This window comes from Schistocerca piceifrons, chromosome 5 (genome assembly GCF_021461385.2).
Source record: "Schistocerca piceifrons isolate TAMUIC-IGC-003096 chromosome 5, iqSchPice1.1, whole genome shotgun sequence".
NCBI lineage: Eukaryota > Metazoa > Arthropoda > Insecta > Orthoptera > Acrididae > Schistocerca > Schistocerca piceifrons.
In genome coordinates this window covers 352,247,375-352,391,553 of record NC_060142.1, presented here as the reverse complement: position 1 = coordinate 352,391,553, position 144,179 = coordinate 352,247,375, and the positions used below count along the sequence as shown (strand labels likewise).

The following is a 144,179-nucleotide window of genomic DNA, read 5'->3' as shown; positions in this document are numbered from 1 at the left end:
TCCTGTTGGAAAACACCCCCAGGAATGCTGTTCATTAATGGCAGCACAACAGGGCGAATGAGTCTGACGCACAAATTTACAGCCAGGATGCGTGGGATAACCATACGAGTGCTCCAGCTGTCATGCGAAATCGCACCCCAGACCATTACTCCAGGTATAGGTCCAGTGTGCCTAGCACGCAGGCAGGCTGGTTGCAGGACCTCATCTGGCCTCCTAATCAGCACACAGCCATCACTGACACCGAGGCAGGACCAGCTTTCGTCAGAAAACGTAACTGACCTCCAGTCTGCTCTTCATTGAACTCTCGCTTGACATCTTTGAAGTCGCAAATGACGTTGGTTTGAGGTTGATGGAATGCAGGCTGCAGGACGTTTGGCTCGGAGATGTCCTTGAAGTAACCGATTTGTACCAGGTCGTTGTGTCACTGTGGTGCAAACTGCTACCAAATCTGCTGCAGATGCAGTACCATGCGCCAGAGCCATACGCTGAACACGATGGTCGTCCATCTGAGTACTGCTATGTTGTATTCCATAGTCCTCTCTTGTTGCGACCGTACATTTTTGTGACCACTTTCCTGCCAAGTCTTTCTGCGATATCTCAGAAAGAACACCGAGCTTCTCGGAGCCCTATTACACGACCATGTTCAAACTTAGCGAGGTTGTGAGAATGGCATCTTAACCCACTAACTTAAAGATTTTTTTTCAAATTATGTTTTCTTTTTAAAAAAAGATACATTTTCACGAACGAAAAACATCCTATAATGAATGGCATTACGTACAGACATATGTTACACAGCTTTTAAAGCTCAAAATAATGGATTAGAAAATTGTGAGTAATGGAATCCCGAGTATACTCGTGCGCTGGACAGCGACGAAAATATTCTGAAACTTGAAGTCATTTTTTTAGTGTCTGTGTAGCCATGAAGTCTAACTATGTATTTCACAATGGTTTCGTGTGAGCATAAACCTTGGAGGAGCTGGCTGGAACACAGTGGATGTATTTAGGTCGCACCACTAGCTAGCACTTGTCCTTAACTGAAGAAATGTCGTCACTTTCAGTCTCTAATGAAGTAACATGACATTCTTCTTCACTTTGAGCCGCTAAATTCTGTGTGAAACTCTGTATCAATGCGCTGCATCCTGTTTCGAAAGCATTCCGTAAACAGTAAACAGCGCGCGTTTTCTTCTCGAGTATCTAAAGCTGCACACAGTAAAGACGATAGTAGTGGCAACCAGCTCAACCAAATCGCGACAGCCAGGCTAGAAATGTAAAAACGGATGCAGTCTAATGGGCACAATTCATTATCAGCGATTAACGGATACAAGTGGGGCTTTAGTTTTTTGGAAGATGTTTCTTTAAGTTGCCCGAGTATACTCCGGATTTTAAGTTTGTGTCAAAATAATAAAAACGAGGTAACTTGAAGCTTTAAGTTAAGAGGCTTAAAGGCATTATTGTCTAACATCAACTCAGCATGTCCATTCTCAAAGATAACAAAAGCTTACGACCGTTACAGCGTGTATTTAGAGCAAAACTGATTTGTAACCTCATAGTGGCGTTACTAGCGCCACTCTTATGCGACTGGCGCGAAATCTGAATAGACTTCACCTTTTACATGTGGAAACACGCCTGCCAACTTTCGTTTATGTCGCGCAGCTACTCCTTGATGTAGCGATTTTTTTCCGACAGTTAGTTGCTGAAAAACCAGATCATTTCAGTTAATTTTACAACGGGTCAATGTGCAATGAAGTTAAGTTGAATATAAAGAAAACAAATGCAATAATTTTCAGTTTGAAGAGAGGACACAATATTGGTGATTTAAGTGTAGAGAGTACCTCTACAGAATATGTAAAACACTCTAGGAGTGAATGTCGATAGCCAAGCTACTACAAACAGCATAGTGAACGCATTATTGTGGCCTAGATAGACACGAAGCCCACGCCTACTACAGTAATACAAGTTTATATGCCAATTAGCTCTGCAGATGACGAAGAAATTGATGAAATAAAAGAAATTATTCAGATAGTGAAGGGAGACGAAAATTTAATAGTCATGTGTGACTGGAATTCGGTAGTAGGAAATGGGAGAGAAGGAAACGTAGTAGGTAAATATGGATTGGGGGTAAGAAATGAAAGAGGAAGCCGCCTGGTAGAATTTTGCACAGAGCACAACTTAAACATAGCTAACACTTGGTTCAAGAATCATAAAAGAAGGTTGTATACATGGAAGAAGCCTGGAGATACTGACAGACTTCAGATAGATTATATAATGGTAAGACAGAGATTTAGGATCCAGGTTTTAAATTGTAAGACATTTCCAGAGGCAGATGTGGACTCTGACCACAATCTATTGGTTATGAACTGTAGATTAAAACTGAAGAAACTGCAAAAAGGTGGGAATTTAAGCAGATGGGACCTGGATAAACTGAAAGAACCTGAGGTTGTACAGAGTTTCAGGGAGAGCGTAAGGGAACAAATGGCAGGAATGGGGGAAAGATATACAGTAGAAGAAGAATGGGTAGCTTTGAGGGATGAAGTAATGAAGGCAGCAGAGGATCAAGTAGGTAAAAAGACGAGGGCTAGTAGAAATCCTTGGGTAACAGAAGAAGTATTGAATTTAATTGATGAAAGGAGAAAATATAAAAATGCGGTACATGAAGCAGGCAAAAAAGAATACAAACGTCTCAAAAATGAATTCGACAGGAAGTGCAAAATGCTAAGCGGGCATGGCTAGAGGATAAATGAACGGATGTAGAGGCTTATCTCACTAGGGGTTCGAATGGTTCAAATGGCTCTGAGCACTATGGGACTTAACATCTGTGATCATCAGTCCCCTAGAACTTAGAACTACTTAAACCTAACTAACCTAAGGACATCACACACATCCATGCCCGAGGCAGGATTCGAACCTGCGACCGTAGCAGTCGCGCGGTTCCGGACTGAGCGCTAGAACCGCTAGACCACCGCGGCCGGCTCACTAGGGGTAAGATAGGAAAATTTAAGAGACCTTTGGAGAAAAGAGAACCACTTGTATGAATATCAAGAGCTCAGATGGAAACCCAGTTCTAAGCAAAGAAGGGAAAGCAGAAATGTGGGAGGAGTATATAGAGGGTCTATACAAGGGCGATGTACTTGAGGACAATATTATGGAAATGGAAGAGGATGTAGATGAAGATGAAGTGGGAGATATGATAGGGCGTGAAGAGTTTGACAGAGCGCTGAAAGACCTGAGGCGAAACAAGGCCCTGGGAGTAGACAACATTCCATTAGAACTACTGACAGCCTTGGGAGAGCCAGTCCTGACAAAACTCTACCATCTGGTGAGCAAGATGTAAGAGACAGGCGAAATACCCTCAAACCTCAAGAAGAATATAATAATTCCAATCCCAAAGAAAGCAGGTGCTGACAGATGTGAAAATTACCGAACAATCAGTTTAATAAGTCATGGCTGCAAAATACTAACGCGAATCAGTTTGGATTCCGTAGAAATATTGGAACACGTGAGGCAATACTGACCCTACGGCTTATCTTAGAAGCTAGATTAAGGAAAGGCAAACCTACGTTTCTAACATTTGTAGACTTAGAGAAAGCTTTTGACAGTGTTGACTGGAATACTCTCTTTCAAATTCTAAAGGTGGCAGGGGTAAAATACAGGGAGCGAAAGGCTATTTACAATTTGTACAGAAACCAGATGGCAGTTATAAGAGTCGAGGGACATGAAAGGGAAGCAGTGGTTGGGAAGGGAGTGAGACAGGGTTGTAGCCTCTCCCCGATGTTATTCAATCTGTTTATTGAGCAAGAAGTGAAGGAAACAAAAGAAAAATTCGGAGTAGGTATTAAAATCCATGGAGAAGAAATAAAAACTTTGAGGTTCGCCGATGACATTGTAATTCTGTCAGATACAGCAAAGGACTCGGAAGAGCAGTTGAACGGAATGGACAGTGTCTTGAAGGGAGGATATAAGATGAACATCAACGAAAGCAAAACGAGGATAATGGAATGTAGTCGAATTAAGTCGGGTGATATTGAGGGTATTAGATTAGGAAATGAGACACTTAAAGTAGTAAAGGAGTTTTGCTATTTGGGGAGCAAAATAATTGATGATGGTCGAAGTAGAGAGGATATAAAATGTAGACTGGCAATGGGAAGGAAAGCGTTTCTGTAGAAGAGAAATTTGTTAACATCGAGTATTGATTTAAGTGTTAGGAAGTCGTTTCTGAAAATATTTGTATGGGGTGTAGCCATGTATGGAAGTGAAACATGGACGATAAATAGTTTAGACAAGAAGAGAATAGAAGCTTTCGAAATGTGGTGCTACAGAAGAATGCTGAAGATTAGATGGGTAGATCACATAACTAATGAGGAGGTGTTGAATAGGATTGGGGAGAAGTTTGTGGCACAACTTGACTAGAAGAAGGGATCGGTTGGTAAGACATGTTCTGAGGCATCAAGGGATCACCAATGTAGTATTGGAGGGCAGCGTGGAGGGTAAAAATCGTAGAGGGAGACCAAGAGATGAATACACCAAGCAGATTCAGAAGGATGTAGGTTGCAGTAGGTACTGGGAGATGAAGAAGCTTGCACAGGGTAGAGTAGCATGGAGATCTGCATCAAACCAGTCTCAGGACTGAAGACCACAACAACAACAACAACAACAATGCCAATTACCGTGGTGTGAACATACACTAACAAACAGAACATCATCAACGAATGATGTCCTTAGATTCCTGTCATCAGTGTGTCACTTAAGAATTGTACATAGGTTGACGAGATTCTTTCTTGTGGTCAGATGCATAAAATATGGACACAGTTACGAAGCAGTTAAACAGTTAAAAAACCATGATAATTACTGCACGCACAACTCTATCCATGAGTATGGGAAAAGACCCAGACTGAATTTACCAAGAAAGAATAAATAAGAAAAGAGTATTTTCTACAAGGGAATATAATTGTACAATAAATTATGTACAAACGTTAAAGAAATTACTAAAGCACACTTATTTTAAAACGTAGTTAAATAGTACCTATTAAGAAATACGTTCCATACAATAAGGAGTACTCGTAAAACAAACAGTAGGGATTTGATAACAATATAACGCAAGTACATAATAATAAAACATTTAACTCATTTCACATCACTGTTTCGCATTCTAATGTTTTTTTCTGGAAAACATGTACACCAAATGTCACCAATGTAAATATTAACACGTTATTTATTTTCTAAGCTCATTATCTGATTTATTATAGATTCAGTGTTTCAGGCAAGAAACTGAAAAGATGTGGCACACAAAATGAAAGCCAGATATAATAGTTGTGGTCTTGATGTCAGCTTTAATGGTGTATAATGTCTGTAGTGAGTGTAATGACTGGTTCTGAGAAATGAAAGAATGGTGTAACACTAGCTGTTTATGCAGGGTGTATTACAATTAATGGCGTAAATGCATACAGTTGAAAGTACACGATACTAGAAGCAAAAAAGTCTGAGTAAACGTAGGGTCGAAAAAATATACCTTAAGAGCTACGAGCAATTTTTCATCTTCGATACTGTGAAGCAAATCTCTTCTACTGCAAGCTCTTTGCTTTCTACATTTTGAGAAGTAGTAGTATGGACGAAACCAAGAAAAAAGAGTCTAGTAAAATTTGTTCTAAAACGAATACCTTAAAAGTTATGAGCAATTGTTCATTAGAACAGTTGTGTTTCCAAGTAGCGAAGATGAGCACGTGCTCATAGCTCTTAAGGTATGAATTTTAGAGCTCATGTTTACCGGACATTTTTTTCTTGTTTTGGTCCATACTACTACTTCCCAAAATGTGGAAAGCAAAGAGCTTGCAGTAGAAGAGATTTGTTTCACAGTATCGAAGATGAAAAATTGCTCGTAGCTCTTAAGGTATGCATTTTCGACACTATGTTTACTGAGACTTTTTTGCTTCTAGTAGCGTGTACTTTCAAACGTATGCGTTTACGCCATTAATTATGATACGCCCCTTATACCTCTTTACAGGAATGTACAAACGAAAACGAAACGACACTTTTTACAAGCAATGAACCTAATGAGGTTGTACTGTTGTTAACGAACTGACTGGTAGTCGAGAGGAGTGACCATTCTGATCTAGTGTTTTCGTGGTTTCACTAAATTACTTCAAGGATATGATGGAGATACTCCACACTATAAGGCCACAGCCGATCACCAATCTCATCCTTGCAAACTAGACCCATAAATATGTAAATTCTTGCACACACATACATGTAATATCTCTGTTCTTTATAATATGACTACAGTAGAGGAATAAAGCTGAAGGCAGGGCAGTCTGCATTGCTGACCAGTTTATTCAAGACATCAGCTCTTCCTGGGTATTCCCCTAGCTCTACTCCGTGGGGTTAGATGTGGCAATGTCTCATTGTTGACATCCTCATTTCCCCTCCTCTCATCCACTTGTGAAACGGCAGGAGAAAGACTCAGGCTTTGTGGAGCTGCTGGAGAGGAAGGACATTAGGCACTGTCTTTCGAATTGTGTTCATTTGTTTATATGTGCATTATCCTGCTGGAAGAATTAACTAAATTTGGCTGGGGAACCGAACTGACATTTACCCCACAGACTTGTTGCTTGAAATTTAAGTAAATACAACTGCTTAAAACTGTCGGGATGATAGTAAAAAGCTCTCATGAAAAATGGAACTCATGACAGAAAATGGACGGCAAATTCGAGCAAGATATTGTTTATTTATTTAAACGTTAATTTAATTAATTAATTAAATTGATGGAAAGAATGTTCAATTGACGAAATGTTGGTGTTGAATAGAGAGGAGTTTAATAAGTTTATTACCTGTAAGTATATAGCTGAGACTGCATCCAATCCTTTTCAGCAAAAGTGCTGTTGCAGAAGAATGGAATGGGGATGCATTTCACATCTCATAGAGACTACTGCCTGTTCTGGACCTGTTCATGTTTTTTGAAATGGCCAGTCAATCCGCAGTGCAGGAGACAAGTTCGTTCTATTGCACGACCCCAGACTCAGTGAACCAGAGGTGTTCATTTTGGTCTATGGGGCTCCACTGAGGACGCTTGAAATAGGTCCCCCCCCCCCCCCCCCTTTCCGTTCGAATGTGTATTAGTTCACCTTGCTGTGTGCCCTAGTCCACGATACGACTCGAAATTGGTGGGGAACTGTTCAACAGCCATTTCTGGAAGAATTGTCTCCTACAGATCCATAACTGTATAGCTGCTGAGGAACTTCTACACGGATACATGGTAAGAAGGAACAGGACAGGAAACTATCACTGAAGTGCAGGTAGAGTAGCCTCCTAGCGTTCTACAAGTGAAATAGCTGCTAAGGAAGTTGTACTCATACATACAAACATAGTAAGAAGGGGTGGGACAGCACTACTACCTATAACTGAAGTGTAGGAAGAGTTGTCTTCTATTGATCTACAAGTACGTAGCTGCTGAGGAACACACACACACACACACACACACACACAGAGGGACTTCAGAAAAAGCGTTGTAATAACACGACTACCACACAAACTGACCCAAAAGATATCAGCAGGAAGAATAAGCAGCATAGAACCAGTCATACGTCCCCCTCGTCCCCAATCCCCCCCCCCCCCCCCTCTCCCTCAATAGATAGGGATACCGGTTTTCGATGCCTGTCGCTGATGGTACATAAAGAGGTCGATTTGCTGGTAATGACACACTGTTTCTGGTATGCAGAAATCAGCCACAGATGACCAAGACACTCAAGAACAGGATGCTTCCTGCAGGCTGTTAAACGTATGTCTCAGAAAGAATAGAACCCTGGAACAATAGCGAAATACCTGACGACTTGTCGTGGATGAAGAAGTGAATGATAAACAGCGGTGTGCTTTGAAAAGTTCTTGATGTGCTGCCAGTGCCTGACAGTCGTCCTCGGCTAAGTAAAATCAGTTTCATGTAGGGAAACATTGAAATAATACGTCCTGCGTAAATGAGATACACATGGACCTTTATACTAGTCATGTCAGTGTGCGAGTCTGCCCGCTCTGTCCCTGACAGGTGAAGAGCAGTGTCCATACTAGCTAGCCTCCGCTGTTGCATGTGGTCATACTCTGTCATCGCTCACATTTATTCTTCTTCTTCAGGTAAACTGTCTGAAGGCTACCTGGTAGAGGTTTCAGACGCTTCACTGTCCATGGAGATATGTTCCGTCTAGGCAACTAATTGAAGGCAATTTGTTTATTGTCATATGCGTTTCGCTTCTTTTATTTGTAAAGTATTTTCAGTGGCCTGTAATACATGTTTCTGTTTATACATATAATAAATGTATTACTTGGTGGTAACAGTATGTTACTATGTTACATTTTGTCGTGTTTTTATCTTTTTTTGGGTTAGAATCAACTTTTGTAGCACAAACTTCGTGATGTTAAATTATCGTTCGGTATTACTTACGATTACCAGCCCATGTGTGTGGTCCTGGAGATGTGTTCAATTAGTCTCCATGCTCCAATTGGCCGATTTCCGGTGTTCTTTCATACACATTTGTTTTAACACGTCGCTTATTCCACTTGCACTTCCCATTTTGTGTTCAACATGGGTATATTTATGGTGTGTAGTGTTGCTAACTTTCACTATGTGTTTATCTTTTGTCTTTTGTTTGTGTTTTGTGATATTTTTCATTTGTTTTGGGTGTGTGTGTTTTGTTGTGCGTAAATGTGTTGTGAGAGCATGAATTTTTTCTAAATCGGTATTTGTGTGTGTGTGTGTGTGTGTGTGTGTGTGAGAGAGAGAGAGAGAGAGAGAGAGAGAGAAGAGGATGGAAGAGGAAGATATATTAATTATTTATTCTGGTTATGTTTCAGATCGCTGTTTGTTATTTCTTAGTGTCTAACATGATCAGAGTCTTCTTGCTTATATGGATTTGGTCATTAGGTACCTTATTTTTCATTGCAAGGGCTCTTTGTATTAGAAAGTTTTCGTGCAATGCCAGGAGCGTTTTGCTGTGATTATTCACTCTAATAACTGTCATCTCTTATTCCATGCTGGATGGTTCATGTTGTCGTTTTATCGGGTGTTCGCTGAAGCTAGAATGGTTATTTTCATATTTCCAACTTCTTAGATGTTATTTGTATCTACTTTGAAGATCTTATCTGTCACCTGCAGATATATCAATTCACATTCGTGGCACTCTAAGTGGTATATACCTGCTCCCTGGTATTTATCTGGTATGTCTGTTGTTTGTAAATGTGACTGGAGTGTGTTTCTTGTTCTGTAATCACTATTTCTTCAATGTAGTTGGTATCTTGTGTGTTGCTTTGAGTTGGATGTTATAGTGTACTATTTTTTTCTGTTATTCATGTCATGAGTGTTACCATTTTGTTTTTCTGTGTGCAATGTACTGTCTGTGTGGTTCTTTGGTGTTTGTGTTCTCTGCTTCTTTTCATTTTTCTTTAGTTGTGTTTTAATTTTTTGGCTGAGATTTTGTGCTGTATGGGTGTTCTAACCATTGTTTGTGTCCATGAATTGTATTGTTTGTAACTCTTTTTCATAGATTTCTTTGCTGAGTGGGATATTATTTATTCTGTGTAACATATGTGATAGCACCGCAAATTTTTAATTTCGTAGGTGGTTGGATAAAGCATGTATAATTGTGTTTGTGGATGTTGGCTTTCTGAAGATATCACTTACGTATTTATTATTGCGTCTCTTTATTGTTATATCCAAGAAATTTATTTGCTTTTGTGTTTCATTCTCCATGGTAAATTGAATATCTTCACGTGTATTGTTTATGTCTGTATGAAGTTTATCAATTTTCTCTATTGGTTCATCTACAGATTATCATCCACATATCTGTAGCAGTAAAAATTTTTGTATCCTTTCTTTGTGATGACTGAACCACAGACTGTGTTTTCTATGTGGTTGATGTATATGTTTGCCAATGTTCCTGATACTGATGACTGCATTAAAAGCCCATCTTCTTGTAAGTAAAAGTCCTTTTCAAATTGGAAGTGATTTTGTGATGAGATTGCTTTGAGGTTTTTAGTTATTTAATTAATATTGTCTGCAGGTAGTTTGTTGTATGTCAGTAAGTTTTCTTCAACTAGTTTTAGTGTGTATTAAGTTGTACATGTTCACAATTTCGAAAGAGATGAGTGATGCTGGTTGTGGGATGTGTAAGTCTTTTCTGGTGTTGTGACCTTGTTTGTATTTTTCTCTGTCCTGCAGTTCTTAATTTCATAATGTTGCATTATGATTTTGTTCATGTGTTTTGTCACATTGTATGATGGTGCATTCATGAAATTAATAACAGGCCTCAATGGAATAAGGGGTTTGTGAACCTTGCGTTGACTTCTGAGTGCTGGTGCTTCTGGGGTTCTTCTGTGTGAACTGTTGTTCTTGTTTTTCTGTGAGTGTGTGTCTCATTTCTTTGAGATTGTTTTTTATGTATGCCTGGAAACGTTTTGGTGGACCAGATTTCAATTTTGTGATATTGTTAGAGGAGGTAAACTTCAGTTTTTTCTATGTATTATTCTTTAGTGATCAGCATTGTGCTGTTCCCTTTATCAGTTATTGTGGCTATGTAGTTGTTAGCTTGTAGTTTTTCTTTTAATTTCCTAGTGGTGTTGTTTTCGATTTGAAGCTCAGTGTTTTGCTCTTTCTTTGACATGGCGATTATGCTATTTATTTCTTTCCTCACTAGTTCTTGTGTTAGCCCAATATTTATAGTGTTATTTTCTTGTTTCTCTTCTTCTGTCAGGATGCTCTCTGTTTCTACAATCAGATTTTATAAGTAGAGGTTACCTATTTTTGTACTTATTTTGTGTTTGAACCTTTTCTATAACAGCTGTGTTTCTTTCTCTGTTAATTCTGTATCTGTGAAGTCTATTAGTTTTGGATGAAATTTGTGGTGGTGGGTGTCTTATACTTCGTTGTGCTTTTATTTCTGTTTTGTTTTTGTTAGTGCGTGTTTTAATTTTTCGTTTGTGTTTGTTTTGTGTATTTTGCAGTGTTCTTGCTGTGATGTGTTCAATTTTTTGTGGCACGTTGATCGTCACTGTTCGGTTGTTAATAAATGCTGATAACTCAAGATGTACATGATATAACATTTTATTAAGCATGAATTTCTTGGTATAACGCGATTTGATTTCATTTCTTAAGCAAGTATTTCCTGCAAACGATTTCGTTCTCTGTGCTACCAAAGAGATGTTTCTGACTTTTACATTAATTTAACTCGGAATTACATTATTTATCTTGAAACTTTGATTGAATCTAATGTGTTGGATAGTCTTTTGGAGTCTGAGATGCATTTTCTAGAAACTGTTGTATAACTTGATGAGAAATGCCTGATGTGGCTGTGTTATTGTGATTTACACACAACGAAATAGGTGCCCGCACACACACACACACACACACACACACGCACACACACGCGCGCGCACAGAACAAATGAAAAATATCAAACCACGAACGCAAACAAAAGACGGAAGATAAACATATAGCGAAAGTTGGAAACACTACACACCGTAAACACACACATGTTGAACACAAAACGTTAAGTGCAAGTGGTGTAACTGATGTGTTAAAAAAAAAATGTGGATGAAAGAACGCAGGAAATCGACCAATTAGAGCATGTGGACTAATGAAAACATCTCCAGGACCACATACATGGACTAACAACGCTGGAAATCGAAACACCGAACGATAATTTCACATCACGACATTTGTGCTACAAAAGTTGATTCGATGTGGAGTACTCCCTTTTCCTGTAATATCTTGGACATAAATGGAGTCTTCAGGTTCATAAATGAGCGACATGTATTTGTGAGGTACTGCAATTCCTGTGTATACATTTACTTGACAATTGTTGTTATTTGGAAAGGACTCTGTTCTATTCACAGAGCCAGTGCAGCGTGGTGCGTAATTTGACATGTCAGACACCGCTGCTATGCTTTTGTCTATTTCCTCATAAGATGTCCTTGTTCCACGCATTCTCCGTTGTTGACGATCATTTTTTAGGACTGCTGCGAGCCTAGCATGATTTCCAAACCAAAACTGGTCGTGAATAGTGGGCACTATATACCTCTGATAATCTATATACTGAATGGATCATAAAGAGTCGATATTTTTTCTTTGGTGTAGAAGATAGTAGTTTTATCATGTTACAATTTGTCGCCATATTAAGTAGGATAGACAACTTGCAGGGTGAATTTATATCAGATGTTGGACATAAGTGTCCTGCATTGCAGTATTACGAGGGTTTCACTCTGCACAACTAATATTTGGGAAGCTACATTGCTTTAATATTGTAGCGTGTCTGAGTGCAGTGTTGTGTAGCCTTAGGAGTGCGTGTGTTTATGTTCTGTGATCATTTCTCTCTTGCCAATACCTTCTTAGTACTGACCCCTGACACTAGAACAATATTTCAGAATTGCTAGCATAGTTGATTCACAAAAAATGCTTCCAATTCCAACTTTCTGGCGTTCCGTCATGCATAAACCATACATTTATTCTTCTTCTTGACCGTCTGTTATATCACGATAATACTCTCAAATGTATCAGGCTCGTATCTACAATCTCTTCAGAATGGCAGTTATAGTACTGGGAATGCTAGTATACATCACTAACGTTGGACAGTTGTACGGGTTTGTAACACGTATTCTGCTCTATCCAAAAGAAAAATATTGAAGTGTATTGATTATTTGGAACTTAGCTCGTTCTGTTCTACCATTAGACATCAAATGTAGTGGGTATAGTGCCCTCCAATTTCTGGTCAGTTCCAAACTAACTTGGAGACAATGTTACAGGGAGGCTTGGTTAAAGACAGAGGAAGAGTCAGAAGAAGAATAGATAGAGACCGTTTAGAATTTTGCTCAGGATCCTTAGCCAACAGGTTCAATGAAGGGGCAGCTCGTTTCGAAATACAGGGCAGAGCGTTGCTATGGATATGATTCGTTTTTGAGGTATCGGTTAGATCTTTCATTCCGCGATTTGATCTTATGAATGCGAGAAGTCTTCGTGACTCCAACCCGCATAGAGAGAGACGGCTGATGGTAATAAAATATCACCAAATTTATAAAGTGTTTGGCTAATGAAATAGCTGCTGGCTATTCCCCATACTACAATACAATATTGATATCATGTGGTGCAGACAGTGTAACAGGGTTCGCAATATGTGCATATCTATATAGCACTCGCAAAATAATGAAGGGGGTGGTTTAGCAATGATACGGAAATAGAAAACCATGCTGCATTGTCGTTGGCTGACAGCATCACGAGATCGATGCATTGAGATGTTTTGTTGACGTAACAAGTCGTCGAGTAATTGGGTAATACGCGTTGAAATTACGGAACAAATGTGGTAAAACTGATGGAGAATACGTAAAATTGAGGAAAATATGACAAAAATGATTGTTATAGAGTTCTGACATTGGCAGTTTGCTCACCGGTTATTGATGATAGTATCGTAGACCGAGTTCGTAGTTTTACTCAGTTCGACGTTACGAAATAACGAGGAGGATGAGTATATGAATTGTTTGCTGTCTGGTGTAGAAATGGCTGTGTTTTTTTCCGACATGGGAATAGATAGCGTGAAAACTGCTGTTCTGTGTTGATATTTGTGCATCTGAAATGTATGTAATACCTATATGCATGAAAGTTCCTTTACAAGACTTCCACAAACAGTAATTTTGAATTCTCAGAGGCGCCGCCGTATTGAAAAGACACCGCCGGCAGCGTCTCAATGTCGCCCCTCTGGCGAGTGTAACCACTGCAGCTGCCGCTTGCCACCGCGAGATGCAGCCGAGGGCCTAGCCTGCTGCCGACCATTCTTCTCCAGGCGAATTTTTTTTTGTCCCGTCCATGACGAATAGACAGGTATTTCGCTATTGTTCAAGGGGTGAGCATTTCCTAGAAATACGTTTGGTTTCTGCAGACCTGAAAGAGTATACCATTGTCATACTGGCACCAACCAAAGCAGAGCACCATCAGCGGGTGGATCTCTTTGTGTACCATCAGTGAGAGGATCAAAAACGCATATCATTGTCAGTCCAACACTGATCAAAGCGGAGCACCTGCAGTGGATGGAGCTCTTTGTGTACCTTCAGCGTCAGAATAGAACATATGTGGAAAATCAGTATCCCCACCTACAGGGGAGGAGAGGGAGGCAGGAGGGGAACTAGGAGGTGAGGTAAGACTGGTTCTAAGCTGCTTAAACTGGATCCACACATCGAGGTGAAGACATGTGTACTGTTCTTGAACGTGGTAGGGAAGCGAGAAAATCTGAGAAGGGAAATGCAGTTCCTCAATCTATATTAGAGGTCAGTGAAGCGAAATGGAAAGATGGCAAGGATTTCTGGTCAGGTGAGCAGCACAAAATGGTGTAATAGGAGCAGGATTCCTTATGAGTAGGAAGGAAGGACAGGGAGTGTGTTACTGTGAACAGTAACAGTGATAGGATTGTTCTTATCAGAATCGACAGTGAACCAACACCGACAAGATAGTTCAGGTATATATACCGACATCGCAGGATGAAGATGAAGAGACAGAGAAAGTATATGGGAATACTGAAAGGGTAATACAGTACGTAAAGGGAGATGGAAATCTAATAGTCATGGGTGACTGGAATGTAGCTGTAGGGGAAGGAGTAGAAGAAATGTATACAGGTGAATATGGGCTTGGCGCAAGGAATGAGAGAGGCGAAAGACTAATTGAGTTCTGTAATAAATTTCAGCTAGTAATAGTGAATACTTCGTCCAAGAATCACAAGAGGAGAAAGTATACTTGGTTAAGGCCAGATGATACGGGAAGATTTCAGTTAGATTACATCATGGTCAGACAGAGATTACGAAATCAGGTACTGGACTGTGAGATGCACGCAGGAGCAGATATAAACTCAGATCATAATCTGGTAGTGATGAAGAGTAGGTTGAAGTTCAATAGATTATTCAGAAAGAATCAGTACACAAAGAAGTGGGATACAGAAGTACTAAGGAATGACGAGATAGGCTTGAAGATCTCTATGGTTGCAGATACAGCAATAAGGAATAGCTCAGTAGGCACTTGAAGAGAAGAGATATCTCTAAAAAAGGCAATCACAGAAATTGGAAAGATAAACATAGGCACAAAGAAGGTCACTGCAAAGAAACCGTGAGTAACAGAAGAAATACTTCAGCTGGTCGACAAAAAAAGGAAGTACAAAGACGTTCAGGGAAATTCAGGAATACAGAAATGCAAGTTGCTGAGGAATGAAATAAATAGGAAGTGCAGGGAAGCTAAGACGAAATGGGTGCATGCAAAATTTGAAGAAATCGAAAAAGAAATGATAGTTGGAAGGACTGACTTAGCAGGAAAGTCAAATCACATATACATGAGCCAAGGAGGAGTAATAAGAGTGGACGACCAAGAACGAATTTCACGGATTAAAGAGGGTGTAAGATAGGGATGTAGTCTTTCGCCCCTGTTATTCAATCTGTACATCAAAGAAGCAATGATGGAAATTGAAAGAAAGAGTGGTAACATTTGGAGTGGAACGGGAATACCACTGTTAAATACAGAGGAGAGAGCGGATAGGTGGAAAGAGCACATTGAAGGCCTCTATGAGGGGGAAGATTTGTCTGATGTGTTAGAGGAAGAAACAGGAGTCGATTTAGAAGAGATAGGGGATCCAGTATTAGAATTAGAATTTACAAGAGCTTTGGAGGACTTAAGATCAAATAAGGCAGAAGGGACGGATAACATTGCATCAGAATTTCTAAAACCATTGGGGAAGTGGTGTGTAGACTTCTGGAAAAATGTCATCCATACAGAGACTACAAGAGCTGACAAATGCGAGAATTATCGCACAATCAGATTAACAGCTCACGCATCCAAGTTGCCGACAAGAGTAATATACAGAAGAATATGAAAGAAAATTGAGGAGGTATTAGATGACATCAATTTGGATTTAGCAAAGTTAAAACCCTCACAGATGCAATTGTGACGTTGCTGTTGATAATGGAAGAAGACTAAAGAAAAATCAAGACAAATACATAGGATTTATCGACCTGGAAAAAGCGTTTGACAATGTAAAATGGAGCCAGATGTTCAAAATTCTGAGAAAAATAGGAGTAAGCTATAGGGAGAGACGGGTAATATACAATATATACATGAGCCAAGAAGGAGTAATAAGAGTGGACGACCAAGAACGAATTTCACGGATTAAAAAGGGTGTAAGATAGGGATGTAGTCTTTCGCCCCTATTGTTCAATCTGTACATCAAAGAAGCAATGATGGAAACAAAAGAAAGGTTCAGGAGTGGGACTAAAATTCATGGTGAAACGATATCAATGATAAGATCTGATGATGACATTGTAACCTGAGTGAAAGTGAAGGAGAATTACAGGATCTGCTGCATGGAATGAACAATCTAGTGAATGCAGAATATGGGGAGAGAGTAAATCGAAGAAAAAACGAAAGCAAGGAGAAGTAGCAGAGATGAGAACAGTGGTAATCGTAACATCAGAATTGATGCTCACGAAGTAGAGGTGGTTAAGGAATTCTGGTACCTCGGCAGGAAAATAACAAATGACGGACGGAGAAAGGAGGACGTCAAAATTAGACTAGTACTGGCAAAAAGGGCATTTCTGACCAAGGGAATCCTACTATTGGGTTAGATAGAGCAGCAATCAGTCGTAGAATTCAGTTGCTTTAACATGACATTTATAATCACAAAGCAGATACGATTTCGACCTGTGTCAGGTCATTATCAATGCAGTGTGGTTTTGTAGCAGTTGTTCGTGCTCAAGTGAATGCTTACACAGTTCAACCACGGAGGGCAACCTGATGAGGAATCCTACTAGTTTCAAACGTCGGCCTTAGTTTGAGGAAGAGTTTTATGAGAACGTACGTTTGGAGCACAGCATTGTATGGTAGTGAAACATGGACTCTCAGTAAACCGGAACAGAAGATAATCGAAGCACTTGAGATCTGGTGCTATAGACGAATGTTGAAAATTAGGTGGACTGGTAATGTAAGGAATGAAGAGATTCCGCACAGAATCGGAGAGGAAAGAAATATGTGGAAAACACTGATAAGGAGAAGGGACAGGATGATAGGCCATCCGTTAAGACATCAGGGAATCACTTCTATGGCACTAGAGGAAGCTGTTGAGGGCAAAAGCTGTAGAGGAAGACAGAGACTGGAATACATCCGGCAGGTAATTGAGGACGTAGGTTGCAAGTGCTACTCTTAGACGAAGAGGTTGGCACAGGAGAAGAATTCGTGGCGGGCCGCGTCAGACCAGTCAGAAGACTGATGACCCAAAAGAAAAAAAGTTAAGCCCCATACATCATTGCGAGCAGCTATGGTTTATTCAGTCTGGGGTAGCGGAACAGGACAGGGTTGTCTCCTGCAACGTGGATTGACCGACCATTTCAAAAAAATGGTCCGCTCCAACACAGTCTATATGAGTTGCGAAATGCATCCTCAGTCCATCCTACTGCTTTAAAGTATACCATCTATGCTCATCCATTATCATCTACTACTGTTGCTTGTGTAGGAAGGTGTGGACACAGTCCTCAGCTGTATGCTCGAAGGTGATACACTTATTAAACTCCCCTCTGTCCAGCAACAACATCTCATCAGTTGAACACATTTCACAGCAATTTAATTGACTGAATTGATGTTTAAACAAAATAAACCATATATATTGCTCGAATTTACCACCCATTTCGAGTCATGAGATCAATTTTTTCACGAGAACGTTTTTGTATCGTCCGGCAAATTTTAAAGAGTTATGTATGTTTGAATTCCAAGCAACAAGGCTGGGGGGTAATTTTCTGTTCAGTTTCCCCATCAAAATTTAGGAAATCCTTCCAGCAGGAGAAACAATTTGTCTAATAGTTCAAATGCTCTGCTCTGACTGCAAGAATGAAAATGAAACCGCACCTTTTCACAGCACAGCATAGTGTAGAAATTTCTTTCTAAGAATCTGGTTTTACAGAAAACATATACATCGTTGTTTAAAAACATTATATAGCCTATGTCCAGGTGAACGTTTATTAGACTATTGTGTAAAAGTCTGATGTAAATCTGTCAAGAACTCTTCCAGATTCTTGGTAATAACTTTTCTCTGTTACGCAGGGCGTTCCAGATAACCTTACCGATGTCGTTTTATGCTACCTGCAATGTTATAGCTGGCCTCCAAAAACCACTCGCGAGATTTTCATATTGTCTCGCTCGCTACTTGCAGCCTATTAGTCATACAGAAAAAATTAACGGCACCTTTTTGCAAGAGATTTAATGCAGATAAATTTTGTACTGGGATACCTTTTAGCTAGGGACCGAAGTTTTCGAGTTATTCAAGAAAACGTACAAAGATGACCTTCAGATTCACCTCCACTCACACACTCAGCCCCTATGGTCAGGATTTGTAATATGTTGTTCATAGAACTCTTAATTTGTGACTGCACTAATTATTTCCCACATACAACATTTTTTGGTCTGCCGTGAATAGCCTTATTACGCCACCGGCTTGGACAAGGACTTACAAATTGTAAATTTTATCTAAAAATGTTGTGAATTTAAACAGCATAAAATAAACAGTTACGTCTTTCTATTTGTCAGGCCTACTGACTACAGAATTACTGTACTTGTAAGAGTTCAGTTTGGATCGAATTGTCAGTATAATTAATTCTAGCGTAACGTGTACAAAAGTCATTTTTGTTTCATTACCATGACGGGCACGTTTAAATTAATTATGTAACGAAATAGCCGACTATGCTGGTGGCGTAATAGTTCAGTCACTAGGATCAAAATAGGTCGAATATCGGGAATAATTCGTGTAGTCAGAAATTTTTATACAGTGGTAGGAGGAGTGCCACGAACAACATACTAGAAATCCTGACTAATGAGAGAAGAATATGGGGGTGGAGGTGCGTTAGAAGGTCACTTTTCTGACGATTACGTCCATACAAATGTTGATTAGAGCATCGTGTAAAATTTGGAAGTAAATTTGTCAAGAACTTTTCATACACACACACACACACACACACACACACACACATGTTCAGTAAAGCAGAACACTTTGAGCGACTAGAGATAGGACGTTCATATTCACAGGACACGTACATTAACATGTTCTGCAGAAATGATTAACTTTTCAACCACGTCAAGTTTAACATCGATTACGTGGCGCAACGCCACCTACCGGTAAAATGTGCCTGCGGCTATTGTTGTCGCTGTAAACAGGAGATAATGGATCAATGTGACGTGAGCAGACGCGCATGATGCCTCGCAGACGTATGAGCAAACCGTACTGTCATGTCAGCGAGTCTGAAAGAGGGCACAATATTGGCATGAGAGAATATTGAAACTGCTGATCATGTGGGACGAAGTGTTTCGGCAGTGCAACGGATGTGAGCAGAATTGTTCCGCAAGGCCGTAGAACACGATGACACGGATTAAGTCCCACCATCCAGACCACTCCCCGATAAGATCGACGCGTCATGCGAACGGCATTTCAGAACAGATCTGCGGCCTTCTTGGCTCTGGCGCAACAGTGGAATACTTAAACTCATCGTGCACTATCAAGGGTGACAGCTCATCGCCGTTTTTTGCGGCGTGGATTAGGTGCGCGTCGTCCACTTCTCCGCCCACCTTTGACGAATGTGCAGAAACATGATAGAAGGCAACGGCGCATGGAACGACGTCACTGGGGACAGGAATGATGTCAGGTAGTGTTTTCGGACGAATACCACATTTTGGTTCGCCCCAGACAGGGGGAGCGGCATCAGTCACTGCATTCGCACAAGACAGAGTCAACTCGAGGCGTTGCGGTGTGACGTGCTATTGGGTGCAACAAAAAATCACAGTTGGTGCGGTTCGTGGGCACTGTGGCCAGTGTGACCTACATGAATGACATCCTGCGTCCTGTAGCCATACCCTTTTTGCACAACACACCAGACGCCATTTTTCAGCAAGACAATGCACGACCACATGTTGCTGCACGAACACGTGCCTTCTTGGTGTTACAGGATGTCAGTCTTTTGCCCTGTACCCCGCCTGCTCATCACACTTGTCGCCAGTCGACAATGTGAGCCAGTGCCAACCATCACAGATTAACTTTGGAACCAGTTGAATGCAGCGTGGATTGCTAAACCACGTGACGCCATTCGCAGCCTATACGCGTCGATGCCATCACGCATGGAACAAGTTATCAGGACCCATGTCGGGCTCTGTGCCTACTAGCCATCAGGACACGTGTTGAGGTGAGTTGACTGAAACGCTAATGCAGAACATACTAATGTAAATAACCTGTGAATATGAGCATTCTATCTCTAGTCGTTCAATGTGTTCTGCTTTCTTATGAACATAAGAACTTCCAAGAATTTTGCAAACAACATTAAACAACAACCTTTCTTTTCTACATATAGTAGTGGAGACTATATTGACTGGGTAATCTGAGTTCTTATTACATTCCGTCAAAGCTTACTCAATGTTATGTAGAAAAACAAACCTTCGGATAAGACTGCAACATTTACAGTGACAATAATGGCACCAACGCTTTCTAAAGCGTTTACAGAATGTGTTTCTGTAATCAAGTAGTAAATACTAAAATCTAATCATAATGCTCTTTGAACCAGTTACCTGTGCCTACTTATTTTACTTGGGAAATTCGACTTGTTTGTATCAGTACGATCTTTGGTATGAAAGTACAACGATAATAATCGGTGTACTAGAAATAATACCGCCCGCTTGATACAACAAGGGAAACTAGGTTTCAAGTGCTTTACTGCTTATCGAAGTTACCCTTTCGTATAAAATTTGCTGCCGTCTGAATAAATATACACAAGGTAGAGATACAGAGCCGTCTCCGGCGACGCAGTATTTGCTCAGAGTTTAATCTGAAGTTATAGGCGGCGGCGGCGGGCGTGATTGGAATACCGCGACTTATCTGGAGGCGGCAGCTCCTCTGCCAATACGAGGCCTCCCGCCTTCAGGAGGGAATTAATGCGCCGGGGGCCCGGCAACTCTGGAAGTTGTATCTCTCGACTGCAGGCGGGCCAGCGCGCTTTACATTCCGGCGATAGCTCGAGAAGACATCTGCCCGGCTTTTAATTCCGATAGCGGGGCTTAGCGGCGCGGGAGAGGCCGGGATCAGCGGCGGCAACTCGCAGCCTGCAGCCGGGCCGCTGCCAGGCGGAGGGCGCACCTGAGGACGGCGGCGCTTGCCTCTGTCTCGCAAGTAACCACTCTGGGGACAAACTTCTACAACGGTGATATTTCTCATTGTTCACTAGTATTCCCATTCTCCTGTCAGACATTGTACACGGTGTTCACCGGGGAACTAACGGTAAGCGGTTGCATCGATGTGGGAAATGCTACCCGTATCCGCAAGTCCCGTATTCGCATCCACAGATCTTTTATCCTCATCAGCGGATATTAAAATGTTGTAAAATACGTTAAACCACTCGTTAAGCAGGAACTCTGACAGAAGGCTAGTACTGGTCTGAATTTTCGTCTGCCAAAGTCGGAACTCGTAATTCACTTTCCAATGACTAACAACGTTTAGGTTTATCATGACTACATGTCAATACAAAGCAGTCTGTCATACTCTTGATACGTTCCATAAGTTACAGTTTTCTGTCGTACTTACTGAAATCGATTATGAATTTCTTTTTTGCGGAATACGTCTGCAATGCTGGGAAATTAAATGAAGTCGTTTCGAGATGTCATCTCATATTGCACACCGAAAAATGTTTGTTTAATAATAGTACTTTAACCTGTAGAAGTAAAAATGTAAATGTTCGTTTGTTCAAAATCCTGCAATTCTGAGAGTTCTTGAACGATTGCTTTGAAATTTTGACCTAACGTTGCATTCTAATACGTGCGTGTGTTTAGGTAGATTTTTTGTAATAACGTTTCCCTCCTACTAAATTTATAAAAAAATTTGCATTACAGATATTTCACACACGTATTCCACTGCAACACTATGTAAAAACTTCGAGGCATTCAGTCGGACATTTCAGAGATTTGCTATTAGGAACATTTACAGTTACTATAGAAATACAAATATAAGTGTTCGTTTCTTCAAAATTCAAATCTCCGAAAGTTGTTCATGGATTGCTTTGAAATTTTGACACAACGTAGCATTCGAATACTTGTGTTTTTGTGTATTTACTGGAACGCCATCTGCTATATATGAATATATATGCAATAAAAGGGGAAACGTTGGTAAAATATGAACGTTGGTTGTTCAAAATCGGCAGTTTCCGAAAGTTCTTGACCAATTACTTTGAAATGTTGACCCAACGTTGAATTCTGATACGTGCGTATTTATAGGTACGAAATTCTTTAATGTATTTATGTTTTTAATGCATATAAAATATACGTATATACAGGGTAATTTTTTTCCATCGTGTACGAGCTCTAGGAATTGGTCGATGAGAGGATGTAACAAGAAACGTCTAATGAACTTATGTCCGGAAATGCATGGTGTCCAAGCCAGCGACCATTTATTCAATCACACTTTGTTACAGAGACTGCGGTCTAATACGCGCTGCACGATGCAGCCACAGTTACAGTATGCATGGTTTCCTCCTAGAGGACGGTACCGTTCCCATTACGTCATGTCCTAGCGCCCTCTCCTCTCATCGTAATTGGTAAGGTTCTATCCGAATGTTCAAATGTGTGTGAAGTTCTAAGGGGGCAAACACTCGTGAGGTCATCGGTTCCTGGACTTACAAACTATTTATACTGACTTAAGCTAACTTACGCTAATATGTTTGCGGAACTTTAATACAATTATTCAGTTCGGCTGTCTCCTCTGCCCTCTGTGGGCATGATTTTATGCGTCTTTGAGAGACAAATGTCGGCTTGTGTGGCGAGAAGAAACTGTCTGCAAACAATATTGTAAACATACGTCAGGGGGAGAAACATATAGTCAAGAAAATACCAGGAATCGATATAAAAGAAACTTTTGACTGATTTGCGTACTATAAGATTTGACCCATGTCTGGGAATGTCTGCAGATGGGTGGAGAATTAAGGCTTCAAACGCACTTTTCTGTTCCTCACGTGTCCTGAAGCGTACTTCAGTGTGAGAGTATCGCGGTCATCATAGTTTTGTGACTCCTCGTGCACGATCCAGAGCAAACTTCAATGTCTGTTGAAAGCACTGCAGAGTGCATGACTTCAGTGATCTATTGATATCTTTCAACATCTTACTGAGGCACTTGTAGTTAGGGTAAAGGGTGTTGTGGTTCAAATGGCTCTGAGCACTATGGGACTCAACTGCTGTGGTCATAAGTCCCCTAGAACTTAGAACTACTTAAACCTAACTAACCTAAGGACATCACACACATCCATGCCCGAGGAAGGATTCGAACCTGCGACTGTAGCGGTCGTGCGGTTCCAGACTGTAGCGTCTTTAACCGCTCGGCCACTCCGGCCTTTAAGGGTGTTGTAAGACAGTCAGAAGAGTGTAATTGTTACCAAGTTACATTTGAATACTGCGCAATGGGAATCTTGGAAACAGTTTGTGATAACTGTTCTTACATATGAAAATGGCTAATTGCTGATAATACTTCAACATTTTATTTCAATAATGACATAGTCGTAAATGACTGAATCTACAAGAACTATTACGGTATAATAAATGAGGCAATGCTATGCGCTGTGCAAGTTATTTCGTGGAACACAAAGACACACCGCAGAAAGTCAACCACAACAGTGCCGAACTCTGCAGCCTACGACCAAACTTATCTCCACAACTGAAAATTTGCTGTCAGAGAACGGGGTATTTTCACTGTTAATGGGGGAAACTGTGTGAAATCCGAATTACTTCTCCACTATTTGCAATCATTACTAGAAAAAATGGATTCCCTTGCAACGTGTGTGCAGAAGATGGCATCACATAAAAGCTACATCAGAAATAGATGCAAATATTTAATAAATGGGGTAAGAAGGCAGAAATGAGTAATAGAAAAAGCAATTGAATGACCTATATTGAGATCAAGCCAACGGCCTTGCTGCAGTGGTAACACCGGTTTCCGTCAGATCACCGAAGTTAAGCACTGTCGGGCTGGGCTAGCGCTTGGATGAGTGACCATCCGGTCTGCCGAGCGCTGTTGGCAAGCGGGGTGCACTCAGTCCTTGTGAGGCGAACTGAGGAGCTAGTTGATTGAGAAGTAGCGGCCCCGGTGTCGTAAACTGATATACGGCCGAGAGAGCGGTATGCTGACCACATGCCCCTCCATATCAGCATCCAGTGACACCTGTGGGCTGAGGATGATGCGGCGGCCGGTCGGTACCGCTTGGCCTTCCAAGGCGTGTTCGGATGGAGTTTAGTTTAGTTTTTACATTGAGATCAAGTTAATTAAGGACATGACCTTTTGGTTTCCACGATACACGGGGAAGGTAGATCGAGAATTTCATTTAGCACACTCATTCAGAATTATGTAAAGAATTTCCAGCAAAGTATAGAATGACCTAAATTGATCAGAGCAGGATCTTGTAACCAGCATCAAGCTTCCGAGAGAAACAAAGACATGGAACTTTTGTAACACATTGCGCCTAACTAGCAGCTTGTCTTCGCGAGCCGGCCGCAGATGCCGAGCGGTTCTAGGCGCTACAGTCTGGAACAGCGCCACCGCTACGGGCGCAGGTTCGAATCCTGCCTCGGGCATGGATGTGTTTGATGTCCTTAGGTTAGTTAGGTTTAAGTAGTTCTAAGTTCTAGGGGACTGATGACCTCAGAAGTTAAGTCCCATAGTGCTCAGAGCCATTTGAACCATTTGTCTTCGCGAACGATACATGTTTATCATTCAAAATTAAGGAAAAATAAACCGTGCGATACGAGTACCATATGAATGGGTTCACTGCAACGCCTTGCCTATTAGCAGAAACTTCGAATAAATGGAACTTTTTCACCAAATCTGTCGACTGCTGCTGCCACCTTAGACCTGCGACTACTCGTCACACGACTCCTGGAAGGAGTGCGTCGTAAAGTTCTAAGCGAGCGTGGCCCAACTAATTGCTGTCTATCTGATTTGATTAGAGCGCACGGAAACCACCGGAGACAATGCGGTTCCACCTCAGCGTCAGAGAGACATAAGTCAAAGAACGTACACTGCACATTACGACTTGTTACAGGACGTCTTTGCAAAATGCTATCGAAGACCAGTTCTTGAGTTATTGAAAGGAAAACTTATTGATGAACTGAAAATACTGTTAAAGACAAAATACCCTTCCACGGGAAGTGAAATCGTTCGTGGATGAGTTCCATTACATAGCGAAGCGTGAAGTGAAGATTCTGACTTGTCAGAATTTTGCCTCTTGGAAATGAATGAGATGCCATATGGGTTTTACATCGCAAGCACAACTTAGGAGCTGCCATATTGTATGGAGATAAACTCCGTATTTTGGGTTTTTTGTTACTATAGAGTAAGTGGTACGAATATAAATTGTTTCAAAGCATCAGCACATTGAGCATCTCTCGAAAACGCGCCATTTTAGGTACGATTTGTTATAATAAAATGACAGGAAACTAGATATCGGAAATTAAAGACTTACTGTATTTGACGCTTTTAGTGGGTGTTATGAAAGCATAATGTTTTAGTGCTACGGCACAAATATAATCTATCAAAAGCACTTAGTTTTGGGGACTATTTGTAAGAGATATGTATCAAAAATGACATTTGTAGGTGTAACAATTATACTATGTCTACTGTATAACTGACATACTGCTGCCATGTTGAAGCCGTAGCGTAGTTAATAACATGAATTTTGATGCGAAACGTAGCAGGCTCGTGTCTAGCTATTTCAATTTTTTTTCGTCTTTTCTTTTCTAAAAGATATGCGTCTTTCTTACCAATTTAACGGAAATATTATCTGTAGTAGTCGGTGTTATTTATTACAAATGACATATTCGCTACAATTTGCATAAGCCAACAATTGGAATGATTCCAGAAATCTTAATGTGGTTGCCAGTCATATCAGAAAGTAAACGCAAGTAATATACTGAAAGTTATTGCTATTATGAACACTTATATAAGATACGTATACCCATCACCTGGTCTCATGTTTCCATCTTGCTGGTAAATATCTTTTTCAGTGATGGTGAACAGCTTCGAAAAAATCTCGTCTTCCACTTGAATGAAATTGCGAAACACATCGCAATCTTGAAACCATATTTAAGAGTAGTGGTAGTCTATACAACATCAAAAATATAGGTATTATGCATAAGGAAACTGGAATTAGACACTATACTTTAACTATATTCAATTTAAAACCTAAAATGAGATGGAGATGCAATGTAGTTGAAGAATAATTTCTGCTAGATGTATCTCAGATCGTTGTATGTCACTAAGTAGTGTTCTAGCCGTTCCAGCGGTTCGCTGTTCAAGTCCGCGACGACTTCACAATCTTCTTTGCGAATTTCTCCGGTCTTCTTCGATAATCGCTAACAGAGTTAACGCAGCTGTTTTACGTGCGTCCATTTCCTTAAAGAAACTGTGTGATATGCGCGTCGGAAGCAGCCAAGAACTGCCGCTGGAGAGCGCTGCGGTCGAAAATCACAAGGAGGAAACACATCCCAGAGGTGTAGGAGACCATTTCAGAGCGTGCAGCAACCTCGACGGACAGCATGTATGGTGCTTAGTGATTAGAAACACGTTCGTGTGAGGAAGGTTTCACTGGAGGGAAAACGTGTGCGCTATGTGTCAGTGAATCATGTATATTTCCTTCCGTGCATTATCATGTTTTGAATATTTGGTGTATCGTATTTTCTAAGGCGGATATTTGGAACCAAGGCATCATTTCGTTGAATCAATGTGGAAACCACCGAGCGAGGTGGCGCAGTGGTTAGCACATTGGACTCGCATTCGGGAGGACGGCGGTTCAAACCCAAGTCCGGCCGTCCTAAATCGCTTCAGACAAATGCCGGGATGGTTCCTTTGAAAGGGCACGGCTGACTTCCTTTCCCTTCCTTCTTAATCCGATGGGAGAGCGATGACATCGCTATTTGGTCTCTTCCCCCCCAAAGTAACCAATAACAATGTGAAAACCGCCTAAAAACACACTCCGTCTAGATGATGCAAGCTCACCGAACAAAAAATTTGTTGCCGCTAGAGAACTTGATAAGTGCCTGGACTCAGGAAGTGTGTCCACAAGGTTGTGCAAGTTCGTAGCATCCAGGTTAAGCCACGTGCCGAGGATTTGAGCGCGCATGTCCACCAAATTTTGGGGATGCTGACGTTGGCGTTTTACCGTCTCTTCCAACAAGTCCCACAGATTTTCTGTGGGGTTGAAGTCATACGATTTTGCAGCCCAGTCGAGATGTAAAAGGGCAGAGGAGTGTCCAGTAAACAGTCACATAATCTTCCAGCTCTGTGAACTTTACTGTTGTCTTTATGTGCCTGTGTGAGCAATGGCCTCTGTGAGATGAGCGACTCCAAATGTTCATTGCGTGCAGTTCCCGTCGCTATGTTCTCTGAGTAACTGGTTGGAATGGACCTTCATTCAATGCCTGCAGCAATTCCTGTCCGGTTTGGGAGCGATTTTGATTCACCAGCTGTGAAACACGTCTCCAGTCTTTCTGTCAAGATTCTTACCCGACCACCATTCTGACGTCGTGTTTTGTGGTCGAGTGTGCTACACCAGTGCTTGTAGACACGCTGAAGATTCTGCCGCGAAATATCAACAAATCCAGCACCTTCACTTCACATATGTTGTGGTCATGGTTACGGCCAAAACCAATTGCCCCTTTTTTGCCAATCTGTCATGTACTTAAATTTACCCATGTCTACTTACAATGTCCATTTGAAACATAGATGACCCACTAATCGCTGCTGCCTTATGTTCACTCGCGTTGGAGCACGTGGCTCGAGCGCTGCGCATCTGTAAAGGCTTGACGATTCTTGTGTGCGTGCACGCTGGGATGACTAATTTTTTGTCCGATGAACTTACCTTACGAACAGTCGATAATCCGCTGCAAGCATTCGTTCCGAGTCTGGCTTGCCTCCCAGTGCCGTAAACTAGCTCACTGTTCGTTAAGCTGTACGAGCAGATCACCTTCATCTCGTTGAATGACCTCCGAAAATTGCTCACCTTCCTTCGCTTTGCGCATTACAAATGAGATGTAACTGGCGTTAGGCGCAGCGGGGGCTAAACAGTGGACGTCCTGGTGAGGACAAGGCGGCCGCAAAAAGCAGGCGGCCGGTCCCCGCTGGCGCCCAGCAACCGAGTGCCTCCCCCCCCCCCCCCCCCGATCCAGGCCCAGTGACGCCAGCGCTAATTAGCAAAAACCCGCGAGCGCCAGCGCCGGCCCGCGGCCTCAGCCGCTATCTCGACAATATTTCTGGCAGCGCGCGTCTGCTGCGCCTCTCGACGTATGTGGCTGAAAGCCAGATAAGGAGCGGCGCGTGGTGCCTGCGCCGTCGAGTGGCAGCTCGTACCAGCATACGCGAACGCCACGGCTGCCGCCGGAGATACGCTGATTTTCGACTATCTAATTATCACCGTCTTCTGATTCATTTTGATCTTTACTCTGGAGGCAGACGAACGGAAAAGAATGTCATTCTTGTCATCGACATTCGTGCCAGTTTCTGACATCCGAGCGAAGGCTTTTGGCTTCGAAAGTAGGTCGTTTCAAATCTAATAACTGCGGTGCAATGAAATCAGTAACAGTTTAGCAAAACAAATTCAGCATTCGTGCAATATACTAGGTTAAAAGATTTACATTGTTATATGTACCGGTACGACCGAGAAAGTGCTCTAATACTCTATCTTTCTGCTACTAATTTCAATTATATCTCATGTATGTTCGACATTGCTGGAGGTCCAGACACATGACAGAGGTGGGAATACTTATTGTACTCAGGAACATTGTCGAGTGAGGTCGTTTTGGTTTCCCGGTATTATGGTGTGGGGGGGCACAATGTTGCACACGCGTACTGTCCTCCAAACCTAAGAACTCAATCCATTCACCTGCCAACGTTACTGTAACATTGCCCTCTTTCCCGCTGTGCGTCTTTTGAGGGATGCATTCGGCCCTGAATTCATTTTTATTGATGACAAAGCGCGACTGCGTGTCAGCGCGGGTGGAGGAGCCCTTGGCACTGGAAGATATTCGGTGAAATGGCTGGCCTGCTCGTTTCCCTTACTCAAATACCGTCGAACACGTGCGGGAGGCGTTGGGGAGACGAGTTGCATGACGTCCACATTCATCAACGACCATCTGGCAGCTGTCAATGCACTGGTGCACAAAGTTGGGAATGGGACGTCCTACCACAAGAACTTTTTGCCAACTTTGTGGCCAGCATGGGAACACGTTCCAGAGCATGCATTGTCGTCCACGGAAATCACATACCCTGCTAATAACAATGTGCCCCCTTTTGTAATGTTCAGGGAACCATCATGAATCGCTGTGACTTCAGTGTAATTATTATTTTTGAATAAAACTGTCATTTCTGTTCGTTTCACTCTGTATTTCTTTCAGTTACCTTCTGATCTATACTGCAGTAGTGTCCTCTATGTATCGTCGAAGTTTCATTTGAGCTATGTTACTTGGCTGTAACACATCATGCGAAAATTACATTTGTTCTTCAGTTTTGCACACCAGTGTATTTTGTAATAATGGACATGTCATACATTGCTGTAAGCTGTAAAGTCTGCCAGAAAGTGATGGAACAGTCGGAACTACTAAGTTTGTTGGTATGACCATTTTGCGTAACAAATATGTAACTATTCGTTTTATACACTCCTGGAAATGGAAAAAAGAACACATTGACACCGGTGTGTCAGACCCACCATACTTGCTCCGGACACTGCGAGAGGGCTGTACAAGCAATGATCACACGCACGGCACAGCAGACACACCAGGAACCGCGGTGTTGGCCGTCGAATGGCGCTAGCTACGCAGCATTTGTGCATCGCCGCCGTCAGTGTCAGCCAGTTTGCCGTGGCATACGGAGCTCCATCGCAGTCTTTAACACTGGTAGCATGCCGCGACAGCGTGGACGTGAACCGTATGTGCAGCTGACGGACTTTGAGCGAGGGCGTATAGTGGGCATGCGGGAGGCCGGGTGGACGTACCGCCGAATTGCTCAACACGTGGGGCGTGAGGTCTCCACAGTACATCGATGTTGTCGCCAGTGGTCGGCGGAAGGTGCACGTGCCCGTCGACCTGGGACCGGACCGCAGCGACGCACGGATGCACGCCAAGACCGTAGGATCCTACGCAGTGCCGTAGGGGACCGCACCGCCACTTCCCAGCAAATTAGGGACACTGTTGCTCCTGGGGTATCGGCGAGGACCATTCGCAACCGTCTCCATGAAGCTGGGCTACGGTCCCGCACACCGCTAGGCCGTCTTCCGCTCACGCCCCAACATCGTGCAGTCCGCCTCCAGTGGTGTCGCGACAGGCGTGAATGGAGGGACGAATGGAGACGTGTCGTCTTCAGCGATGAGAGTCGCTTCTGCCTTGGTGCCAATGATGGTCGTATGCGTGTTTGGCGCCGTGCAGGTGAGCGCCACAATCAGGACTGCATACGACCGAGGCACACAGGGCCAACACCCGGCATCATGGTGTGGGGAGCGATCTCCTACACTGGCCGTACATCACTGGTGATCGTCGAGGGGACACTGAATAGTGCACGGTACATCCAAACCGTCATCGAACCCATCGTTCTACCATTCCTAGACCGGCAAGGGAACTTGCTGTTCCAACAGGACAATGCACGTCCGCGTGTATCCCGTGCCACCCAACGTGCTCTAGAAGGTGTAAGTCAACTACCCTGGCCAGCAAGATCTCCGGATCTGTCCCCCATTGAGCATGTTTGGGACTGGATGAAGCGTCATCTCACGCGGTCTGCACGTCCAGCACGAACGCTGGTCCAACTGAGGCGCCTGGTGGAAATGGCATGGCAAGCCGCTCCACAGGACTACATCCAGCATCTCTACGATCGTCTCCATGGGAGAATAGCAGCCTGCATTGCTGCGAAAGGTGGATATACACTGTACTAGTGCCGACATTGTGCATGCTCTGTTGCCTATGTCTATCTGCCTGTGGTTCTGTCAGTGTGATCATGTGATGTATCTGACCCCAGGAATGTGTCAATAAAGTTTCCCCTTCCTGGGACAATGAATTCACGGTGTTCTTATTTCAATTTCCAGGAGTGTAAATACAGACATCTTTATCTAGTTGCAATATAATATTTACTTTTCAGGTGCGTTTCAACGTTTATGGTGCAACAAAAAGATAACAGAAATTATTGGCAGGACAGAGAACGAAATAAAACATTGCGCTGAACATGCTTTTAATGGATTGGAAAGTAAATATTGCATTTCAGAAAAAATGCGTTGCTAACTTGTAAAACAAGAAGTCGAAACTAGCAGTAGCATAAACAACTTTTATATTAACGTTTCGGTGGTATATGTAAAAAATATCTTTTGTCACATCTGTGGCCGCGCAGAGTGGCCTCGCAGTTAGAGGCGCCATGTCACGGACTGCGCGGCCTCTCCCGTTGGAGGTTCGAGTCTTCCCTCGGGCCTGGGTGTGTGTGTTGTTCTTAGCATAAGTTAGTTTAAGTTGTGTGTAAGTCTAGGGACCGATGACCTAAGCAGTTTGGTCCCATAAAAATTCACATATACACACGCACTCACATCCGTGGAGCGCAAATCAAGGGAGACTTTGTAAGACCTACACTTTTGTCAGCTTGTGACGAGCTATGAGATTTACGCGAAGTAAATGCTATTTTTTCCAAATATGCTTTCACCGTAGCGATGAGCAAGGAAAGATAGATTTTGAGCAGTAACATGCCACCAGAGAGCACCCCAAAAATGTTGCAAATCATTCACGTCTGGGGATCTACCTAACCACTCGGTGTGCGGAACTGTTTGGTATTGAAATAATTATTCCTCGAGACGCGCCATATACCATCGGTACTTGATGTCTCTTAAAATGAAATATTCAATTAAATATATCGTGTCGGCGTGCGAAGAGGCGGCATGGTAAGGGACTGTAAGCAGGGAGGACGGATGGTTAAATCCTCATTGGCACTTCAGAACTAGATTTCCCGTGGCTTCTCTAAATCGCTTAGGGCAAATGCTAGGATAGTTCCTTGCAAAACGACATGTCTAATTTTCCTCCTCAATCCGAACTTGTGCTCCATCTCTAATGATTTCTTCGTCGACGAGACGTTAGATCTCTGCATTCGTATTGTACGTTGAAAGAAGTGGAGGTATGTGCGCCCAGCTAAAGATGTACCATATCTCTCTCTCCCTCCCTCCCTCTCTCACTCACTCTCTCTCTCTCTCTCTCTCTCTCTCTCTCTCTCACACACACACACACACACATACACACACACACACACCATAGTGTCATGTCGAGAAGTGTCGGAACACGTCTGCTGTCAATTAGCAACCTAACCTGGATTCACTTACGAAGAGTATGTTTGTTCGTTGATCTTAATGTGGTCGCTCCAACTACAAGCGCACCCTGCTACTGTCACGACCGACGAGAACGGCACACCTTGCTTGTCGCCTCTTATTCGTGCCTGCTTCACTAAGACTTCTTCACCGTGTGGTCGATGATACCTATCTTTTGTTGACTGCAATAATGAGAGATTCTTTTCGGCACGGTACTGTACTTCACGCCCATAACGATGAATCTCTCTGATAGACAACCGTCGTAGGAGTTAGCTTTCCTCCCTCAACCTTTTGACGTCAGACCTGCGATTAGAAATTTGTGCTACAATCTACGAATAACTATCTGATAATGGCCCTACATAGCAGTTCGGCTGACACATTGTTTCTCGAAGCCATTTTGCTTGCCGTATATGGCAAATATATACCAATACTGTGAGGAAAAAGTAAATAATATCATACCCTCAAACCGAGTGACTGTGAACTCTATGTATATTTTGTTTTTTGTTCGTGATAGATTCTCAAGCCCACAACTTCTGCGCATTTATTTATACTTACATTGTCGTTGTTGGTTTGTCCAGGATTGCAGGTTCACGATTTTTGTGCCTGAAGTGATTTGAAATGACGTAAAAAAGCAAAAACTTGTCGTAATGTTTATTTATTATCGTTCAGTACAAAACAATGACATATTATTCTACTTCCACCTGGTGTAGCCAGTGTTACCACCATAGTATTTAACAGATTCGAATCATCAGAGCCAGTTTGCTAGTAACTGGTCTAAGTGGACACTCTCCAGGACTGTCTACAACTAACTGCCCAACCTCAGCTGAGGTGGCTCCTTTGTTATGGTGAATTGTGATTTCATTCCTATGGCGTCAATCAAGACCTACATCAGAATTACAATACTTTACGAATGAAATAAATATTTCTACAATTTACAATCACGCACAAAGCCAATTTGCCATATGATTCAGTAGCACAAAATAGTGTTCAGGCAGTGACACTGAAAGATTGCCAGTTCTGTTTGCCTGCAACTGATGTTCGTAATATAATGGTTGAACCAGCTTGACAATGGGATAGAATTGCAAACAGATGCAAAAACAAACAAGCAGAAAGATCGATAACGAAAGAGACGAATAATTTCAAGCACTTTTATGTAGTAGCCGTATGTGCTATATCATATCAGAATTTATTTACATTAATGTGAAAATTTGAGGAACAGAGGTCCTACGTTCCACATCAACTAACCAGGAATAGATCGAGTGCTGGTAGTCACTATTCGAGAATTCAACAGAATTATATCACAACTACCGTACTGGGTGTTCCAGTGATGACAGTTCATATTATGAGAGGTAATTGAGAGGCACATAATAAGACAATAAGAACAGTAACTAGGTTCCAAAAAGTTCCACACAGAAATAGTAACTGCTAATCAGTGACAGACGACTTTTATTGGTCCTAAAAAGCAAATATGTGTCTTTTGTGATTCCTGCTCAGTCATCTAAATATCAGTATGAAGTATATGAAGCACCTAATATGAGTAGTAAACATCAAGAGTAGGACCATTCATTAATGTAGTTAAAAAAAAAGTGTGTGAAATTTTATGGGACTTAACTGCTAAGGTCATCAGTCCCTAAGCTTACACACTAACTGCTAAGGTCATCAGTCCCTAAGCTTACACACTACTTAACCGAAATTATCCTAAGGACAAACACACACACCCACGCCCGAGGGAGGACTCAAACCTCCACCGGGACAAGCCACACGGTCCATGACTGCAGCGCCTTAGACCACTCGGCTAATCCTGTGTGGCATTAATGTAGTTCAATGGTTAATTATGTAATTAGTAGTAGCAGGGCAACAGGACTATCAGCTCATTTTGTTAGTGTGGGTTGCATATTTTCAGGGGCTAGCATGCATTCAGGGGCAAAATGGATGGATTTTTTGGGAATTATGATATGTTCACAACAACCCTACAAAATGATTGTTGACAGCTGAAAATGCATATGAAGAAACAGTGACATCTTAGGAGGAAATAAACACTACGATCAGCAGTCAAAGAAGATGTAACAGTCTTACTGTAGTTTACCAGTAGTAATAGGGTAACAGCAGAATCAGTGCGTTTTGTTAGTTTGGGTTGCATACTTTCAGAGGCAAGCATGCACTCAGGGGCAAACTTGATTGATTTATGGCCCCCTCCCTCAGTATTAACCTATTGTTCTATTTGGTGGTTTATCACCTCCTGAGAGTTGATTTATGATCCCCATGGGATAATCTGTCCTTCTGCAAAAATCTCCTACCCCTCCCTCCTCCTCCTCCTCCCCACCCCTCTGGAAGATGCCCTCTCCAATACAACTACACTTTTTATATCAAATTGACTTATTAATTATATCAATTAATTAATTGACCCCTTCCCTCTCCTCTGTCTGGAAATTGGAGGTCAAAGGACTTAGTCTGTTCTGGAAAGGAAGGATGAAATTGAAGTCCGTGACTGCTGTTCACTGAGGACTGTTTTGACCAAACTTACTCATGGTACCCAACAAAATGCTCAAGATCTCTACGGATGTTTCAAACTCACTGACAGGGGATTTGGGAGGTGATGCGAACCCGGTGTGTGTACATTTGCTTGACAGTTGTCCTGTTTACAGAGTTTGTGGAGCATGGTGTGTAATTTCACGTGTATTAACTGATCCTATGTTAGATCCACTTTCCATTGATGGCGACCATTTTACTGGACTGATGCAAGTATAGCATAATTTCTTAACTGTAATAGGATGTGAGTACTGTGCTCTATAAGCAGGGGATATACTTTTTATCTATAAAGTTCAATTGTCGGGGGTTGGATCTCTCTATTAGGTGCAAAAATCTCACATCCAGCAACTACATGTCCTAATTACATAATTTCACTGCTACAGATTGAAGGTGTTGTGTTGTTGGAAAATTTTCTTGTGTGCACTCACCTTGACATGCAGGGATAGACTGAGATAGTGCACGATGCCTCTACCAGAGGATGTCCTATCCTGAACCCCAACCCCCTGCTTTCCCATCCCCCTCAGAAAAAATTGTTGGGATAAAGTCTCAATCTATGCTGGAGGGGAAGGACCTCATGAAACAATATTCAAACCAATATATTGATGCATATCCTTTATTTAATTAGTTTGTGGAAGAAGGGCTCCACCACTTGGGTAAAGGTCACATCTGCTCCCCCACCCCGGCTTCCAATGACGTAATAACTGTAAGCACTGAGGAATAGAATGAAGTGCGGTGTAGTAAACACCGTTTGGGGTCTCCCGCTTGTGTGTCTATCGTCCAGGTGCCACCACAAAGGTCCCATTGTCCTAGTTATAGATCACGATGCTAAATACCACCCCCCTCCCCCCTCCATACGGACCAAATATTGGCCTTCTTCGATCACAGGGTCTCAAACAAAGCAGACTTGCTTTCTGTCTCTTTTAAGAGGTCACTTCCTGTTTGTTTGTGTGAACCAACATCTCCAGGCACACAGTCTGAGATTTTCATCTCTCCTCAGAATACTGTGTTCCTATTGGCTGACGCTGGGGAGGAAGGGAGAGCTGAAGCAATTTCGATATCGATAATAGAGGGAAATAGTCCATTTTCACTTCCCTATCAAATTAATTGTTTAACAGTTTACAGGAGTCAAACAGATCGCTTAAAACAGTCACCACAATCTTATAATGATCATTCTTCATAATAAAAACATATTTTCAACTTTTAGGTATCACACACAAATATTATGCAAATCAAATAATTAAGTATCCACTACAAATAGACCACAGTGGAAAATATATCTGCAGTCTTGTATGCCGGCCACTGGTGGCCGAGCGGTTCTGGCGCTACAGTCTGGAACCGCGCGACCGCTACGGTCGCGGGTTCGAATCCTGCCTCGGGCATGGATGTGTGTGTTGTCCTTAGGTTAGTTAGGTTTAAGTAGTTCTAAGTTCTAGGGGACTTATGACCGCAGCAGTTGAGTCCCATAGTGCTCAGAGCCATTTTTGCAGTCTTGTATTCACCGACATTTGAGAACACAAGCACCCTCCTCCACTGCAACGTTTCTACTAAACATTCCAGGCAAAAAAAAATCGACTGATCACATACACTTGCGATCATGAAGAGCGCCCCGCCTGTCAACAGCTGTGAGCAGCGATCACAGCATCCGCCTCCGGTAGGTATTTCTTGTCGACTTGCGGTAGCCGGTGAGGAGAGAGCCACGCACATATTGGCTATGTCGGGCAGCTGCACGCCCATCTCCCAGCATCCACACCCCCACCATATCACCATACTGAACGCTCAGAGGTTGGAGAGACTGTCACCAAGCAGTCAACTTATGAGTTTACATGGGGGAAATAATTGTCCAGTGCAAACACTCATCATTTTGAGTCTTCTCTCGCCCCTCACCCAGAACACTGGTCACTTCACTAGCAACCACTGCAATCGGCAAGAGCAGACAGATCAGTGCGTTCTTTATGCTAACTGCCCGTCACAGGCTGAGCTAATGCACATCTTCCAGTCACTGACTCCTCGTGACCACTCATACCGTCAGCTGCCGCACATGCAAGACTAGCACCAGCACCTCCGATGTGTACAGCAGTTCCAGCCCGACATAGACTCCCGGTTAAAAAAAAAAAAAAAATCCGAAACAGGGCCAGCCGGAGTGGCCGTGGGGTTCTAGGCGGTACAGTCTGGAACCGAGCGACCGCTACGGTCGCAGGTTCGAATCCTGCCTCGGGCATGGATATGTGTGATGTCCTTAGGTTAGTTAGGTTTAATTAGTTCTAAGTTCTAGGCGACTGATGACCTCAGAAGTTAAGTCGCCTAGTGCTCAGAGCCATTTGAACCATTTTTTTCCGAAACAGGGATATTGCTGACCCTACACATCGAATTTTTCACACGCGAAATGTGGATTTCTCCTATTAAACAAGTTGTTTTCGAAGACAAATGTCAGGGAATACACGCGTTTTCACATTGCTTAAGTGTCGTTATTTGTGAAAATCCTGTAACAGTATGGCATAGCCTACGTTTACTCCAAGTATTCTCTCATCAGGTAAAAAATCAGCTTAATAGCCGATTCATCCTGCATCACATGACTAGAATATTAAACTTCTTTTGGGCTGATGACGGTGTGCTAAGATTTGCTTCGGTCAAAGAATGCCTCCTCTCTTTCGAATTCCCTTAAGGTAACCAAATGCTTTGCCACTTCGAGGTCCCATCAGATAACAGCACAGAGAAGTTGTAAATATCAGGTTTATACTACAAATGACTTTATAAATTCGGTAATACGTCTGATTTTCTTACGATCGTCAACTCTCCCTTTGTAAGTGGTGGACTGAAATTTCGTTAAATGATATTGCTGTAACGAAGCAATGCCTGATTATTGGTCCATTTCCTGAATCGTATCCGTGGTACCCTAGCCATCACTTCCACCTGCCACATGATGAGGACAACACAAACATCCAATCCCCGGGCAGACGAATGTGAGAGGTTGTAATATGTTTGCCCACGACACTTGGATGGAGCGATATAGAGCTCACCTCTCAACTCCCCTTTCGTCAGAGTATCACCTACCTTCTCAAGAATCTTCCAGTCTTCAATACATAGCATTTGTATCCACATCATTTCCACGAATAAGAGATGTCCCCTGCCAAATGATAGACCTATCCTAATTCTCTCGAAATCTCGTCACTTTCTGACAGCACTGTTCCATTAGTTAGAAGGCTGATAGGTAGAGAAATATCGCAATGAGGAAAGTAGCACACTAATGTAGAGGAGGAAATTTACAACCATGTAGAGTATACACAGACTGTACAAAGAAATTCAGAAGCGTAATACATCGATATTGAATGAAGGTCTGTAAATATCACTCTGTACATGTCCTAATCTCCTTTATCGTGTTCATACAATTACGACGCTAGAAATATGACAGTGTAATGGTGTCCGAGTCTTTGTTGACAGCTCAGTCTCTCTCTCTCTCTCTCTCTCTCTCTCTCTCTGACTCACTGTAATCCTTGTTTTTGTAACATCCAATGGAATAAAACTACGAACTACAAAAACTTCGCTAACGCCACGTGGTAGAGTACTCAATAAGATTTTACCCTATCTATCTCTCTCTTCCAATATTTCGGGAAACAAATACCGTCTGTGTGCTGACATAGACAGTTTGTGATGGCCATATTAAGTAAATATGTTTTGGTTCACTGGAGCAGGTGACCAGTGATTGAAGTCGCTTCCACGGATGTGTGTAAGGTTTCGTCACCTTCAATGAAGGAAGATCATGTAAACTATCAGTCAGGAGGAGAGGGTTCTTGTGTTGTTGTTTCATAAGCTGTTTCATACATTGTGTTTTGCTGTAACACATTGATGCAGTGTATGACTACAGCTGTGTACATAGCCGTACATTGTTTTTTCTACCATGACTTCGAGATCTGTGTCAGGCGCTAAAACAACATTAACACATTTCGATCCATTGCCTCTCACAGAAAGCTGGACGTCGCAAAGTGTAATCTATGCTGCTCCTAGAAGAGACTGAATGGTTTAATTAAAAGACTGAGGCAGTGTTTCTTATTGACAAAAATGTGGGTGACACCGCAACATATGGAAATCGGAAGAGTTTACAACGTTTTGGAGTGCAGATGTCCAAAGGTACATTTAAACTCATCTTTCACAATGACGGTATCGTAGATGTTTTGGTGTTCTGTTTCGAAGAGATCAAGACAATTGACTCCTCATATTCTAGCCATGTATGCCATCACTGTTTCGGTGCTGGCCATCCCAGGAGGGCGTTTCTCTCGACAAAACTCTCTATCTCAAACAAGTGATGTAAGTCATTGATTATGTGGTAGTCATCAGTGTACCAGTGGACAGATGGGATGGAAAAGACACTGCCGATATGGGATGATATACTGTAATAAGCACCACAGTTGATAGTGCAGTCACTTTTATCAGTTTTACCATATTTTCGACGCCAACCGTTACACAGCAGCAGGCTTCCCAGTTTCTGTATCATCGCTACACTACCCCTTCACTGCTTTGCGAGTACCATATAGTAGATCGTGAATGTACAGAGATGACTGGGCAGTCCATTCATTGTCAATTCTCGGACATATACCCCAAAGTATACAGAAAGTGTTCAATATCGATGCAGTTACATTATCTACATATTTCTAGAATTTAGATCATAGTGCAGAATTTACAATTACGGTTGGCCATCTTACCCTATGTGGATGGCAGTCAAGAGTATTATTGCATTCATAGGATTAAGTTGGAGATTGAAAGATCTCCCCACGTTGCCTTTGACCAACCCTCCATGGAACACTATCATTGATTTACTTTGCAACTGACCAGAAATAGGAGGGCACTATAACTACTACATTCTACATCTCGTGAAGGAACAGAGCGAGCTGAGTCCATGACTGCTGTACAGTGAGGACCGTTCTGCACCAACCCTACTCACGGCACCCAGCAAAGTGCTCAAGATCTCTATGGATGTTCATACTCAACTCCTTTTCTAAGTCACTGACAGGGGTTTTGGAAGTACTGCAAACTCAGTGTGTACATTTTCTTGACAGTTGCCCTGTTTACAGAGTTTGTGGAGCATGGTGTGTAATTTCACATGTCAAAAACCGCTGCTTTGTGTTTCTCCATTTCCACATAAGATGAACTTTCCACTGATCGCGATCATTTTATGGGAGTGATGCCAGCATAGCATAATTTCTTAACTGTAATAGGATGTGAGCACTGTGCGTTATAAGTTATATTTCGCGTGTATCAGGAAGAATATATGTTTTTCTCTGGTGTAGAAGGAAGTAATTTTATCATTTTAAAGTTTGTCACCGTAGTGAGTGGGATAGAAAACTTGTATAAACTTGTATGTCAGATGTTGGACATGCACTGATGTCCAAAATTAAAACAACAAACAGAAGTATTTCTAGGTTGTGTTTATTTTGTCACAAAACAGTATAAACAATTGATAGTAAAGTAGAAACAACGCAAAGTATACAGAAGGTAAACAACTGCAACATGCATCACGTTAGACAAATATGTACTTTGTTTTTTTCCAACCTAAGGGTTTTAGACACACATTCTGACAACTGGTTAATGTGCTCAGTATGGGGTGTCACCGTCTCTGGCAGCAGTACAGGCTTGACAACAATGGGACGTGTTATGAATGCCCATTCTTCCTGCGGAGCCGTTCTCAGGTCTTCTAGAGTGGTTGGCGGACGCTAACGTGATGCAGGCTGTGTCCTTAGTGGAGCCTAAACTTGCTCTTTGGGACTGAAATCGGCAGAACGAGCAGGCCAGGCCGTGCATGCAAATTCTTCCATTTTCCAAGAAAATATCTACAATCCGTGCTCTATGATGTCGAGCATTATCGTCCATCAATACAGAGTCTGGACCTATAGCACCCCGCAAGAACACCACATGAGGTTCCAAGGTCTCATCACAATACATCACAGCAGTTAAAACCCGCTGATTCAACCGTACAAGTTCATGAAGAGGCGTTCGAGTGCTCCACATAATCCCTGCCCACACCATTAGGGACCCTCCTCGATATAGGCCTCTTTCCACAATTTGGGGGTTCAGAAATAGTGTTCCACGTGTCTGCATATGCGAATCTGTTGGGAATCACTCTCCAGACCAATTCGGGGACTCACCTGTGAAAAGAACATTGGGCCACTGTTCGACCATCCAGGTGGCATGTTGACGACTCCACTCCAAACGTTCACTTCTGTGAAGACGCGTCAGAGGTATACATACTGCATGTTTCCAGCAATAAACGCCACTATGCAGAAGCATTCTGTACACTGTTTGCCTCAATACAACGCATCTAATGGGTGCTGCAATGTCAGATGACAGCAGTCGTGCACTACTGAGGTAGCACCGTTGTCCCCATACGGCCAAATAACGGTCCTCTTTTTATGTCACAGGTGGTCAGCCCTGCTCTGGTCTTCAGGATACAGCTCCGGTCTCTATGAACAGTCACCACATCCGAAGAACAGCAGAACGATTCACGTTAAACCATCTGGCCACATCAGTTTGCGAATGTCCTACTTCCATTCTTCCTACGTCCCTCCACCACAGAGTGTCTGATAGGCGTCTTCACTGTGCCATACAGTACCGTATATGACTGTGTATACAGCGATTGTGGATTTTGATTACCCGAAAACACTACCCGGTTTGATAAGTGACATAGCGTCATCACTGGCATGGTTGTTCATTGACTAGAATGCTATCTTCCCTGCAGAAGACGACTGTATAGACATCTGTTGATAGTTTGTATGATTATGTCGTGAATTAGACAAAGGACGGGAAAATAAAGATTTATTGCTTTAATTTTTCTCATCAGTGCATATGTCCTGCATTAGAGTGTTAAGAGCGTTGCACTCTGCATGACTAATCTTTCGGAAACCACATGGCTTTAACATTATAATTTGTTTCAATGCAGAACTGTGTAGCTTTAGGAGTGTGTTTGTGTTTATGTTCTACAATTATTTCTCTCTTGCCAATGCCCTCCTCGTACTGATCTCAGACGCCAGAGCAATACTTCACAATCGATAGAACACCTGATTTACGTAAAATGCTTCCAACTACATCCATCTGGACCTCCAGCATGCAAAAAGCACACATTTGTTCTAAACCGTCTGTTATATCACCACAACACTCTCATACCTACTCTAACCTATAAAAGATGCTAATCTCCTCGACATGCGCGCATCTGGAGAGATCTTGTGCACTTTGATGGGTGCCGTGAATAAGACTAGTGATGAACAGTCTTTGCTGAAGAGCAGTTATGGACTTAGTTCGCTCTGTTCCTTCACGAGATTGGAATGTAGCGGTTATAGTACTACCCAAATTCTGGTCAGTTGCAAATAAAGTCGGCGAAAGGGTTACAGGGGGTTGGTCAAACACAATGCAGGGAGATCTTTCTATATCCAACTTTATCCTATGAATGTGGGAATTATCTGTGATCGCCATTCACACGGGGGAAGATGGTCAAACGTACTCGTGAATTCTACACTATGACCGAACGGCTATAAGTATGTAAATAACCTAACTGCATCGGTATAAGACTCTTACTGGTATACTTTGATGTATATGTCAGAGAATTAACCATAAATGGATGTACTGCACAGTCATCTATTTACATTTTCACAATCTAGTATATGGTACTCACAAAGTAGTGGAGGAGTGGTTAATCGATGATACAGAAACTGGGAGGCATGCTGCCTCGTCACTGGTTGGTGTTGATGTTACAGAAAAACTGGTAAAATTGCTAAAACTGATCGCACTATCAACTGTGGTGCTTGTTGCAGTACATCATCCCACGTCAATGGTGTCTTTCCCATCTTATCCGTCCATTGGTATGCTGTTGATTACCACATAATGATTTACTGACACCATTTGTTTGAATTGGAGAGAGTAGTGGTGGGAGCAACACCTTCCAGAGATGGCCAGCACTGGAACAGTGATCGCATATACGGCTGCTGCAACATGAGGAATCAATGCTTTAGTCTCATTGAAAGAGAACACAGAGACATCTGGAGATCAAATGTATACGTCATTACTTTTGGACAGCTGTTTGGAAGTGCTCCACAATGCCGCAAACTATTCCAGTTTCCTTATGTTGCAATGTCTTCCACATTTTTGTCAATAAGGAACACTGCCTCTGTCTTTTAATTCTATTATCCTGTGCGTTAAGGGACCAGCATAGTTTACACCATGCTATGTCCAGCTTTCTGTGAAAGCCAATGGATCGAATCGGGTTAACGTTGGCTTAGCACCAGACACAGACCTGGAAGTCATGGTAGAAAAAACAACGTATGGCTACGTACGCAGCTGTACTCATACACTGCTTTGATGTGGTGCAACAAAAAACGCTGTATCAAACTGCTTATGAAACAACAACACATGAACCCTCTCCTTGCGACTGATAGTCAATATAGTCTTCCTCCAGTACAGGCAGCAAAACTTTGCACAAATCCGTGGATGAGACTTCAGTCACTCGTCACTTGCTCCAGTGAACAAGTACACGTATAATTAATTGGATCATGACATATGGTCCACACCAACACACAGATAGTATTTGTTCCCGAATATATCAGAAGGGAGTGACGGGATAAAATCTTACTGAGTTCTCTACCAGGGATGTTAGCGATGTTTTTATGGTTCGTAGTATTACTCCGTTGAATGTTACAAAAACAACGAGTAGATGATACAAAAACAACGAGTAGTGTGTGTGTGTGTGTGTGTGTGTGTGCGTGTGTGTGTGAGAGAGAGAGAGAGAGAGAGAGAGAGAGAGAGAGGGCGAGAGAGAGACACTGAGCTGTCAACTATAACTTGGACGCCATTACACAAGGAGATTAGGATATATTTATAGTTCGTCATTCAGTTGTAATGCTTATACTCAGTACGGTTGTGAATTTCCTCTTGTTGTTAATGTGCTATTTTTCTTGTTGTGATAGCTCTCTACCTATTAACCTTCTAACTAATGGAACAGTGTTGCCAGAACGTGATGAGATTTCGAGAGAAAAGCAGGGGTCTGTGACTTGGCAGGGTACATCTCTTACTCGTAGATTTGATGTGGATAGAAATGCTGTATATTGGAGATTAGAAGATTCTTGAGAATACGACGAAAGGAAAGTTAAGAGGTGAGCTCGCTACTGTTTCTTCTAAGTAGTCGTGACAAACATATTACAACCTCTCATATTCGTCACGTAAAGTGACTGCACTGAGGAAATTAGACGTTACTATGAAGATTTTTACCGAGAGACAATCAGCAGCAGAACTTCTGTCTTTTGTTTTCTCGATAAATGAGAGACAACATTCTTCCGTGTGTGCTTATAAATGGATGGACAGACATTTTAATGGATGGACTAAATTTACATTTACATCTATATGCTTACTTTGCAAGCCACCGTTTGGTGTGTGGCAGAGAGCACACTTTACCACTATTAGTCACTCCCATTCCTATTCCACTCGCAAACAGTACGAGGGAATAAGACTGCCTGTAACCCTCCTTTTGAGCGCTGATTTCTCTTATCTTGTCCTCGCAGTCCTTACGTGAAATGTATGTCTGTGGTCAGCTTCAAATATTGGTTCCCAACAGTTTTCCTCGTCCTCCAAGGACTCCCATTTGAGCTACCTGGCGAGTGCAATTCGAACGCTGAAAAAATAGAAAAATTACTTACCATTCTAATTGTCTCCCATGATCAAACTGATAGGCTAATGATAGCCTATCAGTTTGATGGCAGTGACATGCTGTCTGGCGGGTGGAAGCGACGGCTAGGCTACCAAGCATATGATTAGGGAACTGGAGCAGTAATCAGGCGATTTTCCGTTGCAGCGATATCTTTTAATGAAATTTCAATCTCCCATCTACAGAGGGTGAGATGACCATCAGATGTGTTACCAAATTGATAAAGTGATACATTATATATATATATATATATATATATATATATATATATATATATATATATATATATATATAAATCTGATATTTACAATTTCTCTGTGCTTTTATCTTGAGAGACTTCATATGTGACGATGCATTTGGTTTCTTTAAGGTAGTTCGAAAGTGAGGAGGCATCCTGTGACTGAGGTAGATCTTAGGATTCCATCATGAGCCAAAAATGAGTTTAATATTCTAGTCATGTGATGCAGGCTGTAACAAATATTAAGGTTATCAGAACAGACGTTTTTACCTGATGGTAGAATACTTAGAGGAATTATAGGTTGTGCCATACCGTGACAAGATTTTCACAAGTAACGACACTTACGCTATGTGAAAATGTGTGTAAGCCCTGAGTTCTGTCTTCGAGAGTAACTTGTATGAAAGGGAGAAATCTACATTTTTCGTGAAAAATTCGAGATACATTGTCAACAACATCCCCATTTCGAATTCTGTAAACTGGGAGTAGAGGGTGGGATGGGTATGTCGGGGTAGAATTTCAACTACTGTACCGGGCCGCTGGTTCTTGACTTACAGCTGGTGGCATGAGTGGTCACGAGGAGTTGGAGACCAGAGGTTGCAGATGAGCTCAGCCTGTGATGGGCATTTAGGTATAAAGCACGCGCCGGCCTGTCTGCTCTTTTTAGTGACGTGTCTGCTGCTGTTAGTGAACTGACCAGTGTGCTGGATGAGTGAGGACAGAAATGGACGTGTGTGTTGCGTGACAGTATTCAAAATGATAGGCATTTACGCTGGACAGTTATTCCCCCTCATATAAACTGAGCGGTTGACTGCTTGGTGACAGTCCCTCCGACCTCTGAGCATTCGGTATGGCGGGCATGTGAATGCTTGGGGGGAGGGGGCGTGCAGCTGCTGGCATCGCCAATGCTGTGCGGGTCTCTCCTCACTGGCTCGTGTGAGACAATGTGATGTCCCTGTGGCGACGGAAGGTTGATTTGAGGCTCCAGGCAGTCGGTGGATGACGCGCTCTTCGCAATCACGCGCGCGCGCGCGCGCTTGTATGTGTGTGTGTGTGTGTATGTGTGGTTGTGTGATTGATTGGTTATTTTCACCTGATTTGTTTAGTGGAAACGTTGCAGTGGAGGATGGTGCTTGTGTTCTCAAATACTGGTGCATACATGACCTTAGACATATTTAGCACTACGATCTATTCGTGGCGAAAATTTAATTACTTGATTTGCAAAATGTTTGTTTATGGTACTCAAACGTTGAAAATATGTTTTATTATGAAGAAGGATCATTACAAGATTGTGGTGACTGTTTTAAGCGATTTGCTTGACTCATGTAAATTGTTAAAGAATTAATTTCATAGGGCAGTGAAAATGGACTATTTCCCTCTATCTCTGATATTGAAATTGCATCAGCTCTCTTTTTGCCCCCAGAGATAGCCAACAGAAACGCAGTATTTTGAGGAGAGATGAGAACCTCAGTCTTCATGTTTGGAGACGTTAGTTCACACAGACAAACAGGAAGTGGCCTCTTGAGAAAGACAGAGACAGAAAGTGTGTCTAGAATTTACCGATCAAGAGAACACCGCGTCTTGATGCTTTGTTAGGGACCTCGTGATCAAAGGATATGCCGTCTGTGGTCTGTGGTATTTAGTACCGTCATGTGTAATTAGGACACTGGGCAGTTTTTGATCTATGTGGCAGCACCTGGTCGATAGACACACATGTGGGAGACCACATACAGTGGCTATTACACTGCACATCATTTCATTCCTTGCTGCTTACAGTTATTACATCTTGAGAAGCAGGGCTGGGGTGTGCAGACTTCAGCTCTATCTAAGTGGGGCAGCCCTGATTAAATAAAGAATATGAATCAATACATTATTGACAGTGATTTGAATTTCATTTCATCAGACCCTTCCTCTCCAGAATAGATTGGGTCTTTTTCCTGCCAATTTTTTCTGGAAGGAGTGTGGAGGGAGGTGGCTAGGGGTTTGGGATGTTCTCTTGTGGTGGAATTCTGCACTAGCTCAGTCGATTCCTGCCTGTCAGGGTGAACACACAAACGAAAATTTGCCAACAAGACAACACCTCCAATCTGAGCAGTCTAATTACGTGAACAGGACCTGTAGTTGCTGGATGTGAGATTTTTCCGATAAACAGAGGGATCCAACCACTGAAAATAGCACTTTATATTGAAAAGTATATCCTCTGCTGAGTAATTGACAGCAAATTCAACCTCACATCATGAGATCCTTCCTTTCCAGCACAGAATGAGTCCTTCACCCCTACCCCAATTCCCAGAGAGCAGAGGGAAGGGGGTGCAGGGATTTCCCATAGGGAAGAGGTCAATTAATTGATCGATTTAGTTTATTAGTCAGTGTGCTTGTATTGGTAAGAGGATTTCCCAGAGGGATGACAGAGGAGGCAGTGAAGGGGGGAGGGGGGACAGGGGGTTTCTCAGAAGGATGGTTTATCTTCAGAGGGTAATAAATCAATACTCAGGGGGTCATAAAGCACTTGGCAGAACAACAGGTTAAGAGAGGGGTCATAAATCTGTCAGGTTTGCTTATGAATGTTTGCTTATCTGTGAATGTTTGTTTGCCCCTGAGTGTAAGCTTGCCCATGAATGTACGCAGCCAGTATTAACAAAACGCTTGATACTCTTGTTGCCCTACTACTTACTGGGTGTTTGTTCATATTGTGAGAGACGATGGAGAGGTAAATGACGAGATAATAAGAACAGTAACTAGGTTCAAAAAGTTTCCTTGTCAAAGTAGTGACTGTTAACCAGTGGCAGATACATGTCTCTTGTGATTACAGCTCAGTCATCTTAATATCAGTATGAAGGATATGAAGCATCTAATAGTAAACGCGATGAGACACATTCATTAATGTATTCCACTAGGTAGTTATGAAATTACAAGTGCTTACGAGTGAACGACGAATTTCTGCTGTCCTAGTCTAGTGTGATAATTCATAGAGTAGTTACAATCGATTTCTTGTGTGAACGTGCATGTCAGAAGAGTTTATATGAGGGCTGATGTTAACTCCAGCTTCTGATAATACGTTTCTCTGAAAGAGAAGACGGCCCATGACTGCCAGTGTGCCAGAGCGCAGAGTATTCGGTGTGTGGAGTATCCGGGCGGCCGAGAATAAATCTCGCGTGCTGTCGGCCTGCGCAGCGTCCGGCGTATTTTGCGCCGGCGACCTCGGCAACGCGCCGCGTCTTGACGCGTCCGCTGGCCGCCTGGTTCATTTCGGAGAGATAGCCGCACTCCCTATCGGCGTATCACTTCTCGCAACGCGGCCTGCTGGCTCGCAGAGCCCGCTGCTCTTCCTATTACAGGAGCGAACCTACTACCGTCTGCTCGCCACTTTGCCCGTGCTCACTTCTCCCTTGCGAAATATAACTCCGTGATTCTCGTCTTTCAACTCGTTCCTTCGTTGTAGATTATCATTATTATCACAACGCTCAAGATATCGCGTCAACAACACGTTGCTTTTGACGCATATGTTATTCATGTGCACTGGCGAAGAGACTGATAGGCTTCAGTACTCACTTTGCTCACGACTACCGTGAGTAAAAAAAGCAGTTTATAAAACTACACAAAAAGACAATCAGTACCTTTGGAAGCAACTTCATGGCCTTGCGGATTATTATCATAACTTTTCTGAAGATCGTAAACGAATATGTAACTTAGTCCTGATCGATCCATCCGCAGAGGTGAAGGTCGTCCGTATGTGAGAATTATCTTCCCTGATGAGTATACGATCAGTCAGCTACAAATGCGTTCTGCCATGCCAACACATGAAATTTCCAGGAGTATCCATGTTTAGATGTATTTTTCTTGGTTGACTGTATTCATTTGAGTCGGGTAATTTTGGGCTAACTCGACACCATAGTAAGGAAACTGAAATTACAGGACCACTTTTCGGAAAATCGTACAACACAATTTTTTCCGGGTATTTGTTACACTTTGTTATTTGTTAATGTGTAACATCTTGACTCATGATTTTAGGTGATATAGAGGGATACAAAAATAAATAACTACAAAACTTAAGAAAATAAACTTTTACAAAAGAGACAAGTAGCTGCAGTCAGTTAAACGATTGAATCTATATAAATCATAGAAACTGACTATGAACAAGTTTCGCATGTAAAATTAAGTTCACCGTTTTCAATACACGTCTCATGAAACCATTTGTTGCACTGGCGAACACACTTTACTCATTTTGTCAAGCTGTTTGATCATAATAAAAGCCATGCATACACCACATTCACCATTTTGTCCTTGAGATTTGCAGATGAGCGTGCTTCATTCTTCCCTGAACGTCGCTTTGATTGGTGTATGGGAAGCTTTCTCCCGATGTTATTTTCGATAATTTTCAGATGTGAAGACGACGTTTTCTTGTTTTCTAGACACATTTCTTCCAGAAACCTTATTTTGTACAACTGGCACTGTTGGTATTTCCTCAAATGACGACTGAGTAGATGATGGCTGGACGGAGTCATTATCCACAACACTGTCATCTCCTACTCTAATTCGAACAATATCGTGTGATGTAGTGGCCAATTCATGTTTAAAGACACCGTCAGCTAGTACATCTGAATTATATGGGTACATCCTACATCTCCTAAAGCCACTTGTTAGAGCCCGTGTGGTTGTTGACTTGTCCTAAACTTGTCTGAATGTGCCACCGAAATTTTTCTTTGTGATGGCCTTTCCTGGGTGATGGCGGAGAACTTTCGGCACGCCTCGTTGTACAAGTGTTTTAGAATTTTGAAATATGATACGTCAAGAGGCTGACATTTACGTGCATTGTGCGGAGGAACACACATCTCAATCTCTATGTGTGATGCATTATCCAGCATATTGGGGTCTTTACAATGGGAAATGTGACCATCCAAAACAAGTAAAATATTCTTTTGAGATTTGTATTTGCTCAGGTGGTCAAGAAAGGAAGAAAATACCTCACTGACCATGTATCCAGATTTGTCAACCCTTTTGTATTTCAGTGTTTCTGTCTAACGCCCTTCATGTTTACAAAAGGTGGAACTGAATTCTCCGTCGCACTGCTGCAAACCATTACGGTCACAGTAGAAGCCTTCTCTCCTGTAGTGGCATGATAAACATCCTTCTTTACTTTTGGAGAAATGACGTTTCCTGTTTCAAAATGAGGTGATGTCCCGTTTCGTCTGCACTGAAAATTCATCCCGGATCTTCCCATAATAATCCAAGCGTATCATACATTATTCTGAGATTTCTAAAAATTTCCCCAGTTCTTCTTTATTGAGTCCCCTTGAGCGACCATTAGATAGTCTCTGATCTTTCCTCACACTTAAATTTGGGTGACTTTCTATGCAAGAATAAACACAATCACATTCTGTCATTTTATAACAATTAAATTTATGACTAATGTTGTTCTGCACATTTGAAATCGAGTTCTCTAACGTCAGTCTCAAGTAACCCAAATTCTTTGGCAGCCAGCAGAAACAAATGCCTTACGAGTTCGCCCTCTACAGCAGCTGTTAGGGTGGTTCCTTTCCAGTTTTGTCGGTTTGAGACGTTGCCGTTCAGAACTCTTAAACGCAATATCTTTCTCGGTACTGTGAATCATTTGGCGGCAGCTGGAAGGGATATTTTGTTGTATCTCACGTCTTGAATAGCGCCCGCCATTTCCTCCGATCTCTATTGACAAAGCTTTTCTTTGTTTCCATATCTGTGAGGCATTACAGACCCCTGCAAAGTAAATAAACAATTTTATATGTTACTTTAAAAAGCAGGAAGTCCGAAATTTTGGGGGAAGTCGACTTGTCGGGATGACCCCATGCGAGTGTTCCGAAATTTAACCGAGTTATGCAACTGAATAAGAGATGGCACTGTAGACAACTAATGAGTCACAGAACTTTCCCGCCGGCCGGAGTGGCCGAGCGGTTCTAGGCGCTACAGTCTGGAACTGTACGACCGCTACGGTCGCAGGTTCGAATCCTCGGGCATGGATGTGTGTGATGTCCTTAGGTTACTTAGGTTTAAGTAGTTCTAAGTTCTAGGGGTCTGATGACCTCAGAAGTTGAGTCCCATAGCGCTCAGAGCCATTTTGAACAGAACTTTCCCTTCCTAAGACAACAAAGCTAATAGCATACTTTCAACAACACAATGATTAGAAATCATTCATCATCACACAGATCTACAGAAAATACTGCTGTTGTCATTGCTAATCTTATAAATGGAGTGTTGTAGCATATGATGGACTCTCAGGATTACTTTCTGCAGCTTTTTTTCGTTGTTTAAACACGTGGTGAAAACCAACACAATACAAACACGTTACAACAAGATGTCCCACTGCTCAGAAGTGTACTTCTAGTCTGCTCCGCTAGATTGCACTACCGTCTACTTCAGTGTTATGTTAAAAGTGTCGAGATATCCCAAAATTACCTTATAACAGCTAATGCTTTAGAGTTACGGATTTGATGGTTGCAAAGGCTGAACTTAGGCGCTAGGAGCTTCGTATAACATTTTGGAAACATTTATGTGGGACAAATAACAGCATTGGCAATTGTTCTGAAAGGTACATAATCTTTATGTACTCTTGGAAGACCATATGGTTTATACAGTCTGGCGGCAATGGGTATAAAACCTTTAGTTACGCCATTTACAAGGTTAGAGATTTTCGGAAATAACTTCCTATTTATACTAATTGTAGATGTCGGGCTCCTCTTGAATAACTGATATGTGTTATCAGCCAATAAAATGTACACTATTTTAAGATTATTTTTAGAGCTAAGGATCACTTTTATCCGCTACAAATTAATTCAATATTATTGTTTAAAGTCACAAAGTCTTGTTCTCTGTTAGGTTTATACTGGACGTTACAAGTTTAAATAACGTTAAAACAAGAGTAGATGTTCTCATTATCTTGCTTCTTCGTCTTGAGAGAGTTTACTGACAAACCATTCCATTTCATTGATGATGTCCAAGAACGGTAGTCGGCTCACAATTTAAACCAATGTTTCAGTCTGGAATGGTCTAATGCTCTAAAAATTGCCCAGAAATGTTGATTACCGTCAATTGTGTCTCTGTTTTCGTAGCCGTCGGTTGTCCATAGGCAATGCTTTCATATTTTTTGGATAGCGTCACCGTTACTTAACATGGGGAGCGGTTTTCAAATCTGTTAAGCCTCAGTTAAACGGTGAGAAGATGCCGACAATAGCAGATGCCACTTTAATAACCTACGTGCATTAGCACTGATTTCGTGATCATGTTTAGAATTCTTTCTTGGTGGTGATACACCTCTTCTTCCGAAGAATTCTATCCATCCTATCGGTAGTGAGATGTCTCAACACTGGAAACATAGGCACTATCCTTTAATTTATATTCTAAGTTAAAAAATCTCTCTTTTTCAGAAATGCTTTTATTGCAATTGAAAGTATACGTTTAATGGCCTCTGTACTTTTATCCATTATCAGTTTTCTTGCTGCCAAAGCAGCAAAACCTATCATCTACTTTTACTTTCTTTTTTCATAATCTCATTCCCTCTGCATCTCCTGACTTAATTAGAATATACCACGTCATCCAAAATTTATTTTTGTTGGTGTTCTTCTTCGGCTCTCTTTTCAAGACACTATCCATTAGACTACATTTTGATATATAGGTTTCGAAGGCATTTAGAAGTAGTTTTGATGGACGCAGCAGTAAGTCTCTAACATTCTGCGTGGTGTCTGTTTGTTCTATATCGTGTCTACCTACCACTTTCGCGCAACGACACTCTGAGCGTGTTTTTTAGGGAACTGACTAGTTTGAACCTGGGACCTGTTGCTGGTTAGGAGACGCCAGACCACACATGACATGTAAAGTTTAGAAGAGTTGAGTGAGACTGGCGATGATGTAACCAAATACTTAATGATTTCAGCGTCAGCTCCACTGCACTCCCTGTAAAACAATCTTAATACTAACTAAATTTAGTGGAAGGGGTTCAAGGCTTTCCTATTTTTAGTTAGCTGGTAAAATAACGTCGAAAAAACAGTTAAGTTTACCACTGGAAATTTTATTCTACTCACAAAACATTGTTTATAAATTGCACTATTGATAAAAGGAAATGTTTTAATACAGGATGGTAAAAACCAACTGCGTTCAACAAAAATGTGAACGAATGTTCCCTTAATGGGTTTCCAAGTTCTACAATGGATCGAAGGATGACCTATGCCATATCACATCTATAATCTAGGTTTAAATATATATATATATATATATATATATATATATATATATATATTTTTTTTTTTTTTTTTTTTCATCAGTCTACTGACTGGTTTGATGCGGCCCGCCACGTATTCCTTTCCTGTGCTAACCTCTTCATCTCAGAGTAGCACTTGCAACCTACGTCCTCAATTATTTGCTTGACGTATTCCAATCTCTGTCTTCCTCTACAGTTTTTGCCCTCTACAGCTCCCTCTAGTACCATGGAAGTCATTCCCTCATGTCTTAGCAGATGTCCTATCATCCTGTCCCTTCTCCTTATCAGTGTTTTCCACATATTCCTTTCCTCTCCGATTCTGCGTAGAACCTCCTCATTCCTTACCTTATCAGTCCACCTAATTTTCAACATTTGTCTATAGGACCACATCTCAAATGCTTCGATTCTCCTCTGTTCCGGTTTTCCCACAGTCCATGTTTCACTACCATTCAATGCTGTACTCCAGACGTACATCCTCAGAAATTTCTTCCTCAAATTAAGTCCGGTATTTGATATTAGTAGACTATTCTTGGCCAGAAATGCCTTTTTTGCCATAGCGAGTCTGCTTTTGATGTCCTCCTTGCCCCGTCCGTCATTGGTTATTTTACTGCCTAGGTTGCAGAATTCCTTAACTTCATTGACTTCGTGACCATCAATCCTGATGTTAAGTGTCTCTCTGTTCTCATTTCTACTACTTCTCATTACCTTCGTCTTTCTCCGATTTACTCGCAAACCATACTGTGTACTCATTAGACTGTTCATTCCGTTCAGCAGATCATTTAATTCTTCTCACTTTCACTCAGGATAGCAATGTCATCAGCGAATCGTATCATTGATATCCTTTCACCTTGTATTTTAATTCCACTCCTGAACCTTTCTTTTATTTCCATCATTGCTTCCTCGATGTACAGATTGAAGAGTAGAGGCGAAAGGCTACAGCCTTGTCTTACACCCTTCTTAATACGAGCACTTCGTTCTTGGTCGTCCACTCTTATTATTCCCTCTTGGTTGTTGACCCGTCTCTCCCTATAGCTTACCCCTACTTTTTTCAGAATCTCGAACAGCTTGCACCATTTTATATTGTCCAACGCTTTTTCCAGGTCGACAAATCCTATGAAAGTGTCTTGATTATTCTTTAGCCTTGCTTCCATTATTAGCCGTAACGTCAGAATTGCCTCTCTCGTCCATTTACTTTTCCTAAAGCCAAACTGATCGTCACCTAGCGCATTCTCAATTTTCTTTTCTATTCTTCTGTATATTATTCTTGTAAGCAGCTTCGATGCATGAGCTGTTAAGCTGATTGTGCGATAATTCTCGCGCTTGTCAGCTCTCGCCGTCTTCGGAATTGTGTGGATGAAGCTTTCCAGAAAGTCAGATGGTATATCACCAGACTCATATAGTCTACACACCAACGTGAATAGTCGTTTTGTTGCCACTTCCCCCAATGATTTTAGAAATTCTGATGGAATGTTATCTATCCCTTCTGCCTTATTTGACCGTAAGTCTTCCAAAACTCCTTTAAATTCCGATTCTAATACTGGATCCCCTATCTCTTCTAAATCGACTTCTGTTTCTTCTTCTATCACATCAGAAAATCTTCACCCTCATAGAGGCTTTCAATGTATTCTTTCCACCTATCTGCTCTCTCCTCTGCATTTAACAGTGGAATTCCCGTTGCACTCTTAATGTTACCACCGTTGCTTTTAATGTCACCAAAGGTTGTTTTGACTTTCCTGTATGCTGAGTCTGTCCTTCCGACAATCATATCTTTTTCGATGTCATCACATTTTTCCTGCAGCCATTTCGTCTTAGCTTCCCTGCACTTCCTATTTACTTCATTCCTGAGCGACTTGTACTTCTGTATTCCTGATTTTCCCGCAACATGTTTGTAGTTCCTCCTTTCGTCAATCAACTGAAGTATTTCTTCTGTTACCCATGGTTTCTTCGCAGCTACCTTCTTTGTACCTATGTTTTCCTTCCCAACTTCTGTGATGGCCCTTTTTAGAGATGTCCATTCCTCTTCAACTGTACTGCCTACTGCGCTATTCCTTATTGCGGTATCTATAGCGTTAGAGAACTTCAAACGTATCTCGTCATTCCTTATACTTCCGTATCCCACTTCTTTGCGTATTGATTCTTCCTGACTAATGTCTTGAACTTCAGCCTACTCTTCATCACTACTATATAGTGATCTGAGTCTATATCTGCTCCTGGGTACGCCTTACAATCCAGTATCTGATTTCGGAATCTCTGTCTGACCATGATGTAATCTAATTGAAATCTTCCCGTATCTCCCGGCCTTTTCCAAGTATACCTCCTCGTCTTGTGATTCTTGAACAGGGTATTCGCTATTACTAGCTGAAACTTGTTACAGAACTCAATTAGTCTTTCTCCTCTTTCATTCCTTGTCCCAAGCCCATATTCTCCTGTAACCTTTTCTTCTACTCCTTCCCCTACAACTGCATTCCAGTCGGCCATGACTATTAGATTTTCGTCCCCCTCTACATACTGCATTACCCTTTCAATATCCTCATACACTTTCTACTAAAAGGTATCAGATAGATCATATAATGGTAAGACAGAGATTTAGGAACCAGGTTTTAAATTGTAAGACATTTCCAGGGGCAGATGTGGACTCTGACCACAATCTATTGGTTATGACCTGTAGATTAAAACTGAAGAAACTGCAAAAAGGTGGGAACTTAAGGAAATGGGACCTGGATAAACTAAAAGAACCAGAGGTTGTACAGAGATTCAGGGAGAGCATAAGGGAGCAATTGACAGGAATGGGGGAAATAAATACAGTAGAAGAAGAATGGGTAGCTTTGAGGGATGAAGTAGTGAAGGCAGCAGAGGATCAAGTAGGTAAAAAGACGAGGGCTAGTAGAAATCCTTGGGTAACAGAAGAAATATTGAATTTAATTGATGAAAGGAGAAAATATAAAAATGCAGTAAGTGAAACAGGCAAAAAGGAATACAAACGTCTCAAAAATGAGATCGACAGGAAGTGCAAAATGGCTAAGCAGGGATGGCTAGAGGACAAATGTAAGGATGTAGAGGCCTATCTCACTAGGGGTAAGATAGATACCGCCTACAGGAAAATTAAAGAGACCTTTGGAGATAAGAGAACCACTTGTATGAATATCAAGAGCTCAGATGGAAACCCAGTTCTAAGCAAAGAAGGGAAAGCAGAAAGGTGGAAGGAGTATATAGAGGGTCTATACAAGGGCGATGTACTTGAGGACAATATTATGGAAATGGAGGAGGATGTAGATGAAGATGAAATGGGAGATACGATACTGCGTGAAGAGTTTGACAGAGCACTGAAAGACCTGAGTCGAAACAAGGCCCCTGGAGTAGACAATATTCCATTGGAACTACTGACGGCCGTGGGAGAGCCAGTCCTGACAAAACTCTACCACCTGGTGAGCAAGATGTATGAAACAGGCGAAATACCCTCAGACTTCAAGAAGAATATAATAATTCCAATCCCAAAGAAAGCAGGTGTTGACAGATGTGAAAATTACCGAACTATCAGCTTAATAAGTCACAGCTGCAAAATACTAACACGAATTCTTTACAGACGAATGGAAAAACTAGTAGAAGCCAACCTCGGGGAAGATCAGTTTGGATTCCGTAGAAACACTGGAACACGTGAGGCAATACTGACCTTACGACTTATCTTAGAAGAAAGATTAAGGAAAGGCAAACCTACGTTTCTAGCATTTGTAGACTTAGAGAAAGCTTTTGACAATGTTGACTGGAATACTCTCTTTCAAATTCTGAAGGTGGCAGGGGTAAAATACAGGGAGCGAAAGGCTATTTACAATTTGTACAGAAACCAGATGGCAGTTATAAGAGTCGAGGGACATGAAAGGGAAGCAGTGGTTGGGAAGGGAGTAAGACAGGGTTGTAGCCTCTCCCCGATGTTGTTCAATCTGTATATTGAGCAAGCAGTAAAGGAAACAAAAGAAAAATTCGGGGTAGGTATTAAAATTCATGGAGATGAAATAAAAACTTTGAGGTTCGCCGATGACATTGTAATTCTGTCAGAGACAGCAAAGGACTTGGAAGAGCAGTTGAATGGAATGGACAGTGTCTTGAAAGGAGGATATAAGATGAACATCAACAGAAGCAAAACAAGGATAATGGAATGTAGTCTAATTAAGTCCGGTGATGCTGAGGGAATTAGATTAGGAAATGAGGCACTTAAAGTAGTAAAGGAGTTTTGCTATTTGGGGAGCAAAATAACTGATGATGGTCGAAGTAGAGAGGATATAAAATGTAGGCTGGCAATGGCCAGGAAAGCGTTTCTGAAGAAGAGAAATTTGTTAACATCCAGTATTGATTTAAGTGTCAGGAAGTCATTTCTGAAAGTATTCGTATGGAGTGTAGCCATGTATGGAAGTGAAACATGGACGATAAATAGTTTGGACAAGAAGAGAATAGAAGCTTTCGAAATGTGGTGCTACAGAAGAATGCTGAAGATTAGATGGGTAGATCACATAACTAATGAGGAGGTATTGAATAGGATTGGGGAGGAGAGAAGTTTGTGGCACAACTTGACCAGAAGAAGGGATCGGTTGGTAGGACATGTTCTGAGGCATCAAGGGATCACCAATTTAGTATTGGAGGGCAGCGTGGAGGGTAAAAATCGTAGAGGGAGACCAAGAGATGAATACACTAAGCAGATTCAGAAGGATGTAGGTTGCAGTAGGTACTGGGAGATGAAAAAGCTTGCACAGGATAGAGTAGCATGGAGAGCTGCATCAAACCAGTCTCAGGACTGAAGACCACAACAACAACAACATACACTTTCTCTATCTGTTCATCTTCAGCTTGCGACGTCGGCATGTATACCTGAACTATCGTTGTTTAAATTAAGTTTCACAAAAGAGAAAACTATCAAAATGGTCTACAGTTACCCTCAATTATCTTTAATTACTTACCTAACTTGTCGTAAATTACAGTGGCTGATGTGGCTTCTCAATAACTATATAACAGAAAAATCATCGCGTTTCAGATTTTTACTTCAAGTGGCAAATGTGAACACCATGAGCTTTAATTGATGATCGACACTAGTATTACGCAAAAAGGGGGTGTAACAGATGAGACTTCTGCAGTTCTGAGTGAATCTTTATGCACTGTTATGCTGCATCGCGTGCGTTCATTACCTTGTCGGTGTTCGTCCGGGGGTGGCGGTCAGCACAGCTCCGCTCACCTCGCTGTCTCGGAAGCAACTCTCCCCTAACTTCTCCTTACTACAATTTACCGAAGTTGGTTTCAAAAAACGCGAAAAAGTCTCACGCTAAAACTTGCAGCTGGTGTGGTCCTTTTAGCGTTATCATAAGATCTGTACTGTTCTTCTGGAGGGTTCTATCTTTTAACATGGGCTGGGGGGTGGTCCTGACGTAACAGAGACGCGGAAAAGTCTCACGTAAAACTTGCGGTTGGGGTGGCCCTTTTTGTGTTATAGTAAGATCTATACTGTTCTTCTGGAGGGCTCTAGCTTTTAACATGGGCTAGGGGGTGGTCCTAGCGGTTAGCTGGCGACGTGGGTATGCGTCCGTTATGTGTCCGTCCCTTATCGTAGGGCCTTCTAGCTTAACACGGTTCTGCTCTCGGCTTCTGTTCTCGTTTCTCCCCTCGGAACTGCGTCTGTCTCACGGTGGGAAGGTATGACATGCATTTAGGCATTCTTGTGTTAGTCTGTGGTATTCCATTTGCTCACTCGTTACTCATATTACTTTGGTTAATTTAATGTCATGATTTATTCGGAGCTATGTGACATACTACTGGATTTGCTTATCATGTCAGGGTTTTCATGGAAGGTGTTGGATTTGCCTGACACCTTACAGGTCGATCTTAAAAGAGCGCACTTAAGCAACAATAGAATCATAACAGATATTATGGGTTGTGATGGTGTAAGGGAGCGGAATACATAGCAGAGATGCTCGCCGTGGTGTCGAGTGGTGATCGCTAGATAGCGAACCTCTTGAGTCGGATATGTACCTATTGTTGTGGATTGAATCACTCTGGGAACAATGAATATTCGTCGTTCGGTATTTAGATGGACTGGGAAGAAGACGAAACCGACAACAAGAAAAAATAGTGGATTGTGTAACTTAAACAAAGCAGAGACACATAATTATTAATAAAAAGTACGTTTTTCCGATAGCCTTCTTTCTACACTTAAATTTACTTTCAATTTTTTATGTACCGGGTGATCAAAAAGTCAGTATAAATTTGAAAACTGAATTAATCACGGAATAACGTAGATAGAGAGGTACAAATTGACACACTTGCTTAGAATGACAAGGGGTTTTATTAGAACCAAAAAAATACAGAAGTTCAAAAAATGTCCGACAGATGGCGCTTCAACTGATCAGAATAACAATAATTAGCATAACAAAGTAAGACAAAGCAAAGATGATGTTCTTTGCAGGAAATGCTCAATATGTCCACCATCATTCCTCAACAACAGCTGTAGACGAGGAACAATGTTGTGAACAGCACTGTAAAGCATATGCGGAATTATGATGAAGCATTGGCGTCGGATGTTGTCTTTCAGCATCCCTAGAGATGTCGGTCGGTCACAATACACTTGCAACTTCAGGTAACCCCAAAGCCAATAATCGCATGGACTGAGGTCTGGGGACCTGGGAGGCCAAGCATGACGAAAGTGGCGGCTGAGCACACGATCATCAGCGAATGACGCCATCTGTCGGCCATTTTGTGAACTTTTTTTCTGTTCTAATAAAACTCCATGTCATTCCAAGCATGTGTGTCAATTTTTACCTCTCTACCTACATTATTCCGTGGTTTATTAAGTTTTCAAATTTATACTGACTTTTTGATCACCCGGTATACAAGAAAATTCTATTTAATGTTGTTGTTGTTTTAGTGGGTATATTGACACAAAATCATTCGTAGAATTGTTAAGAGATCCATGTGGAAAATCTGAAAAGTTCTGCAAAATGTGTAATGAAGATTTTAATTATGTTAGTAGTAACTAACAGGACAAAAGTAAGGGTAATGCGGTTCCTTTTTGATTTACATCAATAGTTTGGTGAGAATAAACTATTTTGAAGCATTTTTGTAAATAGGTTGTTAAGTAATGCCTTGGAGAATGCTGACAGCACTTTTGTCTTCCATTCATATCTGAGTGGGATAGAATATGGAGCATCCTCTGCCACCCACTGTATGCTGCAGGGTATATACAGGGTGTCTCAGAATCATTGCATTAAAGGTCAGGGGATGATAGACAACGTCATGGGCAGACACTCTTTCTGGCGATGACAGGCTTCCTTTTGTATGGTTTACGCCTCTGAGAGATGACAGTGTGCAGGCACTCTGCACTGTGTGTATGCCTTGTGTGTTACCTGTAATCCAATCATCTAATCTGTAAGAAAGGGTGTAGCGCCAGTGGAATTAAAGGTTCTGGTGCACTTCTAAAAGACCTTTCTCCTCCTAGGGACACCCATCCTTACAGGTTAGGTTTCTTGCTGGACATCACTCTATGAATTTACTGGGCTAGGTAGTTTGCAGCACACCTCGTTAGTAGATTCTGTTAGTTCAGTGAAATCTTGTCCTCTCAGGTCTAGAGAATACTAACGGATGCCTTAGCGTCGCTGCGAGTTGTCAGTGAAAATTTTGTCTTGAAAATTAGATGTCCATTGTAAAGGAAGACGATGTGTGACTAACTGTAGTAATGCTTGTGGAAATTAAATAATAATGAAAACGAGTGGCACAATTAACAAGCGTAGTGACACTCTTAACTGATCTGGGAGAGATCGAAATAAGGCTCAATATGTGAGCGTTTAACACTTATCACGTCTGCATCTCTTAATAACGTAAAGATAGTGCTTGGCCACTGCACACAACGTCACAATGAAACAAACGTCCTAGAAATGCAGCTGCATATGTTTATTCTTTAAGAGTCGACTAACAGGAGGGGAGTTGTCGGACATTAAGGATCTAAAAATTAAGTCAAATAGAGAATACAAAACTTTCATTTAATCCAATCAAGTGAACAACTGACAATGAAAATACAGGACAATGTTCTGGAAGTGGTTGCAAATTAAATAGAAAGAATCTAAAGTCTCTGCGATCCATGTTTAATTGGAATACTGCAGAAGCAAGATTAGTAAGTCTTCCACATCTGGGCAGCTCGCAAAAGCAAGAAAAATGAGACACACATTTAATATATATAATTTAACAAGCAAATGTGTTAAATGCAATCCGCTCAGAATATGGATTACGCTAGTGCCTCAGCGAAAATTTTATTCTTCAAGTACAGCGAGAGGCACGGGCGTCAACACCAGACAAGAGCCGTGAAGCGAATCCCTTTCAAAAAGAAGTTCTCTCCAGAACACTCACAATTCGCAACCTCCACTTGAAGGGCAGTCTGATTGCTGCTGCCAATCTGAGGAACTAACATGTGCCAATTGCTTCAGAACAATGAGGGCAACAGTAACTTCCCACTCATACCTTGCAAAGACCATCATTCCGATTCTTGAGGTTGATGCTAATTTCAGACTCTCTCTCTCTCTCTCTCTCTCTCTCCCTCTCTCTCTCTCCACTGGTAAGCAGCATCTGCACTGCTTCTAGTAGTTGAAATGTCACTTTGGACTGAATAGTCCATGGTTTTGGAGGGAATCAACGAACTTTTCCATGCCAGAAAAAAACACAAGTTGGCGACCCCGTCTCTGATGTGTGGATAGAAAGGAAAACTTGATCGTCAAACCCCATTATGGGAAAACTGTGGAGACCAGCAGCATCCGTGCTTACGCAAACAGATTAGCGCCAGGAGCTGACCACAGTAAGCATTTCTGGCAACAGGGCCATTTCCACGAAGACTGGCTACTATCCAGAAGACACTCGTTCCTTGTTAATGAGAAACCGTGAGTAGCTTTCTGCCGACATTACGGGACTGCCGAGCCCTCTGGAGGCACTCCCTTTTGATGAGAAATCGAATATTATCCACTCCCAGCAAAAAAGTTTCAAACTCACACAATTAACTACCGCGTAATCCTGACAGAGTTGAAACTAAATCGGAAAGCGATGTGTGACAATCATGGCACAGTCTCTTACAAAGTTGTTCCTCATGACATGATGTAATATTCCTAGAGGTTTACTGCAAAAATTTTGAAACACAGTGTGTAGATTTAGTAGTAGAAACTTGTAAGTAGTAAAAACGAATATTTAAAATCAGAAATGAGGAATGATAGTTTCAAAAAATGAAAGAAATTGCCGATGACAGAAAATAACAATCGAAGATGAAACATCCTGACAGATTTCGAGACCAATAGAAGATAAATTTAATGATGCGGTTTGTTGTGTAGTTAAATTGATTATCTCTTCGGCAGAGTGAATAGAGTAACGAATAATCTGGCTGATGAAAGATTGAAAATCGTTCAATCAAGAACACTTGCGAGTCGATCTGATGTATGAACGGCGTTCACGAGTACGTCTAGACGAATATACGTTCACTTTGATGTGGCACAGAATTCTGCACCAAACATGAGCGCTCAGCGAGCAGCTGTCAGCCCTTCCCCACTACACGGCGTTTGTCGAGCACTCGCTCGGTGGTTCATCATAGCGTTCTGTCATATCTTGACCAGGGTATAATTTATTAAATGCAATACAAAGGCGTGAAAACATGAAAATGTTTTTGGTATATCTCGCTAAGATCGAGATTGAAGACATACCTGCGGCGATGGCTCATATGCATTGCGATGAAAGTACTCCGTTTCATTCTTATACAACTGAAGAGCTCGAGAGCTCTTCCAACTGTATTACATATCTGCTCTCTGCGATTAAGTAGAGTTATAATTTAATTTATGGAGATGTATTTCAGTGCAATAATTAAACTATTAATAAGCGGACTGAAAAGTTTTGAATGGTACAACGGTTTTAGTTGCATTCGGCAAAAGAAGGGATGGTTAGGGTTTAACATCGCATTGATATTTTAGAGGATTACTACCTTGGTTGGACAAATTTGGGGACGGAAACCATCCCAGCATTCCGCTCCAAAACCAGATCTGGACGTCCGAGCAGGAAGTGAACACCACTCTTGCGTAATACGAGAGCATTGCCTGCAGCAGCGCGCTCGGTTGAGAGGAAACGAAGCCGCGGGGAGAGAGAGGCGGCTGCCAGGTGTGAGAGGAGAGGCGCAGCGGGCGCCCGGGGCCGTGCGCGCGCCCGCTCGCTGCCTCGCCTTGTCCGCTCGCGTTACATATTAATGACGAGAACGGGTTCCCGGCTCATTTACAAGCAATCACGCCGCCTATCGGCTATCGAGCCCGCGGGTATCTGATCGCGCCTTCCTGCCGCCTGGGTAAACACGGGCACGCCCTAATAGACGACCTGCCGGATCCGCCGCCGCCGCCGCCGCCGCCGCCACACTCGGACACGACACGGCGATACCTTCATTGCGCCGTGCCGCGACACGGTGGCCCATTTGTTGCACGGCGCCGTGTGAACCGGCCGCTTAACGAGCCGCATAATGCGGAGCAGGTGACCGCTCGGGCTCACCCTCTCCTGCCTTCCCATGCCCCTGTCTCCAACTAAAACGAGCACTTCCTAACCGAAATAGGCACGCGATTCAAAGGTAACGAGAAAGACAACGTTAGCAGACACCTAATGACGTTCTCGTGTTTGGGAACTAGTTTTGAGCGGAGTACAGTTTCTTGGTAAGGTAATAACTTAATGACACAAAGACACTATTTTTTGCAGTTCAGTATGAGACACTCAGTACAAGGATTTGACGACGATTCTGCAAGAGGGGAAACAAACGATAATGCTGGAAACTGAAGAAATGAATTAAAATTTGTATCACATCCATGCCTCGAACCGCGGTCTTCTTGCTTACTAGGCAGAAATGCTGACCGCTACACCACGGCACCACTATGGCCAACGTTGCTGTACGAACTACGAAAATCGTATGCCCTCCCCAACGTAAACTTCATATCTTCAGCTTATTTCCCCCCTGTCCGCCCCCGGTAGCTGAGTGGTCAGTCTGCCTTCGGCAGTGACACAGTGCGGACCGTGTTGCCTGCCGGCCGCGCTGTGGAGCGCGCGCCTGTTTGTTTACGCCGGAGCAGCTTCGCGTGTATGGTGTTGTGAGTCTAGAACGAGATGGCACACTCGTACAGGAAATCGACTTTGAAGTTCAGTTTTGCGAACGACTATACACGACCAAAGGCACACGAGATTGAACGTTTCTTAAGAGAAGAGGTAAATATCGATCCACAGGAAATCGTGGGAATCAATTTATCGATCGTTTCAAGCGTCGTCTATGTCAAGCTTGTTGACGAGGTCGCTTGCGAAAGACTTCTGCAACGATCACCGAACGGGTATCGTTTCTGTCATGCCGCCGGGAATGTTGGTGCAGTTACAGCTGATCACGCGGGAATCGGGATCCGCACTATACGAGTCTTCGAACTTCCGTTTGAGGTCCCGTCTGAACTTGTTACCGACGCCTTTCGACCATACGGTACAGTTCTATCCCATGTGGCCGAAAAATGGACGAGTTTTACCACGTACCCCGTTTTAAATGGGGTGAGACAAATACGGATAGAACTGCGAAAGCACGTCCCCTCTTATTTGTACATAGGAGGTTGTCGAGCGATTATAATCTATGATGGGCAACCTCGCACTTGCTCGGGGTGCGGGAAAGAAGGTCACGTCCGCTCGGAATGCCTCTAGCGACGTTTAGTGCAAACTCCACGGGATGACGTTCAGGCGCCACAACAGATGACTGTCTTACCGTTGACCTTTGTGGAAGCCCTGAGAGGCGACGTGAGGGAGATTTCCGATGGGCACCAGCAGCTGCCCCCTATAGAGAACATGGACACCAACGGACTGGAACTCCGACCACCGGTTCCACCACAACAGACACAGGACACCACACAAGAGATGGAGCTGACGGCCGCTCCAGGCTCGTCCGTGGTGGCTGCTAGTGCTTCCACTGAGAGCGTGATAGGCCAGGCCCAAGACGGAGGAGACGCAACCCAAACAGCCGATGCGGAAGCAAGGCGACGGAAACAGCGTTCGCCGAAGAGAAGAAAGAAGCGTCGACTGACTTCTGCTGACGATAGCCATAGTCCCGAGGGACAACGACAGTATCGACCTGAGACCAGTGGACTCAACAGATACCGAGATGACGATGCAGGAATTACAGAGCAACGATAACTTGAACTCTCCTTCTGGTGGCAGGAAGGCAGAAGTGGAGATGACAATTGTCCAACATTAGAGCGGTGACAATGTTGTCTCCCATCCTTCGACCAGTTCCGGAAATATGCTGGGGGACTGGGCGCAAGAAATGGACCAACAGGAACAGAATGAAAATACGAACGCGACGATTGAGGATAGTCCTGGCCAGAGGCCGGGAGGGGTCGGGAAATGTTAAACAACTTAGTGTGGTGAGGAGCGCCGGGGGTGCAGATAGACGCTTAATGACACCCAGTATGTTACAGATCCAGTAGTAACTGTCCTGGTCACAGAAACGCACTTGCAGACCTAGGTACTGTGGATTCTGCGTTATCGAGAAGCGCAATTGATGGTCGATACAGTGAAAAGAACATTGTGAAAAACAAACGATTTTTGTGGTGCTGATGTTCTGGTTGAGAATTCGGTGCGCCAAGCTTCACATGCTCAGTGATGGAAAATACACGGCCAGAGATATTGTTTATACAGACAGGCACTTTTTGCGTCAAAATGCACGTCTGCATTGAGCTGTTACGCTGTCTGAAATGCTCACAGGTTAAGATATTCCCTGTATGCTGAGATCAGCGAGGTATTTGGATCGGAATCCTGTAAAGCAGGTCCGGGTTGTATTGGTGAGATGACATTAATAATTAGCCATAATAAGTCCATATACGTTATTCCCACTGCAAGTGAGAGTTGCCAGTCTCGCTTTGACCAACAAAAGAAGGTTGTAATGATAACGAATCACAAATACCTTTCTCTATTTCCAAGTATTCCAAAATGAACCATTGCATTGCAAAACGTGCTCCGTGAGAAGCCAGTACTCCAACTGCAATCTTAGAATTTGTACAGAGATGTCCTCAAAGGAAAACAGAGTAACAGTTTAAAGCAATGTAAGCTGAAAGTCAAACTCCAATCAAACTATCTGGAGGTTCCAAGAGAACAAATGACAGCTTCAATTGGATCTTGCCAACGCCGTTTTTTTAATTAAACTCCACGTCCAGCTACCTAAGGGCTCCACGTTTCCGTATGAGCTCTGTGCTTACCGAAAATAAGCACTCTCACCAAACGCAACGTCACCTGTTAAATCAGTAACTCACTTGGGAATTCTTTTCAGCCTTCCCCAAAGACAGAGTAACTTCGCCGGTTAGTGTGAATCACTAGCCCCAGACTTGGATATATGCCACACTTTTATACATTATCTCCGTTACGCAGGGACTACCGACTTGCTGCCCACACAGAAGTGGTCTGTCGAGCGACACTTTAAGTTTGCGACTTCCATGAAATTCTCGAAATTGTGTAAACTTTCTAGTTTCTTGGCCGTCAGCCTCAGCTACAGAATGAATACATTCTCATTGGTCAGCCCCTTCTGTAGCTCATAGCAGTTCAGTGGAAAGTGCTGAGCCCTCCTGGCACTCATAGCAATTTTATTAATTTTGTTGGAAGAAAACACATTTAACGGAAGCTCAAGAGAAATTCCGTAATCCCTAAATTGTCCTGGTAGGCACAACTTCAGCATGTGCTTTGTTTGTATCGCCGCCCCCCCCCCCCTCCCCCGCGCCCTACAGCCAACTTTATGCGGATCATTGAAACACAGTGCATCAGCTAAAGACCTCAAAGTGACCATATCTAGCTGAAAAAACATACATCGCAAACAACCACTCTAGGCGCCACCATTTATCGGATCTGAAAATTCATATAAAACCGCAGTCCCAATTAAAATCCGAATCTGCCAATTTTCTCCGAAACCGAGACCAACAGGCTGGGGAGGGATATGTTACAACTTGTCATACGCCATGCTGTATGTCAGATGTGTCGTTATTTAACTCATTCGACATTACATGAAGAAAATATGCTCTCATTTCGCAACTGTACTCAAATTTTAACGGTCTTATGTAATGAAAATACTGTGGTGCAACCTTAACATTAGAACTTTACAACAGGAGTTCTGTGTAGCTTAAAACTGACCTCCGTGAAAGAAGTTGATAATATACCGTGGGAAACAACACAAAGCTGACAGTTTAGAAAGCTAGGGTCGGAAATTGTTTCAATGAATTTTCTTATTTAGGGCACAGTTTCCGGTTTCGTAACACCTTAATACTTAACTTGTTGCCCATAATCTCTCTGTTAAGCTAGTGTCGTTGTTTGTTATGGGGATATTCAAAAGAAACTTTCCAGTAAAATGAGTAAGTGAGGTGTAAAGCAAGTAGCCTACGCCAAAGGCTCAACGTGGTCTTGTGGAACACACGGTTACTGGTACTTTCGAAGTTGTAGAACTTGCTCCTCCTTTCATACATGTCCTGTCTGACAGACAAGTAAGTGATTTGTTTTGGACATTGTGATGAGTTTGTGTACTGAGTGTGCGCGTTGCTGATAGCGATCACCAAAGGAACAGTGTTGTGCCCGTTACCGCCGCATAACCTTATATCCTAGGTAAGCAACACAGAGACCACGTATCGTAACGCACTGCGAAGGACAGTCGATCATTAAACATCTTCTGTTTTCACTGCCAGAGACACTATGTAAAGGTTTGGGATTCAACCCAGGAAATTGCCTCAGAGCAACTGAGTAGGAATTATACATTCTTTTCTCTTTTGCGTTGTACCGGTACGTCAAATTCTGTCAAAGACTCAGGCCACAGAGGAGAAATGAGCGTAGTCTGCTGATATAATTGTTGAGTATTCCTGATCATCAAGTCATTAGGGACCACGAGTCTATGTAGAAAGTATTTCATCACCAGTAACTGTCTTCCTTGTACAAATAGCACACTAGCCAATAATGTCCGTATTACGCTCAAATATGTTATCAAAGAACTAGTGTTTTTCACAACTTACTTGCTTGTTAAACATGGGAAGAGATCCTTTCTGGCTTCTGGTATGTTGTTACACAAATTTTCATGTAAATCGAACGATATGTTGTAAACAGGTGGCTTATCAATAAGAAAGAGATGTTCACTATACGACAATAATACCAAATGAAGTTTCAACCAGGTTAGCAGCACGATCGTGTTTACGTGTTTGCTTCCCAAAGAGAGAGAGAGAGAGAGAGAGAGAGAGAGAGAGAGAGAGAGAGAGAGAGAGAGAGAGATTTTATTTATTTAACCTGATCTGACTGGGTCCATCAGACCCTCTCTTATATCGGACCAGGGTTTCACTGTGCATACAGCACGTTTGTTGCATCATAGTTACCTAAGGAATAACAATTTTTATATGAAAAATAGAATTAAAAGGATATGAGCTTCTATAGTGACAATATGAATAGTCAATACAGACTATGAGCTAATTAAGTTAATACTGGCAGTACTTGTACTACCGCTGCTGCTGCCATTAATTGTCATAATCAGTATATGTTATAAAAGTAATTGCATGATGTGCGTGCCGCTAAAACTCAGAAACGAGTTCCATTAGGATCAAGGGAGTTACATGGTGTGGTAGTCCTCTGTTCCCATCCATGAAAAAGGTTTCCGTTTTAACATGAAGGGCGTGCTTTTGAAGATTTAAGGGCTGGGAAGTTTCGGCCTCTAGCAATTTCTAGAACATTCCAGAAAATTTGAGAGTATTCGAGAATATTCCACAACATTCGAGAGTATTCGAGATCATTCCACAACATACCAGAATGTTCCGAAATGCTCGACAATAATACCGGATTTTCTGGAGTGTTCGGCAACAATCTGAAACATCCGGGAAGATCCCAGAATGTTCGGGAACACTCTGGTACATCCCAGATCATTTTGGAACTCTCGAATGTTGTGAAATGTTCTGGAATATTGTGGACCATTCGAAGACTGTTTGGTATGTTCTGCAATTCGCCACTGATGGGGCTACCCATTGGTAGGGATATATAAAGCAAGACCAGTTGTGGGTTCGAACGTCAGTCTCTTATCAATGACGAAGCAATAAACAACTGCACCTTAGTACAACTTGGGATGCAAGAACCACGAAAAGATGCTATCAGTATGCTAAACTTCGGAATTAAAAAAGAAAAAAGCTACAGCATCAACGAAACTTCAGTACGTTGCTTACAGCAAACCACTCATCTACGATAATCAAAAGGAAATTTAAAACGTAATCATGGACCGGATCGACAACAAGACTGGCGGAGTTGTTTACTTGGACAGACCAGGTGACACCGGGAAAACGTTTCTAATAAATCCATAGCTGGCGGAAATACGTGCTAATCAACAATTCGCAATTTCACAAGCATCATCCGGCATTGCAGCCACACTTATGAAAGGAGGACGAACTACCGTAGAATGTAGCCGAAGAACAATTCTCGGTGTGTAAAATGTCAAGAGCATCTGGACGGGGTAAACTTTTAAAGCAATAAAAATTATATTCTGGGACGAACGCTCAAAGGCACATACCGTAGAATGTAGCCGAAGAACAATTCTCGGTGTGTAAAATGTCAAGGGCATCTGGACGGGGTAAACTTTTAAAGCAATATAAAATTATATTCTGGGACGAACGCTCAAAGGCACATAAATGATCTCTCGAAGCCATGAGCCGGCCGGTGTGTCCGAGCGGTTCTAGGCGCTTCACTCTGGAACCGCGCGACCGCTACGGTCGCAGGTTCGAATACTGCCTCGGGCATGGATGTGTGTGATGTCCTTAGGTTAGTTAGGTTTAAGTAGTTCTAAGTTCTAGGGGACTGATGACCTCAGATGGTAAGTCCCATAGTGCTCAGAGTCATTTGAACCATTTTTGAAGCCATGAACAGAACATTACAAGACACTCTCACTCTCAGGAGATTTTCGACAAACACTTATAACTATCCCCAAGTCAACACCAGCAGACGAGATCAATGCATGCTTGAAAAAAATCACATCTCTGGCCACAAAACAAATACTGCGACTAACAAAAAATATGAGATTTGGACTATTGAAAGACGAAACAACAGCACATTTTGCTCAACAACTTCTACTGGTAGGGGAAGGCACATATCCTACTGACCAGACGAACGGCCTCATTAAACTCAACAGTGATTTTTGTAAGATAGACACTGCTGAAAACGAATTCATCGACCAAGTTTATCCAAACATTGTTCACAACTATACCAATCCGGACTGGCTATTTGAAAGGGCAACTTATGCAACTAAAAATAATATTGTCGACGATATTAAATTTAATATTCAAAAGAAAATTCCTGGTGAAGAGAGAATATGCAAATCGTTCGAAACGATGGTAAAAGTTGAAGAAAACGCGAACTTCCCTACAGATTTTCTAAATTCTTTGCATGTTCCAGGAATGCCACTACATTGCCTTCGTCTTAAAATTGGATATCCGATCATACTAATCAGAAATCTCAGCGCACCAAAACTATGTAATGTAGTGGAAAAAGAATGATCGTCAAACAGCCATCACTGTAGACTGGAAAGCACAATGGACTCACACTATTTATCGCCAGAATACCACTGATCTCTACTGAACTGCCATTCGAATATAAAAGTCTGCATTTTCCTATCAGATTAGCTTACAATTTGACAATGAACAAAGAGCAAGAACGAACTTTAAAATATTGCGGCATCAACCTCAAAGACACCTGCTTCTTTCACGGCCAGCTACACGTAGCTTGCTCTCGAGCCGGAAATTTGAAAAGTTTGTACACATATCCCCCAGATAAAAACATGAAATAATGTTGTTTATAGACAAGTACCGTAAATAGTTAGAATATGGTTGAAATGGCTCTGAGCACTATGGTACTTAACATCTGTGGTCATCAGTCCCCTAGAACTTAGAACTACTTAAACCTAACTAACCTAATGACATGACACACATCCATGCCCCAGGCAGGATTCGAACCTGCGACCGTAGCGGTCACGCGGTTCCAGACTGAAGCGCCTAGAACCGCACGGCCACACTGGCCGGCTGTTAGAATATGTTCTCAATGATTTTTTTTTACCTCATATATGTTAAAAAGTATTGCAAACAGTTAGTATATGTTTTCAATAAAATTTGTTTACCTCTTATATGTTAATCCTTTTATTCCAACTGCCACACTATCATATCAACTTCCTGAGCAAATCCTGGTACCCCAGCTAGTAATGATAATAATAAAAATTAATATAACTGACAGTAATAACAGTAATGACAGTAGCAGGTATAAACAGAATTTATATGTGTACAATGTAGATGTTTCTGATATGTGAATTTCTTTCTTCTTCTTCTTCTTTTTTTTTCTGACTGGTTGATGCGGCCCGCCACGAATTCCTCTCCTGTGGCAATCTCTTCATCTCAGAGTAGCACTGGAAACCTATGTCCTCAGTTATTTGCTGGATGTATTTCAATCTATATCTTGCTCTACAGTTTTTGCCCTCTACAGCTCTCTCTAGAACCACGGAAGTCATTCCCCGATGTCTCAGCAGATGTCCTATCATCCTGTCCCTTGTCTCCTTGTCAGGGTTTTCCATATATTCCTTTCCTCTCCGATTCTGTGCAGAACCTCCTCATTGCTTACCGTATCAGTCTACCTAATTTTCAACATTCGTCTGTAGTATCACATCTCAAATCCTTCGATTCTCTTCTGTTTCGGTTTTCTCACAGCCCATACTTCACTACCATACAATGCTCTACTCCAGATGTACATTCGCAGAATTTTTTTCTTCAAGTTTAGGCCTATGTTTGATACTAGTAGACTTCTCTTGGTGAGGAATGCCCTTTTTGCCAGTGCCCTGTTCTCCTTACTCCGTCCGTCATTGGTTATCTTGCTGCCTAGGTAGCAGAATTCCTTAACTTAATCTACTTCGAGACCATCAATTCGGACGTTAAGTTTCTCCCTGTTCTCATTTGTGCTACTTCTCATTATTTCCGTCTATCTTCGATTTACTCTCAATCCGTATTCTGTACTCATTAGATTGTTCATTCCATTCAGCAGACCATCTAATTCTTCTTCACTTTCATTCAGGATAGCCATGTAATCAGCGAACCATATCACTAATATCCTTTCACATTGAATTTTAATTCCACTCCTGATCCTTTCTCTTATTTTCATCATTGCTCTTCGATGGAAAGATTGAACTGTAGGGGCGAAAGGTTTCATCCCTGTCTTACACCCTTTTTATCCGAACGCTTCGTTCCTGGTCGTCCACTTTATCATTCTCTCTTGGCTATTGTACATATTTTATATTACCGTCTCTCCTATAGCTTACTCCTATTTTTCTCAGAATTCGAACATCTTGCACCATTTTATATTGTCGAACGGTTTTTCCACGTCGACAAATCCTATGAACGCGTCTTGATTTTTCTTTAGTATTGCTTCCATTATCAACTGCAACTTAAGAATTGCATCTCTGGTGCCTTTACCTTTTCTAAAGCCAAAATGATCGTCATCTACCTCATCCTCTATTTTGTTTTCCATTCTTTTGTATAGCATTCTTGTCAGCAACTTGAATACATGAACTGTTAAGGTGATTGTGCAATAATGCACGCACTTGCCAGTTCTTGCAACCTTCGGAATGATATTTTACCGAAAGTCAGATGGTATGTCACCAGACTCATACATTCTACACACCAACGTGAATAGTCGTTTTGTTGCCATTTCCCCCAATGATTTTAGAATTTCTGGTGGGATGTTAGCTATCACTTCTGCCTTATTTTATCTTAGGTTCTCCAACGCTCCTTTAAATTCTGATTCTAATACTGGGTCCTCTATCTCTTCTAAATCGACTCCTGTTCCTTCTTCTATCACATCAGGCAAACCATTCCCCTTATAGAGGCTTTCAAGGTACACTTTGCACCTATCCGCTCTCTCCTCTGCATTTAACAGTGGAATTTCCGTTGCACTCCTAATGTTATTACCCATGCTTTTAATGTTACCGACGGTTGTTTTGACTTTCCTGTATGCTGAGTCAGTCGTTCCAACAATAATTTCTTTTTAGATTTCTTCACATTTTGCATGCAACCATTTCGTCTTAGTTTCCCTGCACTTCCTATTTATTTCGTACCTCAGCGACTGGTATTTCTGTATTCCTGAATTTCCCTGAACATTTTTGTACTTCCTTCTTTCATCGACCGACTGAAATATTTCTTCTGTTACCCATGGTTTCTTCGCAGTTACTTTCTTGGTACCTAAATTTTTCTTTCCAGCTTCTGTGATTGCCCTTTTTAGAGACGTCCATTCCTCTTCAACTGTACTGCCTACGGAGCCATTCCTTATTGCTGTATCTGTAGCCTTAGAGAACTTCAAGCTATGTTGTCATGCCTTAGTACTTCCGTATCCCACTTCTTTGCGTATTGATACTTAGTGACTAATCTCTTAACCTTCAGCCTACTCTTCATCACTGTTACGTTATGATCTGACTCTAGGGAAAGGAAATTCAAGGAGACTGCTGCACCAGCTAAGAATACTGGGAAATGAGGAATATCTGGCTGAAAAGAAGGATGTACAAGGATTAACGAGTGTCTATAGGGACAAGTTATTCATTATTGTAGCCTAATAAACTGCGGGAGATTATTCCATAGTTGGCTTCCTGCTACAGAGAAGAACTTCGACAAAGTGACTGAGCGATGGGGTGGGACAGAAAGGTTTTTGCTCTGATGGGAAAGGGAGTTTCTGGCATGTTGTTCCGACAAAAGCGTTAATGTCAAGAAGAGATATGGGGGGACATTGTACGTCAAAAAGACAATACATAAGACAGAGGGTATGGAAATCTCTGCGCTTGGCTGCAATCAGCCAGGATAGAAAGGTTTTTGCTCTGATGGGAAAGGGAGTTTCTGGCATGTTGTTCCGACAAAAGCGTTAATGTCAAGAAGAGATATGGGGGGACATTGTACGTCGAAAAGACAATACATAAGACAGAGGGTATGAAAATCTCTGCGCTTGGCTGCAATCAGCCAGGATAGCTGTGCATATGTTAGTGAAATACGATCAAAGAGACCAACATCACAGATATAACGAAAACATGCTTTCACAGCCAGTTCCAGGCACCGCGATCTTTCTTGAGAAAGGCCTTGCAGGATAGCATCGCTGTAATCAATAATTGGAAGTATAAGCGTTTGTACTAGTTTCGTTTCCAGGTCAAGAGAGAACAGGTTGTTATATTTTTCTAGGGCATGGAAAGACGCTGATTTCTTCTTGCAAATTGCAGTCACGCGCTCAGTTCAATTTAAATTTTCATCATTATTTTACTCCTAGAGTCTTTGCTGAAGGAGAGAAGTTCATATTTGTCCCATAGGGTAAAAGATGGTAAGGATTCCCGCTAATTCTATCTAATGAGCCTAGAATGTACAACCAGTACCGCGTGGGTTTTGGATGGGTTGAACCTTAACCCTGTATCCCGCGCCCGTTTTGATAGTGCACGCAGGTCGCGGCTGAGATTCTTGATAGCTGTCATCTGTTTTATTGATTTTGCACTTCGATACAACTCAAGGTCATCAACGTCCTTGTGAGATTTGCAATAGGAAAAAACTAATCGCACATGATTAATATACAATGTAACGATTATAGGACCTAATACAAAAACCTGGTGGACGCCTGGTTCCATCTGCCTCCATTGTGACGTGGCTTTGCTGAAGTCTAAGAAGCACATTATAGACGCGTCTTGTGCATCCATGGCAAGCTTCAGGCCATGTGTTACCTTTATTAAGGCGGAAGCTGTGCTCCAATGTTCGCGGCTCGTTAGCTGGTTGTGGACTATATATTCAAAGGTCTCGGACGGCACAAAAAGAATGGAAATAGATCGGTAATCAGAGGGTCTTGTGGAAGTGTTCTTTAGCTAGTGGATTAACTATTCCCCGTTCCCAGGCCTCAGGGAAACCAAAGAAGTTGAAAAATCTGTTATAGTTCACGGTAGTGGGTCAATAATAAGCTTCAGCATTTGGACGGTGATGCCGTCGTGTCCAGTAGATGATAATTTGATACGCATGACGGCTTTTGACGGTATTGCAAGTGACATGCTGTATGTAGAATTTATCATGGCTACAACCGTTTACCCCCATGAAATAATCAATAATCCTCTACCTCGTATGTGTTTCTTTTGTGGTTGTAGGTAAAGTGAAGTATCGTTTAAGTTCTTCGGCTGGAACAGTTGGATCAGCTGCAGTTTTTACGTTACCTATATCAAAACCGTAAAGGTTTTTCCAGGGGACAGTTGGTCCGTTTCTGTTGTCGGTTAATGTGTGGGCATGCCTGAGTTTTGCGTTACTCACTGCTTGATCGTCTCTGTTCCGCTTCTGTTTGTAGGCAGTATGATTTTTCAGGCGTGTGTCGCAGTTTGCATACTAGACATGCAACATCTCTGAGATTCATGAGCTGTTTAGTTCTTCAGTTAGCGAAAGTGCAGATTCCGTTCTTTTCCCGTCTTTAGGGGAGTATATTTGTCATATTGTTGAGTAAGTTTTTTAGTAAATCTGTGAAGTTTTTCGTTTATGTCCTAGAAGAGCATAGAAGACGTCCCCTGAACTATTTTTGCGACTCAGCTGCAAGTTCAGACAAGTTAACGAGTGTGAAGTTTCGGTATGCAGTCAGTTGTGGTTTGTTTCTGGAACATTCTAGGGGAGTACATCATGAAAATAGTCGCAGGCGGACATGCCGTCGTGTGCAGATATTTGAGAGGTAGAAATTGCAGATATGACTGTAGAAACAGGGTATAATCCGGTGTTTCTGTAAGGAAAGCTTCGTCGTGAGCTTAATGTGTGGTAACAATTAAACACTGGCTGATTGTTTTGTTCGACAACACTCCACGCATCCTGTGGTTCTGTTGGCACTTGAAACTTTCTGGCAGATTAAAACTGTATGCCCGACCGAGACTCGAACTCGGGACCTTTGCCTTTCGCGGGCAAGTGCTCTACCAACTGAGCTACCGAAGCACGACTGACGCCCCGTACTCACAGCTTTACTTCTGCCAGTACCTCGTCTCCTACCTTCCAAACTTTACAAAAGCTCTCCTGCGAACCTTGCAGAACTAGCACTCCTGAAAGAAAGGATATTGCGGAGACATGGCTTAGCCACAGCCTAGGGGATGTTTCCAGAATGAGATTTTCACTCTGCAGCGGGGTGTGCGCTGATATGAAACTTCCTGGCAGATTAAAACTGTGTGCCCGACCGAGACTCGAACTCGGGACCTTGGTTTGGAAGGTAGGAGACGGGGTACTGCCAGAAGTAAAGCTGTGAGTACCGTGCGTAAGTCGTGCTTCGGTAGCTCAGTTGGTACAGCCCATGCCCGCGAAAGGCAAAGGTCCCGAGTTCGAGTCTCGGTCGGGCACACAGTTTTAATCTGCCAGGAAGTTTCATATCAGCGCACTCTCCGCTGCAGAGTGAAAATCTCATTCTGTTGGCACTTATTTACAGTGTGATTCCTTGCTTTGTCTAAGTATGCCACTTACCGTTTTTTTTTTTAAATTATGATGCAGCACTATCTTTGCAACTATGTATTTTCGTAAGAACATTGCTGTTTTTCAGTCTGGTATTTTTAAAATCGAATCATTTTCCTGAGAGTTCTTTTTGCTAGCCGTTAAGTCTAGCTGTATGCTGCATTAAAAAAAATGGTTCAAATGGCTCTGAGCACTATGGGACTTAACATCTGTGGTCATCAGTCCCCTAGAACTTAGAACTACTTAAACCTAACTAACCTAAGGACATCACACACATCCACGCCCGAGGCAGGATTCGAACCTGCGACCGTAGCAGTATGCTGCATAAGGTGTGATGTTTGTGCTGTTTAACATTCTTCGCAGTATGACCGAAATTTATGTATATCGTCAGTGAAATACTTATTGTGGCGAATTCATTTATTCTTCTCCAGATAGTCAAATCCTAATCCCTGTACTTCGCTTGCACAGCATCGAATTGCGCAATTTTAATATTTTCAAGTGCCTACCATCACCTTATCCGACAGCACTGTTACTTTTGTGTCCTCATCATAAATAACCCGAATGGAGTTAACAGCAAGTGGTTCGCTCCTCTACGACGAAATACTCCAGTATCACTTTCCAACTAATACTGCGAGGAATTGTTTGAACTGGAGGAGGCTACACCTATTGAGTGCCCACGTCGTCCGCCGCTGCTGTTTGATTGTCGAGTGACTGAGGTACAAGCGTGGCAGCTCAAAAACAAGTTTACGTGAATTTATACTCAGCACATTTAGATAAGATATAACTTTTGCGGCACACAAATATTAAATACGTTCATTTGCGCATGTTACATTTTTGAACGAGAACTTTGTTTTCGTCACGTGTAGTGTTGCAAAATATTTCTTTGAGGATGACTCTTAATGTATTCGTTTTGTACGGTATCTCAAGAGCAATGTATATGTTGATAAATGGGTGTCAGTACTCGTAAATGCGGGTGGGAATGACATATTTCCGATGGCTGTTTAATCATTTAGATATACGTTTTATGTTGTTTAGTAACCTAGCCGTGTTAGGGAAACATAAAATGACATTTGCATGGAGCACATCAGGTATTTTTTTGCGTCTGAATTTCGTCTGAAGTAGTATCTTTCAGTATTGGGGTGCAAGCAGTTGGATCTCTGTAAAGAGCATGTTTCGGTTGTTACTATCATATAATTCTTTAATTTCTACAGAGACTGTTTAGTTATTTGTTGTTGCTGTGTCTTTGTGTCCAATTATTCACGTGGTTCATATAACTTTTAAATCAATTTCACCGTCGTCAAATCTAATAGCTGTTGAGATTACGGAAGTGTCTGATTCCAGCCGTCTATTTTGACCCATGATGCCATCAATATTGCAGAAATTGCTATTCTAAGCATCTCCAATATGGCGCCAATGATGTCACTACATACACACGGCAACAAACACGAAAATACGTATAAATAAGACAATAACATCTCCCTCCAAAAATACAGTCAAACTAACGGGGCAGCCGCGGGCAATTCTGGGTTTTAGGGAGGGGACAAGCCAAATATAACAGTAAAAAAAAGACACACCACGAACCCAAAACACACAAAATGATGAACCAAAAAAAAAAAAAAAAACGATATCTACAGAAATCGGACACTTCCCTTAACCTATGTAGGTCAGCCGCAGCTGATACCAAGACACCAATACCTACATATAATAGTACGAAGACTGGAATCAGTTATTTCCCTTGACCTATATAGGTCAACCATAACTATTGATTCGAAAAAACCAACACCTACAACTACGAAAGACAAAACCAAAACCACAACACCTAAAAAATTCAAAAGTCAAACATCCCTGCGTAAATTAAAACACATTCAATACACAATAAATACACAAAATATTACAACTCGAGAGAAATAGACCCAAAAAACAATTACTTACCACCAACAACTTTCGGCACTGCAAAGTAGTTCGGCCATTACACACACACACACACACACACAGACACACACGCACACACACACACACACACACACACACACACACACACAGAGGGTGCCATCAAACACAATAAGACGATATCTACAAAAACAACCAACTCATAAAGTCCGCGCCGTGATGACGTCACAGACCACAACATCCGTACGTCATGGATCAAAGCAGACGGGTGGAACCGGACGCTTCGGTTGACCCTAGCTGTTAACTCAGAGCTGGCCTTGAGTCAGCACACTTTCGTCATACATACATACTAAGTAGAGTAACGTATAATTTACACATCGTAAGGAATGTAGTACAAATTAACAATGAAGTCACAGAACAAGCAGTTGAAGAGAAAGACGGGAAAGACAGGAAAAAGAAACATAGAGAAGAGTTAAATAGCACTGAATGTAAACTACATAGGGGCTACAAAACAAATTTTCGAAATGTCTGGAAATGAAAGTTTATAATCAGCGAGTTGTACCAGTATAGATTTTTGGCACTCAGGCTATTCAAAATCAGAGAGTCCCTCAAAGAACAATGGAGAAATATATTCTTAAATTGCGAATCACTCTTACATGCTAAAAACAAATGAATAAATCCGGGTACAAAATGGAAGGGACACAGAAGTAGGACTATACTGAATATGAGATGGAGGTGTGTGCCACATATAATTTGAGAATATATGTCCGGTTGGCTAAGAAAGCACCTTTCTCGATTTCAAGAGATGAGGAGAGACTGAGAAAACAGTCTAATTAAAGGTGCGTAGATGAAATTAGAAAACATGAAGGAAGAGGACGTCAAATGTCTGCTATTGTTGCTGACGATGATTTTGATTATTAAAATTAATTTCCACATCACATACCACATTTACACAGGACAGACAAAATAAATTTGTACATATGTCCGAGGAGATGGAACTTGAAGCTGCGATCACCTCTTAACGAGGCAGAGGCCTTACCATACGACGACGGAGGATCTGCTGACGGTCATAAGGTCTATGAGCTGACACGGTTTTCGTGATTTGGACGTGCAGGACGGTGAGAATTCCTCTTAAAGATCCTTGGTTTATGTAGGAACCTATATACGAAGATGTGTCACCAGAACAAATGTTGAAACCAAGTATTCCACTTGGCTGAAATGGCTGGGTGTAAATTTTTGTGACGTTAAAAATCAGTGTAAGAGCGCCTGATGATAACCACTATTGTACTAGTGGAACAGAATGAGGACAATAAGTCGAACAGGAGAAAAATGGCATTTAATGTGACACACGGATAGAGCTCTTCTTATTTTTGTCTTAGTTTTGGGATCTGTTGCACCATTAGTTAGTTGACCACAGACTAATGAGTAGTGAAGGCAATGTACGTACGTTACATGCAGTACACACGGGAGAGCAGAACACTAGGGCTTACATGTCTGATGTAGTAGCTAGGAAATAACACATCTCTACATATAAGTATGGTATCATAGACTTCGATCTACTCGACAGGGACTAGGAGTTAATACAGGAAAATGACGAACGTTTTGTCTGGTGAACTACCATAAGCCAGGCGAGTGCGAACGAAACTGGCTCCTGGCGGAGGAGTGCCTCCTGCCATGAACAGGACTTGGCGCCGAGCCTCGCCGGGTCGGATTATCTGCGTCGGAAGCCGGCTGCTATCAGCGCCGCTATCGGCCGACCGCATCTTGTTTACTTGATGGCCTCGTATTACCAACTAGCTGCAACAACACTCGGCTCTGCCGCCGCCGTTGCGCCACTGTTCCTACTGCGCCGCACTGTGCTTTGCGAGCGGCAACCGGTGTAGCCGCCACCGTCCTGTCACTTGAGCGGCAGGTATATTCCGTTCCAACATTAATGCTTGCTGTGCCGGAGGCTGCGGTTGACACCGATGCTATCTCCTCGCCTGGACGTGTGCGAAAAAGGAAAGAACGAAGGTCTCAGTCATCTTCGTAGCAGTTGAGATGGGTAGATCATGTAACCAATGAGTCAGAATAGAATCAGGAAGAGCAGAAATAAAAACAGAAATAAAAACCTTGAGGTTTGCTGATGACATTGTAATTCTGTCAGAGACAGCAATGGATTTGAAAGTGCAGCTGAACAGAATGGACAGAGTCTTGAAAGGAGGATAAAAGATGAACATCAACAAAAACAAAACAAGGATAATGGAATGTAGTCGAATTAAATCAAGTGATGCGGAGGGAATTAGATTAGGTTCAAATGTTTCAAATGGCTCTGAGCACTATGGGACTTAACTTCTGAGGTCATCAGTCACCTAGAACTAAGAACTACTTAAACCTACCTAACCTAAGGACATCACACACATCCATGCCCGAGGCAGGATTCGAACCTGTGACCGTAGCGATCGCGCTGTTCCAGACTGTAGCGCCTAGAACCGCTCGGCCACACCGCCGGCCAATTAGATTAGGAAACCAGACACTTAAAGTAGAAGATGAGTTTTGCTGTTTGCGCAGTAAAATAACTGATGTTCGGCGAAGTAGACAGGATATAAAATATAGACTGGCAGCGGCAAGAAAAGCGTTCCTGAAGAAAAGAAATTTTGTGACGTCGAATAAACGTTTAAGTGTTAGGAAGTCTTTTACGAAAGTATTTGTATGGTATGTAGCCACGTATGGAAATAAAACATGAACGGTAAACAGTTTAGACAAGACGAGAATAGAGGCTTTTGAAATGTGGTGCTACAGAAGAATGCTGAAGATTGGGTGGGTGGCCGTAACTAATCAGGAGGTCCTGAATAGAAATAGAAAGAAAAGAAATATTGCGACATAACTTAATTAAAAAGAGAAAATCGGTTGCTAGGATATTCTGAGACATCAAGTGATCACCAATTTAGTATTGGAGGGAAATGTGGAGGGTAAAAATTGTGGAGGGAGATCAAGAGATGAATACAGTAAGCGGGTTCAAAAGGATGTAGGTTGCAGTAGTTACTCGGAAATGAAGAGGCTCGCTCAGGTTGGAGTAGGATCGAGAGCTGCATCAAACCAGTCGTTCGACTGAAGACAACAACAACAACAACAACTACATTGTTAGCAGCATTCCAAGAGCTGCAATTCGTACCCAGAGACACATAATGAAAGTCTATTCTGTTTGAATAATGTGTCTGTGCAAAGAACAGGGAAGTATTTTTTGTTTTTTATTTTTTGATAGTCTAATTATCTTTATTAAAGGTCTTTCACATAAGTGACTGGCATGGACCATATGCTGTTACATATCATTTTGGGGAACAAGTTAAGAGAACTGATATTCTTTTTTTTTTTTTTAGTATTTCTAAAATTATACGTTTACGAGTTTGTTCCTCGCCTGCGGACAACAGTTTGAGCAGTGTTTGTTCATCTGCAGTTGTTTCTCCTAAGAAATCTGGAGCACTTAAGTAACCATTAATATTTTTTCCTCTTTACAACTGTCATCTACATGATATAACAAAAGAAAAAGTCAAACAGTAAAAAAAAAAGCAATACTGATAAAATTTGGGGCGGAAGGAGAAAAGAAAAAAGAAGGAAAAACGAAAAGAAAAACTGGAAAGATATGGATAACTGTAGCAAAAATATGTGGAGGAGACGACTATTTTTAGAACAGTTTTATGTAATCGTAACTAATAGTGTACTTTAGACCAAGTTTCCTTTCCACAACACGTAGCTTCAGGAAACACGTGGATGTGGTACCAGTTCGGCGACTACTGGAGTATTCCCCTTTTAATCTCCTGTTAAGTTCTGGAGGTTCATTCTCCCTTTCAAACTCGCCGGGAAAACCAATCCGAGGGCAATGTGACTTTTTACTGGACGTATTCCCGTTACTCAGACTGTTCTTACCCAAGCCGTTGTTTTCATCTCCTTCACATCATTCGTTTTGGCCTTTGCACAACTTAGATAATGAGGTCGCTGTCTTTTGGCTGTTTGTAAGAAAATAGTGGTTGTTGGTTCCAGAGAGCAAAATATCGCCACATCACGCAACGCCACTGTACTGGAGTTATTTAAAGGTGCCTCCCTTCTACCATCAAGAATTTATAAATAGGAAATTCCAGTAGGATGTGGTCAAGTGCACCTATTGGACCGTAACTGGAGATGGATTGGTCCATTATTTTAATTCTATACAAATATTTACGATGTGGATCGTATCCTGTGAAATAGTGAACAAGACTAGCTGCTGGTTTCTTGTGCACCATTTGGGCGCTCTTCCTGACATCTGGGACGAAGCAATATGTTCGTCTTCCGATGAAAATGCATTACAGTATAATAAGGATAAATGACGAAATTTTTAGCTGCTTTTGGATATACAGCGTGCTAAATTTCGTCCACTCAGCTGCCACCTCTGGCAGCAACAGTGGCAGTAACCCAGCAGAGCATCGAGCCAAATTGAGCTTGGTTGACGGATACGGACATGTCATTCCATGCTGCTTCAGCTCTGTGCCAGAGTTCATCAATCATAGTGGCTGCCGAGTGGTAGCGTTTCAGTCTCTCGCCCACGACCAGATGTTTTCAGTAGGTGTGAGATCTGGAGAACATGCTAGCTGGGGCAGCAATCGAAGACCCTTTGAATCGAACAAGGCTAGGAGAACAGGGGCAACGCGCGGTCTTGCGTTGTCTTGTTGACCGAGAACACCATGGAAACAACCCGCCTTAACACGTCACAAATGTAACGGTTGCTGTCTAAAATACCAGCTATGGGAACCATAGTGTTCGCGATGTGTAGCTAACAGCATTCCATACGGATACGTCCATCGCAATGCAGTACGCACAACCAAGACTTGTCTGACAAGACGACGTGATGCCACTCTTGTGTCCAGAGTTCTCGCTGGGCGCCCACTCTCTTCGTGCCGCGTCAAGGGAAGCTTCAACAATGGTGGCTGGTCTGCTGACTCAAGATATGTGACGCTGGAGTCCCACCCGGTTGAGTGAACAATGTCTGTCCCCTCAGACGCTAGCCGAGCTAAATCGTCGAGATCCTCCTTGGCAATGACTATGGACCTTCTGAATCCATCGATAAAACATTCGCGAACAATAACACAGTAATGATTTTTCCTTCTTAGGGAACCACACTAATATAAAATTTTTTGAAACAGATTTCCGCCATTTGACTGTAAATTGTTCATTTATTTTACGATGTCATGATTTTGACTTCATAGCCATTCTCATATGCATATTAAACTGAAAATGAATAAAGGGTATATATCATACGTTGTAGGGCATAGCAACCAGAAGCTATTACGTGTCTTCAGACATTACTTACATGTTAAAATACGCAAATAAAAAAAAATGCATCATCTCGGTTCCTGGAGTTCCGGAACCAGTACAGCAAATTGGAATAGAGATCAACATAAACATAATTCCAGCCCTTTTTATTGCTCATGAAAATCACACATTGCATGGTGTACCGCCATACGATAGACCTTCACAGGTGGTGGTCCAGATTGCTGTAAACACCGGTACCTCTAATAACCAGCAGCACATCCTCTTGCATTGGTGCATGCCTGCATTCGTCGTGGCATGCTATCCACAAGTTCATCAAGGCACTGTTGGTCCAGACTGTCCCACTCCTGAACGGCGATTCGGCGTAGATCCCTCAGAGCGGTTGATGGGTCACGTCGTCCATAAACAGCCCTTTTCAGTCTATTCCATGCATGTTCGATGGGGTTCATATGTGGAGAACACGCTAGCCACTCTAGTCGAGCAATGTCGTTATCCTGAAGGAAGTAATTCACAAGATGTGCACGATGGGGGAGAGAATTGGCGTCCATGAAGACGATTGCCTCGCCAATGTGCTGCCGATATGGTTGCACTATCGGTCGGACGATGGCATTCATGTATCGTACAGCCATTACGGCGCCTTCCATGACCACCAGCGGCGTAAGTCGGCCCCACATACGAGCCACCCCAAAACAGCAGGGAACCTCCACCTTGCTGCACTCGCTGGACAGTGGTGTCTAAGACGTTCAGTCTGCCCGGGTTGCCCACAAACACGTCTCCGAAGATTTTGTGGTTGTAGGCATATGCGACACTCATCGGTGAAGCGAACGTGATGTCAATCCTGAGGGGTCCATTCGGCATGTTGTTGGGCCCATTTGTACCGCGCTGTATGGTGTCGTGGTTGCAAACATGGACCTCGCCATGGACGTGGGGAGTGAAGTTTCGCATCATGCAGCCTATTGCACACAGTTTGCGTCTAACATGACGTCTTGTGGCTGTACGAGAAGCATTATTCAGGGTTCTTCCAAGCCATAATCCGTAGGTAGCGGTCATCCACTGCAGTGGCGGCCCTTAGGCGGCCTGAGCGAGGCATGTCATCGACATTTCCTGTCTCTCTCTGTATCTCCTCCATCTCCTCCATGTCCGAACAACATCGCTTTGGTTCACTCCGCGACGTCTAGACACCTCCCTTGTTGAGAGCTCTTCCTGGCATAAAGTAACAACGCAGACGCGATCGAACCGCTGTATTGACCGTCTAGACACGGTATTTGCTGCCTAGGCATGGTTGAACTACAGACAACACGAGCCGTGTACCTCCTTCCTGGTGGGATGACTAGAACTGATGGGCTGTCGGACCCCTTCCGCCTAATAGGCGCTGCTCATGCATGATTGTTTACATCTTTGGGTGCGTTTACTGACATCTCTGAACAGTCAAAGAGGCCGAGTCTGTGATACAATATCCACAGTGAACGTCTGTCTACTTTCAGGAGTTCTGGGAACTGGGGTGATACAAAACCTTTTTGATGTGTATATATCTGACCTGTCTATGACATGCCATTGTCGAAGAAACATATTTCTGGTGTTATAGACCGATTGTTGTATTAATTATAGGCTATAAGTATATATCATAGGTACATAATATGGCTGGTTGACATTGTGCACAGTGAATAATCATTAACACACAGTATGGCGCATTTAACAGCCAACTATTCCTGTGACCTGCATTCGTCATTCTGTCCATCATCTGACTTTAACATCTGTCAAAACAGCCGCAGAGATCATAACGAAGGTGTACCACTGTGTGAGCCACAATATCTTCGTATCTAGAGGTATTACCAGTAAAGGGAAACTCGATATTTACTTGGCTAAATGTTTAACATGTTCTTATAACACATGTTCATAACAACCTCTTACAGGAATAAATTGTAATACTTCATACTCCCAGAGTTATCGTTTTAGGTGCCACCATAAAATTTTCATCTCAAAACGATCGCGAAGCTGCAATATAAAATCGTAATTCACTGATTCATGGAGATGAATCCTTACCGGCTTAGTCTCCCATCAACTGAATAAACGGAAGTATGCCATAATTGTCTCCCTTGATATCTAAAAAGTCTTTTACCGGATTTGACATTCTGGACTGCTCTTCAAGCTCAAAACCTACGCACTCCAGTTAACTGTGTCCACCTTAGAGCATCCTTCCTTCACCAGCGTCCTATGTATGACACAATCAACCAAGCCTGCTCCCGCATCTTTCTCCCTGCTGCAGGTGTGCCTCAAGGCTATGTCGTTTCACCCCAGTTTTACATCCTGTACACTGCAGATAGTCCCAAACCACCACCCCCAATGTATCTCCTGCAATAAGCTGACACCATCGCCTACCTTGCCATTCACCACACCTGTCAACTCTCCCTGTCTCCCTCCAACGCCACCTGAATCTACCATCGAGTGGTTTAGTACGTGAAAGCTTTAAGTAAATCCAGAGAAGAGCTTCCATCTTTGGTCACCACCCGGCGTTCCCGTCATCTACATGTCCACCTCCCCTTCCACAATAAACCCATCCCTCTGACTAACAAAGTAAAGTACTTAGGACAACCTCTCGACAGAAAACTAAAATGGAACGCACATCATCTTACCATCCAACAAAAGCCCGAAATCGACTAACAATTCTAACAGAGCTCACCTGCGATCTACATCGTTCTAACGGTATCCTCGCCTATAAATCCCTCATCCACCCTATCCTACCGTACACCAACCTCGCCTGTATCACTTCCTCTCATAAATTCTGTAAGTCCCTTCAAATCCTAGAAATACAAGCACTCCGCCTCGCCTTCTGCATCTGCCTACCTTCCCCAACTCGCATCCTGTACCAACTTATCCACTTCCGACATCTTCTTCTCTTCCTAGAATACCTTCGGATCCAATACATTAATCGCAATACCCAGTCTCAGCATCCAGTTTTCCAACCACTAATAAACAATGCAGGTACCCTACTGCACCACTGCATCCATACCCACCTTCCATGCATCTTCATGTCTCATCCATCCTCTCCCGACGGAATTTTAACCAATTCCCATTCCTCAATAATGAAATCTGTCCTGAGCTATAAGCGTCTCTCAAATCATAATCACGACGCTCCACCTCAGATCATCCTTCCATTTTCTCGTTCCTCCTTCATCCATCTTGCTGACTTCTAGTCACTACCTGCGGCTCTACAGGGCCCCGCAGTCACACTCATCATCGCAGTCTTATCAAGACAATTATTTTCAAGTATGGCCCAGCAGCACCATAACATAATGGCGTCATTCACATTCATCACCGACTGTATTTTAACAATAATATAACAATGTCAAACAGGTTTTTAAAACCATCAATATTATCCCTCTACGTGTATTTTACAGAAACCTCGTTTACTGTCATTTGTTTTTACGTAAAAATCGTAAATGTTGTCCACCAATGAGTATTTCTAAAATCACCTATTACTGCCATCTTTTTACATAATTTAACCGTCTTTTAAATGTGGTTTATGTAACCATTGGATGGAAAGACGTTTTTATTCACTGCTAGCACTCCCTCTTTCTGTAGAACTGAAATAAAATAAAGAAAAAAGTTCATGGAGACAAACAAACAAAAGATGCCTCACCTGTGCAACAACTTGCAGGACCCATGTGAAATGGCGTGACTGCCATAAAACGAGAAACTAAAAAATCCTGAGCCGCAACTTGCTAAATGATATTCTCTACACATTACTAAAATACGACAATAGGGAGAATGAATGGGGGGAGAGGTGTAGTCAGTGGCAAGGGGAGGAGGCAGATGGTAGGGCACGGTGATTGTGGGCAGGAGGGGGAGGACAGCACAGTTGAGGGGGAGTGGGAGGTGATGGGTTGGATGGAGGATGGAACGGATTTGGAGGTGGGTATGGAGGGGGATAGAGGGGAGTACATCCAAAGCTATGTTATATACATGAACATACACATTATTGTTACATCAATGTTCATTAAATTCATGTTGATGTAGTCTCTCTACTTGTAGCATATGAAGAAGTGAACCAAACATAATACATTCTATATATACATTTCATATGTAATTATAAGAACTTAAAAATTGCACGGAATAAATTATGTTTGCCTCAGATCTCCAGACTTGTTAGTATTATTAAGTTCACATCAGTGTGAAATTGGATACTAAAGGTTATTTATGGAATACTGCAATATATGGTCATGTACATAGTGCAGTATGCAGGTGAGTCATCTTGTTTATGAAGCAAGCTGTGTGTGCTTCAGCTCTACCCTTGATGGAAGCATTAAGACCACATCAATACGAAAATGAATGGATATTTACATAATACAGCAATGTCTGGTCAAGTACATAGGGTAGTATACCAACATACCATCTTCCTCCCTACTTCCTCTGCACACACCTGCCTTCTTCTGCAGCTCCAATTAACCCTCCCCACTCTCCAAATCCCAGTGTTATTTCTTAGGCTGCTGGGTTATATCTGCTGTTTAGTTGCAATCTCAGACCATATTTCCTGATAGTGACACCACTGAGCTGGGATTGTTTTTTATCTGAGCCACACAGGTTAATACCCTATTTCCAATACACGTCTTATAGGACCTTTCAACAACAGATGGTAATTTTGTGGACCACACATTTCTTTATGCTTTAAGTAGTAAGTGTTTATCAATATGTAATTAATAATATTCACACAATAAATCAGTATATGGTTTAGGTACATAATATGGCATACTGACATAAAGTACTCCGTCTTCTGGCCACGAGTGGCCTACCGGGATCATCCGACCGCCGTGTCATCCTCATGGGAGGATGCAGATAGGAGGGGCATGGGGTCAGCACACCTCTCTCCTGGTCGTTATGATTGTATTCTTGACCGAAGCCGCTACTGTTCGGTCGAGTAGCTCCTCAATTGGCATCACGAGGCTGAGTGCACCCCAAAAAAAGGCATCAACGCATGGCGGCCTGTATGGTCACCCATCCAAGTGCCGACCACGACCGACAGCGCTTAACTTCGGTGATCTCACGGGAACCGGTGTATCCACTGCGGCAAGGCCGTTGCCCCGCATACTGACATACCATCTTGGAAACGTATGTAGAACCTATTGTGTTTAGTTCAAATTTTTATATACTGTAAGTAGTGGGACTACACTAATGTGAATTTAGTGGACATTCATATAGTACTGAAGTATATGATCATGTATATAATATACACTGTGATCAAAAGTATCCGGACACTCCCAGAACATACGTTTTTCATATCATGTGCATTGTACAGCCACATACTGCCACGTACTCCATATAAGCGACCTCAGTAGTCATAAGACATCGTGAGAGAGCAGAATGGGTCGCTCCGTGCAACTCACGGACTTGGAACGTGGTCGGGTGATTGGGTGTCACTTGTGTCATACGTCTGTACTCCAGATTTTCACACTCCTAAACATTTCTAAGTCCACAGTTTCCGATGTGATAGTGAAGTGGAAACGTGAAGGGACATGTACAGCACAAAAGCGCACAGGCCGACCTCGTCTGTTGACTGACAGAGACCGCCGACGGTTGAAGAGGGTCGTAATGTGTAATAGGCAGACATCAACCCAGACCATCACACAGGAATTCCAAACTGCATCAGGATCCACTGCAAGTACTATGATTGTTAGGCGGGAGGTGAGAAAACTTGGATTTCGAGTGGCTGCTCATAAGCCACACATCACACCGGTAAATGCCAAACGACGCCTCACTTGGTGTAAGGAGCGTAAATATTGTACGATTGAACAGTGGTAAAACGTTGTGTGGAGTGGCGATCCGATGGCAGGGTGTGGGTAAGGTAAACCCCCGGTGAACGTCATCTGCCAGCGTGTGTAGTGCCAACAGTAAAATTCGGAGGCGGTGGTGTTATGGTGTGGTCGTGTTTTTCATGGAGGAGGCTGGGTCCCCTTGTTGTTTAGTGTGGCACTATCACAGTACTGGCCTACATTGATGTTTTAAGCACCTTATTGCTTCCCACTGTTGAAGACCAATTCGGGGATGGCGATTGCATCTTTCAAAACTATCGGGGACCTCTTCATAACGCACGGCCTGTGTGGGAGTGGTTACACGACAATAACATCCCTGTAATGGACTGGCCTGCACAGAGTCCTGATCTGAATCCAATAGAGCACCTTTGGGATGTCTTGGAACCCCGACTTCGTGCCAAGTCTCACCTACCGACATCGATACCTCTCCTCAGTGCAGCACTCCCTGAAGAGTGGGCTGCCATTCCCCAAGAAACCTTCCAGCACCTGATTGAAAGTATGTCTGCGCGAGTGGAAGCTGTCATCAGTGCTAAGGATGGGCCAACACTATGTTAAATTCCAGCATTACCGATGGAGGGCGCCACGAACTTGTAAATCATTTTCAGCCAAGTGTTCGGATCCTTTTGATCACATATTGTAGCTCACGGATTTACTAGCCTGTGCCTCCCACCTCCCTTTCCCTCTGTCTCCCTCCCCCATGCCTACCTTCAAATCTGTTGCATCCCCTGTCCACCCCATCAACTCCCACTCGCTCTCAACTGTCATCTTCTCCCCTCTACCTCCCACCACAACAAGTTACCTGCCCTCTCCCCTTGCTACTCATTTCACCCCACTCTTTTCTTTCTCTTTCTACTGAATTATCGTGTTCAATTGTAGGAACTGTCGTATTTTAGGAATGTGTAGAGAATGTCATTGAACAGGTTCTGGCTCATAATCTTTCACTTTATGAGTTTTGTGGCAGTCCCACCATTTCGCGTGAGTCGTGCGAGTTGTTCCACAGGTGTGGCATCTTTTATGTAAGTCTCAATGTTTTTTTTTAATTGTTATTTCATCCTTTGTGCCCCATATGGGCGAAGGTTGGACTGTCAGCGGATACAGTGTGCTGCTCTTCAGCCACATGAGAGCAAAAATTTTGAAACAGAATATAAAAACTGGACATGGTGGTTGACAAAAATGTATGTTGTGGACAATAAAAAAAATACAGATCGTTCAGTTGCATGAGTTAAAATGTAAAAGGGTGAGTTGTTGATTAATTAAAATATAGATGCAGATGAATGGAAAATGAGTTATACGCGAATATATAAAAACAGGTGGGCGGTTGCATAAGTTAATAGGTAAAACGCCGATATCTTGACCGATTAAAATAGATACACTGAAGAGTGAAGTGGTGAGTGAATGTAGGCTGCCAGCAATAAGAGTATTATGTGGAATATAACATTCAAGGGTAGTGGGTGGGAGGGTGATTGTGTGGATGGATGTTTGGAGGAGGGATTTGGGAAGAGTGAAGAGGAATTACAGATATTACAATGTATCCCTGTAAGAGGCTGTTATGAACATGTATCACAAGGACGCGCTAAGCATTTAGCCAAACAAATACGCACTTCCTTTTCCTGGTAATACCTCTGGTACTTTAAAGATCGTGTGGCTCACACAGTGGTGCAGCTTCGTTACGGTATCTGCGACCGTTTTGACATACGTTAACGTCAGCTGATAAACAGAAGTGGCGAATGCAGGTCACAGGAATATATTGGATATTAAATACGCCATACTGTGTGGTTTTTCTCTGAGCAGAATGTCAGCCATATTATGATCTAGCATATGTACTCATACCTTATAACACGACAGCTGGTCTATAACACGAGAAATATGTGTTTTCGACGATGACATGTCACAAACAGGTCATATATATTTTAACATGCAAGTAATGTTTTCAAATATGTTGTGACTTTTTGACCCTGTGCACATGAGTGTGACTAAAGCCGAAATTATAACTGCGTAAAATGAATTAACAATGTACAGTCGAATGACAGAAGTTTCTTTAAAAAAAGTGTGTGTGCGTGTGTGTGTGCGTGTGTGTGTGTGTGTGTGTGTGTGTGTGTGTGAGAGAGAGAGAGAGAGAGAGAGAGAGAAAGAGAGAGAGAGAACATTGTAGTACGGGAAACCAGAGTCTCTATAGGCCACGAGCATGCTGCAATAATTTCCGTCAAGTGCTAGTAGATGTGACTCTTTCTCTCACAAACTATCAACACTGAAATGCCATTGCTGAATCCAACCTTTTTCAGTGTTAAATTCCCAACTGTAATCCGTTGTCCATTTATTAAATATTCATTTGAATCTCAAAGGGTAATTCATATGTTGATGCTTTATGATAATACGGCTGATCGTTATAGTGCCCGCGTGGTTCTGTTATAGACAGATGATCCCTTCTCTCATAAACGTACCCACGTGTGGTGTGCTACCGTATTTTCAAGCCTGACAGGGCCACCCATATAAATTATCGTTCAATAAGACGCTTTCGTTTGCGCGACGTGGTCATTTCCTTAAAAGAGGTATGATCTTATGGTGAGCTTCCCTTTTCTGTAGGTCACGAGAGATCGGAGTATAGCACCTTAGAGGTGTGCTAAATAGCTCAACCGGTAATCCACAGCGTCACCTTCTTTTTCTGACATATGCCTATCAAAGAGTTAATAAATCTCATCCTGGGTGTCGATTGCTCATAAAAATAGTAGCAATTACGATAGTTACTGGACCAGTTAAGTATTATGAAACCAGTTACTCTACGTCAATTTCGTAGCCCTGATTGCCTATCACACTAATGTAAATACGATCGCAGATGATCATAGAGGACCGAGCAAAGATAAGTAACCACCCAGAAAAATTACAAATACCCGCCATTTAATGAATATTGCAGAATTTAAGAGTCTTGACAATCCCAATCTGTACAAATAATCAGTGTTAATTTTGCGAAAAAGTATTAAATTTTTTTATTAAAGAGGCACTATGGTGCCGTACTATATCTTCCGTTAATCAGCTCAATAGCCTGCCGTCGAAAGTCTTGGTGGTATCGTATTATTTTACAGTTTTTATCTCTGAAACCATTTTCACTTTGTCATAAACGAACAAAAGCTATGATAGATTCTTCCCCTCCCCCACCCCCGCCCCTTTATTTTGCCTGCTTTTTGTTACCCGGAGATCATGTTTTCTACACAAACTCGGTCCATATTGACAAAGGCGAGGCATCGCAAGAAATAAACAACATCCAAAAATGTTGAAAAGTAGTTGACAAGAGACTACATCGAATGAAACTGCTGGCAATGCTGGCTGCTTGTGACTGCACAGTAAGAGATTCTTTAATGAGTAACGTACATGGCTATACTTTACAAAATTACTTGTTAATAATTCCAAACTGGAACTGAAGCTTTGTTTTTCATTGTGGATGGGAATCATATCACATTAATTTCTTCTATTTGAGCATCGGCACTCGAGAGGATCCATACTCATCCACAGGGACGTATTATGTGTAAGCCTGCGTTAGAGGGGGGGAGGGGGAAATACAGCTATTCGTGTTGCATGCCACATTGTGTAACTGCGTTACACGCATTACCGTTACTTCTATTAGATTAAAGCACACCCACAGTCAAGAGATCCTCGAGGATGCGAAACACAACAGAAAAACTAAAGTACACGCTAGCGTTCCTTCCACGTTACCTAGTTGAAATCATTCTCAGTTATGTGGAAAAGCCCAAAACAGTTTAAACATTTTTACATTTAGACAGTAATTAAGAAGCGTACCACAAACATCTAAACGTATACCTACTAAACTGATGAGCACAAATCTACCTCTTGGCCCAGTGATAAGTTCACAACATGTATCTGATATATCTGTATATTCTTTGTTTTAGACGGGGATTAGAAGTAGGTCTTCTGACTCGCATTGTTGTGTATTTGGTTGCGTGAATGTAATTCGCGTACTACGCTAGAGTCTTGTTTATATACCCAACGACTGTGACACTGAGCACATTTCATTCTGGACACATTTATACCATTAATGACAAAAGTCCACAACTTGTGGTGCGCTATTGATTCTTCAGAAGCAGGTCTAGATAGGGCGATGCCGATTAGTTTTAATTGGTGTAATGAGATAAGAACAGGCTACAACCCTGTTATTTGCTATAAGTGGAACGGAGATCGTGCTGTTTATCAAACAGATATTTTATTCATTAAAATAATGTTCTACTTCTAGTACTTGTTCAATTATGCAGCCGTCTTCTTTTTTCCGCTTAGCCTATTTTTTATGTGGTAGTTTTCTTCAAATTTTAATAGATTTGCTTCAGACAGTCTTTATGACATGTGTCTTTTAGCCCTTGGCCATAATTTTACATAATGTCAAACTCTGACGCCTGTTGTCTCTGTAATTATCTACCTGTCTTAGAGTATACTATGGTGACGTATGATCGAAAATCCGTTCCAGAGTAAAAGGAAAAAAAAAAACATGAAAGCATCACGTAGGCCGACCGCTGTGGCCGAGTGGTTCTAGGCGCTTCAGTCCTGATCGACGCTGCTGCTACGGTCGCAGGTTCGAATCCTGCCTCGGTCGTGGATGTGTGTGCTGTCCTTAGGTTAGTTAGGTTTAAGTAGTTCTAAGTCTATGGGACTGATGACCTCAGATATTAAGTCCCATAGTGCTCAGAGCTATTTTTGAGCATCACATAGAGATAATATCAGTAAGCAGTTCACAGATCTTAAATCTGCTTGTAAGAATACTTTTCGATTTCATTTATCTTAATTTTTGTTTAAATTCCTTTATTCCATTGAATCACCAGTTTCTCTTGCAACAAATTTAGAAAGAAACAGAGGAAAATGCATTTTAGAAAACCTAACATAAATCTTACCGCTAATCGCATCTTTCAGGTCGGAGAGCGAAGAATGTTTGTAATCACAAATTGAATGTACTCGTATTGGGAGACCGGTGTCAGAGGTAAAATGTCTAATACAGATGTATCGGAGTCTTGGTGGTGGAAAGTTTGTTCTGTCTGCTTGTCTCCAGCGATGCCAAGTGTCCTTATCACGTGATGGTGACGTAGAGAGGCCATTAAATCAGTGATTGCAGCTAACGCTTTGCGTAATCTCTGTCTGCATGCTTATCTTTTCCATGGAGCTCTACCAAGAAGAGATACAACTAACTGGCTACGCTGACGGGAGCCACACCATTAACTGCGTCGCTTTTTCTTCTGTGCTTAACAAGCAGTTCCAACAGACAAGTAATACTTTGTTGCATCGATGTGCAGGGGAATGGCTCTAGTTTTGTTATCCTTGCCTCCGACATCACTTTTATGCTTTACAATGTCATCTGCTTTCCTACTGCTGGTCTGTATCCACCTACCGATATCTCTGCCGGAACCTTTACCCTTCAACGTGTTTTTAACTATATACGGATTTTTAAGTACAATGCACTATTTCATTGCAAAACCGAGAAAATGTATCGTTGCCTTAGGAAGAAGAAAGAGGATGAGTTGTTTGTTTCTTTACGAAATGTGCCATGCCTACATTGGGACATAGTCAGTTAAAATGTATGTCTCTAGGTAAGCGAAGATGTGTATTAAGAGAAACTATAGATTGCGACTATTTTTCGTAAAATTTCCGGAAAATCTAAAGAAACCCATAAAACTTCGGAACTTTGTTGCACTTGTAGTGCAAGTACGCAGCGACATGGGGCAAAAGAGAGAGGTAATTTTTTACGTTATATTACTGTCATATCTTAGGGAAGTATGTGGAAAAAAGAAGACATGACCCCCAAGAAGCTGCAATGTGAGTTAATGTACGCACAGCTAGTTTGAATGATATTATCACCATCTAGTTGACGTGACCAAGTCATACCGGCATGTTAGAGCGAGCCATTGTTATCATATACCGTGAAGTATTAAGCATTGTACAAAGCTTTTGCGTATAATTGACTTGCGGCTACGTTTACAAAACCTTTGTAGAGTGCTTAATGTTTCACGGTTTATGACAACAATGGCTCACTGCGGTAGGCTGGAATGATTTGATTACACCAACCAGAAACTGATAATTCTTATTTTCGAAACTAGTCGTGAATAATTTAAGTCCGCCGGCCGGAGTGGCCGAGCGGTTCTAGGTGATACAGTCCGGAGCCGCGCGACCGCTGCGGTCGCGGGTTCGAATCCTACCTCGGGCATGGATGTGTGTGATGTCCTTATGTTAGTTAGGTTTAAGTAATTCTGTTCTAGGGGACTGATGACCTTAGAAGTTAAGTCCCATAGTGCTCAGAGCCAATTAAAGTCCTATTCCAGTTTTCGAGGATGATGTTTCCTGTTTCAGATACGTGGAAGCTGTGAAGCATTGTCTGCACAGAACATATCAAGAGTATTTGTTTTTCTTGTGAGTGGCGAGTTGTCAAAACAGACCAGGCTAACTGAGGCACAAAGATAAGACAATGTGTAGTAATCGAAAAAGACTGGTAACAGAGCTTTCGCCAATTCTTAGATTTTAGGCACCTCCTCTAAAGAACGTGAATGCTATCTTCAATAAAGGTACAGAATTTTAGAGCTCCTCCTGGCAACTGCACTAGTATTTCATCGTCAACAAATTAGTTGTCAAGAGGAAGCGTTTCATCTGGTAAAAACTTTAACACCGTATCGGGACCGCTGTTTAACTGTTCCCACACCTATGTTTGATCTTCGACCTTCATTAATTATGTTCTTCGGCCTGAATTTAGAGACAGTTCGTCAGATGACAGACGGGGAAAGATAAGAAGTAACGTGAAGGTGTGGCTACTATCGCCTCATTCAGCAGTACTGCTCTTTGTTATTGTTATCTTCAATAGTACAGTACGACTTACACCAGAAGATGGTATCTACGCTCTATGAAATAAAGCGTAGTATTTCTTAATCAGATGCAAGGAATTTCCTTTCTATTCTTGTCGTTGCAAGTTTGTGATCATCCGCCAGTGATATTTGCAGTTCTCTTATACCTTAAATCAATGTGTTTGGTTTGATACCTGAGATCATTACGATTGTAGGTATTCTACAGATGGGCATCCAGATCTCTATATCGAGGATTCCCAGTCCGACTTATATGGAAGTATATGATCAGTGTTGATTGAGTGTAAATTTTTAAAAGACTGAATATTTATGCAGTAGAGGAAGTGTAGGAAACATAATAAAATATGGGCAGCACATTAAGGCGGATAAAAAATTTAAACTTTTGGGTAGCATCCTATCGGAAAACCGGACAAGCAATTGGGAGAAACGGCAACGATTAGCCAAGGTAAACCATCCGTTAGGGCCTTGCAAAATAAGCTAGTAAGTAAAGGAGATGCTCTATACAAGTACGGATTGTAGAGCCTATAACGACCTATGTGCATGTTCCGGCATCTTATTGTAAAAAATAAAAACAAATTGAGAGCTGTGGAAATGAACTATTTCAGAAGGTCGATTAGGGAAATGATCCAGACCCAAGAAAGCATCACAGATAGACCAGAAGAACGGCAGCTTGCCAGGTACGGACATACAGTGCGAATGACAGATGGCCAAAGAAAGTCTTATTGTAACCAACACCGAAGGTTGCCTGCGTAGATGGGGGTAAAGGAGGCCATGAGAAAAAGAGAAATAGAAGAAGACGAGGAAACATGGGAAAGTAGGAACCGATGGAGACAGATATGTGGGATGCGATGACAGCCGTACTAACTCCACGAGAGAGAGAACCTACACTCCAACGTTTGTGAAAGCTGTAACTTTCAGAAGCAACTACGAAATGTATTTCAACTCGAAGGATGCCTAGAACAATATGCGTTCCAGCAAGGCACCAACCGTGTACCAACTGAATGAGACCATAGAGAGATGATGTATAAGTACACCTAGCAAAGCATTCTCTTGTGTGACGGATATACGTCTTATATAAGGTGAGTGAATGGAAGACCATCAAATGAAGTTGGAAACGTCAAAGCAATCACCACTATGCATCACTGACGTCAAAAGCGTATCAGTTAGTTCGAACAGGGCAGGAAGTAGGTATGTCGGAAGAGAATTTGTCATACCATAATATTTTGGTCCGCTGAGGCCACACTACCACGGCAGAGCTAAAGGGCAGAAAAAGGATGCACACTGCTGGATCAGGTACCAGACTTCACAACTAGACAACACCACTGGATGACCGACATCTTGTCCACACGACCGTAGCGGACAGCACAGCTTTGCCCACAGTAATATCTCAACGTTGGAAGACTACCGCAACAATTGTGGACCTCTTTGCTGCGGACTAGACTTATGACGCACAAACGATTACTCCGGCTTCCTTTGTCCAGATAGCCGGCCGGAGTGGCCGAGTGGTTCTAGGCGCTACAGTCTGTATCCGCGCGACCGCTAAGGTCGCAGGTTCGAATCCTGCCTCAGGCATGGATGTGTGTGATGTCCTTAGGTTAGTTAGGTTTAAGTAATTCTACGTTCTAGGGGACTGATGACCTCAGAAGTTAAGACCCATAGTGCTCAGAGCCATTTGAACCATTTTTTTTTTTTTTGTCCAGATACATCAAACCCCTCAGGCTGCAGTGCACTAGCGAATGCTGTTCTTTCCATTCTGGTTGATACAATGTAGACCTTTTGGTCGAGCCTCCTTGTAGTCTGTGACGAGCATATATGTTCTGATATTACAAGCGGTATGTGCACTAAGAACTGAAAGTAAAGCAGAATATTTGGCTAAGCGGTGTGTGGCTGTGCAGCTGCCGTGAGGGGGCTGAGCCTTGTAAGTGAGACTCGGCGCTAGGCAGAGCACCCCGGCTATAGCAGCGAGCTGTGAGCGGACGTGGGGGCCGCTCGACAGACTGCACCGGCTCGGAGACTTGGAAAACCCGAAGTGGAACGGGGTAGTGTGTGCCTCCGCTTGCTTGAGAAAGCGAGGCTGAACGGCGCAGGAACTGACAAGGGGAAGGCGTCTGCTAGGCATCGCCAATTTCGTCCAAGTTTATGGTATATGCAGGGCTTGGTCACAAATGAGAGCGACAGAAGTGGGAGCTCTCTTGCCAAGCGTTTCGAAAAAGTAGCATTTTTTACGTGGGCTGGGCGAGTCATGGGCCACATACGTTAGAGCAGTTGCCAAGCAGCGGCTGGTGCAGCGGAAAGGGTAAAGAGCGGTAATCCAAACGTCTTGGAACATTGTCTTTTAATTTTCAATTTATTCACACTGCAAATAAACCGAAATAAAGCTCAGTTCATTGTATTCATTACTTTCATAAAAGATATGAAAAGAAAAGGAAAATTTGAGATTGCAAATAAATTTTCACAAAAGAATTATAACTGAGGCATATAGCACCTCGTATTCCGTTAGTTTCGTACTGTCGTTGGAGCTGCCGCAATCAATAAATTCCTGGTGCAGGTAAAATCGACCCATTGAGCGAGAGAAAAAATGATTCAAATGGCTCTGAGCACTATGGGACTTAACATCTGTGGTCATCAGTCCCTTAGAACTTAGAACTACTTAAACCTAACTAACCTAAGGACATCACACACATCCATGCCCGAGGCAGGATTCGAACCTGCGACCGTAGCAGTCACGCGGTTCCGGACTGAGCGCCTAGAACCGCTAGACCACCGCGGCCGGCGAGAGAAAAAAATTAAATCCCGGGTTGGCTGTATATTCCATATACGTAACCAGCTATGCCCGCCAGTATATGGCCGAATGATGCATTAGGCGTGGTTTTCTGCCAAACTGTGCCACGAAAGGGACCCTTCAATAAAAGTAAACCAAGTTTGTTTTTCAACATAGACACTTTAAAACAACTATGTAATTGTAAAAAAGAGCCTTTATAACGTGTGCAAATGCCAAGAAAATTACTGCTTTCCCCTTTTTTATACGATGAATATCACGCTAGCACGTGTAAATCTTCAACTGTAATATTCGATAATAAAAGTATCTAGTTTTATATACCAAGATCTCGTGTACGCCTTACAGTCTCCTCCTGGAAATTCATTTAGAATCCCTAATTTTCCTTTGCCTTTCCTTTTCAAGTCTATTATGAAAATATTAATAAGTACAATATGTTGAGCATTATTTCGCCTTATTTGCAGTAAAAGTAAAGCAAACATTGAAAATAAAAAGCAGTTTCTGCTGAGGGATTTGATCCTACGACCCTCGATCTGTCGCTCTACACTGTTCACGCTGCGCCAAATGCTGCCTGGTAACTACCCTAAAATAAATGGCTTTTGCCACACCCGACTCGCGCCGAAAATGCTGCTTTTTTCTAAAGGCTTGGCCATCTGGAGCTTCATCTTACCTCGCCTTCATTCTGGCCAAGCCCTGCGTATACCACAAACTTGGACGAAATCGGTGATGACGAGTAGGCCCGGTCCCCTTGGGAGTATGTTAAAACCGCAACCTAATATATGTATTGAAAACATTAAAACTGCTTGCAGATGACGCAGCGAAAAATCTAACGACAGTGCCGAATTCACGATTGTGGGGCAAGCTCTGTAAAATTATCATCATGTGCATAAAATTATTATTAAAGAAGTTATTAACATATACACTAAAATTGTTTATAAAACCAATAACAAATTAAAAACGCAATGTATTCATATGACACATCGTTGTGTAGATCCTAATGTCAGCTATGGAATGACCACATTTCTCTTATTGTTGAGCAACTAGCAGATAGTTATAAATCATTTACTGAATAAGCCGAATATGGATGAGAAAATAATTGTTTCTCCACATGTACACAAGCGATTATCGCCAGCACGGGAGAGTCGTTCCGTTATCCTATCAATCCATATGTTTATTTCATGATATTATGGTAACTTAATGGATGTAAAATTGTCATCTGACTAAGGTAGCAATGCAGCGGCAAAGTGAATAAACTGCCGTTCCATTAGTGGCGTATAAAAATGAATAAACATCGTTATTATTGCGATGTTTAAAATTGAGTAATGTGGTATTAGGTTGCTAATGAATCAAGAGTAGTTTTTTATGTATTTAAAATGTATAAATAATGTAATATATCTCATCTCACGAATGGTGGTCAAGTTGTAACTCGATGTATTGAGTAAGGCAGTACGAGTAGTCAACCACCAAAGTTTCTAAATAGGCAGGCAGAGCAGAGCCCAGGATATTAATTTTCGTCTTCGTCTTTTTGGCAGCCATGTTGATTTTGGTGAGGTACTGTGCGATCAGAGAACCGCTTGGGCTTAAATGTTACTCGGACTTTCAGAAATATTCTCGGTATCTGGCAGTTCAGGAGATTGATACAAGTGCAGTGTGGACCCGTTCCGTGCCCCAGTTTGTAAATAAAAAATATTTTGGAACAGTGGTTGCCAGTGGACTTAAAATCAAAGTTGGCTTATCGATGAATGAGGATTTCCAACGTGATGAATTTGTTACTGTACGAAGACTTGTATACAACTGTTGACCTTCGAGATTTCGCTGCAATTCCAGTGTTCTTCCTGCTAGACTCCAAGCATTCTGTTCATATGCTTTAATGCCTGCAAATGGAATTTTCGTGTAAGTTGAATAAACAAATATTCAAAGGTTAATCCTTCGGTTGCAGCCCATCTTATTATCCTATGAGATCTTTTCTTAATGTTTTCCTTGTAATGATCACAACAAATACATTGATTTATTTAATTATATCACTATTTGTCAATGCGAATTAAGATGCTTTATGAGTAATTCATGCTTCTGTAAGGGCTCAGAGCAACAGTGCATGACCGAATTTGTTTTGATCAGATGAGGTCGTGTTCTCGCCCTATAGTGATTAGATAGCAACTTATTGATGCTCATTGGCGGTTAATTATTGTTACCCGATCTCAGTGAAGCTGCACTGTGACAGACTATATCGTGATGATAACAGTCTGGCCGCATGAATTGTGAGCGACGTAGAGAACAAACGCAAAGGTCACGGACTGGCGAGTTATAAGGTATAACTTACAATCTCGACTCTTAATCCTTGAGGGCAGTTTGAACAGTAATCACTACATCAGGGAGGTGTTGAAGCTCGAGGAACTGCCTCTGTTTTCAGCAACTCTACATGCCATTTATGAACGAGGCACATCTGCTATGAATTACCGAACGTTCTTCGAAGAACGATGGACCAGCACTTTCGCCTGATTCTTCGCCCCGTATACCATGTCTGAGACAAGGGTGATCGCCAACTTGTTCGTCACGGTCCTCCAGAAATCAGTGTATACGCGCTTTAGACCCTAGTGAAAACGCGTGGAGGAAGATGGCTCCGGAGCACATGCAAGCCCACTTTGATTCCATTTGATTCAGTTTGTGGTTAATTTACACCACACTGAACTTTAACAGCCTGAGATTATGTAAAATTCTGTGGTCTTAATAATTTTGAGTCTGGGATATAAAATAAGGTACTTTTATCATCTAGGTCAATTGGTGACTGTAGCTGATTCATACTCGTTTATTCAGCCATATGAGCTCTGTTTGTTTCGTTTCATTTTTAATATTTCTGGTGTATGAGGTGCGGGCCCATACTTCCCTAAAGCAGTGAGAGGACGCCTTTGGAATCTCTGCTGACACTTGCAGCCTTTCAACAATAAAATTAACTTACCCGAGATACCGCTGCATCATCTCCTGAAATCTTAGCGACTGGTTTTGCATCTGTTCTGTAACGTAAGGCGAAAGCAGTGCTATCACTTGCCGCTGACGCCTGCACGGTTAGTGAGAGGCTGGTGGCTGGTGGCTGGGGACCACGGCACGAGGAAGCCGCGCCTGGTCGTCGGCAGCAGATAGCCATCGCTGGCAGGCGGGCCTGGACATTGCCCGGCCACGCCGATAAGCAGATGACCTCCCTTCTGGCAGATAGCGCGTGTCAGGGGTCGCCCCAGCCGCCTCTCTTTGTGCGTCGGGCGCCTCCTGCACAGGCCGCACACTGGCCCCAAACTTCATTTCTGTTTTTGTTTATGGTCTGAAACAACGACAAAAACTGCGAATAAGTGAATGCCGTAATCGAGGAAGGAACAGAAAAAAATAATTTCAGAACTTCGTTAGAAGCATAAAGGCACAGCTCAGTCGAGAATAACGACTTCAGAAATGAAGAACAATAATAGAAAAATTGAGCTGTGAATGTCGACAAAACAAGGCAGATCAAAGAAGATGGGAACAGTAGACTGACACATAGAGATGCAGGTTTTTCTGACAAAGAAAATCTATTTTATTGAAAAATAGTTCGAGTTTGGAGCACCCTCGCCTAACATCCTGCAAGATTTTGCATTCAGTGAGAATGGGCACGACTGATGAGTTATGTAGTTTGGAAGACGTTTTTGTGGGTGTAGCTCCGAACTGTATCATCATATGCAAGTGGTACGTCGTTACTCTGTAAGTTGTTGCAATAGAACAATAAGCGGTTAAAGTATCCCAAAGTTGCGGGACTGATTTTACACCTGGCGTGCAAGCAACGGCAGCGCATTAACTACAGTGGCAGCTTGAACTACCAGTTGTACACAATAGACGCACATTCGACCAGTTAGTTGTGAGCAGATAGTGTTTACTAGTGAACGTGTGGCCGCAAAGAAATGTGTCACAAATTGTAGTGGAGCAACATCTCTAAATCAAAAATTCAGCACTCTTCAATATGTTTTGAAGAAGACAAAATTGTGCGCCAAGTTTGTCCTGAACATCTCGACTTCCAAACAAAAACAACAACGCATGGACATCTGCCGCAACTTGACTGAAACACAAAATACGGACAATTCTTTGTGGAAAAAAAATTATCATGCACGATGAGACTTGATGTTGTGAATATGAGCCTACCACGAGACGCCAATCTGCAGAAATTCATATAACAGGTCAACACTTTAATGACATAACTGACATTAAAGTCAGTATGACATGCGATTTGAACAACATTCCAAAGAAGGACTTTTCTGACAGTTTCAGATGATTGTCTGTACGTTCCGTACATTATACTGAAGTGAGGGGAGACTATGTAGAACACCTGAAGCATTAAAATCACCACCTTAACGTTTCTCTATTTTGTATTAATTTTTTATTAGCTGTCTGGACGGTCGACGTGTTTGGCCATGAATTACGTATACCAAGATTTAGTAGGCAATGATACATGGGCTCCGCACAAATGGCGTAATTCGGACGGTTCCTGATTTTCTGTCTTGCGGTGTGCACTTTGTTCACACATGAAAATTCTTAGCATATGTAATGGAAGCCATGGACATTTGCCCTCAGTTTTGCATGCATCAGGAACTGAACTTCGCTACTTGCACCCAGCCGTTGGCGACAGGAAGGTGTTGAGGGCAAATTTGACAGGAACTGCTCGGTCCGTTGCCAACGAAAGATGCTTTAAAAGTGAGTTAAGTTCCAGTGGCGAAATGTGTGATTCAGGGATCTCCAGGAGGAATTTCATGAGAAACATTGCATCTGGATGTTCTCCTCTCTTGTATGCGGTCTTCTATTAGATGTCAGAGAGCACACAGAACCAAAGGCGGCTACCTCTGCAGGGGGCCCAGCGCGAGGTGGCTCGACCCAGCGAGGAAAATATCTCCTTGTTATCTAATGAGGCACCGCGCAATGGCAGCCGTGTGGCGGCGTCTAGCGGCGTGGCCCAGCGCCTGCCGGCGAGCTGGAATGAACGAGACATTCTTTGTCCACTCTCAGCGCGCCGGTTGCCGATGTGCTGCGCTGACGTAATCGAGGCGCACACCTTACAATCTCTCCCAAACGATTTTACGGAAACTAATCGTCATCATCATCATCATCATCATCATCATTGAAGACTGATTATGCCATTCAGCGTTCAGTCTGAAGCATAGTCCCCCTTATAAAATTCCTCCATGATCCCCTATTCAGTGCTAACATTGGTGCCTCTTCTGATGTTAAGCCTATTACTTCAAAATCATTCTTAACCGAATCCAGGTACCTTCTCCTTGGTCTGCCCCGACTCCTCCTACCCTCTACTGCTGAACCCATGAGTCTCTTGGGTAACCTTGCTTCTCCCATGCGTGTAACAAGACCCCACCACCTAAGCCTGTTCGCCCTGACTGCTATATCTGTAGAGTTCATTCCCAGTTTTTCTTTGATTTCATCATTGTGGACACCCTCCCGCCATTGTTCCCAGCCGGCCGGAGTGGCCGTGCGGTTCTAGGCGCTGCAGTCTGGAACCGAGCAACCGTTACGGTCGCAAGTTCGAATCCTGCCTCGGGCATGGATGTGTGTGATGTCCTTAGGTTAGTTAGGTTTAATTAGTTCTAAGTTCTAGGCGACTGATGACCTCAGAAGTTAAGTCGCATAGTGCTCAGAGTCATTTGAACCATTGTTCCCATCTACTAGTACCTACAATCACCCTAGCTACTTTCATATCCGTAACTTCAACCTTATTGATAAGGTAACCTGAATCCACACAGATTTCGCTCCCATACAACAAAGTTGGTCGAAAGATTGAACGGTCCACATATAACTTAGTCTTGGTACTGACTTCCTTCTTGCAGATGAGAGTAGATCGTAGCTGAGCAGTCACTGCATTAGCTTTGCTACACCTCGCTTCCAGTTCTTTCGCTATGTTGCCATCCTGTGAGAATATGCATCCTAATTACTTGAACCCGTCCACCTGTTCTAACTTTGTTCCTCCTATTTGGCACTCAATCCGTTTATATCTCTTTCCCGCTGACATTACTTTCGTTTTGGAGATGCTAATCTTCATACCATAGTCCTTACATTTCTGATCTAGCTCTGAAATATTACTTTGCAAACTTTCAATCGGATCTGCCATCACGACTAAGTCATCCGCATATGCAAGACTGCTTATTTTGTGTTCACATATCTTAATCTCACTCAGCCAGTCTATTGTTTTCAACATATGATCCATAAATAATATGAACAACAGTGGAGACAGGTTGCACCCTGTCTCACCCTTGAAACTACTCTGAACCATGAACTCAATTTACCGTCAACTCTAACTGCTGCCTGACTATCCGTGTAACGACCTTTAATTGCTTGCAAAAGTTTGCCTCCTATTCCATAATCTCGTAGAACAGACAATAACTTCCTCCTAGGAACCAGGTCATATGCTCCAACATTCTGCGTGGTGTCTGTTCGTTCTAAGTCGTGTCTCCCTACCACTTTCGCGCAACGACACTCTGAGCGAGTTTTTTAGACAATTGCCTAGTTTGAACCTGGGACCTGTTGCTGGCAAGGAGACCACACATGACATGTAGAATTCAGAAGAGTTCAGTGAGACTAGCGATGATATAACCAAATACTTAATGATTTCAGCGTCAGCTCCACTGCACTCCCTGTAAAAGAATCTTAATAATAACTAAATTTAGTGGAAGGGGTTCATGGCTTTCCTATTTTTAGTTAGCTGGTAAAATAATGTCGAAAAAGCAGTTCAGTTTACCATTGGAAATTTTATTCTACTCACAAAAAATTGTTTATAAATTATCTTTAATTACTTATCTAACTTGTCGTAAATTACAGTGGCTGATGTGGCTTCTCAATAACTATATAACAGAAAAATCATCACACTTCAGATTTTTACTTCAAATGGCAAATGTGAACACCATGACCTTTAATTGACGATCGACACTAGCATTACGCAGAAAGGGGGTGTAACAGATGAGACTTCTGCAGTTCTGAGTGAAACTTTATGCGCTGTTATGCGGCATCACGTGCGTTCATTACCTTGTCGGTGTTCGTCAGGGGGCGGCGGGCAGCACAGCTCCGGTCACCTCGCCGTCTCAGAAGCAACTCTCCCCTAACTTCTCCTTACTACAATTTACCGAAGTTGGTTTCAAAAAACTATCTGGCTGTGTTTTCATCTGACCAATCAGGGTCTCAATGTTAACCTTAAGCTCCGCCTACAAAAATTCTGTCTGTCCAATGAGAAACGTTATACTTTTCGTGGTGGGGCAATGCTTTTAAAGTTTGCAACGTAACAAAGACGCGAAAAAGTCTCACACTAAAACTTGCAGCTGGTGTGATCCTTTTAGCATTATCGTAAGATCTATACTGTTCTTCTGGAGGGCTCTAGCTTTTAACATGGGCTGGGGGTGGTCCTGACGTAACAGAGATGCGAAAAAGTCTCACGCTAAAAGCTTGCGGGTGGTGTGGCCCTGTTTGTGTTATCGTAAGATCTATACTGTTCTTCTGGAGGGCTCTAGCTTTTAACATGGGCTGGGGGTCGTCCTGACGTAACAGAGACGCGAAAAAGTCTCACGCTAAGGCTCTAGCTTTTAACATGGGCTGAGTGTGGTCCTAACGGTTAGCTGGCAACGTGGGTGTCCGTCGCTTATCGTAGGGCCTTCTAACTTAACACGGTTCTGCTCTCGGCTTCTGTTCTCGTTTCTCCCATCGGAACTGCATCCGTCTTACGGTGGGAAGGTATGACATGCATTTAGGTATTCTTGTGTTAGTCTGTGGTATTCGATTTGCTCACTCGTTACTCGTATTACTTTGGTTGATTTAATGTCACGATTTATTCGGAGCTATGTGACGTACTACTGGATTTGCTTATCATGTCAGGGTTTTCATGGAAGGTGTTGGATTTGCCTGACACCTTACAATGCCTTTTCTAGATCTATGAATCATAGATACAATTCCCTGTTCCACTCATAACACTTATCCATTATTTGCCGTAAGCTAAAGATCTGGTCCTGACAACCTCTAAGAGACCTAAACCCACACTGACTTTCATCCAATTGGTCCTCAACTAATACTCGCACTTTCCTTTCAACAATACCTGAGAAGATTTTACCCACAACGCTGATTAAAGAGATGCCTCTGTAGTTGTTACAATCTTTTCTGTTTCCATGTTTAGAGATTGGTGTGATTACTGCTTTTGTCCAGTCTGATGGAACCCGTCCCGACTCCCACGCCATTTCAATTATCCTGTGTAGTCATTTAAGGCCTGACATTTCACTGTATTTGATGAGTTCCGACTTAATTTCATCCACCCCAGCTGGTTTATTGCACTGCAATCTATTGACCATTTTCTCCACTTCCTCAAATGTGATCCTATTTCCATCATCATTTCTATCCCATTGTATGTCGAAATCTGAAACATTACTGAACGTAGTTTCACCTACATTGAGCAACTGTTCAAAATATTCCCTCCTTCTGCCCAAGGAATCCACAGGATTCACCAGCAGTTTTCCTGACCTGTCCAAAATACTTGTGATTTCCTTTTTACCTCCCTTTCGAAGACTGCTAATTACACTCCAGAACGGAAACTAATTGGTAAAAAAATTGATTTTCAGGTTACATATAGCTTCATATGTTATTTTCATGATGAAGTGCCCAAAATTTCGATAATGATCATACTTACTTTGATATTCTGATTGAAGTAGGACGCTGTCAGAAATTCGAAGAAGTTTGCAACCGAAAATATGGATCGCAATGATTTTGCGTTTGGTGCATATTACACTATATGTTACAGCAAATGAAATTTAGCTAAGATATTGAATTTTTTTTTAGACTTGGGAGGAGGACTCTATCTGCTTCCAATCGCGAGTAAATGGAATTTATGTAGCAGATACACTTCCGACCGTACGCAGAGGTAAATGAAATGTTCATAACATAATCACGTATCGTAAACAGTTTGAGATATCAGTACAGTATTTTGACATGTTCAAAAATAGCTCTGAGCAGTATGGGACTGAACATTTTGGGTCATCAGTCCCCTAGAACTTAGAACTACTTAAACCTAACTAACCTAAGGACATCACACACATGCATGCCCGAGGCAGGATTCGAACCTGCGACCGTAGCAGTCCCGCGGTTCCGAAGTGAAGCGCCTAGAACCGCACGGCCACCGCGGCCGGCTTTTTGACAAGTTATGCCACACAAAGAAGAGAGTATTTTGCGATATTCTTAACGTGTGATACCTTATTACCTACATAATGTTCCAGAAGCTAAGGTTTTTATTTTATTTTTTTAATCCAGTTCTTTAATGTTTTAGAGAGTCTTCGACAGCTATTGAAAAGAGAATTTGCTAGTATGAAAAGAAACGCTAACTTTCTTATCTTTTACTACAGTAAACCGTCACAATGACGTTTTTTGTAAGGTGTTGACCACCCTGGCCGCCTATTGCTTGTTTAATAACACACTATGTTTTAAGGTTCTGTCGCAATGGCTATTGCAAGGTGAGTTTGTGCAACTTATACTGCATTTTGGCAAAAAAGGCAAAATTTAAACCTACGAACAAGGGAAATGTATCCGTTTCTCATAGCTGATGAGGCTTCTTCAAATGAGAAGCGATTAACAAATAGGCCAAAAATAAATAACCAATTCTGTTGCAGTTTCGGCAGAATCCTCTAACCCACCATATTTATACTAGTGAGAGACTGGAATGGAAATTTACCAAAGGATTTTCTCCCTGTTTTTCATCTGAGAAATATGAAAATAAATCTCTGCAAATGGTGTACGATATTTCTGTTACTATCCCCATTCAGAATGAAGTAACGATCTTCTCCACCATAATTACCTTTTAATGTGTTAAAGATATATCACATATACTATAATCTATTTTTACCTTAATGATTAGTCTCTAGTAGTTCATAAAGTAATGCCAACCTTGTTTTTGTAACATTCTCATCCAGACATACACAGGCACCAAATCTGTTATTTTTAGTAGAACGGTACTCCCATTTTGCTGTAGAGTGTAACTGACCCAATAAACAATATCACTGATCGAATAAAAAAAATATTTCTGGTAACAAGATTCACTCCTTCATTCTCTACACTTTATAGAGTCTACAGGAACAGCAACGGACAGATGTTACAATGTCTGTTGTACTTTTTCGTATGTCAAATATAACTGAAGTGTAGAAATAAAATCCTGTTTTGAGTTTCAGTCCCAGCTATTTATTATTAAAGGTACACTGTGTTACAGGATTCCCCTGCAATTGCAACAGACTTGGCTAATTATTTTCGTCTGCGTTATTAAACTTCTTTAGCCAAAAATCGCCACTGATGACGCTTTTCGGAAAGAGAGAAGGTTACCAAGTCAGGCCATGATTAATTGTTCCTTTAGTTGCAATTTCAGCGTAATCTTGTAACAAAGTGTCCTTTTTAATAAGGATCAGTAAGTATTGAAACTTAGCAAATGAATTGCTTTCTGCATCTTAAACCTCCTGAAACAGCGGTTTATTAAGTGAGGAACTGAAAACAAATCAAGTCAACAGTTTATCAAGACGTGCATTCTCGATACGAAAATAAACGTGTTATTTATACACTCTTGTTGGTTGCAAAAACCCATAGCAAATCTCGTTTCACCACCTATCGATGGCCCTTAAAAATTACATTGTTTTATTGCTTTATGAACCGCTTGAGACAACTCATTAAGTTTAAAGTATGTTATAAATATATGTAATCTATCTTTAACACACAAAAATTTGTTTATGGTGGAGGAGTGTAACACTTCAATCTGAATGCGGATTGGAAGAGAAACATGATACATTATTTCCCCCTGAATGATTTTCATATGTCACAGACGAAAAACAAGGACAAAATCCATTGGTAAGTTTCCATTCCAGTCGTTCACTATTAAAAATATGGTGGGTTATAGGATTCCCCAAAAACTGCAACAAAATTGGCGATATCTTTTTATCAGATTTGTTAACCCTTTCTCATATGAAGAAGCTTCATCAATAATCAGGGACAGCTACATCTCTCCTGTTGTCAAGAGTAATTTTTATTTTTTTGCCAAAACGCAGTATGAGTCGCACAAGCTTACCTCGCGATAGGTGCTGGGACAGAAACTTGAAACAGGGTGTTTTATTAAGCGAACAATAGGCGACCAGAGTGGCTAATGCCTTATGGAAAACCTCACTGTGTCGGTTTCCTAAAATATAAAATCAGAAATTTGGCGTTTATTTTGATACTAGTAAATCCTCTTTTCAAAAGCTGAGACTCATAACAAATTACAGTAATGGACTGAAAAAAAACAACAAAATAAAAACCTTAGCTTCTTCTATATTATCATAGGTAAGAAAATTCCGTACGTTACCCATATAGAAAAATACTCTCCTCTGTGTGTGGTATCACTTGCCAAAATCTCGTGTTGATATGTCGAACGGTTTAGGGGATATGAGGTGTGTTATGAGTATTTCATTCTCGCGCGCATGCTGTCGAAAATGTATGTGCTACGTAAATTCCATTTTCTCGAGATTGGAGGCAGATAAAAACCTTCTCCCAAGTCTAAAGAAAAATTCAGAATCTTAGCTAAATTTCATTCACAGTAACATATGGTGTATTACACACCAAATGTAAAATAATAGCGACCCATATTTTTAATTGCAAACTTTTCCTAATTTCGGGCAGCGACTTACTTAAACGAGAGTACCACAATAAGTTTGACCATTAACGAGATGATGGGCACTTTGAGCCATGTTGCAGCTAGCGTTGGTGCTATTGTAAGTTTCCGTCCTCTGCTGGAGGACAGACTGTATCGTTTAGTTGACATGGTTGCGGTTGGTTGTATTCTTCTTGTGTTGACTGGCGCCACCTGGTTTTGCAAGTGTTGCCTGTCCGCTAGTGGCAGCAGCGGCGTTATCGATATGTAGGAAGTATGGCCCTATCTTTAGGGTGACGTCGTTGTTCTTCCGGGTCGGGTGAGTGGACGGTTCGGTTGGGGACTCCGGAGGAGCCAAGAGGGCAGTGCACGCACACGCCAGGACCGCTGGCGGCACGCATGCACTGCCGGATGGAGGTGCTGTGGTCGCGAGGGTACACGATCTAGTCGTCAACCGGATCCAACAAGCTTTCAGTTGAGTGGATCTTAATCCTAGCAGTGAAACCTCCACCATTGCGAGATCTCGCGATTCTCCAGTGACTTGGGTTCGTGTTGCTGCTCGCAGTGTCGCCGAGACGAAGAGCAGCGAGTGGAGTCTTGGGGAAGGCGGGTCTAATTAGCTTTCCTCGACCTCTTGTTACTAATTGCTGTATTCTATGTGTTACTATTTGTTAAGTTAAACCAGCGGTATTTTTCGTGCCTGGTGGGTGCTAACGCCCCAGTGACCTGTCCTCGAGGTTAGTGTATGTAACGGCAGTGTACGTTTCCTCGCCTTGCCGCTGGCGTCCGGTAAGGCGTGTAGTTTTGACAGTTTCCTTGATTTGTAGGTCGGTTGGTGTTTCTTGTACTCTGGTAGTAGTGGCTCCTTTCTCCCTTCGGGCACTCTAAACACAGCATTCTGAGGACGTAGTGCTGACCACCAGTTCCGGCTTTGGCGTGGTGTTCCATCGCTGCATTGGCTATCGGACGTTAGGTAGCTCCAGCAGATTATCATTAGTCATTCTTGAGACTGCCACTAGTCTGCGTTACCATCTTGCGAAGTGAATGCAACTCTTGGCTGCCTATCTCATCGCTCGCGGAAGTGTTTTTGGCCTGACTTGCTCAGAGGTCGAGTCCTACAGCACCGTCTGTGACTAGCCCTTGTGTTTTATTATTGTGTTATTATTTTATTATTGTATTATCATGTTACCATCATTGGTCTCACCTGTTTGGTGATCAGTTGCTTGTGCTTTTGAATTAACCTTGTTATATTTGCTGTTTTTTTTTAATATGATTGCCATTCTTGGCGTTACAGCAAGTTTAAACGGTTGTGCTATCAAGTTTACTATCATTTTGTCTAACCTGTTTGGTGATCAGTTGCGTGTCTTTTTAATTAACCTTTGCTATTGCCTTGCTGTTTGCCAGTGTGATTGTTAACTTTTTTTTAATAATTGCTATTCTTGTCGTTAAAGACCTTCACCCGTGACTGTCAGTACTTGTCTTAAAATTCTAATGTGGCAATTCTATTTTAGTAATTAACCTTTAAGACGTTGGTGATATGTTTTCAATATTTTAATAACTGTAGTTTGTAAGTTGCAACAAGTTAAACAATTCTTAATTTATTGGTATTAAGGCCTTCAGCCATGAAACAATTCTTAACTTATTGCCATTAAGGCCTTCAGCCGTGAGTGTCGTTACTTGTCTTAAAATTTTAATTTGGCAATTGTGAGGCCGAAAGTGCAGGAGGTCAGGTCCATATGTAGGAGGATAAGAGTGGAGAAACTTCAGGATAAGGAAATCGGACACAAGTACATAACAGTGATCTCAGAAAAGTACCAGTTAGTTGAATGTAGTCAATTACAGTCATTGGAAAAGGAATGGACGAGGTACAGGGACACAGTACTAGAAGTGGCTAAAGAATGTCTTGGAACAGTAGTGTGTAAATGTAGGATGAAGCCAAAAGCTTGGTGGAATAACACAGTCGAGGCAGCTTGTAAAAGGAAAAAGAAGGCATATCAATAATGGCTACATACGAGAACTCAGGTAGACAGAGAAAGTTTTGTTGAAGAAAGAAACAAAGCCAAACAGATAATTGCAGCATCCAAGAAGAAATCTTGGGAAGACTTTGGAAACAAGTTCGAGACTTTGGGTCAAGCTGCTGGAAAACCATTCTGGAGTGTAATTAGCAGTCTCCGAAAGGGAGGTAAGAAGGAAATGACAAGTATTTTGCACAGGTCAGGAAAACTGCTGGTGAATCCTGTGGATGCCTTGGGCAGATGGATGGAATGTTTTGAAGAGTTGCTCAATGTAGGTGAAAATACGATCAGTAATGTTTCAGATTTCGATGTACAATGGGATAGGAATGATGATGGAAATAGGATCACATTTGAGGAAGCGGAGAAAATGGTCAATAGATTGCAGTGCAATAAAGCGGTTGGAGTGGATGAAATTAAGTCGGAACTCATCAAATTCAGTGGGATGTCAGGTCTTAAATGACTACACAGGATAATTGAAATGGCGTGGGAGTCGGGGCAGGTTCCATCAGACTGGACGAAAGCAGTAGTCACACCAGTCTTTAAACATGGAAACAGAAAAGATTTTAACAACTACAGAGGTATCTCTTTAACCAGCGTTGTGGGTAAAATATTCTCAGGTATTGTTGAAAGGAAAGTGCGAGTATTAGTTGAGGACAAATTGGATGAAAATCAGTGTGGGTTTAGGCCTCTTAGTGGTTGTCAGGACCAGATCTTTAGATTACGGCAAATAATGGAGAAGTGTTACGAGTGGAACAGGGAATTGTATCTATGCTTTATAGATCTAGCGGGTTCCTAGGAGGAAGTTATTGTCTGTTCTACGAGATTATGGAATAGGAGGCAAACTTTTGCAAGCAATTAAAGGTCTTTACATAGATAGTCAGGCAGCAACTAGAGTTGACGGTAAATTGAGTTCATGGTTCAGAGTAGTTTCAGGTGTAAGGCAAGGCTGCAACCTGTCTCTACTTTTGGAGACTGGCTGGTTGAGATTAAGATATGTGAACACAAAATAAGCAGTCTCTCATATGCGGATGACTTAGTTGTGATGTCAGATTCGATTGAAGGTTTGCAAAGTAATATTTCAGAGCTAGATCAGAAATGTAATGACTATGGTATGGAGATTAGCATCTCCAAAACGAAAGTAATGTCAGTGGGAAAGAGATATAAACGGATTGAGTGCCAAATAGGAGGAACAAAGTTAGAACAGGTGGACGGTTTCAAGTACTTAGGATGCATATTCTCACAGAATGGCAACATAGCGAAAGAACTGGAAGCGAGGTGTAGCAAAGCTAATGCAGTGAGTGCTCAGCTACGATCTACTCTCTTCTGCAAGAAGGAAGTCAGTACCAAGACTAAGTTATATGTGGACCGTTCAATCTTTTGACCAACTTTGTTGTATGGGAGCGAAATCTGTGTGGATTCAGGTTACCTTATCAATAAGGTTGAAGTTACGGATATGAAAGTAGCTAGGATGATTGTAGGTACTAGTAGATGGGAACAATGGTTCAAATGGCTCTGAGCACTATGCGACTTAACTTCTGAGGTCATCAGTCGCCTATAACTTAGAACTAATTAAACCTAACTAACCTAAGGACATCACACACATCCATGCCCGAGGCAGGATTCGAACTTGCGACCGTAACGGTTGCTCGGTTCCAGACTGCAGCGCCTAGAACCGCACGGCCACTCCGGCCGGCTGGGAACAATAGCGGGAGGGTGTCCACAATGATGAAATCAAAGAAAAACTGGGAATGAACTCTACAGATATAGCAGTCAGGGCGAACAGGCAAGGTGGTGGGGTCTTGTTACACGCATGGGAGAAGCAAGGTTACCCAAGAGACTCATGGGTTCAGCAGTAGAGGGTAGGAGGAGTCAGGGTAGACCAAGGAGAAGGTGCCTGGACTCTGTTAAGAATGATTTTGAAGTAATAGGCTTAACATCTGGAGAGTCACCAATGTTAGCACTGAATAGGGGATCATGGAGGAATTTTATAAGGGGGACTATGCTCCAGACTGAACGCTGAAAGGCATAATCAGTCTTAAATGATGATGATGATAATGATGGCAATTGTATTTTTGCAACGAGCTTTAAGACCTTGGCCACTTGTCTTTTCTATTTTAATAACTGTAATTGTAAGTTTCAGCAAGTATAATCAATTCTTAGTTTATTGCCATTAAGGCCCACAGCCGTGAAACTATTCTTACATTATTGCCATTATTTTAAATCGTTGTTGATTTTAAATAAAATGTGTGATTAAAAGAAAAATCAACCAATAGTAATTGATTACGGCCCCGTCCACAATCATAACCGAAACCTGCCTTCCTTGACCACCAGGTCTCACATTTCTCCATGAAGCTGAAGTATAAGGGCACAAGTAAAATGGAAAACAAATTTTTTGGATGAATAGTTTGTGTAAAATCGTGTGAAAGTGACTACAGATCTAAGTTGCGCGCTTGTTCTTGATTAGCAGGCAAAGCAGCGTTCTCTGTGTGTATCCGCAGGGACTGGATAGCGAGGAGAGTTGAGCGAGTAGACAGTCACGACTATGAGATATACTGAACTGCGGCATCTGGCTCACGCCAACCACAGCATGTTTCACCAGACCCTCACCATTTCGGCACACTTGGATGAAGAGCCAAAACTAAAGTCCGATGTGAAAGCCGGGCCGGCCGAAGTGGCCGTGCGGTTAAAGGCGCTGCAGTCTGGAGCCGCAAGACCGCTACGGTCGCAGGTTCGAATCCTGCCTCGGGCATGGATGTTTGTGATGTCCTTAGGTTAGTTAGGTTTAACTAGCTCTAAGTTCTAGGGGACTAATGACCTCAGCAGTTGAGTCCCATAGTGCTCAGAGCAATTTGAACCATTTTTGAAAGCCGGACAAGAGTGCCATGTACTGCGCGATTAAAATACCCATGAGCGCAACAGACTGTTTCCTTCTCTAGGTACGTCAAGTAAATGTCGATGCAGTGAAGATCGTGAGTAAGCATCAGTTTCGCGCTAACTACCTCTAGCAGACTTGTATCTGTTTATTTTTTGATACACTAAATATTTTTCTACATGAAGCATATTCGCAGATGAGAATACGAACTGTCATGAGCTGTATACTGGAATGACGACGGTGAAAATTTGTGCCGGACGGGGACAGGTTTATGACATTTAGAAGTTTGGGTGTGGCCGTGAATCGTTGCCGGATAGCCTAACGGTAAGGCGACCGCTCGCGATAAGCGGGAAATCGGGGTTCGAGTACCTGCCCGGCGCAAATTTAGGTTGTCGTCATTCCATTATACAGCCCATGGTAGGCCATATACGCATCTGCGAATGTATTTCATTGCATTGCAATTCGGGATAACACAGACACTGCAATATCGTAAATATTTTCTTTTTATTTAACACAATGAGGCATGTGCTTGTGGCGCCTCAGAAGTGTAAATACCTGTAATAATCCGTTATTAAATAATTTGAAGTCTATTTTACCCGTTTAAATTTACTGACGACGCCAGTAAGAGTTCAGGTTTGTTACACTGCCGGCGGACTGTTAATTTATTACCTCATATATCAGAGGCAAAAAGAGCGGGTGAAAGTGAAGGATAGTGTGTGATAATGTCAAATTAATCGTAACGTTCCTCCTTCCAGTTATTCAGCTAAATCGACGTAGTGGTCGCGTAGCGGGTGCAGGTGATTTCTGAATCTATTTAAATACAGTACGTGACCACAAGAGTCCGAGGTAATATTGACGTTCACTCCAAAGACGTCAGCCATGTAGCAGCAGAGAAGTGTTGGCAAACAGCAGGCGGAATACGTTCCCATTCTTCATGAACTGTGGCGAATCGTCGTTCGTTGATTTTTTTTAGCGAACTGATCGATTCAGCATACAACTGACGTTCATGTCGATATCAAAAATTTTCTATTTCGCTGACATTAGTTTTTTGGGAGGACGGTTCAATTCTAATCCACCTGATTTACTTCGAGTCACGATCAGGGTGTCTTTGATTTGCGGACAGGAGCATTATGATACTGATACAGAAAAGGTCTAATTCGAAATAGTGACCGCGATATTGACTATAGTATTTATAATCATCTGATTTCAGTTATAAATCGGATAATGATCAGAATCCAAACGGGAAAGAAAATTTCGACAGTATCATGCCACTCTCACTATATTTTATAATTGCCACTACATACACAGGGAAGCATCATTTACCAGGCGCCCACCAGATTTACCCCTTCCTATTGTTGACACTCATTATGCATCTTGCCTATCAAATCTTCTACTGCTCCACAGACCAATGACGGAATTATCTGGCCCGTTCTAGATCGTGTCATGTATTTGTTCTTGTAGCCAGTGGCTGCAGCAAAATGGGCACGAGAACCTCAACAGGTCGCTTTGGTACTGAAGATTGGTGTCGTATTGCTGAATGGTTCCTTTGGTAGGACATGATTGAAATATTTCTCTGTCAACGTATCATAAGAGCTTGTGCTCCATTTCTAATGACCTTGATACCGATTATATGTGAAATCCCAATATTCGTGAAGGACAGCCCGCCTATAAAGTTGACAGATTGTGTCCACACTTGTGTATAGCTTAACGTTATACAGGCTCCACTCAGTAGGATGATACACGTCACGTAGTGTGTATTGTTATAATATTTTACTTCCCTGAATTATCATTAATCGGCTTAGTCGTTTACGTACCCATACCAGCGCACTCGCGCGCGCGTGTTCTTGTGTGTCTGTGCAAATATACTCGTTTACAGCTCGAGTGTAATTTAGGGATGTTTGTGTATTGTGACAGTGTAACACAGGGCTTCACTGCCAGCAGTCTAGGTGAGCAGACGATGAGCGCAGTCCTGCGAGTGGCGACTACCGCACTCCCTCACTTCCTCTGTCACACGGAGTCACAAGGAAAGGAGCCGTTTGGAGATTTACGTAAATGACAAAATTGATCTTCTGGGATTTGCTTGAGAAATCTAGAATGTATTTGTACTTCCTGTCGCACTTCAAGCTGCAGACGGCGCAACATGAGTACTAGAAGCTTTTTCATTTTTACATTTAGTTGTACTACGGCTCCCGATTTATTTCTGTATGTGAATGGCGCTCTGTCTGTAGACAAATAAACTAAGAAATTCTATGAAAAACGTACATTTTCTACATTTTCTTCAACGCCGCTGAGAATCTCAGATCCAGCTATTCGCTTGTGATATCTGCACTTTCATAGAGCCTTAAAGAATGTGCAACAAATTCTACAAAGATTTTTCTAGTTGGCTCAAAAGGTCGCCTGCTATAATCTGTCTGAGACATATGATTGTCATGTTTGTTAACAGCTTGCGAAACTCTCCAACCTGAAGTAGACATAAGTGTTCAGCTGCAACTAACAGCATTCTTGTATTAACTCACCATCCGTGACAGGGCGGAAGGAATTTACTAAAATTCTCAAAGGCAATAGCAATTTTATAACACAGTGAGCTCAGCCAGAAATTCTATTTCCATTTCTCTTTCATTTCAAATCGCTCGTTTTTTATGGGATGTTCGGTAAGATAAGTTCAATTTTGACTGAGAATACTTAATTATTATCTTGCTTTTAGTTGAAGACATGATAGATACGGATGCGTGCTCTTGGGCTGGCTTAGCAGTCACGTAAGAGTAAGATGAAACGTAGTAGATGGAGGAGTAGTACAAGAAGAAAGGAAGACTAATGCACGAAAATTTTCTAAGTGACTTGAGGATAAGCGAGCCAGATGATGCACTCTTAATTCTTTTCACTTTTTTCCTATAATTTGTTCGCAATAAATTTAATTTTTGCTTCTAGGTAAAACTTCCTATACAGGATGTTCAGAAACAGTCTGAAAAGCTTGTAAGGGTGTTTCAAGAAATATTTCTCTGATAAATAACAGTTCGGAAAAAAAGTCGATACCTTGCACAGTTTCCGATTTAACTAGCGTTTAAGTTAGCCAATCAGGCCGTTCCGCCAGCAAATTCAAGCGGGCCGCTAGAGAAGGTGTCGCCAAACACGATCTTCGTTTGGTTTCCTAAAACCGAACAAGAGAGCGATACAAACATTGGACTTCGGAGCCCTGCGGGACTTTCTTAAGAATATTTTTGAAAGACGTGGCGAGAAATTTGATATCGATGACATTTACACTCAGTCAGTTCTGGCAAACGGTCGTATCGCCTTCGATTGGAGAAAGAACTGGCCTGACGATAGAATACATACTTACTTTCTATAATGACTTACATAATCATTGGCCAACTGGACGCACACAACAGCAGACTGGTGATGCAGGAGCTACGAAGGGAGGTGGAGGAGAGGAGGCTTGATGTGCTGTGCCTACGGGAGCCGTACTCCCAAGCTGGGAACTTTCTTTCGCAGCCGCTACATGGTAGGTTGTCAGCAGTGGGGACGCCCACAAAGCGGCAATGGTAGTTACAAACAAAGCCCTACGGGTAACGACACTTTCGCAGCATTCCAACAGTCACTGCAACGTCGTGGAGATACAAGCTCCTGCGGGAGTTAACATGTACTTCCAGTATGGAGACAACATTGAAAAATACTTAGAGCACTTGACAAGAGTAGCCACGGCGTTTGCGGGGACGAAAAGTGGTCAGAACAGATAACATAAATACAAAATCCCCCCTATGGTACAGTGGCACAAGAGATGAAAATGGTGGAAAAGTGGAAGAGACGATCATGGCTCTACAACTTGTGATGGCTAAAAAAGTCTGGCAATCCTCCCATCTATGCGGCGGGAGGTGGGCAACGTACCAACATCGATGTGACTTTAATCACGCTGAATGCCGTAAAGATGTTGCAGAACTGGAAAGTTGATGACAGTGCCACCACAAGTGATCACAATCTCATTACCTACACTTTAGGAGACAGAGAGTGCCACTGGGCCATGGGGGGAGGTGCAAATGAACTGCAAAAGAGTAGATTGGGAGCGCCTAGCGAGGGAGTGCAACATTCCTTCGTTGCCAGAAGGTGACGTACATCAGGGCCTTGATGTCGACAAGAGGGCTGAGGAGCTGGTGAGTGCAGTAACCTGAGCAGTGAAGGCAGCTGTACCAACTAGGAGAAGGGCCATGGTAGCCTCTCCGTCACCATGGTCAGCCGAACTGGAGGAATGGCGTCAGTCGGTCAGAAGGCTAAGGACGCACTATCAGCGCAGTGCCGTGTGGTGGGCAAAGCAAAGATGGTTGTTGCTATACCGGGAGGCAAAAGAAAAGTTTCAAAACGAACTTCGGACGGTCAAGATACAAAGTTGGGTAAGTTTTGTGCTGAATCAATTAGCTTTGGACCCATGGGGAGTACTCTACAAGCTAGTTAGGGAAAAGATCCGCTCCCCAATGATGAGATCAACGATCAGGCATGGGGAATGGATGACGGAATCCTAGCAGGAAACTGCTGACGTACTCCTCCGGTCCCTGCTGCCTGATTACGACATGAATGGAGACACTGAAGATCAGCACCAATTACGGAACGAAGATCTTGACAGACACGCTAATGATGGGGCAGTCTACCCCTTTTCTGAGGAGGAGGTGACTGCCCACATCAAATCTCTAAAGAGAGGGAAAGCCCCTTGGCCAGGCGGCATTGTGGCCGCGGTGGTGCAGTTCCTAGCCCCTCAGCTGGTAACACCACTTACCCACCTATTCAATGAATGCCTCAGGCTGGAAAGATTCCCGAAAATCTGGAAAGTCGCTAACGTGGTAATTATTACGAAACATCCTGACAAAGACCCAGCTGAAGCTAAATCCTATAGAGCCATTTGTTTATTAGACGTGTTTGGAAAACTCCTAGAGGAATTGCAAGCTGACTGACTGCACACCGAGTGCTGTGCGGGATGTGCAGCAGGCAGTTCGGCTTCAGGCCTGGGCGATCGGAAACTGATGCAGTTGCCCTGGCGGCTGAGGTCTGCGGCTCAGCCCCGTACAAGTACGTTGTTGGCATCATGGTGGACATCAGTGGTGCTTCGACAACCTGTGGTGGCCTTCACTCTTCTCCTGCTTGCGGGAGAAAGAGTATCCAGGGCTGCTGTATGGTTGCCTCAGGAGCTATTGTGAGGATCGGGAGGTCTGGCTATCATACCCTAGCGGTAAAGTTGGAAAAACCATAACGAAGGGATGTCCCCCGGGGTTCCTTATTAGGTCCTCTATTCTGGGACATCCACATGGAGCCACTTCTGGACAACCTGCAACAGAGTAAGGAGGTGCTAGAGGTGATATCCTACGCTGATCACCTCCTCCTGTTGGTTGGCGGCCGGACCCGCGAAGACATTGAGCCGAAAAGAGAAAGCCATGGAAATATTGCAACTGTAGTGCTGTAATACCAAGATGTCAATTTCACCAACAAAATCAACTTATCTTCTGCTAAAAGAACAACTAGTGAGAAATCCTACTGTGAGAATTTGGGGCTCACCAGTCCTTAGGCGACGTGAGACACGCTACTTGGGAATTATCATCGATGAAACGTGGAACTACGGAAGGCACATTGAATCCGTGACCCAAAGAGCATTACAAGTACTAAATAACCTCATCTCTATAGGTCATAAAAGATTTCACCCTCCCCCTCACCTGATAAAATTGTACCACAATAGCATACTAACATCAATAGCGGGTTACGGCTCGGGAGTCTGGGCACACAGGCTCACGAGGGTGGTGCCCGCCATGACAGTGAGAAGAGTACAGAGAAACATGTTGACAAGGTCTGTGGGGGCTTACAGGACATCTCCAGGGAGTGCCCTATTAGTGATAATTGGGCTCTGTCCTCTGGACATCAAAATCACGTAACAAGCCGCATGGTATTGGGCTAAGAAAGATGATGATACGAAAACAGAAGACATTTTTGGAGTTCGGGTTAGGGACAAGGGTGAGATAAGGAAAAGAGGCGAAGAACTACGGCAGGAGTCATGTGAAACGGACGAAACTGGTAGAAGAACTTTCTAACTCTTACCAAATGTAAAGGAAAGGCTAGGTATGAGGTATTTTGAGCCAACCTGTCGTTTGTTCCATTTTTTCACTGGTCATGGGCCCTATCCAACATATTTATGCCGGTTTGGTAAGAGGGCAACACCCGCTTGTGACTGTGGCGCATCGGAGGGTACTCCCGGCCATATGGTTTACAATGCCCCCTTTTCGATGATGTAGTAGCTACATTACGACAGCAAATACCAAACAACGACACATACGACTTGCTGAGACACGAGGAGACATTCCAGACCTTGAATAATCTGGCTAACGAGGTATTACGAAACGTTTTGACAGCATACTTGAGAGACATTCGTGATCAATAGCAAACTACCGAACGTGTCCAAGTATTCTGATCCTGTACCGCCTGTGCGTGGACAGGTCGACTTGTAAGTTGGAATCCGCCACGTGCAGGGCTAGAGGGAGTGGGGTACATTAACTTCACAACAATGACATTCACCGGACTTGACGTAGGTTAGTTAGTAGTTAGTAGGATTTAGAAATAGAAACCGGAATAGGAAGCTGCAGCGATTAGTAATTTTGGCCTGCCTAGTGTCTGGGGCACGCTCATCGGGATTAGCTCGATGAGCAAGGCATTTCAGTAGGTGTATATTCACACTGACACACCTGTGAGGCTGCAGTCAGTTGAGATTAGCTATAAGTAGGTATTAGTGTGTATAGCTTAACATAGAACTTAAGTTTGCCCATTAACCTATACTGTCCGTAGTTCACAAGTAAAAATGTAATTAGCTGCAAATAATAACATTGTAACACTTAAGACCCACTAATCAAGGTGGTGGGTTACATTCGAATAATTATAATGTATTGAAGAATTAAAAAAAACAACATTGGACATGGGACGGTAGCAAGGACACTAATTATACCTGAAGGACATTTGAATTTTGCCGCGCAGCGGCCTGATTGGCTAACTTCAATGCTAATGAATTCGAAAACGGGGCAACGTATCGAATTTTTTTCTTCACAATTATTTCTCAGGACAACCTACCCTGCAACATCCTTACCAGCTATTCAGAGTGTTTCTGACCACACTGTATACGCGCAATAACTGATCATATTGATCCGTTTCCTTTTGCGATTACTATACTCGTTTCATTTAACACGCCACAAGGCTGGGAAACCACTATATACTTCCTATAATTCTGAAATGAACCAGCGTTTCACTGATTTCGAAGCCATTTACACTTCACGTCACAACAAATCGTGCAAAATAAGCAAGCTGCTGCGACCTCTCCTGCCGCGGAGACAGTATCTGACCAGCTGCTCCGCTAGGATTACAGGATTTGCATTTCGCAAGATCTGCAAAATACAGTAAATAATTCTATCGTTGCTTATAACGATTGATATCACTGCGGCCACCATTGATGTCAACCTTAAACGTACAAATTTATGTGGCACCGGGCGACGATTGAAAATTGAAGAGTGCAAGACAACATTGGACATACGGTATGATTTGAAAGGCACAGGCCACTATGAGTTTATGCCCTGACAGTAATCACTTGAACTAGTAAGTCTTCCGTTTGACTACCTGGCCCATGGATCTGCTAAATTGATTTTGCCCTTTGATTGTGTTCGTTGTTGTTAGTCTGCATTAGAGGTTATCATATTTATCAGAATCTAAATGAACTTGAATGGTGAAATAATATTAATTAAATGGTGGGATTGTCATTATTTTAACCAATTGTTGATAGCTGCTTAATATATCAACACGGGATTGATCTTTCATAAAAACTGTGGCACAAGTTATTGATTATAAAATAGGACGAACAATACATGTTAAGCGTGATGACAATTAAATTGAGAACTGTTAGCAACACGAATAGACGCAACAAACAGTTAACGCTCCACTGGGTAGCGCCTAGTTTGCAAAGACTGAAGTTTCTCTGATTAATCTGTTTACCCTGGATCAAAACATGGACAAAGCAAAAACTGTGGATTGTGAAGTGATTTTAACACTCTTCACAGGTCTTACGTGGAAAGGCGAAGGAACTAACTTAATGGAAATGTGGCTAATCTCCGGCTGTGAAACACAAATGTTTTAAACAGTTCGCCAATATAAAGGCTATATTCCATCGATATGTGCAACCATGTTGGATATCATTCGATCACTTTCCATAAAATTTGCAAATGTCTTCATATGTGAGTGATATATATGCGTAAGAACTTGAAATGGAGGCTATGAAATGTCTAGCAATGTGTGGCGCTCTATTTAGCTTTGATGACAATAGCATGTACTCGAAGTGACACCAAAATCTTTGCGAGCAATCCTGTCCACGACGGCCCAACCGCTGCCCACCACTCACGGAGATTGTTCAGAGCAGGGTTCGAAGCGTGCTCGATGACGTGTAGGATGTGCTCAATATGACGGAGCCGGCCGAAGTGACCGTGCGGTTAAAGGCGCTGCAGTCTGGAACCGCAGGACCGCTACGGTCGCAGGTTCGAATCCTGCCTCGGGCATGGATGTTTGTGATGTCCTTAGGTTAGTTAGGTTTAACTAGTTCTAAGTTCTAGGGGACTAATGACCTCAGCAGTTGAGTCCCATAGTGCTCAGAGCCATTTGAATCAATTGAATATGACGGAAGTCAGTTGGGGGAGAGAGGCGCACAAATTCCCCAAGTGAACTCTACTCTACGCGTTCGTAGCTTAGTTCAAATCTCTGTCGGACCACCTAGATTTAAGTTCTCCGTGGTTTCCCTTAATCCCTTTAGGGGATGCGATGACATAGTTTCGCTGAAAAGAATGTAGCTGATTTTCATCATTCTAGCATAAGCTCCGTCTGTAATTACTTCACAGTCGATGAGACTTTAATTTCATTTCCTTCCTTCATTCACTTCTATGCGTCTTCGTACATTGAATCGCCGATTCTTCAAATATTCTAAGCAGGATCTATTGATACTTCAAAGTTACGTGGATCTTGTAGTGCCTAGATTCAGGGAACACAAGCGTGAGAGACTTTACTTCTTTAGCTCGAATGTTAGGAAAGAGACACTTATGTAAGAAGATAGACATGTTGACGTAACTTATGTTCGTCGGCCATAAAGTTAGTTGACTTGAGTGTTTTTGTTCATTTATTTTTGTGGGTAAGTAATAGTGAAAGCTGACCTTCATTACATTCACGTGCTCCACAACACCAACACTGCCAGCCCACAACGCATATTCTCTAGCTACTCCAGAATAATTTCTTTATGTTGAAGAACTGTTACAGTAGATAACAAGCAAGTGACTGGGGAGTACCCTGTTCCGTATAAAATCATTGTTCGTATGCACGTTTCTCGCTTTTGAAAATCTTAAAAGGAGTTCGTTCTGCATGGGTATTCTCGATAAGATGGTTATCGGTTATTATCCCAAGTTTTTTAAAATTGTATTAATTTTTTAATATATATTTTTAATGTAATAAGTTTTTTAATATATATACGATCCAGTAGGGCGGGAACATTGCTTCAGGAATATGTTGCTTGGGGGTGAAGTATTAAATATGACCCTGAAGCCTTACAATGGAAATGCAGAGAGCTATTTGTAAAATAATTACAATTATTATTTTTGTGGTTCAAATGGCTCTGAGCACTATGGGACTTAACTTCTGAGGTCACAGTCCCCTAGAACTTAGAACTACTTAAACCTAACTAACCTAAGGACATCATTCACATCCATGCCCGAGGCAGGATTCGAACCCGCGACCGTAGCGGTCGCGCGGTTCCAGACTGTAGCGCCTAGAACCGCTCGGCCATTATTTTTGTGTTTTCTGTCTTTACGTACATGTGATAATCTCTTCTTAGCTGTATACCTACCTCACTCAGCAATCTTGGTAAACATTATTACATGTTCCAATACATGTCTGCCTCTACAAGTTTCACCGTTCGCTAACACGTGTCATTTAGTTATGTTCCTGCAAGTCTCAACACGTTTGCAGTTATCCTCTTCCTTCTTCCTACCTATCTCTAGTAGGTCTATCTCTTCGCTTCTATCTCTAGGTATCCAGCAAAGGTTTGACAACTTTGTGAAATAAACATTGCAACTTCCTGTCCTACTAAGGTCAATATTGCACTTTAAGACTCAGCTGAGGACCTAATTCACATTCTCAGGACGCTTTTTCTCACCTCTTTGTAAATATTTGTATCAACAGTACCTTTTGTTGAATAAGAAACCCCCTTCGTCCAGGGCAATATGCCTCTGAGATCTTCTTGGCATGGTAATCTTCGTGGCTATGTATCGGAGTTCGTACCATGCTTCTGCTCAGGTGTGGTCTCGATGATTAGTGCGCTAGACTGTTATTTGGGAGGAATCTAGTCATCAGTCTTAAGCTATTCAGGGTTTCTGTAAATATCAGCAGGTGAATGTCACGATGTTTCCATTAAAAAGACAATGATCGATTTCCTGCCCCTTGGAGTTCTATGTAAGATTCAGTTCCTCTCTAATGACATCGACGCCGACTGTAGAGTTTACTGTTTCTATTCCTGAAACTAGATGGTCTGTAAGTTGTTGTTTATCTTTATTCTTCTTCTTTACATTCATCTTAACAGCGGATATCTTTAATTCTTTGACACGTAGGCTTCCTATTCTATTCGACATACGTGCTCCTGTGGAGAAAGACAATATCGCCTTTTAATCTTTACAAGTGTTCACACAGAAGTTTTCTTTCTCATTTGAAATTGTTTTGCACATCCATCACCTCTTGTTCTTCATTCAATCTAAGCTGCTAGCATGCCCCACGCCCATATCAATTCGAGCAGTTCCTTCTCGATTTTCCTTTTTTATTTGTCTAGCTTGGTTTTGCAGGTATTATAGTTAAACCATATGCCTTTTATCCATTATATCCATTTTTTAAAGTTTTCGAACATCTTTTTCCACCTTATACTGTTAATGTTTTTCTTTGGGCCCAGAAATGGCGTGAAGGTATCGTATCATCTTTTTTTAAATGTAGTTCCTGTCATTCAGAATAACAACAAAATTGCTTCTATACTATTTTCACCTTGTGTAAGCTAAACCTATCTGCATCCAAGACATATTATGTTATTCTTTATATTCCTTTGTATATTATTCTACTCAGGAATTAACATGCATGAGATGTCGACTGATCTTCCATAATTCGCATATAATTTGTCTACTCTTGGTACTTCGTTGGTGGAGAGTTAATACTTTTGCGGAAGGATAGTGATACTTTACTTGTTCCATATATCCGACTGATACACAGTAAATCAGTTAATCTGTTCAGTCTTATGTCAGATCCAGTTACTGCTACGTAGATGACGTCTACTACAAAATATTCTTCTATCAGGTTGCGTAACATCTTTCGTCATGGTATAGACACGTACGATCTATCTACCGTTTACTTCTACGTTGTTTCCCATCTATACTTCTCAGTTTTAAGCCTTTAGCTGTTAACTTACCGAAATTATTTTATTTAATTGAAAATAAAAATTTTCTGCGCTTCTCTTTTATTTCATGCAATACATGACTCGTCAGAACTTTTATCGTGTAACACATTGAATTTCTCATTGATGTAGGGTACAGCTTTGGCAGTTTTTAATGATGCTGTACGGAGATCTGTTAGTTATTAAATATTTGTTTCTTGTATAGTCGGGAAATCTGTTTCCAGGCAGGAAAAGTTCACGAAGTGTTTAGCGCAAGAGGAATAAATTTTACTAATATGTTGCGCATACTACCCGAGAATGCACGTTTTCATTTTACAGATTTAGATGGTTCAGAAAAGCAACCGCGACGTAAAATTTTATCGCATGTCAGCCCCGACACCTGGCTTCGCCGCCATCGCGGGTGCCTTCTTGTCGATGTTATCCCTCGAGGTTTTACTGGGGGGCGGTAAATGGCTGGCTTTATAGCAGACAGCCTGCCCTGAGCGTGATCGCAGTGACTCACTCGCGAGAGCAAACGCAGGGAAGAAATCAGTTGAGGCCAGTGTGATACTCGCAATGTTCCTTCACGAGTTAGCAGACTCTCAACAAAAAAGGTCTAAAATTACTTATAGTTCTATGCGCAGACTGCATGTGAAGTTCAGGCGGCAATGGTGAGAAGCACCTTTTTCAACAGCGATCGTAACTGGTCTCGCCTCTATTGCAGATGCAGTAGTTTAGTTACAGAAGGAGCAGGGAAAGATTAAGTATCATCTTATGTTTACTGTTTAGGCGTTCACCTGAAGCAGTTAGAAGAGTATACCCGGAGAAATCTTAAGTAATATTTTTATAAGGAGACATTTGAAAGCTACTACCTGCGACAGCGACTTCAGCGGTGTAACCACTGTAGCACAGTGTTAAATAATGACTGTTCTGCTGGTGGACGCCAGAAACACCTCTTCACAATTCTGGTTTATAGTAAGTGCAGTTAACTTTTAATCCAGAAAAGGTCGAACAGTTTGATTCGCCACTTTGAAACTTGACTGGTGTACGGCAAAACTGGGACTCAGACCCATATATACATGACTACTCTGCAATTCACACCTAAGTGTCGGGCAGAGCGTTCTTCAAACAACTTTCAGACGGTTTCTTTACCGTTCTACTCAAACAGAGCGTGGGGAAAATGAACACTTAAATCTTTCTGTACGAGCTCTGATTTCTCTTATTTTATTATCATGTTCATTTCTTATTATGTAGGTTGGTGACAGTAAAATATTTTCACATTCAGAGGAGATGGTTGGTTATTGAAATTTCTTGAAATGATCTCGCCGGAACGAAAGACTAGTTTGTTTCAATTATTGACATCCCAACTCTCTTACGGTATCCGTGACACTATCTCCCCTATTTAGCGATAATACAAAACGAGCTGCCATTCTTTGAGCACTTTCGATGTTCTCCGTCAATGCTATCTGCTAAGGATCCCGTACCGCACAGCAGTACTACAGCAGAGGACGGACAAGCGTAGCGTAGGCCGTCTCTTTAGTGGATTTGTTGCATCTTCTAAGTGTTGTGTCAATAAATCGCAGTCTTTGCTTTGCCTTACCGACAGCATTATCAGTGTGATCGTTACAACGTAAGTTAGTAATTGTAATTCCTAAGTATTTAGTTGAACTGACAGCCTTTAAGTTTGTGAGATTTATCATGTAATCGAAATTTAACGGATTTTTCTTTTTCTTTTGTAGTCAAGTGGATGATCTCCCACTTTTCCTTCTTGAGAGACAATTACCACTTTTCACACAATTTAGACATCGAGTCTGTCACTTTGCAATTGGTTTTGATCTTCTGAAGACTTTACTAGATGGTGAATGACAACATCATCTGCAAGCGAGGACTTTCCTCGATGATTTTACGTTGATTACTTCGTACTGTGACGTTTCTGAGAGGAAATTTCAGATCAAGTCACACAAATGAAGCGATTGTTCATAGGCATGCAATTTGATTAGAAGTCTTTTGTGTGGGACGGTGGCAAAAGCCTTCTGGAAACCCAGAAATATGGAATCAATTTGAGATCCCCTATCGATAGCACTCATTACTTCGTGCGAATAAAGAATTAGTTGTGTTTCACAAGAACGATATTTTCTGAATTCGTGCTGTCTCTGTGACAATAGATCGTTACCTTCGAGGTAATTCATAATGTTCGAAAACAGTATATGTTTTAAATCCTACTCCAATCGACGTTAGTGTTATGGGTCTGTAATTCAGCGAACTATTTTTATTTCCTTTCTTGAGACTGGTGTGATCTGTGGATTTTAAAGTTTTTTGGTACGGATATTTCATCGAGCGAGTATATGATGGCTAAACATGGGGCTATTGTATCAGTATATTCTGAAAGGATCCTTTTTGCTATGTTATCTAGACTGGAACATTTGCCTTTATTAAGTGTTTTGAGCTGCTTCGCTACACCGAGAAAATCTACTACTAAGGTAATCTTGCTGGCAGTTGTTCTCGATTCGAAGTCTGGAATATTTACTTCGTCTTCCTTGCTGAAGAGATTTAGGAAAACTATGTTTAGTAACCCCGCTTTAGTGGCGCTGTCATCGATTATATTACCGTTTGTATTGCGCAGTGAAGGTATTGATTGTGTCCCACCGCTGGTGTACTTTACATGCGACCAGAATCTCTTTGGATTTTCTGTCAGAATTCGAGACAGACTTTCACTGTGGAAGATATTACACTAATCTCGCATGGAAGTCCGCGCTAAGTTTCGAGCTTCAGTAAAACATCGCACGTCTTGGAGATTTTGTTTTCTTTTAAAGTTGGCATGCTTTTGTCGTTGCTTCTGCATCAGTGTTCGGACCTATTTTGTGCACCATGGGGATTAGCACTATCTTTCATTAATTCATTTGGTATAATCTCTCAGTTGCCTTTGTTTCTTTGAATTTAAGCCACATCTAGTCTAAACTTACACAGCAGATTGGAAAGGAATTGAGGCTCTCTCATAGGAAGTCATCAAGCGAATTTACATCGACTTTTTAAATAGATGTATGTTGCGTTTACTTTCGGTGAATTTATTTGTTGCGGTGATCAGTCTCGCTACGAAGATCTCGTGGTCACTAATACATGCATCCGTCATGATGCTCCCTATTTGCTCATGCGTATTTGTTGCTAAGAGGTCAGGTATGTTTTCGCAACCAGTCACTTCAGATGAGCTCCTGAAATAATGGCACAAAATAATTATCGGAGAAAGCATTTGGTACGATGATTTATACCTTCCACCTTCTTTGAATACTTATTTTTGCCAACAAATCGAAGGTAAATTAAAGGCACTACCATCTATAATTGTGTGGGAGGAGTATCTATTTGTGATGAGACTCAAGTTTCCTTAGAACTGTTCAGCAACAGTATCGTATGAGTCAGGGGGTCGCTAGAAGAAACCAGTTATTAATTTATTCTGGTTGTCAAGCATAATCTCTACCCGCACTAACCCAACTGTATACTTCAATTTCATTATAAGATAAACTACGTCTGACAGAAATAAACATTCCATCTCCAACTACATTTAATCTATCCTTTTTGAACATGGTTAGGTCTTTTGCAAACATTTCAGTTTAACTTATTTCCATCTTTAGCCACATTTTGTACCCATAACGATTTGAGTTTCAGTGCTTTCTACTAGTGTTGCAGCTCTGGTTCTCTCCCAACATGGCTACGACAGTTTTCAAGTATAATACCGATTGTTGCTAGGTCTACATTTCTGTGTTTGCCCTGCACCCTCTTAGATGACGTCATTTCTGTAGTTTCCCGAGACCCTCTAACATAAAAAAAACTCCCAGTTCCGTCCACACAGTCCCCGCTCCCCAAGTAGCCGCTTCCTAAGTGTAGTGGGTCCCTGACCTATTAAGCACAACCCGGAAACCTACCACTCGATGCCACATGTCGAGGAATTTGCAGCGTTCACGGTTGCATAGCAATCTGAGCCTCTGATTCAGACCCTCCACTTGACTCTGTACCAAAGGACCACATACTGTTCTGTAGACGATACTACGGATGGGGAATTCTGCCCTCATCTCGCAAGCAAGACTGGCAGCGTTTACCACTAGCCGTCCAAAACCAGAGAGAATCTCTTGCAATTCACAGCAACTCTCAATGTTGATACCAACATGAGCCAGCGCCTGCAGTCGGCTGCACCCTGTTTTCTTCATGGCACTGGGAAACACCCTTCCCACATCTGGAATGACTCCTCCTGGCATGCAAAAAGGGTGCATTTGGATTCCTTCCCATTCTTGGCAGCAATGTACCTAAGGGGCCCCATTACGCGCCTAACAATGAAGCTCCCAACAACCAACAATACCACCGACTGTGAATGCCCAGTCCTTGCGGGCCGAGAGACTTCCTCTGTAACTGGGAGAGCGACTGCACCTGGCCCTGGGACTTCGTTAGCCACAGACAGCGTCCGAAACCTATTAGACGAACCAGGGATTCCCTCCGATTGGCCCCTCGGAAAGTCTTTCGCTGCCTGCCACATGTTGGAGCGACTGCCCACTCGGTCACAGGTGATGCGTCGTCCTTAGTGCACGCAATATCCGGGGCGATCACAGTAACCCCCACCCCTCCCCACCCCCTAGCGACGTCCATTGGCAACAGCCTCAAGCAGCGTTATCCAAGCCAGCACCACCTGGAGCCGCAAACAAAGAGTCACCAACTCAGCTTGCATCTGAACACAGCAGTCACTTTTCCCATCCATAGTAAAGTCAGCGAACCACAGAGCAAACTGCGTTGAAATCACAAAGAAACGCTGTTCTTTGAACTGCTGCTGCCTGGATGGACATTAGTGACCAATTCACGACTTCTACAGCTATAACTGACTGCTCACACGAATACAAACGCCTGCGCAAAACAAACGGCGAAAATATACACTACACGGTAGTTAAAACGCGAAGCTGTGGATACTAAAAACGCAAACACGCAAGAATTTTTAATCCCTTGCTCCAGGTAAAGTTTGAGTATTTCGTGGTTTTCCTAAGTAAGTAAAGATGGATGGTGTGATGGGCCCTTTGACAAGATCATGGTCGATTTCTTCCCCTATCTTTCTCCAATTGAGCTAGTGATCCGCCTCTAAGGACCTCTCTGTCGAAGACACCCAGAATATACCTCTCTGTTGAAGACACCCAGAATATACCCGGAACGTTTGAGTTTAGTGAGGTGAGGTTCTCGCTAAGTTATGGCTGACAATGTGGCAATTTTTTTGAGGTGCGCGAGTAATTCTGAACGTTTATACAGGGCGAATCGAATGAAAGTGGCCCGGATGAGTGGATACCGTTTTTGACAGCGTTAACGGAGGAGGAAAAGACCTAAAGTTACTTTCAACTAGATGAGGCAACTGCCCATGCTGCCGGCCGAAACTTGGAGCACATTTACACAATGTTCACGCCTCACAGAATTGTTAGCAGAGGTCAGTCTGCTTTCTGTCAGCTGCGATTATTTTGTGTGGGGAGCCCTCAAGTTTAAGGTGTATCCCAACAACCGTCATAGTCTTCAAGAACTGCGAGAGAATACTTAAGATGAGACTGCAAAAATTCCAGCAGTCCAGCCTCGATCCGCCTTCAGTAACTTGCTGACCAGGGCCCAAATGTGCCAAGAGATGAATAGTGGTCATTTTGAACATTTGCTGCAGTCACGTTAGTACTGTATTTCCTTTCCTCTGCTTTCCTTAGCAGATAATGGGCTTACATATCTCCAGAAAGTCAGAATGCTTTGTGCGAAACAGCACGCAAATTACTCGTTCTCAGGCATCTTTGCGTCTACCTCTCTGTGATTAATCGATCATTATCCTGATTCACCGATTGTTTGACCTCTCACAGCTGACCCTGTTCGTCAGTTTTGTTTATTTTACCCCACTGGGTCCTTTAGGGCTCCGAAGTTCCTGTCATATCCGATTTGCTACTGGTAAACAAAAAAACAAACTCTCTTGTTTGTAATGGGAATTATGTAAACCTTTACTCAACTGCCCCCAAGCGTTTGGGATTTGGCGGTGGCTCCCTGCTGTCAGGCACATTTTAAATGGGCAGCACTTTCAGGACGAAGCAAACACTCCAGTAATCCTGTGTCTGCCTGGCTTTAGGAAATGTTTCAGCATCTTCTGGTGCAGCAGAAGTTAGGTCCTTTTGGTCTGGGTCTGTGCTGATATATTTCAGTAAATGTAAATGAAAGTTTAATAATCATGAATGAATGGAACGTTGTAGTAGGGGAAGAAACAGTAGACAGAGGTAGCTGGAATGAGAGAAGAGAAAAAACTGTTTAGTTATGCCATAAATTTCTGTTAGTAACAATAGATACGTTGAACTGAGTATTTCCTCTGTCATCCTATCTGTTACGGAAAAAGGACTTACTGGCAATATTCAAGTACTGAGTGAGCGAGAGTTTGTAAGCGGTTCTACTACACTTCCTCAGAATTTTGGAAATGTTGCAGAAAAATATTCCGAGATTTTCCGCTCTAAAGGTTTAACCGTATGTTCACCAGAAGACGTGGCTTTTAGCGCCACAAAACTGGTAGTGGTACAGTAATAAAGTACCAAATCGAGCTGAAGCGGCTATTAATACCCAAGACTAATACTCATAGCTGTGGTTGCCCCACCTACAAGATTGTCTGTATTATTATTACATTATAGTGGCAAAAGCTGAAAGGATTCGTCATACGCTTTTCATACACTCACCCAGTCTGCCACGAATTGATAATAAGCTACGATTATAGAGGGATTCCGAGGGCAGCGTGAAAAGTGAGAGCTCATTAATTAGAGATTTATACATAAAACTGTGAATAAATCATTTCTTGTTTTTCTCGATTATGGTGTCCAGGTACTGATATTTTCTAACAAAGTTCTTAAAAAAATTGTTGTAGATTATTTGCACTGTCTAATAAATTTCCTGATATCTTTAAAACTTCTAGTCACCATATAGGAATGTACTTTTATGTGTTTACTTAGTCTGCTGACAGCTTTGATTTTATTCGTGATTTATGATAAGATCTGGCTCCCTCTGTACTGATTCGTCTTTCTTTAATACCCTGATCGCAGAGACTATTAAACAATAGGAACAGTAAAGATCTTTTTGTTTCATGGTATATGAACGTGGTATAAGCTCCTCAATCTGTAATGTCTTACTGGCGACTGTAGAGATTGTAGTCTTGAGACGTTAAATTATTCTTTTGTCTTAACTGCAACCAACCTGTAAGTTACCCAAAACTTTGTTAGGAAGTCTTACAACTTGATTTGGTATCTTGAACAATAAAAGAAATCTTCAGTTGTGTATATTGTTTTCGATCCTAGCTGAGCACGGACCACTCACTGGTAAGGAAATTAAAAAAATCTCTCTTTCTGTGAACACTAGTTGGGAAAAATGGTCTGATGATCCTGTAGTTTGGTGCTCTTCTCTCCCAAAGCCAAGCAACCACTAATGAGGAAAAACTTAATGAGAATCATTATGTTTAAATTTGTCAGGCAAACATTCGGACAGAATAAAATGGACAACTTGTAAAGATGCCCAAAGGTATCTTATACGAAAGTATTACGCTTGTTGTAATTTATGTCATGAGCACTAACAGTTCAAACACGCGTCTTTGAGGTGCAATGATGTTTTTGTTAGTGCTAATGTCCCTCAGTTCAGAGTGAGTACCAAGTTCTATTTGCTAGTAAGTTTTCAGTCCAATCACGTAGCTGGTTAAGTTTTCTATAAGCACATACTAACTAACAGACATACCGAAGAGATGAAAGTACTTGATAATTTAATAGAAAGTTTACATGTTAAACGATAATTTCACTTTTGAAAAAGTGTGATGTCGAGAACTGGTTTTTTTCACTGTTGTAATTTAGTGGGAAATATTAAGTAACATTAGGTTAGCAGTGATTACCGCGTAAGTGGTCGTGGTTTAACGAAAATCAGAATACCAAAGCAACAAAGCATGAGGAAGGACTGATGTTCAAATCCTCTGCTGGCCATCCAGAGTTAGGTTTCCCAAGGTTTTCTTAATTTTTTTGGAAACGGCATGGCCAGTTTTCTTCTCCATCCTTCTCCATTCTGCAACTGTGCTCCATCTTGAGTGACCTCGTCTTCGACTGGACATTGATATCAGTCTCCCTTCCTTAACGATGATATAATAGATATTAGTAAAAGTAATATGACAGAACAAAGGGAAAAAGAAATATAGAGAATTGTTCGGGATGGGGCTGCTGGGAGATGGGAAAGGAAGTATAGAAAAAATGACAACTATTGGAGAAGGAGAAACTGCCTGTTAGCATTGAACAGTGTACCGAAAAAACATCAGAGAATACATCATTGTTTGTATCGTAGTTAAATGAGTTCGATGTCCGTTTGACAGTGAGGACATAATCTGATACGTGATAAACAGCAATATTGTCTTCTGATTAATTTTCAGCACTCAGTGTACAAAAGAGGCGCATGTTGGCACACGTGGCTTCAACACAAAGGCGTCGGTTGGCCGCCATCTTGGACGAAGAAGAGGGCCCATCTGTGAGGCCTGGCCTGCACTTTATCTCGCATCGGCTGCGGACCTATCTTTAGAAAGAGCGCTCAGATACTGTCACAGCGATTAATGAAGGGGAATAAAAAGAGCATCCAGTGGCAGCTGGCCAACAGATACGCCTTGCTGAGCGATGTGCTCTGTATCTGTGACCCAGATATTCAGTGCAGTCTTGTTAGCAATTCTTCGAGACGTTGCGTGCGCCGAAGGTTTTTTCAGTGTAACTTCTCTGTAGCGACAGGACAAAGCAATTCCTGGGCGAAAATACTCTCTCTGATATCGATTTATGACTAAATTTTCAATAGTCAGTCTTAAACTGCACAAGATAATTGCCTTGCCGTTCGCTCACATAATGTGAGCGTTAATCCACAGCCATCTACCTTCTAGGGGAAGGCGCACCATCAACGAGAAGCATTGGTATACATGTCGGGCATGGATCAACTTTATTCTGTTACAATTTGTTGCAGCTCATCACATTTTTGTCTAGAACGTATCGTACTTGAAGCAAAATAAAAGTAACCATAATTCACCTTTTCTAACCACTGTTTTCAGGAGGTACCCTTTGTTGGTAGCAAAGCTCAGAATTGGAAACCATCTCCCAAATATTTCCAGTTGAGATATTATCTGCCAACTCCCAGCTCACAGGGATTTGGCACAAGAGAAATGAACTCTACAACAGGGTGGATCACAAACACCTCGTCTTACTTTTGGGATGAAATAGGAATAGACCTTGATCTATTATCAGCAGTGAAATTATCAAAGAACTCCTGTAAGGGTATTTGACCTATGTTGAACTAAATCAGTAGTCGGTTAGAAATTTTTTTCGACCATGTTTTGAGTGCTATTATCGAAATTGCGTCAGATTTATTTATTTATTTATTTACGGCATATGATCAGGTAGGTCAAATTATTATCATATCTAATCGTTTGCAAAACTTCGTCTGTAGCTCTATTTAAGTCAGAGATTTCATTGGGAAACACTTCAGCATCCTCCGTACAGCTCGTATCACTCCTTTGGCGACCTGAACAACGACATGTGTGGAGTTCGGTTTCAGTCGGACGAGAAGTGCAAGAGTGGGTGCGGTTGTGGATAGATAAGTGGCCGACAGTGTTCTAAGAAAAAGGAGTTGAACGTCTCGTCTCCCAGGGGGAGGAAATGTGTTAAAGTGTGAGGGGATTACTTTTGATGGAACTATTCCATGGTCACGCTGTGGCGGGTTTTCGATAACATTAGACTGCATCCCATATAATCATCACACGCCTATTTTCCTATGATATCATTGGACATATCACAAATCCTCTCGACTTTTAGGTTCTCAATCATTTGACCTTGCTTCACAACAGTGTAATGTAAGTATGTGTTTAGTCTCTACTTATACTGTAGGTACGTGTATGAATTTCGTTTTTCGCGTCCTGTTACGTAAAATATTTGTGCATCCAAATTTTGTGAAGGGCAAAACCACTCGCGGTGTTAAATAAAATATGTGTCATCACTTGGTGCGGCCTTTCATTAGTTAACTAATTGTTATTGACAATTTACAATTTCATGAACAGTACAAACTCCGTCTGGGATCAAGCTGGAATACAACTATTGAACGTGTGGTTCTTCAAGGCACTAGCATTTGTTTGTCAACAATATTCCTAAGCGGATGTAGCTTAACTATCGGAGCAAAGTATCTGTACTTCGCACTGAACCTGTGTTTTGTTTATGGCAGAGGCTACATATATAATTGCAGGCTCAATTTTGGGCATCCCGTAATCGAAATTTCATAAAATCTTAAGTTCCCGTGTTAAAGGTTAGCGAGAAAATTGTTAAATCGAAACTTGTTACATGGAAACTTCGGAAACTTTGGGGAGTCACCAGGCTTGTCCATCGATCGACAGAGCTGAAAAAAATAGCTGGCAGGCATCGCAGAAGTATAAAATGTACGGCATAAGCAGACATATTTTTTGGATATTGCAGGGATACCGATGCAGCTCGATCAGTGAAAACGTGATAAGATAGTAATGCTGGTGCCTTACAAACATTGACGATTGCCCGACGCTGCTTCGACAATACGACCACTGGTCTGTGGAGCAGTGCAAGAAACTTTACTGGAATGATATTTCACGGGAGAGATTGTGGCACTCATATCGAACGGTTTTTGCGTGAATGTAGTGTGACGACATTAAAATTCGGTTGGGTCTTGTGATGGTCTTAGGTTGTCTTCACTGGGTTGGGTTCAGTCTTCAAGGTGTGTTTGATGCAAAATGAACAGTTGCGTTCCTAAAAACTGTTTTAGACTGTAACATGTACCTCAAATTGTGCAAAATTACTGGAATCTTTGCGGTATAAGTGATATAATTCCTCTGTCCGCAAGTTAAAAAATGTTCAGATGGCTCTGAGAACTATGGGACTTAATATCTGTGGTCATCAGTCCCCTAGAACTTAGAACTACTTAAACCTAACTAACCTAAGGACATCACACACATCCATGCCCGAGGCAGGATTCGAACCTGCGACCACGGCAGTCGCCCAGTTCCGGACTGAAGCGCCTAGAACCGCTCGTCCACCGCGGCCGGCTCTGTCCGCAAGTGAGTACCATTACATCGCGATAGTAAAATTAAAAAACTGGACACGTCAAAGCTCCAACTTGCAGCTCAAAAAACACTTTCGAGATAAATTACAGCTCTGGTTGCGTAGCCATTTTAGTCACCCAAAAATGTTTCAGGAGGGAGAATGAAAAGAAGTTACATTTCTCTTGCATCACAGTCGAAAGCATTGCCGGAGATCAAATGCTGTAATAATAAGAAAAGGAAGTGCTTCTATTACTAAATACATAAATACTAAATACAGGGCTCGTATAATATGTTATGACATTGATAACATCTTTCTTTGTTGAACTGTGCATTTACGAACAGCTAGAGAAACATGAAGGACATTAATGACGAGGAGAACAGTGTTAATCGGCAGAACTTATGGATTATTTGAAATAGACCGATCTGACGTCGGAACTTCCAGTTCAAGCTAATGTGATGGGAGAGCCTCTTCATTAAAGAGTAGTTCATCGTAAAAAGCGTGGAATATTTCTGACGTTCTTCGCACGGTCACTGCGGCTCTAATACATGCGACGACACGTTTACGGCCGTCATAAACCTAGCAGAGTTCGTGTTTCGAGCTGAAATGTTACGACATTCACCGCAGCATATGCATCATAGATGGATACTGCATGCACACTAGGAGTATCGTACAGAATCTTATTAAGATTTTCAGTGATGATTCCACAGAGCAAATACTCTTAGATAGAAAAATAGACTATTGTTGGTTGAACGTATTAACGTCTTATATTCCCCTATGCACTGTGGATATGTGCAGGATAGTACAAATTAAGGCAAACAGGGAGCAATGTAGATCATCACCTCCAGTAAATGACAAGAAGATACTGCACAGTACCCCGCGTGTGTACACTTAGAAATTGTTACCGGAGCCAAAGACGATCTACACCCCAACACACCCCAGTAACAGCAAGTGTTGATACTCTTAAATCAATGGAAATATTCTACCTGAAATTCGGCCCTAATACGAGACTCTAAGGCGGCCAATTGGAATAAAATCAATTAATATCTATGCTTTAAAAATTACTGATAATGAAAATGAGATGAAGGGAACAGTACCTACTTTAAACGAAATTCAAACCAAAATAAACTGGTGATTTATTACGAAAGTTCGTCCTTGTTCACTAGAAAACCAACGGATTGACAATGCGAATCTAGCATGATTAGATACTTACTTACCATTGTGATGCCTTAGCGCACTGGACTCGCATTCGGGAGAACGACGATTCAAATCCACGTCCGACCATCCTGATCTAGGTTTTCCGTGATTAACCTAAATCGCTTCTGGCATATTCCGGGGTGGTGCCTTTGAAAGGACACGGCCGACTTCTTTCCCTAATCCGATGGGACCGATCACCTCGCTATTTGGTTCCTTCCCCCAGATCAACCAACCAACAGCTACTATGTCCAGGGAAGGATAATGGCTTCAGGCTGCACATTCCCTCAATAACGTGAATAAAGTCCACAAATCAGAATTTTACCATGCAATGGTTGGTTGGTTCAAACTAAAATGAAAAGAGCATATCTTCGTGGCTGGAATCTAAAGGCACTGTGGCGTCGATGTAACCTTATAAAATGGTAAACTCCCACCTAACGAACCGGCCAGGGTGTCCGAGTGGTTCTAGGCGCTACAGTCTGGAACCGCGCGACCGCTACGGTCGCAGGTTCGAATCCTGCCTCGGTCATGGATGTGTGTGATTTCCTTAGGTTAGGTTAGGTTTAAGTAGTTCTAAGTTCTAGGGGTTGGTTGGTTAGTTGGTTGTTTGGGGGAAGAGACCAAACAGCGAGGTTATCGGTCTCATAGGATTAGGGAAGGATGGGGAATGAAGTCGGCCGTGCCGTTTCAAAGGAACCATCCCGGCATTTGCCTGGAGCGATTTAGGGAAATCACGGAAAACCTAATCAGGATGGCCGGTCGCGAGATTGAACCATCGTCCTTCCGAATGCGAGTCCAGTGTGGTAACCCTGTGCCACCTCGCTCGATAAAGTTCTAGGTGACTGATGACCTTAGCAGTTAAGTTCCATAGTGCTCAGAGCCATTTTGAACCACCTAACGAGCCGGTGCTGCACAATGTGCTCTTTAGTCCCTTGTCTTGATGGACGTGAAGTTCCGGGTCAGCACGAGACCTGCTCCAGCCGGAAGCTGCGGGTCGCGCTAAGTCTTTGGGGGGCGCAGAACATCAGACTGATCGCCCCCTCGGCTATCGAGGTGTCCCCGATCGTATGTCCCTGCACCCGATTCCTCCATTTGCACCGGCACGGCAGCAAGTACCAGTGAGCCAAAATGTTATTTACTTCTATTCAGTGGCGTGGAAGTGCAGTATTAAATCATTTCCCACCACGAAATATATCAAGTAGAGGGCCAATCAGGTCATATTCCCCTCACAAAGTTTGTTGCAGAAATTCCCGCCTGACGTCAGGAGGCAATAGACACATCAGAGCCTTGTTTATACAACTCAGAATTTCCAACACGGCGAACGAGCGCGACGGGAACTCCATCTGATCCTGTTCCCACAGCAGCATGCCTGGCGTCTTCAAGAATAGTGAATTCTCTCCAGATGTTATCAGGTAGTGAGCCAGCCTCAAATCCGCTAGTCAGGCATCAATCAGTTCCGTTCGTCACAACATCGAAGATTCTGCCTTTCTTTGAGTGACATGAGAGTCCTGCAAGCCTCACTCGAGTTGCTTTACCAACCTTGTAAGCCTAGGACTTGATCCTCTGAGTGGCGAGCGGACTGCCCGTTACTCCCAGTGATGTGTGAATCGGCTATTCCCCAACAATTGGGGAAACGAGTGTCAAGGTTCTCTCGAATTCTCTTGTGCGAAGCGACTTAGCTTCAGATAGACAATCCCTGCACTTTTATCAAATACGATAGTCAGAATCAACTACGGTAGTCAGATTTAAATAAAATGATGAGAGTCATGTGTTCACCATATCTACAGTCATGACAAGGAGCAGATAGTCTTAGCTTATTAATGGAAGGAGGGAGGCCAGATGGCTTGCAACCTTTCAACCGGGGCTAATATAAAGAAAATGGGCTAATATTTGTGTTTCTAAGTATGACCATGGCAGATATCACGTTGGAAGGTGAAGATTTGTGCACACTATGTCAGCAGTCTACTGATTTACCTGTTCAATTAGGTCAAACTTATCAATTCGACATCTGGTGGCGGAAGGCAGGGCAGCAGAAGTGATGGTGTAAGGTTTCTGATTAACAGTTTTTTCACGAATGTATTGGATTACATTCCATACCTGTCTCCTGTTTCTCTTGGAGTGGAGAGAAAGTGATTCGTATGTTGAATGGGGACGTTACGCTTGGGGACTCCCCTGGTACTATTCGAGAGAAGCATGTCACATGCTGGCTCTAGATTTCATCCTCTCCCTTCTCTCATCATCATACAACACATGACACTACCTATACATAGATCGATTTAGCGACCATCTCTCAACAGACAAAGTTAACACACAAATCTGATACTGAGTAAGGGAAGAGGCCATTGTGCACAAAGATTTAACCTACTGCTCAGAATCTATCAGTCAACAGTGCCATTCGACTCTTTCTTTTGCCAAAGCCTGAATTATTTCTTATCTAATAGCCTCCATTTTAAAATTTGTACATAAGTGAGGCCTCTACAAAAGAAATAAAAAAATAATAAAAAATCATTCTTCGCTTTGAAATAGTTTCTAAAATATGTTGCGAAGTAGAGTAGCTGCATATTTCTTTGGTCACTCGCTACTGACTCATTAGCTAACAGGCAATATATTCCTTCTTGTGCATGACAGTGGAAGGAAATAACTTAACGTCAAATAAAATTCTGCGACAGTTGGGTGTCAGGAAAATTTTCTTCTGAGTCTCTGAAGCACAATATAGTACCAAACAGAATATCATAAGTTAAGCGGTAAGGTATTCAGCTTCCCGACTTACTTGAGCATTAAGAAGCAGAAGGTTGCATTACTTTTGCATAACAGTATGCAACGTACCATGGTGGTTTATGGCAACAGATAAATGAAGTGAAAGTATCGTCAGATGAACTACTATGTTACTTTCCAACGACTGGTTGGGCGAGAACACAACCATATACTACTCATAAGTTAATGGCCCAACTACAAGTCTAGGGGTCTGGTTGTGCACTGTTCAATTGCGCCCTAAAGAAATATTTTGAATTATGGAAGCCTCGTAGTGTTAACAAGACATATCCCAGTCTCTGGTGGTAACAGAATAGCTGTACACGCGAAGATTATCGCCGGAAATGTGCACGTCCGTCCATTTCGTGATTGTTCTGTCTATACCGCTCACCTTGTTCTTCTAAAATGCCCGTTAGCTGCAGTGAAAGTGTTCGGTAGTGGTCTCGTATGGAAATGGCGCTGTAATTGTAATAATGGCAGGAAGTTCTTAACTACGTTGCAATAAAGAGCACACAGTTGTCCATTTTCAAGGAATGCCGTAGTTTTTGATGACAGCGTAGTCAACTCTACACGTATCATTTACTATTAAAATTCCTAAATCACTCTCATGTTAAATCTTGAATCAGTTCTGGCTCCTGTACACAACCACACTAATCATCCCCTGCGACTAAGTCTTTTTAATAAGTTTTTATGATTATTACACAACAAACATTTAGTGGCTGACCACAAGCAACCATATGGTCTAGCTGCCTCCAGCCAATTACCCTCTGCCAATACGAATGTTCTTTTGCCTCAAGTGTTTTAACCAATCACAGCAAAGAAATTTTTAACGCTACTATATATATATATATATATATATATATATATATATATATATATATATATATATAGAGAGAGAGAGAGAGAGAGAGAGAGAGAGAGAGCATTGCTTGAGAGGTAGCAAGTGAGGACGTTGTTCCCACGTGGATGACGGTGTCTTATGTTAGCAAAATTCCACGCTGGAATCTCCACGTGCGCCGGCCGCTGGTGGCCGAGCGGTTCTAGGCGCTTCAGTCTGGAACCGCGCGACCGCTACGGTCGCAGGTTCGAATCCTGCCTCAGACATGGATGTGTGTTAGGTTAGTTAGGTTTAAGTAGTTCTAAGTTCTAGGGGACTGATGACCTGAGATGTTAAGTCTCATAGTGCTCAGAACCATTTGAATCTCCATGTGTCCAACTGGTCAAGCTTTAGGTCTTGCTACATACTGCAGCATGTTATGAATATTCGATTCCCATTTCAACATAAACCTGTGTTTGTCTGTTCTGAAGAAGGTTGATTATTTTGTATGTCGCCCTTTGCTTGCGACACATCTATCAGAGTCAAGTATTTCTACTTGCTGTAATAAAACTCATTAATACTAGTTATTTGATTGTTTGTCTAGCTAACCGAGTATGCAGAATTCCTAGACACAACAAAAAGAAATTCACTCGTCGTGGTGGTGGTATCACGTTGAAACTACTGTCCTTTTCTTATAGCTGGTTGATTGATTTGGGGGGAAGGGAGCAAACAGCGAGGTCATCGGTCCCATCAGATTAGGGAAGGATGGGGAAGGAAGTCGGGCGTGCCGTTTCAGAGGAACCATCCGGCATTTGCCTGAAGTGATTTAGGGTCTTCGCGGAAAAACCTAGGTCAGGATGGCCGGACGCGAGTTTGAACCGTCGTCCTCTCGAATGCGAGTCCAGTGTGCTAACCACTGCGCTGCATCGCTCAGTTTTATTAATGATTTTGGCTGATACTTAGCAAACCATATTATTTAAAACAGACACTAACGCTAATAGGGGGTCAGTCCCTTTGCCTATATGCAACAGATTACTTTTTGTGGACCTGAAATCAAGCCCTGAAAGAAATTAACGGTCAATATCTGTTATAGAAGCCGAAATTCTAACCATGAGGACGATAGGCCACGGACTGCGAGAAATTATGCAGTGTGTCTATAAAATCAGTACCAACAATTTCGAATA

The 144,179-nt window shown here is 42.2% G+C and overlaps 1 non-coding gene across 1 annotated transcript; it reads right to left on the bottom strand.

Moving 5' to 3' along the window:
- Positions 1 to 75,981: 75,981 nt before the first annotated feature.
- Positions 75,982 to 76,056, bottom strand: Trnas-cga. Its single transcript has one exon. It is a non-coding gene; the product is annotated as a tRNA-Ser (tRNA).
- Positions 76,057 to 144,179: the final 68,123 nt, after the last annotated feature.